The 142,267-nt window shown below is 46.0% G+C and overlaps 6 protein-coding genes across 8 annotated transcripts; 1 reads left to right on the plus strand and 5 right to left on the minus strand.

Moving 5' to 3' along the window:
- Nucleotides 1-25,645: 25,645 nt before the first annotated feature.
- Nucleotides 25,646-31,088, plus strand: PCSK1N (proprotein convertase subtilisin/kexin type 1 inhibitor). Of its 2 annotated transcripts, none has more exons than XM_056128602.1 (3): nucleotides 25,646-25,892; nucleotides 29,906-30,381; nucleotides 30,719-31,088. In XM_056128602.1, the coding sequence occupies exons 1-3, from the start codon at nucleotides 25,785-25,787 to the stop codon at nucleotides 30,912-30,914; spliced, it is 780 nt and encodes a 259-aa protein (XP_055984577.1). In that variant the 5' UTR covers nucleotides 25,646-25,784; the 3' UTR covers nucleotides 30,915-31,088. The 2 variants fall into 2 exon arrangements, with proteins under 2 accessions (XP_055984577.1, XP_055984576.1); XM_056128601.1 differs by having other exon boundaries at nucleotides 25,648-25,898.
- Nucleotides 31,089-32,082: 994 nt separating this feature from the next.
- Nucleotides 32,083-32,760, minus strand: ERAS (ES cell expressed Ras). The gene has a single exon (XM_056128616.1). It carries the CDS (start codon nucleotides 32,758-32,760, stop codon nucleotides 32,083-32,085), a length of 678 nt encoding a protein of 225 aa, XP_055984591.1.
- A 5,062-nt stretch (nucleotides 32,761-37,822) lies between these two features.
- On the minus strand, nucleotides 37,823-54,932 carry HDAC6 (histone deacetylase 6). 2 transcript variants are annotated; one of them, XM_056128632.1, is made up of 21 exons: nucleotides 54,436-54,932; nucleotides 52,622-52,726; nucleotides 52,431-52,499; nucleotides 48,546-48,825; nucleotides 48,390-48,449; nucleotides 48,223-48,312; nucleotides 47,641-47,747; nucleotides 47,481-47,548; nucleotides 46,927-47,104; nucleotides 46,711-46,839; nucleotides 46,449-46,617; nucleotides 46,168-46,301; nucleotides 45,463-45,531; nucleotides 45,163-45,355; nucleotides 40,541-40,690; nucleotides 39,780-39,954; nucleotides 39,248-39,654; nucleotides 39,048-39,167; nucleotides 38,764-38,910; nucleotides 38,531-38,659; nucleotides 37,823-38,284 (listed from the first exon to the last, which is right to left on the minus strand). In XM_056128632.1, the coding sequence occupies exons 1-21, from the start codon at nucleotides 54,711-54,713 to the stop codon at nucleotides 38,216-38,218; spliced, it is 3,126 nt and encodes a 1,041-aa protein (XP_055984607.1). In that variant the 5' UTR covers nucleotides 54,714-54,932; the 3' UTR covers nucleotides 37,823-38,215. The 2 variants fall into 2 exon arrangements, with proteins under 2 accessions (XP_055984607.1, XP_055984608.1); XM_056128633.1 differs by lacking the exon at nucleotides 54,436-54,932 and adding an exon at nucleotides 53,860-53,931.
- Nucleotides 54,933-54,980: 48 nt separating this feature from the next.
- Nucleotides 54,981-59,847, minus strand: LOC130036734 (histone deacetylase 6-like). The gene is made up of 5 exons (XM_056128634.1): nucleotides 59,660-59,847; nucleotides 59,449-59,577; nucleotides 59,236-59,324; nucleotides 55,122-55,206; nucleotides 54,981-55,025 (listed from the first exon to the last, which is right to left on the minus strand). The coding sequence occupies exons 1-5, from the start codon at nucleotides 59,756-59,758 to the stop codon at nucleotides 54,981-54,983; spliced, it is 447 nt and encodes a 148-aa protein (XP_055984609.1). The 5' UTR covers nucleotides 59,759-59,847.
- An 8,606-nt stretch (nucleotides 59,848-68,453) lies between these two features.
- On the minus strand, nucleotides 68,454-75,401 carry GATA1 (GATA binding protein 1). The gene is made up of 6 exons (XM_056128668.1): nucleotides 75,334-75,401; nucleotides 71,485-71,723; nucleotides 70,438-70,815; nucleotides 70,179-70,324; nucleotides 69,431-69,556; nucleotides 68,454-68,877 (listed from the first exon to the last, which is right to left on the minus strand). Exons 2-6 carry the CDS (start codon nucleotides 71,702-71,704, stop codon nucleotides 68,500-68,502), a joined length of 1,248 nt encoding a protein of 415 aa, XP_055984643.1. The 5' UTR covers nucleotides 71,705-71,723; nucleotides 75,334-75,401; the 3' UTR covers nucleotides 68,454-68,499.
- A 13,075-nt stretch (nucleotides 75,402-88,476) lies between these two features.
- On the minus strand, nucleotides 88,477-106,558 carry GLOD5 (glyoxalase domain containing 5). The gene is made up of 4 exons (XM_056128666.1): nucleotides 106,458-106,558; nucleotides 99,093-99,230; nucleotides 91,561-91,716; nucleotides 88,477-88,825 (listed from the first exon to the last, which is right to left on the minus strand). The coding sequence occupies exons 1-4, from the start codon at nucleotides 106,482-106,484 to the stop codon at nucleotides 88,697-88,699; spliced, it is 450 nt and encodes a 149-aa protein (XP_055984641.1). The 5' UTR covers nucleotides 106,485-106,558; the 3' UTR covers nucleotides 88,477-88,696.
- Between the last annotated feature and the right edge of the window lie 35,709 nt (nucleotides 106,559-142,267).

Below are 142,267 nucleotides of genomic sequence, written 5' to 3' on the forward strand. Positions count from 1 at the left end.
ACTTTTTGAAGTTCTCTCTCTTATCAGAGCAAATACCCAAGCCAGTACCTTCTTATGAAACACCTATCCTGTATTTCTTTATTTGCTCGTAAACCTAGAAGCAAAATGGATCACCTGAAAAGGCAAAAAACTCTAGTAAGCAATCTTTCTCCAAGGACAGAGACTCACATAAACATTTCCTTTGCACAAATGAAGGCAACATTTCTTATTTTCTTTGCAACAGCAACACCTGGAGTTACTATGTTTTGTACTACAACATATACCTATGCTGAGCTAGGAACTTTCCATATGACTTACTCCTGGCCATCCTGTTATCTTTTTCATCCTGCTATCTCAGTGCCCATAATTTTCCCTGAACATAGAGCCAGGAGTAAGCCCTCAGTACCACCAAACAACAAAAACAATAATGTTGATGATGAAATAATCAATTAAATAAATTAGACTATCTGGAGGCCCTCTCCTTCTTTTCCACCTAATAGGTTACGAAAACAAAGAACTAGATAGTATCAGTTTGAAGTAGGCAGGGATGGTGAGGGGGGGCCTGATGGGTGGGTGGGGGGCCCTGTCAGTGAGTTCTTGGGAAATAGTAAAACCAAGAGGGGATTGGGAAAAGCAACTTTGTCACTAGTCCTAAATTAGCAAAAAAGCATGATGGCTGGCTACTGAGGTCTGTCTCACAACTCCCTCCAGCACAGGCCCAGAGAAGGCTGGGCACCCCCTCTGGAGAGAAGCTATACTAGGAACAAAGTGTTCTAATAAGGACATGCAGTTCCAAGCTCTTCCCCTTGACAACAGCCGTAGCAACAGACTCATCTAGGTAGAAAGCACCACATGGGGGCAATTGGGGAGAAAAACCTATAAAATCAAATCTGCAAAGGCTAGCAGGGCACCGCCTCCCCATTCTGGAAAGAGGGAGTGGCCCCTCTCTCCACCTGAGAAGTCCAGAGAGAACGTTGTGTTTTTCTTTCTCCCTCTCTCTCTCCCTCACTCCCTCCTTCTCCCTCACTGTCTCCCCTCCCCCTCTCCCCTCATAAGCTCTAAATAAAAGTTTTTTGCTCCTCTATTCATCTCCTCCTGAAAATATTTTCTGGTAGGCAAGGCGATGAACCTGGAAAGGCTGGGATTTACAGGGGCTTGAGAGATAGTACAGTGGATAGGGTGTTTGTCTTTCACATGACTAACCCAGGTTCCTTCCTTGGCACCTCATATGGTTCTCCTGAGCACCCCCAAGAGTGATCTGAGCACACAGCCAGGAGGAAGCCCTGAGCACTGACCGGTGTGGTTCTCATTTCAGCACATGTCTGACATGCATGAGGCCATGAGTTTGAATTCTGGATCCTCATACCCACCCTAGCACTGCGTGGTGTGACTTTAATGCCCCACCACCACCCTAGGCCCAAACATCCTGGTCCCACTGGGCCTAAACACAGAAACTATAGGCCTGTAATCCACATTGAGTATCCCTAGGAGTGTCCCTGAGCTCTGTTGTTGAAGACCCCCACCCCATGCCCCAGAAAGTTCTCATCATAAGAAAAAATGCTGCAGTTTTATACAGTGACCAGTGCTAAATTTGGCTTACTATAATGATCATTCCGTTGTATACAAATGAGTCTTTTGGGTGCAGAGCTGAAATTAATATAATATTATATGTCAATTAGACATTTGTAAAGAAATTCTAAATGGGGCCCAACAAACAGTACAGCAGATGGAGCTCTTGCCTTGCACCTGGCCGACCTGTGTTCTATCTCCAGTAGCCCATTTGGACCCTCAAAACCCACCAGGAATGAGCCCTGAGCACAGAGTCAGGAGTAAGCCCTGAGGACTACCAGGTATGGCCCAAAACCCAAAACCCAAAAAAAACACATAGAAATACTTGCAGCAGTAATAAATGACCATAAAAGTTCTTAACAATAAATATTAACCAACAAGCCAACATTCCATGTAAGCAAGCATTAGTGACACCATTTTATTTTCTCCACATGCATCTATATAATGTCATTTACCCAGACATGTTCTCATCCACTGTTACATATAATGCTATTTTTTCCTTTCTTTAATTGGGGGTGGTGGTGTTGATGGGTCATGCCCCAAAATGCTCACTGCTTCTTCTTCTTCTTTTCTTTTTTAGAGATATTCTTGACAGGGTTTGGGGACCATATGTGGTGCTGGGAACTGAACTCTGGTCGACCACATGCAAGGCAGGCACCTTATCCACTGTACTGTCTATCTCTCTGTCTCCATGATATGTATAATGTTAAACCAGGTTCAGTTATGGATAGATGGGAGACAACAAGCAGCAAGCTTGCTAGAACCTGATTTTCAGGGTTTTTTAAAAATTTTATTTTAATTTGGGGGCCACACCCAAAATGAATGGTATTCTTGTACTCAGAGAACCATGTGGTGCCGAGGATTGAGTCCAGGCTTATATAATGCAAAAGCTCAGCATGTCAAGCTCTCTCTGGCACCTAGATCATAGATTTTGGGTTTTTTTTGAAATTTTGTTTTGTAGCTATATAGTAGCTGTGATGCCCAGAGATTACTCCTGGCTCTGTGCTCAAGAACCAGCTCTGGAGGTGCTTGGAAGGACTCTATATGTGATGGGGATCAAACAAGGATTAGCCACCTACAAGGCAAGTTCCCTACACTGTGTACTATCTTTCCAGCCCTGAGCTAGCTTTTCCCCCTCATCAAAAAATTATTAAAGCACCACGATTTACAAAGTTATTGATAGTTGATAGTTAGGCATAGAAGGTTCTAGCAGCAATATCATTCACCAGTGTCAATTTCCATTCACCAGTATCCCCAGGTTCCCTTCTACCTCCACTTTGCCTCCCCAATAGGTACCATTTTAAGTTTGGTTCCAGTGATTTGGATCTTCTGTTTTAGGAGACTGAAACGTTTTGTTGACTCTATGGTTTGGATATATAGCTGCGCTGCTTCTCTATACCACCAATGTATCTGAGGCCCTTACCCATGCCACTACTTACTGTCCTTCTCTTCTTCCACCTACAATTTAATTCCTTCTCTGTCCTTCTCCTTAATATGCTCCGGGGTCAAGTGTGATCTAGACATCTCCCTGTTTACTACATTGCATTCCCTCGTTCAGCTATTCTATGTTTCACAGGTGAGAGAGATCATCCTGTGTTTGTCCTTCTTCATCCAGCAAGCTCTTTTAGCTATGGGTTCCAACTCCACAGCAGGTCTCATAACCAAATATGGGGAGGGTGACAAAAAATTGGTAATATTTACATTTCTGATCAAGCAATGCCCCCAGATGAATTTAAAATTAATGTGTAATGAGTCTGAGGTGTTTTAGGCCATTCTCACCCAGCTTGTGCTTCTTTGGCAAAGGGGCTTGGGAATGGATGTAGAGATAATACAGTGGGTAGGGCACTTGCCTGGCCTGCAATCAACCTAGGTTCGAGTCCCAGCATTCCATATGAGTCCCGGAGCCAGCCAGGAGTGATCCCTGAGTGCAGAGCTAAGAGTAACTCCTGAGCACCACCAGGTGTGACCCACAAAACCAAAAAAATAGAAGCCCTGACGTAGAGAGTTTTCTGAATATTGTCATGTGGCACTTAGCAGGAGATATTGGGATTAGAGGGGGCACACTGAGCTCTGTGCTGAAGGTTGTTCCTGGAAGTGCTCAGGGGGTGATGAAGTGTAGGGATCAAGCTGGGATCAAATCAAGCCTTTAGCATGATGAGGCAGATTTCTCTAGAGGCAAATTTTGTTCAAGGATTTTCTCAGGGCTTACTCCTGGTTTTCTACTCAGGGATCAGTCCTGGTTGTGTTCAGGGGACCATATGGAGTACTGAGGATCAAACCCTGGTCTGCAGTGTGCAAGGCAGACACTTAACCTGCTGTGCTGTCTCTCCAGACAACAACTAGGCTGGGTCTGCTCTGGTTTGGGGGCCACACCTAGATGTTCTCAGTCCTTCCTTCTGACTCTATACAGGGATCACTTATTTCTTTTCCTGTTTGGGGGACCATATTTGGAGACAGGTAGGCTGTGCGCAAGGCAAGCGCTTTACCCACTGTACTATTTCTCCAGCCCCTAACTCAGTGTTTTCCAAAGACCAGACCCCACCCCAACTACCAATATCAATCAGATGGCCACAAAACTGAACCATTTCATTCCCCTTGATCCCCATTTTACTTTTACTATTCCAACCACCTTGTACCAACCTCTTGCCTCAACCTGACAGTGAGATGAATTTTCAAGGGTCTTCTCTCATTGCTAGCACCAAAATAAACATGCTTTTTTTTCTGACACTGAATCTTGTTTTTTTTTTCATCCTGGTTTTCAAGTGATGAGCACCTCATTTTGATTTAATAACAATGCCAGTCGTTAAATTTGCATTTCTTACATTATTGCTGTGATGGAGACAGCGCAACATGGAGAGCCAAAGTATGAGTATAAAAGATGGGATGGGGAGATAGAACAGGGTTTTTCTTTGCCTGTTTTTGCCTTGAATGCAGCCAACTCTAGTTCATCTCTGACACTGCATATGGTTCCCTCAAGCACTGTCATGGATCATTCATGAGAACAGGAATAGCTACTAACCAGGACCAAACAAAAAGGAGGTGTTAAGGGTTAGGGTTTGTGTTAGGGCTGGAGAGAGTTAAAGGAGTAGGGCTCAGCTATGTCTGGAATGATATCAAAACGCAGGAAAACATCTCTGACAATGTCTTGTGATGATTTCTAAGCAAGGAGAACAAAAAAAAAACAGCAAATAGCAAAAACCTGACAGTCACAGCAGCTAGGATGTCTAGTCATTTTGTGATTTGGACAATGTTTTTATTCTCTTGTGCCCAGCTCAATGACAGCAGTATAGTTTCTGTCTTGATCCTTGAGAGTCACAGAATGCCTTTCTTTTTTGTTTTGTTTTGTCTTTTTTGGGAGGGAATACTCAGCAGTGCTCAGGGCTTACTCTTGGCTCTATACTCAAGGATCAACCTGGAGGGGCTCGGGGGATCATATTGGGTGCTGGGGATTTAACCTGGGTCAACCATGTGCAAAGCAAGTGCCTTACTCTCTATACTATGGCTCAGGTTTACAGAATGTCTTTCTCTGCACTTGGCATTGTGTGGATTTGTTCACCTTCCACGTGTCTAGCTGAGTGTGAAGAGCTCACTTGTATTCAAGAGGTTATTTTCTATTTTTTAATGTTTGTTTTTATTTTTTTGGTTTTGGGGCCATACCCAGTGGTGTTCAGGACTTACTTCTGGCTCTGCTCTCAGGGATCACTCCTGGTGGTGCTCAGAGAACTATAGGGGGTGCTGGGAATAGAACAGAGGTTGGCCACATGCAAAGTAAGGCTTTACCTGTTATATATTGCTCCAGCCCCTCACAAAATTATTTTATTTTACAGATGACTGCACATTCCCCAGACATCATCATCTAGGAGATCAGAAAAGTTGTGATTTTTCCAGAGAAAAGCAAAGTCTATGGGTGTGTGCCAGGTTAACCCTTCATAAAACCAAGGCCTTGGCAAGAGCAGCAGACCAAACACTACATTTTAGGAATATATTTCTCTTTTTCGGTATTTTTTTTCTTCAAGGTGAGTGCTGTGAAGACCTTGCAGAGATGAGATGGATTTCCCCACACTCCAAATTTGGTTCAGTTGTTGTACACATATCAAGGTGTTATGACTCTCTTAAGTCTATTATTCACATAATGAGGCTTTCTGGAGATAGTAAGATTGACTCCTAAGCTTATCTGAAAGTGTTTAATAGTGAAAAGAGATTAGCTTGGGGTTTTAGTGTGGTTAGTAGGTGGGGATACCCCTCTCACCAGCCCTTCAGTTGAGGGCTTCTATATAGTGACAAGACTTTGAGTGATAAGAAATTTCTGCCAGTGCCAGAAAGCTTCCAGCCTTGTAACAACTTTTCTAAATATTAGGAAGAAGGGTAAGAACAAGTGGGGAAGCTTAAAGTCGTTATTCATTAAACAAAGCAGGAAAAAATGAATTAGACTCTATTACAATCAAGTGAAGTCAGGCCACAGAACATGAAGCTATGGTCTGATATGTTCAGATACTGCTGATCTGGAGAATATAATAGTGCATTTGCAATTCCAGCAACTAATGAATGGAAGAGAACAGTATTGATGGGAACACCGGAACACTTAAGAATATTAAGAATTCAATTAAGAATTAAAATGCATGGATGATGCAACAAAATTTAGAAGAGTTCAGGTTGCACTCTGTTACCAGGGGACAAGATCTCTCTCCTAGTCAAAAACACAAGATTAATGGATATGGTTTCTTTCAATATAGATGAACTTGACTTATATAAAGTAATTTTCCAACATCAAAAGGTAACTTATGTACAGACACCCTTGAGCACAGAGCCAAGAATATGTCCTAAGGACCACTAGGTATGGGCCATAAAATAATAACTTAGTAAATGAGTTATTATTATTAGCAAATGTTTTTTCAAGACAAATTTTGAGATCATTTCATGAATTTTAGACAATTGCAAAAAGCAAGAACAATTTATGAACCAGCAAGTGTTTAATTATAATACTGACAATAAGGAAAACATATTGAATATAAATGAGACATATTGTGGCTGGAGAGATAGTACAGGGCTTAAGGTGCTTGCTGGCACACAGATGACCCTGATTGATCCCCAACACCGCTTTTAATCCTCCAAGCAATTCCAGAAATGATCCCTGAGCACAAAACCAGGAGTAAGATCTGAGCACTGCCAAGTGTGGCTCACCTCTCTACCACAAAACTGACATGTTGAGTATGAAGTATATGATTAAAATTAAACCAAAGTTGTAAACAGTACAAGAATTAGATATAACAAAGGATGACAGAGATTTTATAGCAACTGGAAGAAGATAAATGATCTCAAATGCAGATAATACAATTACACCTAGCTAAATATTCAGGCTATAAACAAATAAGAGAATGTGAGAGCAATATAATTTTATTACCCAGAAAAGAAAAGGTTCTGATGTATAGGACAACATCAATACCATTATCACCTAAAAGGTTCAAATAGAATCAGTGGTGCTGGATTGTGTTATGCATGAAAGAAACCCTTTTGTAAAAAAACTCTCTGAAGGCGGTCAGGGGATGGCCCCGATGGCTCTTCCCCTGGCCGCCCAGGTACTGGGGGGTCCTGGCCGCTCACCCAGCCGGGGTGGCCTGAGCCCTGGGGCAGACGGTGGACGAAACGAGGGCCAAGCCGATTGATTGATCAGATGCGGTTTATTCCATTCTCCTCACGTGCCTGCCTGCCGCAGTCTCTCTGAGCCTCCCATTCTAGTCTCACACTGCTCCCGCTCATCTCTCCACTCTATCTCGCAGCCTGGGCTCTCTCTCTTCACGAGCCTGTTCCTGTATTCTTCTACATTCTTTTCTCTCAGTCCCCCTTGCTAGTCTCTCCGCGGTCCATCTTGCCGAGGTGGGCTTTCTCTCTGCAGTTCTCTTCTCTCTCCAACTCCCCAGCACTCTGGGCTGACCCTGCCCCCAGTCAGGTAGCAAAATCAACATAAGAAAGCACTTCCTGAGGCCCACCAAATTCAAAGGGAACACCACCTAAAAGGTATTTCAAAGCCCTTCCTGACTGCCCAAGGGCAAAATACCTCCTAAGGTGTTTTTCTCCTTTCCTCAGATCAATAACTCTATCAACATCTCAATACTAGTTATTTTTGTATGGACACAGTAAGAGATACCATTGAGGCTTGTAGGGCAGCTCTCCTGGGAACATCTTGCCACAGACTCAGACTACAGCGCTCAGGCCAGATTAATCATTCCTAACCCTAGCAGGGTCCAAATCTAGTTATTACTTTTTGGATCATGACAGCATTTGTCCATGACCAAGCTCTTAACTTATAGTTAAGCATTATGGCACTTTGGCCAGGCCCATCTCGATGCCAGGGTAGCACATAACTTATGCTTGCCCTGGTTCCATCCAGTCCCTCGTTGGTGTCGGGACCCTGATTTTAGGGGCGCTAGGAAGAAAGGGCAGTTGAGGCTTAGGTGAGAGAACAGATTCCCAGGAGGAAAATATCACTGAGAGTCACATAACAGAAGCATAGCATATACTGTCTTCTTGTGTCCATACAAAAAGGACATTGCTCTGAATAAACTATCCAAAGGACTAAGGGAGAAGAGAAAAACAATTATTTACAAGTGAACAGAGCACAAAGAAAGAAGTTACAAATAAACACAGAGGAATGGGAGCACTGTGGTGAGAGCAACCCAATATACCTAATACCTAAAGTACCTGAGGCTATGCAGGAAGGACAAAACTGTGTAATCCTACACCCTTTCATTAACAATATCAAACCACATTACCTCAATTAAAATATTGTTAAAAATAAAATAAAATTTTACAAACATTCATTCAAAGGGACATGTGTGCACCATTATTCATTGCAGTACTGAATACAATAGCTACGATATAGAATAAATCAAGGTGTACAGGCACAGATGAATGGATTATGAAGATGTGGTGTATATACATAATGGAACACTATGCTGCTGTGATGAATGATGGAATCATGCAATTCACTGCAACTTGAATGTGTTAGGGTGCGGATCGAAATCTCCCTTTAATGACAAAGATACTGCAAACAGCAAGCAGCATTTATTATAAGACTGGCTAGCCAGGGTTGAGCCACCTATGCAGACATGCAGGTCCTGTAGGATGGGCAAGACCCCGAGTTTCTCCAAAGAAGTTCTTATATAGGCCTTCACCGGCCATTACAGCAGAGTCCACACATTTCATAGCCAATAGATTTGTAACAACCCACACTTTCCTGACCAATCCATTTTAAAGCACACCACTCCTTAGCCTATAGTTTAAAGATCAGCATTTGTGTCAGTGCTTAGGAATGTCCTGGTTTTTAGGGCAGTCCTGGGTCTTGTGAGAGACATCTGGTTATCTGGTCTGACCCCCACCCTTCTCGTGACTTGCAACTCGGGGCACCTGTATCTGAATTCCTTGCTCAGGGGCAGAAAAACCAGTTATTTTGCAATGCCGGTTCCTGTTAAGCTAAGCTAAATTAATTCTGGTGGTCCATTTTGGGCCTGTCCCTCACAAATGGAACTGGAACAGATCAGGTTGACTGAAGTAAGCCAAAAGAAGAACAAACACAGGATGTAAATACCACTTATTTGTGGTATAAAGAATAATTAGAGAAGGGAATGCAAGGTATTAATGGGGAGGGGGGATAACTCAGTCACCCTTGACCCCAGAATATAAGAAGGAGGATAGAGGGGGGAAATTGAGGGGATAGCAAGAAGAGGTGAACAGGAAGTAATGGGTGGGCAGGGCTTAAGAGCTTTGGGTATCTGGGTGGTGTAGAGGAGTGGTGTAGCATATAGCCAAACCACAGAGTCCACAACACTGAAAATTAGAGATCCAAACCATAACAACCAAACTTAAAAGGTGCCAGTCAAGGAGTCGGGATGGTGTGGGGATGGGAGGGAGGGAATCTCAGGACACTGGTGGAGGGAAATTGACACTGGAGGTGGGATTGGTACTGGAACATAATATGCCTGAAACTCAACAATGAGTAACTTCGTAGACCACTGCATCTTAATAAAACAATTAAACATTTAAAACTTATAAAATTTAAATCGTTAGAACACACAATGTTGGATAGATGACTAATACTAGAGGACAATAATTAATCATAGATACCAAATACAAATGATATGTTTCATGATTTATAATCATTGAGGCTGGAGAGATAGTACAGTGGGTAGGGCACTTGCCTTGCATATAGCTGACCTACGTGTTATCTATAGCACCACATCTTGTCCCTTGAGCACTAGCAGTAGTGATCCCTGAACAGAGAGTCAGGAGTATGCCTTGATCACAGTGTAACCCAAACTCCCCCAACCCCCCAAAAGGTTATGCATTATGTATAGCCTTCATCACTTCTTACTTAACTAATTGGAATAGTATTATTCATGATAGTGTAGACTTTAGGTTATATGTGGTAGTAACACTTTGGTATAATGTTATGTGCATACACAAAAGCTGAATATAGGAATCAGAATACAAAGTGAGTGTATAAAGTTAATCAGTGTGATTGAGATTACTTTGCCAGGGGAAATGGATAAAAAATTAGATAAGGCACTGGTATTACTCACCAGTTGGCCTAAAACCTGGAAAATCAATATTGAACCATTTCTTATTTTCTTTTCTTTTTGGGGTTGGTTAACATCCAGGACTTATTCCTGTCTGGTTCTGTGGCCCTGTGCTCAAAGATTACTCCTGGCAGGATCGGGGAACCATATGGGATGCTGGAGATCATTCGTCGTGTGCAATGAAAATACCCTACAGCTGTACTATTGCTCAAACTCTCAATATTAAACAATTTCTATGGATAAATACTGCTGTGATAGAAAAGCACAAGATACTAACCACTAAGATCTAAAAGTGATGGGAGATGGGAAAGATAGTACAGCAAGCAGGTAAGGCACTTGCCTTGCGTGCAGTGGATCCAGATTCAATCCCCTGCATCCCATATATTACCCTGAGCACCGTCAGGGTTGATCATACCATATGGGACCATCGCATACAGTCCCCTGAGCACCCCTAGAAGTAGTGAAGAACCAGGAATGACCCCTGAGCACTACCAGGTGGCACAAAAACAAACAAAAAAAGATCTAAAAAGTTATGAGTAGACTGGTAGAAAAATTGTTACAAAGACTAAATAATGCAAATATACATATAAAAGATAACAAAATATTTCAAAAACAAGGATGCATGTCTTCAAAGAAGAAACTAAAAGAAGATACACTTGTACCTTTTAGCAATTTTTATTTCTTTGGTTTTTAGGCCAACCTCAGTGGTTCTCAAGGCTTACACCTGACTGTGCTCAGGAGTCATTCCTAGTAGGGTTTAGGGAACCATATGGGGTGCTGGAGATCGAATCTGGGTTGGTAATGTGCAAGGCAAGTGCCCTACTGACTGTATTATTGGTCCAGCCCCCTTTTGGCAATTTTTTAAAATTTTATTAAAGCACCAATAGTTAGAAAGTTATTCATAGTTGAGTTTTACAATACAAATATTGCATAACTGATCCCACAACAGTGTCAACTTCCCTCTACCAATTTTCCCACTTTCCCTTCCTTATCCCCACTCCAGCTTGGCCTCTTGATAGGAACCTATCTAAGTTCAGTTGTGAAAGTTAGGGTCTCTTGATTTCAGTGTTATTGGCCCTGTGTTTTGAATATTTGGCTCTACCATTCTGTAACATGACCTTTGTACCTGACTCCCCTTATATGGCCCTCATTGCTTCTCATCAGTCTCTTCTTCAATTTCCTTCCACTCTTTCTTTCTTTTTCCTCCCTCTACTCTGGGGCCAAAGTTGATCTGGGCCTCCCTGCTTAAAACATTGCATTCCCTCATCTACTTACTCTAAATACCACATAAGAAAGCATTTGTCCCAATAGTATGTAAAATTTCATAGATAAGTTTGAATTCATTAAAAAAAACTATTGAAATATAACTAAATTAGTCATCTGCTTCCAAACATGTGGGGTGACCTACAAGCATTTTCAATGTTTGTTATAACTCTAGTAGTGAATTTTGATTTGCTTAGAATTGTTAATCCACTGCACCTATAGGCTTGGGACAAAAGTATTAGGACTAATACTTGAATTGTTTCATATGATGATTCAGAGTCATTTTGACAGAGGTAGATATGATTATAGTAGTGTAACTGTTTTTTTCTGTGAAGAATTTTCTGGAATCAAGATAGGGATTATTATAAATAGGACTGAATTCATGTCAAGGTATTTTATTTTTTATTAATATTTGGGCTGGAGTGATAGCAGAGCGGGTAGGGTGTTTGCCTTTCACGCCACCGACCTAGGTTCTATTCCTCCGCCCCTCTCGGAGAGCCTGGCAAGCTACCGAGAGTATTTCGCCCGCATGGCAAAGCCTGGCAAGCTCCCTGTGATGTATTCAATATGCCAAACACAGTAACAAATGTCACAATGGAGGCATTACTGGGTCCGCTCAGGCAAATCGATGAACAACAGGAGGACAGTGACAATGATTCATTTTTTAATTCTTTGGAATTTTGGGTCACAGGCAGTGATGCTCAGGGATTACTCCTGACTCAGTAATCAGGAATCACTCCTGGTGGTGCTTGGGGGACCATATGGAATGCCAGTGATCAAACCCTGGTTGGCCATGTGCAAGTCAAATGCTTTTTATTATTACTACTACTATTACTCTGTACTATTACTCCAGTCCCCCTGTTACTTTAAATGGACCTAAACAACCTATATGTGAAATAACTTGTTTGGTTGATTTCATGGCAGTCTTCAAGAAAAGAGTGGAAATGAGTAAGGAAAGATAAAACAACTGAGAAAGGACACATTAAATGGTAGTAAACAACAAGAACTCAAAACAAGGTCATAACCATAAGTTCTGGGTTGAGAGGGACATAAAACAGAGGTGACCAACATCAGGGCCTATAACCCTGCTGACATAGAAGGGAAAAGAACACTGGGAAGTCACTACTGAACAGTTGCCTGGACTGTTAACCTGAGTGTCCTCCCTGCTCTGAGCACATTGAGACTCTGAGAATTCTGACCTTTTCAGGACTTGTTGTCCTAGCCAGGGTGACCATTTTCACTTAGAGTGAGTGACTCACACTTGTGCATACTGATGTTCTGCTACTTCCAGTCATCTCTTGGATGGTGACCGTCGTTTTCAATCTAACACAATGGATTATTAATTAAGCTACCATTGTGGAACGACACAGCCTTAAGTGTTCATTAGCAACACTCAAGGCAGGACCTCAAAGGATTGGGGTCAGCAGAGTTCTAAGTGGTTGTGTGGGACTAACTGTTCAATGTTCAGCCAACCACACAGTGCTGCTGAGACCCAGTGGACCCACACGGTCCACATCCAGAGGTGCTTGGAGGACTGTGTACCCAGGGATCAGTCACAGGGCCTTGAGTATATCAAATCTGCACTCCAGCCCTTTGAACTATCCTTCAGGCTGTATTAGTGTTTCTCTTTTTGTGAAGGAATTATAACACTTTGCATAATGCCTTCAAGGTGCATCCAAGTTGTAGCAGATTGCAGAATTTTCATGCTTTTTGAGAGTGAATCATATCTGATCCCATGTATATAGTAGCCATATCCATTTAGTTATGGGAAGGAGGTTGACAAGTAACAAATGTGTAAGTACAGATTGCCATAAAGGGAAGAAACGGACCAGAAAGACAATAAGATTGTTAAGGTGATTTCCTTGCACATGGCTGACCTGAATTCAGTCCTTGGTACCAGATAAAGCCTTGTCAAGAGTGATCCTGAGCACAGAGACAGGAGTAAGCTCTGAGCACCACTGGTGTGACCCAAAAGAAAAAAAAAGAAAAAAAAGAAAAGGGTTGAAGAACTTAGACTGAATGTGTGTTCATCTTGTGGGAGGCCCGAGTTCAGTGCCTGATCCTCCCAGGAACACCAAGAGCCACTCCTGAGCACTGAGCCTGGAGTAGCCCCTGAACACTGATGAGTATAACCCCCAAATAAACAAAAATAAATAGCTTCCCTTTCCTTCAGATATATTATTATAAACCATTACAGGGAGGAGGGCATTAGGGCTACACCCTGCAGTGTTCAGGCTCTTCACTCAAGGGTCACTCCTAATGGGACTCAAAGGACCCTATGGACCAACCTGGGTTGACCACATGCAAGGCAAGCACCCTACCCACAGTACTATGTCTCCAGGCCAGCTCATTCATTTCTTTACATCCCTGCGACCCTTATGTTTTGTTTTTTTCCACATCCAGCAGTGCTCAGGATTTACTCCTGGCTCTGCACATTGTTATCACTCCTGGCAGGCTTGGATAACCATATTGTATGCCTGGTATTGGACTCTTTGTGTGAGCCAACTGCCCTAGCCATTGTACTATCTCTCTGGCTTCACCTCTCTTAGTTGCTGTCACTGTTGCAGTAAGCAGGGCCACACAGGCTTGGTTGGTATGCTCAGTTGTGTGGTCGTGGTGCTTCTTAGGAGTCACACACTTTAGTTACAGTGCTCACCTGCAACTCGTTGCCATAAATCAGTGATCTCAGGTCTTTGCGACACCAAGGGCTCTAAACATTTTGGAGCCATTTTAGATTCTTTGCAAAATTGAGAAGAAGATACTGACATGTCAGTCCCTCTTCCCCTATGCATGGCTTCTACTTTTGAAAAGTATTTTTTAAATTTTATTTTACTGAAGCCCCATGATATATTGGGGCCAGATAGATAGTACAGTGGGTAGGGCACTTGCCTTGCATGTGGCCAACATGGTTTTGATCCCTGATATCCCATTTGGTCCCCTGAAAACTGTCAGGAGTAATTCCTGAGTGCAAAGACAGGGGAAACCCCTGAGCACCACTGGGTTTGGCTCCCAAAACAAATTTAATTAATTAAAAATAAAAAAGGTAAAAAGGTAAAGGCCCTCCCTTTGATCATCGATTTGCTCGAGCGGGTCCAGTAACGTCTCCATTGGAGACTTTGTTGTTACTGTGTTTGGAATATTGAATACGTCACTGGGGAGCTTGCCAGGCTCTGCTGTGCGGGTGAGATACTCTCGGTAGCTTGCCGGGCTCTCCGAGAGGGGCGGAGGAATCGAACTAGGGTTGGCCATGATGGCTGCGTGCAAGGCAAACGCCCTACCGCTGTGCTAATTAAAAATAAAGCTCCATGATTTACAAAGTTATTCATAGTTGAGTTTTAGACATACAATGTTCCTGTACTGACCCTGCAACCTGTGTTAACTTCCCTCCACTAGTTTTTCCAGGTTCCCACTACATCCTCTACCCCACCCCCAGCCTGCCCTCTTGATGAGACACCTTTTAAGTTTGGTTGTTAAAGTTTGGATCTCATATTTCAGTGTTGTCAACTCTGGTTTGGATATTTAATTCTATCATTCCTTAACACCACCGATGTACCTGAATATTTTTTTCATTATTATTATAGATGGGTAGGACTGGAGTGATAGCACAGCAGGTAGGGCGTTTGCTTTGCATGCTGCTGACCTGGCCCACCAGAGTTCGATTCCTCCGCCCTTCTCAGAGAGCCCGGCAAGCTGCACAGCAAAGCCTGGCAAACTACCCGTGACATATTCGATATGCCAAACACAGTAACAACAAGTCTCACAAATAGTTGGGTATGTAGTTACAACAATTCATGTTTCTGGCTTTTATGTATAGTTACTGAGTTATTGCACCTTCACACTGCTGCCCTACTACAATACCCACAAACTTCCACCCTACCCTAATGTTACTTCTTTTTTTAAAAAAAATTTTATTGAGGTACTGTAATTTACGAAGTTATTCATAGCACCCAACTTTACAATCAGCCATGATCAAATTCCATGTGTATGGTTTACGTGACCTCAGATTTCAATCCCATCACACCAGTATCAGATATCACTCCCGTCTGGGCTCTGGGGCCATATGGGGTGCCAGGGACCGAACCCGGATCAGCCACATTGCTCAGCCGCATTGCAAGACAAGTGCTGCAACTGCTGTCCTATCACTCTGGCTCCCCTAATGTTACTTCTAATCTGCTTCTTCCTTCCTCCATTCCCTTCCTTCCTACTCCATAATCTGCTTTGGAATTCAAAGCCAAGTGTTTGTCATTATTAAAATACTGAATATTCTCTTGTTTTGTTTCTCTATATATCACAGATGAATAAGAACATCTGGTAATTGCCTTCTCTCTGATTTATTTTGCTTAACATCATACCTCCATGTCTATGCATGTTGTAGCAAATTGTCAGATTTCATCTCTTCTTACAGCTGCATAGTATTCCAGAATGATGGAAGCACAGAAATCAAGCAAGTCAAATGCACCACTCCTGGATTTTGCATCCCAGACCTTCTTTTCTGTGAATGTGCCACTGAGTCTCTTCCCTTGGACTTGGTCTCCTGTACACTACCCTCCACTAGAAGTCTTTGCCCTGGTACCTAACTTTCTTGCTGACTCTTACTGGTGGGGGCAGGGCACACCCAGCTGTGCTCAGGGCTTACTCCTTCCAGGTGTGGTGCTTAGGATCAAATCACGGTCAGCAGAATGCAAAGCAAGAGCAGTTTAACCCCTGTACGCTTGTTCTCTTCTGCAGTCCCACCCACCATTGATCTTTTTTTTCCTTTTTTTAAAAAATTTTTTTTTGCTCTAGCACAGCGGGTAGGGCATTCGCCTTACAAGCGGCCAACATGGCCGACCCGAGTTCGATTCCTCCGCCCCTCTCGGAGAGCCCGGCAAGCTACCGAGAGTATTCCATATGCCAAACACAGTAACAACAAAGTCTCCAATGGAGACGTTACTGGGCCCGCTCGAGCAAATCGACGATCAACGGGAGGGCCTTTACCTTTACCTTTACCTTGGGTCATACCCAGCGATCCTCAGGGGTTACTCCTGGCTCTGAGCTCAGGAATTACTCCTGGCGGTGCTTGGGGGACCATATGAGATGCCGGGAATTGAGCCCAGGTCAGTCACGTGCAAGGCAAAGGCCCTACCTGCTGTACTATCGCTCCAGCCCCTCTTCATTGAGTTTTGGTTCTCATATGCACATTTCCTTTCCAGAGGTGAATGTTCCTAGAATTTTACCAGTAGGGGACTGTAGAACCCCCTACCACACCTGACTTAACAACTGTGGAGAAGGATCAGATTAAATAATGTCCAGAATGTGTACTTAGACAAAACTCTTCCTACGGTGCTCCAAAGCGCCTCCACATTCCCTTGATGCCCTTCAACATGTGGCACCATTCAATTTTTCAAATGCTGGCCATTGTAATGGTTGTAATATTTCATGGGGTTTTTGAGCACTTTTATATTTTTTTCTTTTACTTCGGGGCCACACTTTTGGTGCTCAAAATTTTGTGGTTGTAGTTTAGATCTCGGGCTGGAGCGATAGCACAGCGGTAGGGCATTCGCCTTACAAGCGGCCAACATGGCCGACCCGAGTTCGATTCCTCCACCCCTCTCCGAGAGCCCGGCAAGCTATCGAGAGTATTCGATATGCCAAACACAGTAACAACAAAGTCTCCAATGGAGACGTTACTGGGCCCGCTCGAGCAAATCGACGATCAACGGGAGGGCCTTTACCTTTACCTTTAGTTTAGATCTCATGTTTGAAGTATTGTTGAGTCATGTTTTATATATAAAATTCACTGATATAACCAAGCTCCTGACTCCTAATCCTCCATTATTTTCTTTTCTCATCTTTTTCCTTCTCCCTTCAATTTATTTCCTTCTCTGTTCTTTTCCTTCCTATACACTTCACCATTTCCCTTTCTGAACTTGTAATATATCCCACAATCTGGTAGATTGTTGTTCTTTCCTTTCCCTTTTCAGATCAATTTAACTATTTAAAAATCTTTTTGGTAGATCAATATTTATTTGGCTGTCACAAGGTTCACCAAGTTGTTTGTTGACTTAGTTTTGTTTTCTTTGGGGGGGCACACCTCAAAGTGCTTAGGGGCTACTCCCAACATGGTGCATTGGTGCTTGGGGCCACTCCCTGTGGTGCTTAGATAACCAGGCAGTGAGGGAACCAAGGATGAAAATATTGAATAATCAATATCCTCAAACTCAGAGTTGGAAATAGAAAAGTTTATTGGAAAGTAGAATACAAAGGAAAAGAAACTCCCCAGTTGGGGAGAAAGAGTTTAAGAGTAAGTTAAATGTGGCTCATTTTGTTGATTTTTATAGGAAAACTTGGTCTTTGTGTTACTTATCATGTGACAAGAATGTTTACAGAAAATACAAGGATTATGCAAGGTGCCTAGCTTCAGGTCTTTTGGATTATCTGTATGGCCATTCATTTTAGGTATTATCTCTTAGTCTTCAAAAGCCTAAGGTCTGGAACAGAATCTATAACTTTAGGAAATTGATAACTTCCCTTGTATCAGAATGAGCCCAGGAATTCACAGGAGTGTTAGAAATCTAGGTTGGGGGCAGAGGTATAAGTACAGCAGGTACAGTACTTGCCTTGCACGCAGCCTATCCAGGTTCAATCCATGGCACTCTGTGGTCCCCCGAGCACACCAGAATTGATCCTTGAGCACAGATCCAGGAGTAAGCTGTGGTCCCCAAACAAAAAAATGAATAAATAAAAATGTATGATGGGGCCAGTCAAAAATGGGCTGCTTACAGCAGCTAGCAAGGGGATACTGAGGCTTCATCTTTCACTTTGCATTTGTACTGGTCTTTTGAGTCATATCCACAGTTCCATGTTCATGATTTTATGAAGTTTATTTGTGAATGTGACTTTCAAATAGTGCTTGCTCCTGGAAAATGCCTGGTCATGCAGGTTGCCAGGATAATGGGGTGCTGCTGGGGCCCTGCAATAAAGGGGACACCCAAGCTATAACCAGTGGTGCTCAGTGAGCCTACAGGGATGTACCATGGATGCTTGTCCTGCCATTTGGTTCCAGGAATGGATGCAAACACATGTAAAATGTGTGCCCTAATCCCCTATCTCTTCTGGGATTCCAAATTCATTATTCGAAAACATTTCAGGACTGTGGCGATGGCTCAGTGGTAAAGGACATGCCTCTTAGGTGTGAGGACCTGGATTTGATGCCTGGATCTACAAAAATAAATGCTTTTTTTTTTACTATATTCAATTGGCTGGCTTTTACAGGGTGGGGGTCACACCCAGCAGTGCTCAGGGGTTATTCCTGGCTCTGCACTCAGGAAATACTTCTGGCACTACTCAATTACTTCTGGCACTACTCAGGGGACTATATAGGATGCCAGGGATAGAACCCCGGTCAGCTGTGTGCAAGGCAAGCACCCTACTCAATGTACTATTGCTCCCACCCCCACTATATTCACTCAGTTGTACAACCATCATCATTATCTAATGCCAGAACATTTTCATTCCCTTGCAAAGAAACTTAAGGTCCGTCCCAGTCACTCCCTACTCCATCTCCTTCTCTCCCCAAGCCCCTGACAAGCTGGAATCAACTTCGCAACTTTGTGGCTTAGCCTCTTCAGGCAATCCAGGACTTTGGGTATCAGTGTTTTTTTTTCTCTTAACATCATTACTTGCAGATGTCTCCATTTTTTTTCCTATGGATGAGTAGCCATCCATAAATATGAAATAGTCCAAATTTTGCCTATTTGTGAATAATAGAATCTTGGGTTCTTCCTACTTTTTCTTCTTACTTTTTTAGCTTTTTGGGGAAAATGCTGCTTGTGATTAGAAAGGGAGAGATACAGAATGATCTCTCTATTTCTTAAGAAATATATTTTTTTCAATTGTTGTAGTAGCAAGGTTATAATTGTGTTCAAAATTATAGGATGGCTGGACAAAATTACTGCACGTTACTGCACTGAAGTGCCCATGACCTGCCCCCTCCACCCTGTGTCACTTCCATCTTATCTTCCTTCCCTCCCACCTATCCCTGAATTTTGTTGCATAACCATCCCAATTATATGAGGGATACAAGGTGGCAACATAGAGCTGAAGACAACACAATGGGATGACTATATACACAATTGAGTTGGGGGAGTTGAAAGGGAATGTCTTAGGGTTCTTGGGAGAAGGAGGTGGGTATACTGTTGACGGGGGTGGTGTTGGAATCTTGTGAATGGGAAACCATTACTAACAGTACTGTAAATCACAGAACCTCAAACAATTAAAAATTTTAAAAAGAATACTAATGTAAGGGAGTCAGAGGAATAGTACAGCAGATAGGGCATTTGTCTTGCATACCACAGACCTGGCTTCAATCCCCAGAACTCCATATGGTTCACCAAACCTGCCAGGAGTATTTCCTGAGTGCGGAGCCCAGAGCACTGCTGGGTGTGGCCCCAAAACTAACAACAACAATAACAAGCTAAAACAAAGAGAAAAACAGACAAAGAAAGAAACTTAAAATGCTTTTATTAACAAGAGAGACAGGATTGATAATACAGCTACGTTGTCAACATGGAACAAGTGAGCTTAAGGGAAGACAGTGTTCTTCAAAAGCAACTCTGGGAATCTCATTTATAGAAAGCCACAAAGAGACAAACTTGAGGTTTTTACTAGCAAAATTACCAGTGACAACATTATCAGTCTCGGGGAGTAGACAGGGGCACAAAACAGGATGCTAGTATCTTTATTATGTCCTTTGTTCACCACCTGTAGCATAGGAAATAGGGGTTCTATTCTGCAATCCATCAACTCATAAACATACTACCATGAGCAACTGTGGCCAGCCATTTCTCAGATTCATCCTGGTCAGTCCAGATTCATCCTGGTCAGATTCATCCTGTTCAGACACGCCAAACTGTAGGTGAGGTTCTCTATGCACCTATTATAAAAAGAATAGGCAATGCAGCCATTCTAAGCTATTCTAAGCCATTTGGGGTTTGCAACAATATATACATCTCAAGCCCTAGCAGACTGGAACTGGATTCTTTTCTATACTTTAAAATCCACAATTGGGGAATTTTTAGAATTGTGATGATTGGGATGGAGCAATAGTACAAAAGGTAGGGTGATTGCCATGCACACAGACAACCCAGATTCAAGCCCAGCACCCCATAGGGTCTCCCAAGCACAGCTAAGAGCTATAACTGAGTGCAGAGCCAGGAATAAGCCTGTCTGAGCACCACTGGTGTGGTCCCTTAAAAGAGAATTGTGGTGATATTAGGGTAAAATAGCCAAAATACACATACACAATTTGGGAGGGCAGAGAGCAGTTAGGATAGAGAGGTTATCATGTTTGGTCCATTATCTACACACGTCTTCCATCCTGACTGATTCCTCCAGCCATCGTTTTCTTGGTGATCCCTTCTCTATTTCAGCTGCATGGCATAATTATTTTCCATTCCTTGTCTCAGCACCTCTGACTGAACGAACATTCACATAACATAATTCATGCTTGAATTTATTAATTTAAGTATCCCACTTCAAAGGATTGATCACAAGGCCGCAGCGCACCAGACAAGAACCTTATTTAGCTGCTATACTAGCTCTCCAGCCCACAGCCCCAAATATGTTTTTAAACATAATGCTTTGAACATCCATGTGTAAGTTTTAGGAGAAATAATTTTTGTACATTGTAAAATGCTTTCCTGTGACCCAGGTCTGGCTCTTAGTGGAGTGTCTGCTTTGTAGACATGAGTAAAGAGTGCAATCCCCAGCTCTGCTCCACATGTTGCTCCCCATGGCTTGTGATCCCCAAGCCCACAAGAATGTATATGAGCTCGAGGAGACCCAAACCAAGTAATTGCATGCACCATAACTAAGGGTATGCAACCCCTACCCCAGTGAACATGGTAATCAAAATAAGGCAAACATTGCAACCAAAGTGTGCGCCATGGGGCCAGGGCATTAGTGCAGTGGGGACAGCAGTTGCCTTGCATGTGGCTGACACAGGTTTGATCCTTGACATCCCATATGGTCCCCAGAACACTGCCAGAAGTAATTCCTGAGCACCAGAGCCAGGAGTAAGCTCTCAGCATAGCCAGGTGTGGCCCCAAAACAAAAACAATAAACAAATAAACAAAGTGTGAGCCAGAACCACAACTAACATGTGCAAACCCTCATCAGCACTGACATGTACCTATACAAGCACCACCACCAAGTATGTCAGCAACTAGTTATGCATGACCCACCCCCACCCTGTCATCACAACAGCAATAACAAAGGGAGACAAACCCCAAAGTAAACCAGGTTTTGTTGATTTTCCTTCAAATATTTAGTAGGCTGGAGAGATGACAGTAGAGGAATTGCCTTGCAAGCAGCCATTCCAGGTTCAATCCCTGGCACCCTATATGGTCCGTCTAGCATCACCAGGAGTGATCCACATCACCAGATGTGGCCCTAAAACAAAAAAAAATAGCTGGGATTTCACTGGAGATTATCTTGAAATGAATATTTATTTAGGAAGAATTAAAATATTTTTAAATTGCTTTGTGGACCACACCAAGTGATACTTAGGGTTTACTCCTGGCTCTGTGCTCAGAAATCACTCCTAGTGAGCTTGGGGGACCATATGTGGTGCCAGAGAGTGAACCTAGGTCTGCTGTGTGCAGATCAAGCTCCTTACCTGCTCTCCAGCCTGCTGTGTCCAAGGCAACACTCTTTCATATGATAAAAATTAAAATCTTTATCATATGAAATAGTCTCACCCAAGAACATGTAGAATCATGTAGAACATGTAGAATATATGTATAACATGTAGAATCATGTAGAACATGTATTCGACATGTAGAACATGTAGAGCATGAATACAAGACCCATGTATTCTTCTATTGAAATTCTTTCAGCCTTTCAATAGATTTTTAAACATTTTCCCTGTACAGGTCTAGGTTGGTTGGGGAGGGCTATATCTGGAGCTACTCAGGACTTATTTCTGGCACTGTAATCACTCCTAGTAGTACCTGGGGGACCATAGGTAGTGTCAGTGTTCAAAATGGGATCAGTCTTTATCTTCTCTACTATCTTTCCAGTCTTCTGGAGGTCTCTTTTTGAAAATTCCCATTTACATACCACAGATAAGTGAGATCATCCTTGTTCATTTTTCTTCTTCTGACTTACTTAACATGGTATTTTATAGTTCCAAATAGGTTACAACAAATTGCATGATTTCATAATTCCTTGCAGCTGCATAGTATTCTATTGACTTTGTAATATGCCTGTCAAGGTGACAGGTGGGAATGGGGGGATGAAATATAGGAATACTGGTGGAGGGAAGTTGACACTGGTGGTGGGATTGGTGTTGGAATATTATAGGCCTAAAACAACTATCAGTAAGTTTGTAACTCATGGTTCTTAAATTTAAAAAAATTAAATCCCATTTATATGGGATTCAAATCAAAGGCTAAATTTTATTTCCTTAATAGGTTTATGGTTGCATAAACCTATTTGTTATGAAAGGATATCTGTGTAATCTATATATTAAAGGTTCAGAAGGAATTAGAAATTATCTGTGGAGCAAACATTTGATTTTTCATTTGAAGATTGTACAAAATCTTTGACTTGAACTTCTAAGTAGTTTAAACCAATGGATTTTTAATTGGGTAGCACTGTAGCACTGTCCTCCCGTTGTTCATCAATTTGCTCAAGCAGGCACCAATAACGTCTCCATTGTGAGACTTGTTGTTACTGTTTTTGGCATATCAAATACGACATGGGGAGCTTGCCAGGCTCTGCTGTGCAGGCGGGATACTCTCGGTAGCTTGCCAGCTCTCCGAGAGGGACAGAGGAGTCAAACCCGGGTCGGTCGCGTGCAAGGCAAACACCCTACCCATGGTGCTATCACTCCAAGAAAAAATTAAAAATATAATTTATAGGGGTCAGATTGAGAGTACAGTGGCTAGGGCACGTGCCTTGCATGAGGCCAACCCGGGTTCAATTTCCAGCATTACACAGAGTTGCCTGAGCCCCCAGAAGTGATTCCTGAGCTCAGAGCCAGGAATAAGTCTTAAGCATTGCCAGATCTGGTGTCAAAACAAAGTGAAAAACACATTCCAACTAGCTTTCTATTGGCTGTGTATCTTACCCCAAAATTCTCAGCTTAAATCAACTTGCTTACAACAATGTTCTCTCACTGATTTTGTGGGTCAGACATCAAGGCACATTTTTTTTTTGCTTTTTGGGTCACACACGGCAATGCACAGGGGTTACTCCTGGTTCATGCACTCAGGAATTACTCCTGGCCATGCTCGGGGGACCATATGGGATGCTGGGAATCTAACCCAGATCGGGCTGCATGTAAGGCAAACGCCCTACCCACTGTGCTGTCACTCCAGCCCCCAAGGTACATCTTAATTGGGTTCTTTGCTTAGAGTTACACAAAGCTGAACCAAAGGTGCTCATGAGCACTGCAGGATTGCCTGAGGGGTGACCAGGGTAGGATCCACTTCTAAACTCATTCAGATTCCAAGAAGAATTCAATTTCTTGAAGTTACAAGTTTGACGACTTTAATTTCTTCATGGCTAACAGCTGAAAGCCACCCTTAATTCCTTCTAAAGGATGTTCTCTATTCCTTGTCAAGCAAGGCTCTGCCAAGTTGTTGACAATATGATCATTTCAATCTCATCTCGTTTAGTTTGTAAGCACGGGGGAAGAGGCCACAACCCAGCAAACTCAAGGCTTATTATTCTTGGCTTTGTGCTCAGGGATCACTTCTAGAGGGGTTTAGAGGATCCTATGGAGTGATGAGGAGAAAAACTAGTTGGCCACATGCAAGGCAAACACCTAACTTACCCCTTAACTTATCTCCACGGTTCCTCAACCTCATTTGAAGCATAAATAAATATATTGAAGCATATACATATGATCACCTTTGGTCATATTCTCTCTCTCTTTCTTCCTCTCTCTCTCTCTCTCTCACACACACACACACACATACACACACACACACTTTACTGAATGAGACGAGATAAGACCATGAGAAAGCAAGGGTCTTGGTAGTCACTTTAAGGCAATGTCCATAAAGCCATTCTCACATATATAATCTTGGGTTCCTATCAGGATTTTCAGTTTGAATTAACTCATAATACTGAAGAAGATAAATAAAGGCAGTGGAATCAGTGGATTCGGTTGACTTGCAACAGCATAAATGGATCTTGCTTTTCTTCCCTTCTTATGTTATACTCTGTTGCCACACTTTGTTTTCATTCAAAAATGAAAATAGACCTTTTTAATCTGGTTGTAATAGTAGTACTCATTCACTATGACATCTTTGTCTCAAAAATGTGTAAAGGAAAAGGTGACAGACCAATAGTTCTCTCCCCACCCAGAAATAACCACTAACATTCTCCTCAACATCCCCTCCTTCACACACACAATATGGTTATACCATATTTTGTTTCTTTTGACATTATCATTTTATGTGACTTGAAACCCTTCCTAGAAGAATGTCTTGGCAAACTAGTCATGGTAAAACCAGTGGGTGCAGACACTAAATAAAGACAAGCAGAGGAGGAAGGTTATAGAAATCAAGGGAAAGAGGCAGGATGGGGAATAAGGACAGATGGAAGCGGAAGACAAAGCTCTGGGTACATATGGACAGAGGAGAACACCAGGGAGATGAGAATTGCTGGCACACAGAAGATGGAAGGATCTTTGATTGAGGTCTAACTGAATTCCACTCTTGTAGTTAGTTTGGGGTTCACACACAGCAGTGCTTGGGGGCTACTCCAGGCTCAGTGATTGGGAAATCACTGCCTTTGAGGGGGCCATCAAATCCAGGGATCCTGTCCTTTAAGCCATGTCGCTAGCCCTCTGATTATCGGTCTTCTTAAACTGCCAAAGCCATTCTAAAGGACTGTTAGGAGTCAGGCCTTTATGCAACAGCTGTAATAATGATCATCTGGTCTGCTATGGTCACATTATCTGACTTGCACTCGTGACTGTTACGCCTTGTGTAACTGTTTATTCAACCAAGTATAGTCGAATACATCTCCTCCCCAAGGAAGGAGACATTAGAACAACCCCCACCATGCTACTCCACTGAGTCCATTTTTCCTGCCCCCTGTCAGCCAAGGAGACAGCAAAGTCTGTTGCCCCAGCAACTGCCCTAAGACTACCATGGCAACGGTCCTCGCCAGCTGCATCTTGCCCCTTGGGCATCTCCATGGTGACGTGCGCGATGCAGGGGCTGCCAGAAGGCCCAGTCTGCGCTTGCGTCTAGTGACAGGCGCGGGGGGCTGGGTGGGCTGGAGGAGGCTGGGTTCTCAGGCGCGCGCAGTCGCAGAGCCCGACAGCCTGGCCCGTTAGCTGGATTGCTGCGCATTTGCCAGCCAGTTCGCCCGTCCGTCCGGAGCCCGGCTCGCTGGGGCAGCATGGCGGGGCTGCTGCTGCTTCGCGAGCCGCGGGCCGGGGGCGTCGGCCTTTTGGTTGTGCTGCTCTTGGGTTTACTTCGACCACCCTCTGCGTTGTGCGTCCGGCCAGTAAAGGTGCGATGGTTGTCCGGGCGGGCTGGGACGTGGGGGGCGGGGGCAGAGTGGGGAGGATGCTTTGGCACAGGCTTGGAGCTGGGCTGCTGTCCAGCGCCCTCCAGTGCCTCAGTTTCCTGGTAGTGTAAAGGCATCAAGCTAGGGGTGGGGTCTGGAAAGCAGCCGATGCACCTGGGCCAGGCTGGGACTCTGGGTGCATGCTGGTGGCAGGGTCTGAGGCTTTGCGCAACCAATCTCGCCTGGAGCAGGGCGCCCTGGGCTCGGGCCAGCTGGGCTCGAGGCCACCCGGGAGCGGGCCCTGGGACCAATGCGCAGTAAGGAAGGGCATGCGCACCGCACTCTGTGCTGGCGTGATGAGAGGACCGAGGCGTGAGGGCGCACTGTCCTTGTGTGTGTCCTTTCATCTGAGTGCTTCTGGTGCTGCAGACGATGGGACCTCTCTGAATCTGCGTGGGCCGTGTGTGTGTGTGTGTGTGTGTGTGTCCGAGGCCACGTGTGACTTGTCTCCATGAAGCTACGTGTGTTTATGTGCACAGGCTCAAGTGTGCATCCTCAATGGGGATGGTGTTACCTATGGGCGTGCCTTTGGCACCTCCATGTGTCTTATGTCATGGCTGTGGTTGGGGCGGGAGTGAGCTTTACCCCAGGTGCCCATAGGGTTCTGGTTGAATTGCATTCGGCAATTTTGGTCAGGGTGTTGCGCTGCTTTTCCATGTGGCTTGTGGAACAGTGGCGTCGTGGGATAGAGGAGCCATGATGCCTCTGTGCTGCATTGTTTTTCAAAGGGACTGCGTTGAACGGGGGAGGGCGATAGGTATGGGAACTTCGGGAATGGTTGCGTGCATACGTGTGAATGGGAGCAGTGTCCCCGCTTGGGGGGGGGGTGACAATGCTTGACTGCTGCATAGGTGACATCTCAAAACCTGCCAGTCCTTTTGAGAAGGGATGGTGTCACCGCGTCCAAGGAGGAAGTGCACCCCTGCCTCTTCAGAGCCATCTGAACAGAGGATGGAGGATGGCTGGGGTATCTTAAAACCGTTAAAACTACTTTGATGGATGACGTCATCTAATTCACATAGACATATAATGTAAAGAATAAATAAGGATAAGGGAGCTGGAGTGATAGGACAGTGGGTAGGGCACTTACCTTGCCTGTGGCCCACCCGAGTTAGATCCCCGCACTCCATAGGGTCCCCCAAGACCCTCTAGGAGTGATCCCTGAGTACAAAAACCAGGAGTCAGCCCTGAGCACAATGGGGTGTGACCCCCAAACCAAACTAAAACAGAAAATGATAAGAGGGCTCTAAAGATAGAATAGCTGGTAAGGCACTTGCCCTGCAAGGGGCTGACCCAGGTTCAAACATGAGTTCCCCACCATTGCCAGCAGTAATCCCCAAGCACAGAGTCAGGAGTAAGCTCTGAGTACAATGCGGAGTAGCCCTCAAATAAATAATGCCCATGTGTATCGACCACTCAGTATAGAAAATAGAGCATGACCAATCACCAGTTAAGTCCACTCATGTCCCTTGCCATGTCAGTTCTCTTTTGCTTATTATTGTTATTCTATATTTTCTGTTCTTGAGTCCTTACTTTTGTTTTTCATTTAGTACATATGGATGTATCACTAAGTATCAGGCGTTTGGCTCCCAGTAGTCACTAGGGGTCACTATGAAGTTGCTGGGATGTCTGAGTCTCAAACTGGTGAATCCTACCAGCTGCTTTTTGGTAACTGACTGATTCATCTGTGGTTTATGTGTGGTTACCATTTATTCCTCTTTATTTCTGCATAAAACTGTATCCTCTGACTATGTCCTCAGGATATGAGGAGAGCATGTTTTTTAATGCAATTCACAACATGTCACTAGGCATTTGAGTTGTGGCCAGACTCTCTCTTCCTCCCTCTCCCACTCTCTCTCCCTCCCTCCCTCCCTCCCTCCACTTTTATGTAACTACAAATAGCAATTCTCATTTTGTCAGCGAGCTCATGCCCAGTAGTATTCTCAAGCTATTTGGGGGAGGTAACACCCCAAGGAGCTGTTGATCATAGGATAGTCATATCGTTTACACATTGCCAGATTGTTCCTCAGAGTGATTTTGCCAGCTGAATTTCCACCACCAACACATGACAGTTTCCATTTCCTTGAATCCATGTCAACACTGGGTGTATTGTGCTGAGTATCTCGTTGCCATTGGACTTATACTGGCAGGCCAGAGTGATAGTACAATGGGTAGGGCACTTGCCTTGCACATGACTGAGCTGGGCTTAATCCCTGGCATCACATATGGTCCCCTGAGCACTGCCAAGGAGTAATTCTTGAGTGCAGAGCCAGGAGTAACCCCTGAGCATTGTTGGGTGTGACCCCCTCACAAAAAACAAAAGAAACAAATCAATCTTACTAGCAAGGATATGTGTTGTTTTATGTTTGGGTACTGGCTTAGTTTATACTTTGAGCAACAACTTGATCATTTAGTGTTTCTTCTTATCTTGCTATAACTCTCATGCATGTGTGTATGTATGTTTTGTCCTTTGCTTATTGGATACTAATGCTTGACTATTGATATTACAGGTATCTTCTTTTCATTCATTTCTGGTGTCCTGAAATAAAAAAAATTCTTCATTTTATTGTGGTTAGCTTTGTTTTTCCTTTCCATTGAGCCCTGTTTGGATTACCTGTCCTGGATGTGGAGTGCTGTCTCTGGCCATGGACTAAATGTCAGTGTGTGATTCTGTTTGAAATGCAATTAACTTCCCATGCTTCCTCCCCTTCATTAAGTCTGTGCTTTATGACATATAACTTCTGTTTTGAATTGTCATGGTTAGTCCCATGGTCTTTATTTTTGCTCACACTTTTGATATTCTTTAATTCTTTAAACTTGAAGAAAAAATGTTTTAAAACTTGATTTATTGATTTAGGGGGTCTAGGGTGATTTGTGTCACACCAGACAGTGCTGGAGGGATATTTCTGCCTCTGGGGTGGGGTGGGGGCAGGGGAGAACCATGTGGCGCTGGAGCTGGAACCAGGGTCAGGTGGATGCAAGGCAAAGTGGCCCTACACTCATTTAAATGGTTTCTAACTCTGAGAGCTGAAAATGAGTAATGGTTAATTCCTGTTACACATAGAATGGTTATTTCCTGTTACACATAGAATGATTAGTATGCACGCTAAATCCTATAATGAGCATGGTTATTTATTCCAACATGCTTTCTATGAATATCAAATGACCGGAAACATCCTAAAGGTGTATCCATGCAAGAGCAGTTGATTAAATTTTACAGTACATTCCTACAAATAGGAGTCAGTGCTGGAAGAAAAGGAGGAGTGAGAGAAGGAGGAACCATGGGAGAAAGAGGTAGGTAAGGAGTTCAGGAGCAAGAATGTTTTCAGTGCTCTGAAGGATAGAGTCCCAAAAGCAAGGTCCAGAATTAAGTGCTGCGACTTTTGAAGTAAACTAGTGGACGTAAGGAACCTGCATCAAGCAGCCACAGATTCACATTGTCCATGCCATTAATATGAACCAATCTGTACCTGTAATGTCTGTCGAGCATCACCACACCTATAAACAAACCAATGTGGTCTTGGTGCTGGAGAGCTAGCAGAGAAGGCACTTATCTTGCATACAGCCCACCGTGGATTTGTCTCAGGCTCTGCATAGGGTCCCCAGAGCACACCCTCCCTGCAGATGCTAGGCACAGAGCCAGGAGTAAGCCCAGAGCACCTCCAGGTGTGGCCCCAAAACCAAAAAAGGAAAAGAAACGTGAACTCCAGCAGTTCTGGACCAAGTAAGTTAAGGATCGCCAGAAAATTGTGTGTGTGTGTGTGTGTGTGTGTGTGTGTGTGTGTGTGTAAGGGGGTGTCTTTCGGGTTCCACTGTATCTCAAGCTAGTTGATGATCTGAGGGTCCACAGTGCCTTTGTTGGCATGGGGGATGTTTGGGGGCCACGGAGTCCTTAACTAAACTATGGGATCCTAATGAAATTTTGCCCCCCCCGCCATGTCCTTCCCCAGGAGTCCCACAACCTGGGCGCAGCCTCACCGCCCCAGGCCGAAGCAGGCGCTCCCCGCCGCTTCCGGCGGGCTGTGCTCCGTGGAGAGGCGGCGGGAGCTGTGCAGGAGCTGGCGCGGGCGCTGGCGCACCTGCTGGAGGCCGAAAGGCAGGAGCGGGCGCGGGCTGAAGCGCAGGAGGCCGAGGACCAGCAGGCTCGTATGCTGGCACAGATGCTGCGCAGCTGGGGCGCGCCCCGCACCTCCGATCCTGCTCTAGGCTTGGAGGACGACCCGGACGCGCCCGCTGCGCAGCTCGCCCGCGCCCTGCTCCGCGCCCGCCTGGACCCGGCGGCCTTTGCCGCTCAGTTGGCGCCCGTTCCGGGCCCCGCTGCCCCGCTCCGACCCCGGCCCCCAGTCTATGACGACGGACCCCCTGCACCCCCCGAGGCTGATGAAACGGGCGACGAAGCGCCCGACGTGGACCCAGAGTTACTGAGGTACCCGGCAAGTGGTGGGCTGGGGCCAGAGGGAGCCTTCATGCGTCATTAATGTGAGGGATTTGGGCTGGTAACAGCTTGAACAATCCCCAGTTTCGGAGGGGGCGGGGGGGGGGAACAGTTCCTATAACCAGTTGTGTGGCAGGGGAAAGGGGGCAGGGGAGGCCAGGTGTGGATCTGTTTCCCAAAAGCAGTGAGCTAGGACCCCAAGGTGGGGAGAGAGAGTGGCTAGGTGCCAGGAGGGGGTGGGGGTAACTTTGGAGAGGGGTCCCCAACCCCAAACTGGGCGTTGTCCGGATGCTTCCCCTCCTGTTCCCTTCTTTCCACCCTCCTGCAGGTATTTGTTGGGGCGGCTCCTCTCGGGAAGCCCAGATCAGGAATCTGCGGCTGCTCCACGCCGCCTCCGCCGCTCTGCTGACCCGGACGTGGCCCCGGATTCGCGCTCCGACGGCGTGCTGGGGGCCTTGCTGCGTGTCAAACGCCTGGAGACCCCTGCTCAGCAGGCACCAGGCCGCCGCCTTTTGCCACCCTGAGCATGGCCTGAATCCGCAGTGCCCTCGGGCCACGGCCCAACGCCCCCCTCCCGTTCTCTCCCCACCCTAGATTGCCCGCCATCAATTGGAGCGGAGCGCACGTTACCAGCACCCCCTCCTGCCTGCCGCAGTCGCTGCCTTCCAGCCCCACAATAAAGAAGCAGTGAACCAGCAGCTCTGGGCTTGCAAGGCCTTTTCTTGTGGGCTGGGTGGTGACAGCCGCCTTGATAGAACTACATTGTGCGCTGGAGAGAAGGGCGGGGGTTGGGGGGGGTCCGGACTCTTTGTTCACAGTCTGGGTCCCACTCAGCGGCCTGGCCTCGGGCTTAAGGCCACTTGCAGGACTCACCGTGGCTCTCTCTGATTTCCATTCTCCTAAAACCCAAGGGATGGTCCAAAGGTGCAAAGCAGGAGCCCCTGGAGGACTGAAGGGTTGCAGATCAGGGATCAGGATGACCTACATCAGTCTGGCCTAGGACCCCAGGGGCCAGAGGGACTAGCCTGGGTCTCCCGGGTAGGAGGGCAGGGCTCCCTTCGTTCCTTGTTAGCTTGCTTTGGAACCTTTAACTATTTCATTATAGAGTACTGGAGGCCTCTCTAAGCTCAGGCTTTATCTACCACAGGCCCTGAAGATACTTGGGGCTGTATGCTGTGCTAGCTGATTTCCCTACACATCACGTTGTGGCTCAGGTGCTCCCCACTCAAGTCTTCCACCACCTGTCACTGTTCCCTCACCTGTGTTTCTTTACTCTCCAAGGAGCTTGAAGTGTCTCCGCATCCTTCAAATCCTAACTGAGCTTATCAAGGCAGGCTCTCCTCACACCATTTCTTGAATGAAAGCACCCTCACAATTCAAGTTAACATTCTACCCAATCTTACTCCCTCCCACAACACTTGGCTGGAAACCAGCTTTGAAATATGACACCACCATTTATTTGAAACTTCTGGCACATATCTCAGTTTGACAAAAAAGAACCCAACCCACACTATGCTGAGGCAGCTGTGCCCCATTACCAAAATGCTTCATCCCATTTCCCAAAAGCATAGCCATCACCATCAATGCAAACCTCCCTGAGAGTACCACTGAGCCCCAGCACACTGGTATCACTTGGGGGTGAAGGTACCTAAAACTAGCTTGGGAGAGGGTCTAGCTACTGGATGGGGAACATCAGGCGACAGAACATCCACAGCGGCACAGAATCTTATGGTGGCGTGACTTAGACCCCCGACGCCCTTTGACAGCCTCCTTCGCCATGGCTTCTTTGAATCTTTGGATCTCTTGGATGAGCAGTGCAAAGGCCTCTTCCACACCCTGCCGTGTCTTGGCTGAGGTCTCCACAAAGGGGGCCCCCCAGCTCTTCGCGAGGGCCACCGCAGCAGCGTGAGCATCTCCTGTGTTGGTCACCAGATCACATTTGTTGCCCACAAGGACTAGGGGCTGGGTGTAGCGGGAACCCCAAGTGGCCCGCATCTGCTGCAGCTGGGTTAGGGATGAGGGGTCATCTAGAGCAAAGACACCCAATACACCATCCCCAACATCCAGGCACTGGTCACACAGGGCCTTGTGAGTGGCCTGCCCTGCTGTGTCCAGCACATTCAGAATGCAGCCCCCATCACCCAGAGTCACCTCTTTCCAATAGGAATCCTGGATGGTGGGGTCATGGTCCTCCACAAAACACTGGTAGTTCAGCTGAATGGTTAGTGCACTCTTGCCCACCCCACTCGCACCCACCACCACAGCCTTGTACTCAGGCAACTGCTTGTCAATGTCCACGGAGGGTGGTGAAGCATTCTGGCTCCCATCCGGGGCAGCAAGGTTCCACGAGGCGGCACTCAGGTCAAACATACTAGCGTTTTTGGAGAGAGGCATGCTTCCAGCAGGCAACTCAGGGAAGAGATGACCACAAGCAGGCTCTACAAGTGCAAAGAAAAGAAATAACAGGTGGAGGGAGGGAAGTGAGAAGAGACCACTGCATGCAAGGGAACAGCTGGGTGTCATTGAATCAATGATGGAGCATGTGTGAATTGGCTTCTAATGGTCTAGATCTGTTATTGATGTTATTTGTGCTCTTTCCCTCAAGCCTCTACTTGAGAAACAGTGAAGGCACCAAGTTTTCCCCTTTTGGGGATTCTTGGGATTGAACTACCCAGAGCCTCCTATCATAGGAAGCACGTGCTCCCCAGTGAAATTCCATCCCCAGACCAAGGCAGAGACTAAAAGCATTTCATTGAGCTAGAAGTGAGCCTAGTTCAAGCAGGCAAATTCAGTTCCTTTTAGTCTCTTCAGAGTTGTTCAACCATCACCATCATTTATCTAAGAACAACACATCAATACATTAACCTGCAAACACCCCCTCCCACCAGCAGCACCCTGCCACCCATTAGGGACTCCCCCTTTCCAGAGGGAGGATGGGGGGATGTGGATTTTGATTTGGTCACCAGTAAACCCTCGCCAGTCACAGGACCTGGCATACAAACGGACTTCAGCCACATCCCTGCTTCTCAGGGAATTAGTGTGCTAAAAAGGTAGAAATAATAAATCAAATAAATATGCAAACGATGTAGCTGGGGAGCAACATTACTTATCATTAGAATCTCGTTTTTATGATTTATTCACATACAGGTATTGAGAATCTACCATTTGGCCAGGAATTACAGATCGGGGTATGAGTGTTGGTGGGGGTGGGGGTGGGGAGGAAAACAGCACAGATCCCAAAATCCCCAGCCCCCCACCCCTGCTTGAAATTCTTATTCTGATCCAGAAGACAGAAAGGTCAATTAGAAGAAAAAGGATTTCAGCAATAGGTAAAAAGCATGCAGAAGGTGGTCAGGCATTTTTATTGTAATTTAATTTCCATTCATTAACTTGAGAATCCCTGGCTGGGAAGGCATTGTGCTGGGGGTGGGGGAGGGGGCTATGGGACTGAACCAAATAAGATTCAAATCCCTGCCCCCGTGAGGATTAGATTCTGGAAGTGAGAAGCGACAATAAACAAGCAAGTAAATTATCATTCAGTTAGAAGAGGATGGGTACACAGCAGGTGCTCAATTAGTGCTAACTATTAATAGCAAATTACCATTAGTCAATATACATCCCAGTCTGAAGTTTAGTGTGGTCTCAGGAAGTGTTTCATATCCCAGGAAATCCCAGAGCAGAAGCTATTTGGAAGCAGAAGGATGGGGGTAGGTGGGGGTAGAGATTTGAGGCCTCCACAGGGGGTTCAGGACCTGCCTAGCAAGACCCCAGGTGGGGATCCAGGTGTAGGGAGCTTACAAAGTGTTTTGTGAAAGTGTGTAGCCTCCAAAGTAGCCTCCAAAAAAGAACAGTGAGAGAGCAGACGGGAGAGGGGGGATCCTCAAAAACACTTTGGACAGATAGAATGTAGAAGCTGAGAGCATAAACTACAGGGAAGATGGGGAGGTGAGACCAAAGGAGGGAAGCCCACCAAAGCTGGCAGCTTACCTGAAGAGAGAAGTCGGATCCTGGTATACTCCGATGATGGAATGGACAGACTCTACTGTGAAATTAACAGGAAGGAGGGGGTCAGGTGCGACAAGGATCACAAGAGAAGCTATTTACTGAAAGCTTAGCATGTGCTCACTAATGACCTGCTCACACTCAGTCCATACCCTATGTCCCACCCAGGGAGGTATGGCTTTAGAAGCACCGAAGCGCATTTAGCAACATGGGGCAGCAAGTGCAAGAGGAATGATGGCCCGAGGCCACAGGCCCAGCAGCAACGAACAAAGCCCACCCCCCACCCCCACCCAAGGAAGACAGAACCTGGTCCTGTGATACATGTTGCCAGTGTGAGCCTTCCCTCTTTGGGACCTGGTAACACCTCCAGACCATTCAAGTACTGGAGCTGGGGCTGGAGCCACAGCCATAGCCAGAGCCGCTGGGACTGCAGGTTTGGGATTTACTCACTTTCAGTCCCAGGGGAATGAACTAAAGAGGGACAGAGAGCTAGGGGCGGACAATAGGGGGTTCAGGTGGATCCCCTCCCCAATCGTGCCCCGTTCTCAGGGCTAGGTACAAGCTTACCAGGTCATACTACTTGCGATTTAGTTAGGTTAAAATAAAAGTTCGGGACGGAGAGGGATGAACCCCCGTTTTCATCGGAAAACTGCCACCACCCGTTGTGCTGTCGACACAATCCTGCTCAGTTCTTCCAGAAGGTTTGCAGGCATGGGACAAGGACACCCCACTTCCAAACCTTCTTTCCTAGCCTCTCTTCCTACAGGGAGAGCAACACCTGTACCCAGCGCTGTGTCCACAAAGCCAGAAGGGGCTGAGAGGCGCTTCCTAGCTCCTGAGAACCGGAGATAATAGGTGAAGGGTCTTTTCCTAAGTGACCTCAGTTGTACCCCCCACCCTCTACTCTGTGGAAAGGCTTCCTGGTCATCGGAACGGGGCTGGGCAGCTGGACTCACCTCGGTGCTGGGAAAGTCGGTAATGCTTGGACCCGATCCTCCTCTGCAACTCTGACAGAGCTGACCTGAGGGGATGCTCCCTCCCCGACCCCAAGGCAGAGGGGGGGAGCCAATGAGTACGCATGCGCAGAGGCCCCTCCCTCAGGACTCTAGTGAGGGTGGGGGTGGGGAAGTGGTGGTGAGGGGGAATCTTGCCCTAGCCTACAAAAATACCTCTTGGTCCTCAGCTCCACAAACTTTCCAAAAGCTCCCAGCCACCTTTATGTGTCTGGGTAGGGATTCACCTCACTCCTCACTCCCGGTTTGCAGTGGTGGGAAGCCAAGAGTTTGTCTGAAATGCAGAACTACGGGAAATTTTTGGGGAAGGCCTCTGGAGGCCTGGGTGGGGGATGGGGGTGGGGCTGGGGTGGTGGGGGATGGGGGGTGGGGCTGGGTTGGTGGCAGGGGAGGAGCCTGTGTGGTTTCCTGCAGGTTTGTCCATTCCTGGACAGAGAGAGTCAGGGAGGGGTTCTTCTGTCAGTGATGAAAAATGTGATTGGGGTATGTGTCCACTTAAACCATCTCCCAGTGTCCCTTGCATCTACAACACTCATAGGTTGGCAGACAGAAAACTTCTTGAAAGGGGTGATGATAGAGTTAACAGAGCCCCCTCCTCCTTCCCATTATTTCCTGCTTGGGTGTAGCTTGGGGGCAGATCATTAAGTCCATTGTATCCTCAGAAGAGGGCCTTGACATCTGGGTAATCTCAGACCAGACACCTTGGTGTTGCCCAAGCAATCTTCCTTAGGTGGGAGAATTATGGTCTCTACATCAGCCCTCAATTACCTACCTCTGCTTAGCAGAAAGCATCCCTTCTCTTAGGCAGTTCCCCATACCATTAAATCCAGCCATTCAACTTCTCACCCACAGCCCCCACAAAAACCAGCTACCCTCAGGCCTGGAAAGGACACTTCCTCGGAATCCTCTCACTTTCTCAAACCTGAGGATAGCTGGCACTGGATATGATGTTATTTCTAAGGCAGGCACTCATTTTGTCAGGACTCCCATCATTTCCTCTTCCCAGGGAAAAGTTGAGTTGCTAGCTTTGCTTCCAGTTATTCATGACACCAGATAAACAGGGTTTTTTTTTTCTTGAAATCTTTTAAAAAAAATTTTATTAGTGAAACACCATGAGGTACAGTTGTAGACTTAAACATTTTTGTGCTTGGGTTTTAATTATCCAATGTTCGAGTTACCCATCCCTCCACCAGTGCCCATTTTCCACCACCACTGATCCCAGTATCCCTCCCACCCCCCATACCCCCATCTCACCCTGCCTCTGTGGCAGGGCATTCCCTTTTGTTCTCTCTCTCCTTTTGGGTGCTGTGGTTTGCAAAAGAGGCATTGAGTGGCAATCATGTTTGGTCTATAGTCTACTTTCAGCATGCATCTCCCATCCTTGGAGGATCCTCCCAACACCCTTTATTTGATGCTCCCTTCTCTATCTGAGCTGCCTTTTCCCTTAGCATGTGCGGCTGGCCAACAAGCCATGGAGTGAACCTCCTGGTACTTATCTTGGCTAATCTTGGGTGTTAGTCTCCTATTTTGTTACTTTATGTTCCCCAGATGAATGCAATCTTTGTCTAGATGGGTTTGACCTCACAAAAATCTATGTCCTAGGGCCAGAGAGACTGCAGGCAACGGATTCAACCTGGGTTCAATCTCCAGTACCAAAAAGGGTGTCTCCCAAGACCTACCAGGAGTGATCCCTGAGCACCCTATTTGGTGTGCTTCTCAAAGAAAATCCATGTCCTCATTATCCCCTGGCCAAGGGTCTGGGGTTCTCCACTCGAGATTAAAAAGGTTTTCTTGGAGAGACAGTATAGTGGATAGGGTGCTAATCTTGCATTTGGCTGACCTGAAATCAATTTCCAACACCTCATATGGTCCTCTGAGCCTGCCAAATTTTTAAATATATTTTTTATATATTCCTTTTTGGGTCACACCTGGCGATGAACAGGGATTACTCCTGCACTCTGGCTCTGCACTCAGGAACTACCCCTGGGGGTTCTCAGGGGACCATAAGGGATGCTGGGAATTGAACCCGGGTTGGCCGTGTGCAAGGCAAACGCGCTACCCGCTATGCTATTGCTCCAGCCAAAAAGATATATATTTTTATTTTAATTTTTATTAGTGAAACACCATGAGGTACAGTTGTAGACTTACAAATTTTTGTGCTTGGGTTTCAGTTATACAATGATCGAGTACCCATCCCTCCACCAGTGCCCAGTTTTTTAAAGGTTGTGCAGAGCACTCAAGTGGTAGGGCACATGCCTGGCATGTGCAAGACCCTGAGTTTGATCCCTGCATAACAGGACTCCCAAGCACTGCTGGGGATAATTCTGGTATACTCTGAGCACATTTGCTGTAAGCACCATTGTCTGAGCCAGGCTGAGCTCTGTGTGGGCCCCTGGGCACTGCCAGGTGTCCCCCCCACCAAGAATTTCTCCAGTTTTTTTTAACAACACCTTCAACTTTATTATGGACACAGCATCTCCATACCAGGCGGTTGGTGACCCCACCTTTCAACGTTTATATTATCATGTTATAAGCCTCTCTTAGGGTCACTCAGATGACATGTTGTTTCTTTCAGAACCAGAGAAGATAGTATCTCTGAGGAGTCAGTGAGGTGAGGCAAGATCTTGAGATGATGGCCACAGTCCTCTGAAGGGTTTCAACAAAAATCAATACTGGGCAATAGGGTGGGGATCATAAGTCTTGGAGAGTTCAGAACAGAATAAAGTTAATAACAGCCTCATTGGGCATGTTATGTGGTTTATCTAAGGCTGGTATTTCACGGGCCTCAGAAGACGAACAAATTTCAGAACTTAATGTGAATGGGGCATGTTTACCCCAAACTTATTCTGGTGAGCGATGTTCTTCACCTCCATGAGATCCTGAAGAAAAGGCAAGAGAGAGGAGGTCAAAGAATGCAGACACCTTTACCTTGGTCAGGACGTGGCCCCCACAGGCATCTTCAGCTAACCTATCTTCTGGACTACCCCCATGCCCCCAGACACCATATCAAATTATCCCAGGAGGCAGTCCTCCTGAAAGGTCTCCATTCACCTATTACTGACTGCAGAACAAAGAGGGGAGCTGCGGGGACCCTATATACATTAGGAGGTAGGCCCAGGGTTTACCTGATGATGTACATAAGATTGACAGATGTAGCACCAGACTGACAGATCAGCATAGCTAAGGACCAGCGGGTGTCCTGAGATTTCATGGTGTTGCACCATATGGCCATTAACATAGCGGCCACAGTAGACCTAAGATTGGGGGAGGGATCATTGTGTGGGGATCAGCACCCACCTGTGCTTTGGCCCTGGGCCAAGGGACACCACCTCCCAAATCCCCTTCCTCCACAGCATACCTGGTAGCAAGATAAACAAACCCAGTTCTCCTGGTATGTGCCACAATCCTGGCAAGGTACAGTAACATCCAGTCCTACTTTGGGTACAGGGCAGACCAACTCCAAATGGGGACACCAGGTCATTGGTGTTATGGCATAAAATGAGACCTGGAGAGGATGGTTATGAGGAAGTGAGGGACTCCCTTCTCACTCCTATGACCTTAAATCACATGCTCCTTCATTGAGGCACCAAATGGGCAAGGGAGATACTGGAGATGTGGCTGCAGCAGATACCCCAAGCTCACCTGTTCAAGGTCCACTTGGTTTTCAAGCACCTGAAATAGCAGTGAATCATTCACTTCCTGACCACCAATGGCCCCTTCCACTGGACTCTCTTCTTCTACAGCCTTCATGTCAGGTATGGCCTGGACACAGAGGAGAAAGAGAAGTAGCTGAGTGACCAGAATCATGTTCTTCCTCAGGCCTGAAAAGGCTGGGACATTACCTGAGCTGCACTGGCTGGTCCCAAGGCCTTGAGAGGGCTAGCTGGCATACCGGGTGATATAACTTCTTGCTCAAATGAAGGTGGCAGTGTAGTGACAGTACATGAAGCGGAAGGGTTCTTGCCCAGTGTGGCTTGTGCCATGGCTCTCTCCGGAATGGTGTCATCCCAGGAAGTATGCCGTTCAGCCACCTCTGAGGACTTGTTCTCAGCTCCCACCATTAAGGATGTCTTGATGTCTGACTTACTCAGACTCGAAGTGGCCTCTTCTACAGATGATACTGAAGTAGATTCGCCTCCACCGGCATCTAGAGCAGCTGCTCCAGGGATGATTATTTCTTCTCGGAACCCAGAGTGGGACGCTTCCTGATGGTATCTTTTAGGACAAAGTCTTTTGATATCACCCCTCCCTGGAATCACAAAAGAGAGAGATTCTGGCATGTGGGTACTCTTCACTCTACTACTTCTAAATCCCTGCCCTCCCAAGTCCCCACTGCCAACCATCCTCATCACCCAATTTCCCAGGTCCGCTCACTTGTGACACGTAAACTACGCCAGTATCTACGATGAACCTGGATGGTCTCGGAGATGGAGGCCAGGGCATTTGCTTTTAGAGGGCGATCTAAAGCCAGCAGTGGTGGTGGGTCGCCCAGGAGGGTGCGGGTGCAGGCTGCCATGGACTCTGAGATGGACGTCAGATTATAGCCACCCTTGGTTAAGGAAAAGAGAGAAAGGTATAAGGAATGTGAGACAAAAAGAGATCCACACCTAGGCTGCAGTTTGCCTTGCATGTGGCTTACCTGGGCTCAATCCCTGCCACCCCATAAGGTCCAGTGAGCCTACATCCCAAAGTCACTTTCATTTATTCATAAAGAAATGAATGTATTTGCTGCTACATAGATGGCTCTGGAGAGTATCATGCTGAATGAATTCAGTCAGAAGAAGATGGATAGGATGAGCGGAGATGCTGGGACTGTAGTGGAGGGAAGTGGACCCTCTGGGGGAGGGTGTGGTGAGGGACTGTGCTACTCATGAAATACTATCATGAACATACTGTACCTAAAACAAAAATTTGTGAAAAGAGAGAGGAATGAATAACAAGCCTGAGGTGCCAAGTAGTGTTCTGGGAACAGAAATCACTTCTTGGAGTTATTAATGCCCTGATTAGGATTAATGTCCAGAGTGGGGACCCTCAAAAGAAATTGTCTAAATGTCGCTGCCAGCTGACAGAAAGGGCAGGACTCCCAAGTCTCCTCAAGTCTTCACCCTATGAGAAGAGGGATGAAGGTGCATTACCTCAAGCACGATGATAATACGACCGCCAGCAAGGCCCATCAGCAGGTGGGTGAGATGGGCATAGCCCTCGGGTGTCACAAGGCAGCCTCCAAGGGGGTCACCCCGGGCAGCATCAAAACCAGCAGACACAAGGATGAGCTCTGGGTTAAACTGAGACAAAAAGAGGAGAGGTGGTGGGCGTGAGTCTGCCCACAGTTGGGGAGGAGACGATGGCAACTCTGAGACGTAGAGACAAGGACATGGAGGAGGCGCAAAACCAAGGAGATGGGGGGGTGCTTGGGCCTGGAACCTGAAGACACCCCCAGAATCCTGAAAACAGGAAAGGTCTGATAGAGTCACAAGGCAAGATGACTTGGAGAAAGGAAAGGAGACAGATGGACAGAGAGCCTATGACAAACAGACTTTAGAGACAGAAACCAGACGCAAAAATACATGCACACACATAAACACATACCAGAAACACACAAATAAGTAACAAGGCAGGAATGATGTGGAGAGAGCTAAGACATAGTCATGAAATACGCAAAATCAGCAAGACATGGTGACAGAAGCACGGACAGGCAGATCATGCCTTGCACACACAACTGGGGTGACACCAGGAGGGATCCATGCCCTCTCCCCAAGTCAAACCTGGGCAACACTCATGTGATACATGGGGTTTGACAGACACACTACTGGGGAGACACAAATATGTCCAATACAGAAAAGGACAGACTATGCTCCACACATGAAAAATGAACACAAACATACCACACATACACACATATTATCACCCCACACCCACCCCTGGAACATATACAACAGTTTCCTCCTATAGGGGACAGTCACTCACGCCCACCCCTACACACTCTCAGTCATAGATACCCTTTCTTTGTCACACACACAATTTTACACTGTCACACACACACCAAAAACATACAGACACATGTACTAAAAAAGGGCAGATAGGGAACATGGCAAAGGAGTGAGATGGAGAGAGCTAAGACAGAGTTGTGAGAAGCAAGAGACCCAGAAAGTGATGGTGAAAAAGACATGGAAAACAAATCAAGCCTCAGACACACAACTGGTGAACCTAACAGGCACCCACAGCCCCTTTCCGAGACAAACCCAGTGACACACCAAGACACAGTATTTGACAGACAAGGGAGCAGGTGAAACAAATACTTATGACACAGAAGAGGACAAAGAATTGCATGCAAGGAAGGCCATCACACATAGTCACAGGGTTCCCTCTTGCCTAAAAACATATCCAGTAGTTTCCTCCTAGAGGGGACAGTCACTCACAGACAATTCTACACACATTCAGCTGTAGATACCTCTCTTTGTCACACACAAAATTTTACACACACACACTCTCTCTCTCACATACACACACAGGCACACACACAAGAAACACATGGAGGAGAAATACAGCAAAGGAGTTAGAAAGACAGAGCTAATGCAGACTTGGCAAGAGATGGTGACAGAAACATGAACAGACACATCAAGCTTCTGGGGTCACAACTGGGGTGTGACCAGGAGGCGTCCAAACCTCTTTCCCGAGTCAAACCCAGGCAATACACATGCAAGGGACAGACTTTGACAGACATGATAGCAGGGAACACAATTACTTCCAACAGAGGGAGGACAGATCATGTGCCACACAAGGAAGACAGTCACACACAGTCACAAATACACACAGCCCCTCCCCAACATATGCAACAACTTCCTCCCAGAAAAAAAAGAAAAACTGTGACATTGAAAAACATCACTACAAAAATTCAGTCATAGAGACCCTCTCTTTGTTACACACACAGTTTTACACAGTATCATACATACATACATACATACATACACACACAAACATGAACATGCGGCTGTAACACACAGCAAAGAGTGAGGGAGAGCAGAGACAGAGTTGTGAGAAGCAGAAACTCAGCAAGAAACAGAGAAGAAACATGGGCAGACAGCACAACCTTGTACACACAACTGGAGTTAAACCAGAAGGCACCCACACCCCTGCCCCTCATCAATCCTGGGCAACACATGCGAGAGATATGGATATTGACAAATACAGTGCCTGGGAAAAATACCTGCTTTCAACACAGAAAAGCAACGATGACTACCACACAAGGAAGACGGTCACACACAGTCACAACACACAGCACCTCCCCAACATATGTAACAGTTTCTTCCCAGAGGTAAAAGTCTGTGACATTTGCTACTACTCCTACAGTCATAGAGTCTTTCTCTCTTTCACACACAATTTTACACTATCACACACACACACTATATCATGAAGATGTAGAAAACAGCAAAGGAGTTTGAGAGAGAGAAAAGACACAGTCATGACAAGTGGAAACTCAGTAAGAAATAGTGAAGAAACATGGACAGATAGATTAACGTTGCACACACAACTGTGGTGATATCAGGTGTACCCACACAACATCCCTGAGCCAAACTTGAGAAACACACATGCAAGACACAGACTTTGACAGGCACGGTGACCAGGGAACACACCTGCTTCCAAAACAGAATAGGACAGAGCATGTGCCACACGTGGAAAACAGTCACACACAGTCACACACACACACACACACACTGCTGCTTCCCAACACATGCAACAGTTTCATCCCAGTAGTGAAAGCCTATGACACCCAAAGCCACCCTTACAAACACTCATAGAGTTCCTTTCTCTGTTGCAATCACAATTTTACAGTCACACATACACACACACACATACACACACACAAGACAACGTGCAGATATGCCATACAGTAAAGGAGTGAGGGAGAAAGCAAAGAAAGAATTATTAGAAGCAGAAACTAACTCAGCAGGAAACAAAAAAACACAGATAGATCAATAAACCTCGCACACACAGCTGGGGTGACACGGGGAGGTACCCACACATCTTCCTGAGTAAAATTGGGTAACATACATGTAAGACATTGACATTAACAGATACAGTACCTGGGGAATATACCTGCTTCCGACAGAAGAAGACAGAGCATGTGTCACACATAAAAGATGGTCACACACAGCGACACACACACACACACACACACACACACACAAGGCCCCTCTCCAAGATATGCAACAGTTTCCTCCAGAGGTGACAGTCTGTGACAACCACAGCCTCTCCTACATAACAGTCATAAAGTCCCTCTCTCTTTCGCAAACACCATTTTATATTCACACACACACACACACGAATCCTGGGGGACTGGAGAACGAGGAAAAGGAGTGAGACGGAGAGAGCAAAGAAGGAATCATGGGATGCAGAGACTCAGCAAGATACCCAATATACCATGACAAAGATATGGACAGACAGATCAAAACTTGCACACACAACTGAGGTGACATCAGTAGAGACCCACACCCCATCTTGAGTCAAACCTGGGAGACACATACTCAAGACACGGACTTTGACAGACACCGTGCCTGGGAAATGCACCTGCTTCCAACACAGAAGAGCATAGATCACTGCCACACAGGGAAGACATATATACAGCCACACATATATACACACCCATGGGTCTCCCCAATATATCCAACAGTTTCCTCCCAGAGGGGACATGCACTCACAACTACCCCTAAACACACTTAGCCATAGAGTTCCTCTATCTGCCATACATATAATTTGAGATTGTCATACACACACTCATATATATAAACACTAGTGCAGATGAGGAACACGGCAAAGAAGTGAGAGAGAGAGAGCTCAGTGAAGTGGGATGCGGAGACTCATCAAGAGATGGTAACTGAAGACATGGCCAGACAGATCAAGCCTCATACACACAACTGGAGTGATACCACTAGGCACCCAGACCCCTTCCCTGAGTTAAACCTGGGCAACAGCCACGCGACACATGGGGTTCGACAGATATGGTGGCATGTGGAGGCACACCTGCTTCTAACACAGAAAAAGGACTGAATAATGCCACACAAGGAATATGGTCATACACAGCCACACATAAACATAGTTCCCCCATCATATTCAATAATTTCATACCAGAGGGGACTGTAACAGCCACTCAGTCATAGATTACCTCTCTCTGTCACACATACAAACTTACACTGTCTCTTTCTCTCTCTCACACACACATATCACATATACACGGACACACACACAGTCCTTTTACAAGGCAGAGGCACATGAACTTAGTCATGAGAACAACTATGTGCACACAGATGGCACAGAGACAGCACCCACACCCTTCTGTTTCAGCCCAAGATCTGGATAGTACCCCTTGTTACCCTAGACACATACTTTATAAGACACACAGACACAAGATGAAAGTCACATGCTACTTCTACCTGCTGAAAGTCAACCCCTAGCTGACAGAGCAAGAAATGCAGTGACCCATAATACCCAGTCATCATGGAGAAATGAGTGCAAGGTACTCAAACTTGTTGACCTTGGCCACAGATGTTGGTGACAAGGAGCCACAGAGAAAGGGGACACATTGGGTATGCACACAGGTCCACACAAAGGCCACAGTCTTACACGGCCACCATGCAAAGGCATGGACCAGCCATAAGAGCCTATCACCCAACAGGAACCCCCCACCTTCCAGGGTTGCTCACCAGCAATATCACACTCATCGCCCCCCCATAGCTATGTCACCTAGCCCAAGTCATACCTCATAGGCAACAGGAAGCACCAAACGATGCCAAGCAGCCAGGTACTCAGTGTCACCCATGCGGGGTCCATTCCATGCTACGTTGATATTGTAGCCCGCACCATCACCTCGTCCCACTTTGCTGCTGCTGCCTTCATCCCCCACGGGAAAGAATGTTCCATGATCATAGCGGTGTAAAGAGATGTACAATACACTGTGGGCCATGGAGGGGGATGGAAAGGATGGCCACAGCTGGTGAATGGCTGCCTTGCCCCAGGGTGCATCATCCCAGCTGACCTTACACCAGCCCTAGCTCCTTACCTGGAATCCTCCTCGAATGTGTGCTGGGTTCCATTACCATGATGAACATCCCAGTCTATGATCAATATCCTGGGGAAGGGACAGCACCTCAGGCCCCATAACACTTACCCCCATCCCAAGAACCAGCACAAATTAGACTACTGGGGTCTGTCTGCAGGGCTTACTCCTTCCCCCTGTGCTCAGGAATCACTCCTGGGGGGATAAGGGACCATTTAGGGTACCAGGGATTGAAACTGTGATGGCCATGTGCAAGGCAAGTACCTGCACTATCTATCCAGCCCAGTGAGGGGGTGGGTTAGAGGGGGGTATCAAGACCCTAGGTTCTAGGGGTGAGTGCCCTGGTGGTTCTGAGTAAGAAGGAAAATCAGAGTCTAGCTTCTGGAACCCTACACCCCAGGGCTCAAGCAAGTTCTCAAAGCAGACCCAGGGCTCCTCTGAGTAATACTGGGGTGGCAGAAACCTGGGCCTATGTGGCTAGCACAATGCCTGGCTTTTGTCAATGTAGCTGTGTGCCTAGGACCCAAAATGCTGGGGATAGATCCCTAAGGCCTCTTTTACCAGCAGTTGGGAACCACAATCCTCTAGGGATTGGAGCTATCAGGGAAGCCCTGATAGATCAGATCCTAGAAAATTTCCTGGAGAGGTCCCAGAGGATGCACAATGGGCAGAGGAAGTGGGGTGGGAGGGCACCCAAAGAACCCTCACCGTAGCATTTGTCCACTGAAAGCCTGGGCATGTCGAGCAGCCACTGAGATTGTGTTGAAAAAACAAAAACCGCATGCAGAATTCATTTCGGCATGGTGACCTGGTGGGCGGACCACAGCAATTCCATTCAAGACCTGGGGAGGAAACAGAAAAAAGGTTGAACCACACCATCTCCTTTCCCCCACCCCTGATTTCCTCTGTCCTCCCTCCTATGACTCCACTGGCAGTGAGGGGACCCCACCCCTCCAGCCATGCCTCGGACTGGCAGCTGCCTTCCTCACCTCTCCAGAGAGAACGGCCTCCACCAAACGGCAAGTAGCACCCGCAGCTAGTTGGGCACATGAGAAGGTACTAGAACAGATGTAGATGGAATCAAAGCTGATGCTTTCCCGGTAAAGCTCTCGGCCTTTCATCTTCTCTGTGGCCCGTAGACGGCTCAGGTACTCCACACTGAGGGCACAAAGAGGGGAGCCACCCCTTAGAGCCTCTTCCCCTCCCCAAGCATACCCCATCCCCAGCCCAGGCTTTGGGGGTGGGTCCTACCTGTGACACCTGAGTAGTTCATAATCTGTGGCCGGACGTGCAGCCAGAAGCTGGCAGCGCTTTACCAGGCCCAGCTCTTCTAGGCGACACATTATACGCGAGATGCGCTCAGGCCTTTCTGGGTGGTGGCTGGCAGTGGCGAACAGAGGCAGGGCTGAGCGCCACAAGAGGAGGCAGAGAGCAACCCTACCCACCGCCACACAGTGCCCTCCTTACCTGTCCCAGATGTTGTAATGCTGCATCATCCGCTGATCTGAGATGAGCCCTGTCCTGGCCTGTAGCGTGGGCCATGATAGGACTGGAGCACTGGGAGGCTCCAGTGATGTGGCCTTTGCCTTTGCTTTGCTGTTCTCCAGGCTCTCCCTCTCCACTGGGTCCCCTTTCAGGGACTCAGCTAAAAGGTAAGACCACATTCACCCACCTCTGCCACTCTGGATCCCCAAGAGATATTCTGGGCATCAGAAAAATTGACCCAGATAGAAAATGGGGGGTGAGGGAAAGAAAACTTACCTGCTGCTAACCTATCAAGTTGGCTCAGGACAGCTAGACTGGGGTCCAGAATGTGGAATTCAACCACAATCCCATTGGTCCAGCCTTACCAGGGCCCCCTGCCCCACTGAGGTCATAAAGGGCCCCCTTGCCACGGTCCTTCCTGTCCCCACTGAACTCAGTAAAACCCTCCTATCCTGGCCCTTTCTAGCCCAGCCCAGCCCAGCCTGATGTCACAAAGGTCTCCCCCGTCGACCGGACCCACCACTGCTACCTCCTACCTGACAGTGCAAGGATCTCCCAGAAGGGCTCTAGGGCTTCCAGAGCACAAAATAGGGATGCCTGGGCACTATAAGGAAAGAGAGGATACCCGTAACCCTTCTGTTCCTGGAAGGACTGTGAGGGTCCCTACCCCAATACCAGTCCTTCGCTGCAATTTACCTTGGGCACGGGGCCCCAGGGGAGTCCAGCATGGGACATGGGTCTCCCAGAAGGGTGTGGAGAGAGGCAGTAACACCCTCAGCCAGAGAACACAGGTTGTAGCCACCCTGGGAAACAGAGAGGAAAGAAGTCAGGGAGGCACCAGGAGCCACCGGGCAAGTAATGGTCCTCAGGTACTGCCCAAATGTCAAGAAGTGAGTCCAGAAGGTATGTAGATTTTTGTTTGCTAGCTGATTTCATTTGGAGGTCACATCTGATGGCCCTCAAGGCTTCCTCCTGGTCCTGAGCTCAGGGGTGACTCCTAGAGTGGTATCTTTCACTGAAGGCATGGTGCAGTAACTGCTGCACTTATTTTACAGTCTTTGATTTGGGGTGAGGGGATATGGGGTGGGAGGCCTCGCACCTCTGAAGATGTTCTGGGTATAGTTCCTATCTAGGTCCTTGGGGGAGTTGCTCCTGAGTACTGAATCCTATGTACACAACCCTTGGTGAAAGTGATGGGATGGTGACATGGCCAGCCTGGTGAGCTATTTTTCTACCCTATAGGACCCGAAAGTCAAGAGGTAAAAGGAAATCACCCACCTCCAGACAAAGGATCAGCTTGCCATCAGCCAAGCCCATGAGCAGGTGGGTAAGCTGGGCAAACCCTGCGGGAGTGGTGGACATCTCACCCTGTGGGGATATGGAAACTCAGGGGGGCTCCTGGTGTCCCCTCACACCCACCAGCCACCCCAGGGATCCTGCCTCACCTTGAGGTCCCCTTGGAGGGCATCAAATCCAGTAGCTATAAGTACCAGCTGGGGCTGGAACTGAGAGGGGAAACAGACTCCATAAGACCACCTGCCTTCATGCTCCACCCCTCAACCTTACCCCTGTCCCTCACCCAGTACCCCAGACCCCAGAACCTCGAGTGCCACAGGCAGAAGGATGCGCAGGAAAATGGCAATGTAGTCAGCATCTCGCATTCCCTCCTGCAGAGAGGCATGATGGGGACATACCGCCATACAGGCAGGTAGCATTCTCTTGGGGAGAGGGGCAAAGGATTTGCACACACTTACCTGGTTCCAAGGCACATTTATGGTATATCCCTGACCTGGACCAACTCCTGTCGGAGACCAGTTTGAGGCTTTAAGATGGGGACAGACCTGATTCTGTTCATAGTGGTGGATGGAGATACACAGGACACTGGGAACAGAGGCAGAGGAGGTGGGAGGAGTTAAAGAGAATCAATTCCCCAGATACCCCAACCCACAACTACCGTGGTTTAGTTACTCATTTCCTCATTAGTGCCCCAATCATTCTTGACTACATTCATTCATTCATTCATTCATTCTTCCATTTATCTCTCCAATACCACAGTCACACATTGATTGGACTCTCTGACCAAAACTTCCCCTCCAACGCCACGGCCCACCTCAGAGCCCACTCAGTTCCACCTCTGAGACCCTGGAGTTCATTTCCAGGAGTGGCCCAGCTAACCCTCCACCCCTATCCCAGCATGGATGAATGTGGCTCCTGTTAGAACAAATACAAAAAAAACAAAATCCAGATCATGAAAAATTACAATTGTGTCAGTTCTGATAGAAAGCCCAGCAGGGGATCACGGGAGGGCTTCATTACTGCTGGGGCAACAAAATGAATCTCTCAGCCAACCATGTATTCATCTACTCCCCACTTTGTTCTGGAAAAACTTAAAGCATTTCTTTCTTTTTCTTTTAGGAAAGAGCAACATAAAAAATAAAGGAAATGATCCTTAAGACTGTAATAGTCACAGCTAAATAAATGTTCTGAAATTGAACACAATATGTCTCAGAGGATTCTTGGAACTGAGGAATAAAACCTTAGTATAAAGTCTGGTCTTGAGTAGATGTGGGGGTGATTGTTTGACTAATAGTTAATATCCATTCTATTGGGTGTTGGGCCACAACAGCAGTGCTCATGTCTTACTCCAAGCTCTGTGCTCAGGGGTCAGTCCTAATGGGGCTTGGGATACCTTTTGGGGTCCTGGGGATTGAACCTGGAGTGGCTGGACCTTAGTAGGCGCCTTACACACTGTACTATCTCTCTGCCCATTAATATTAATTTTGAATTTAATTTTTTAGTAAGCAAAATATCAGGAGAAGAGAAATACACAAGGGAACATATGAAGGCTATCATCCTTTTTGTTCCTAAGAAAGGGAAAAAGAAATGAAGAAAGCCAAACTTCAAGATAGATAACAGAGTTGTCAAACAGGAGAAAACACACCCAAGGAAAGTAAGTTGATTAAGGAAATCAAAGGACATTTTAAAATGAAGTCCGGGGGCTGGAGAGATAAGGAAGAAGGCAAGGCACTTGCCTTATAGTCACCTGGGTTCAACCCCAACTACCTGCCTCCCATAACCCCCTGAGGAGTAAGCCCTATGTATTGCTGAGTATGGGACATACACACAAAAACAGGAAATGAAGGAAGGGGAGTTGGAACATTATGTGACTGAAACCAAATCATGAACAACTTTGTAACTGTGTGTCTCACTGTGATTCAATTAATAATTTTTAATTTTTATTAGTGAAACACCATGAGGTACAGTTGTAGACTTACAAATTTTTGTTCTTAGGTTTCAGTTATACAATGTTTGAATACCCACCCCTCCACCAGTGCCCATTCTCCACCACCAATGATCCCAGTATCCCTCCAACCCCCCCATCCCCTCCATCCTACCCTGCCTCTGTGGCAGGGCATTCCCTTTTGATCTCTCTCTCTTTTTGGGTGCTGTGGTTTGCAAAAGAGGCATTGAGTGGCAATCATGTTCGGTCTATAGTCTACTTTCAGCATGTTTCTCCCATCCTGGGAGGATCCTCCCAACACCCTGTATTGGTGCTCCCTTCTCTATCTTAGCTGCCTTTTCCCCTAGCGTGTGCGGCTGGCCTCCAAGCCGTGGAGTAAACCTCTGGTACTTATCTCGACTACTTTTGGGTGTTAGTCTCCTATTTTGTTACTTTATGTTCCCCAGATGAATTTTTTTTAAAAGAACAGGAAAAAAAGAAGTATGGGGGAAGGGGAAGTGACTCAGTAGTTAGAGGACTGCCCTTCCAGGCCAGAGGCTACAAAAAAGCAAAAGTAGATGAGGCCACCCACCTCTCATCAATGACAGCCTCTGAATCAAGATGCTAAATTGCACTCAGCCACCACACAAACATTTAGTGATAACAAAGTGTAGCTGATCTCTGATATGTGCTATATAGCACCACAAGCACTCACACCCCCACACAAAATAACAATTCTCCCATGGTTAAGTTTTGCCCAGTGGGAGCCCCAGGTTCAATCCCGCACTCCACTCGGTCCCCTGAGCACAACTAGGAGCACCCCCAAGCACTAAGCTGGGAGTAGTGTCCCAAATAAAGAAAAAAATCACCTTGCCCCAAATAAAGAATAAACCATTCTACCTAGGATCAGATTTGATAAAAACCCTGGTTTGTGCTTTTAACAGTTTGATGATTTTTGTTTGTTTGTTTTGGGGCCTTACCCAACAATGCTCAGGAATCAGTCCTGGCAGGCTGATCACCATCATCATATGTGGTGCTGGGGATTGAATGTGGGTCAGTATTATGCAAGGCATATACCCTACCCACTGTACTATAGCTCCAGCCCCCGCCCTGTGCTTTTATCAGTAAGGCAGCAAGGGGTATGAAACTTTAAACTTGGAATTTCCAAGCGAATTAAGGGAAATTCACCTCACTAGATGACAGGGGGCATTAAGCTGGGAGCACCATAGTTGGAGAGATAGTACAGGGGTTAAGGAGCTTGCCCTACATGCAGTCAACTCCTGGTTCAATGACCAACACCATATATGGTCCCTTGAGCACAGCCAGGAGTGAACCCTGAACACTGCTAGTTGTGGCCCAAACTCCTCCCCATCCACTACCCCCTGCCAAATGGAAAAAGCAAGTTGCCAAAGTATATGTAGAGAGAGCAGAAGTGATAGTACAGCAGGTAGGGCATTTGCCTTGTACACAGCCAACCTGGGTTCGATCCCGTGGCATTCCATATGATCCCCCGAGCACTGCCAAGACTAATTCCTGAGCATAGAGTCAGGAGTAACCCCTGAGCATCACTGGGTATGGCCCAAGACAAAAAACAAAGTACATGTAGAGAGAACTGTCATCCCATTGGATGGTGTCTTCATGATAATCACAAGAATAATTAACATTTATACATGGGGAAAATTCTGTAAAACTACTTGGAATAGTTCTCTATTAATTTTTACATAAATACTTTGCAGTACTGTAACCATCAGGAAAAATACAGAAGTTATTCAAGGTTTACTTGGCTCTAGGATAATTGATGAATAAGCATCCCAGACATCCGTGGGCTGACACTTAGCATAGAGCTTTCACTTTGCTGGGTCATGCCTTCATCTGGCAGCCTCTACTTATAAAAGAGCTATATGCAGGGGCCAGAGATATAGTACAGTGGGTAGGGCACTTGAGTTGCACGAGGCTGATCTGGATTCTATTCCCAGCACCCTACATGGTCTCCAAGCCCCACCAGGAGTGATCCCTGAGCACAGCTGGTTTTGCCCCGAAATGAAACAGAAGAGCCCTATGATACAAGCCAGTGGCTCTTGCCAGAGTGAAATGGTAAGAGAGAACAACAGAGAGAGAGAGAACACAGCCTCAGAGAGCAGTAGAGGTATAAGTCCCAAGAGTGAGGGGCTTCTCAATCCTCCTGGACCCTGCTGCTTTGCTGCTTAAGCTTGGAGGGTGGGGGGTGGCTGGGAATCAAGTGACTAGGGTGGCAGAAGGAGCATACCTGGGGTCCTCATCAAAGATGAGCTGGGTGCCCTGACCATGGTGTACATTCCAATCCACGATAAGGATCCTGTGAGCAAGAGAGGGAGGGTGTATGTAATAACGATCAAAGGGTCTGAGGGAGAAGAGAACATACTGGATATTTGCTCCTGCATCACCCGATCACACGCGCTTTGCAGCTCTGCTGCTGACCTCTGGAGGTTATGTCTCTGCTGAGTATAGCGGGCAGCCACGGCTACATGGTTGAACATGCAACACTCATCCATACGACTGTGCTGGGGATGGTTTCCAGGAGGCCTGGGCAAGACAGAGAAGACAATTTGGGATCAGCGAGTCCTCTTTTGCCAAGGACTCTCTTATATTCTCTCATCCTGGATTACCAACTCTCCCCAACCCCTACCAACCCAATGCCATTTACTACAAATCTTTCAGGAATCTTCCTGGCCCCTCTTTCCTAGAGTTCGTCCTGCAAGTCCTTAGTCAAATGATCAAAACCCACCATCACACCATGTCATTCTCCTGGGAACTCAGTCCAATACATATACATACATATATGTGTGTATATATACATATACATACACACATATACATATATATGTGTGTGTATGCACATATATATATGAAATCATTTTTAAGTGAAGCATGGTAAGTTTTTACACTTGATCTTAGTCAAAAGGCTGAGAAGTGGTAGGTATGGTAAGTTTATTTAACAAACTTATTTGGAGGGGTCAGAGAGATAGTACAGAGAGTAAGGTGCTTGCCTTGCATGCGCCTGACCCAGGTTTAATCCCCGGCATCCCTTATGGTCCTTGGAGTAATGCCAGGAGTTACTCCTGAGAGCAGAACTGGGAGTAAGCCCTGAGCACAGCCAGATGTGGCCCAAAGGACAAAAAAGTGAAAAACTTATTTGGAAAGATGTGAGTCAGGGAGAAGGAAACCAAATATATGTTCAAGAGAGAACACGAGTTTGCAAGAGCAAACAAGCAAACAAGCAAAGAGACATAAAAAGATAATGTGTTCAGGGGAAAACATGGGCTTAAAGGAGCAAATCTAAACATATAAGAGACACAGAGAGGCTGGAGCAATAGTACAGTGGGCAGGGTGTTTGCCTTACATACAGCTGATCTGGTTTCAATCCCCAGCATTCCCTATGGTCTCCTGAACACTTAGGAATGATTCCTGAGTGCAGAGTCAGGAATAACCCTTGAGTATTTCCGGGTGTGGCCCCCAAACAAAACCAAACAAATGAAGACATAGAGGCAAGCAAGCAAGATACATGCCCACCGGAGAACATGGGCCTGAGAGAGCACACCACAGTTTACATTTTAAAAGGGAGGTGAAACAACATGTCTGCAAATGGACACTGAAGTCTGCTGTGGCATTTTCTGCAAATCAGCTACTGACTGGGGAGAATCAAGCTTCCAGTTTACCTTGCTGTGCACCTCCATGATAATGTGCTTCGTGGGTCTAAGTGCTACACAGAGAGCTGGCTCAGATGCGTAAGTGGGAAACGTCTGGGACAGGAGAGGGCATTCTGGATGCTAGTAACACTTGTGGTTACAGGAGGAGTGGAGAAAGGCTGCTTCACCTGCATTTCATCCATTCTGGTATGCCAATGGCAGAACGCTCCGCCATAATCTGATATGCATCAACCAAGGGGGGGGAAAAGGTGGCTGTTGACTGCATTCTTAGATGCCACTATTTGCATGATGCCTCTGGATTGCACAGTATTACAAATACCAAGTCTAGGTCTCTCAGAATCCACAAAAGAATGGCATTTAGTTTGTGACTGACTGGGTACCAACTATTCTGGGGAGGATACATGGGTCATTGATTAAGCCAACTCCCTCCAAAAGAGGGAGCTGGGATCTGATGGAGACATTTTCTTGTAACCCCTTTGTATCTTTTGAAATCTTGATCAATGACTATACTACCCACAGATTTACACCATATATCTGAGGGAAAAAGGTTTCAAATGCAAACCGTGAAACACTGCTCAGTCCTACCTGATGATGGCCATGCCATTCCGGATCTCCTCTTCCATCATGGCATCTACCAGTGTGAGGATTGAGCCCGTGGCCAGGCAGGCACAGACATATGGATTCTGCAGAGATAGCCAGGAGCCATACAGGTAGAGTGGGAGAGAACACACATCTCCACTCAGTTGCTCTCCTCCCCACACAGCCCTACCCCCCAGGCCCCATGAGGATGGAGAAGCCCAGAATTGCCACCACCTGCTGCCCTCACAGTTCTCTCCATACCGGATGTAGATAAACTGAGTCATAGCCTTCTGCTATGGCACGAAGCTCCGCCTCATTCGTGTTTTGGGTTGTCTCTATCAGATCAACATATTCTTGGCTGAAGACATAGATGGAGAGTAAGATTCAGGGCCTGCCTCCCTCCTTGACCTCCATTACAGGTCACTGTGGCAGCATTGGGATTCCGAGAGTCCCAGAGGTTCTGGAACCTAAGCTATTCCTACTCAAGGCCTCCAGTCTAGTCTGGTTGGTCCAGAACTGCCTCGTCTGCATCACAACAAGCTCCCCAGCCCTCACCTGTGAACCAGCATCAGCTCCTCCTTCTCAGCAAAGCGGGCCTAGAGAGACATGAGGAATAAAAGATAAATGCCCTGGCAGAGCCCAGGCCCTGATAGCTGCAACCCTCCATCTGTGGTATCTGCTCGGTAGCTCACCTTGAAAGACACACAGCGGTCCAGGAGGCCCCTCTGGATCAGCTGCTCCCTGATGACACGGAGACGCTCCAGGTTTTCCAGGATGCTATAACAGATAGTCACCACACAGGTATTGATGAGGACACAGGTAAGGACCACAGCTGTTCCTGTTCCACCAGGAGGAGGAGGTGCTGCTACCAAATCCTCCTACTTGGCCACTGCACTCAGTTCCTCTCTGGCCTCCCTCCATCCACTCTCATGCCCTCATCAGTCCTCTATCCACACAGCAACCAGGCACTTGTGAAAACTCAAATTAGACTGAGTCCCGACTCTACTGAAAATCTCTCACTTGGTGGGTGGGGGGAGAGCAATAGTACAGAGAGTAGGGCTCATGCCTTGCACACAGGAGATGTGGGTTTGATTCCCGGTAACCCACTCTGAGCCCACCAGGAGTGACTCCTGAGTAAGAGTCGGGAATAAGCCCTGAGCACTGCTGGATGTGGCCCCAAAACAGAAACCTTTCATACAGGTCAGACAGACAGTACAACAGGTAGTGCACTTGGCATGCATGTGACCAATCCAGGTTCAATTCAAAGCATACCATGTGCCCCCCACCCAAACACTGTCAGGAGAGATCCCTGAGGATAAGCCCTTCAGCATGCCCTGAGCACAACTGGGTGTTGCCCCCAAACAAAAAACAACAAGGGGGAGGGGTGGAGCAATAGTACAGCTGGTAGGGCATTTGCCTTTCATGTGGCCGACCCGGGTTCAATCACTGGCATCCCATATGGTCCCTGAGCACTTCCAGGAGTGATTCCTGAGTGCAGAGTCAGGAGTAACTTCTGAGCATTGCTGGGTGTGACCCAAAAAGCAAAAAAACCACAAACAAACAAACAAACAAAAAACAAAAAACTTGTTGTAAGGGCTAATAATACTATAGCAAGTAGGGTGATTGCTTTGCATGTGGCCAACCGAGGCTTGAACCCTGGCCTCCCATGTGGCCCCATGAGTACAGCCAGAAGTGATCCCTGAATGCACAGTCAGAAGTGGGCCCAGAGCACTAATAGATGTAGCCCCCAAACAACAAGAATTTTAAAAAATCTCATTTAGAGCCTGAAAAGATAATATACTTGATAAGGTACTTGTCTTGCATGCAGCTTGACCTGGGTTTGATCCCCAGCACCACCTAAGGTCCCCCCTGAGTACAGAGCAAGGAATAAGGCCCGAGAATTGCGGGGCATGGCTCCAAAACAAAAACAAAAACCTCCTGTGATGCTTTGCATGAACAAGACCTAGATTTAATCTCCAATACTTCAAAACAAACAAAACACTCATATACAGGAAACCTCTTACAGCTCCCATCTAATTCAAAGCAAAAGCCAGTTAAATCCTCCCTATGCCCCATAAGGCACTCAACAATTGAACTCTATCAGCTTTCTCCTTCCCTCTTGCTGCTTCTCCTACTCTGTTTTCCCAGTTCCTCAATCAAACCAAAATTTCTCCATTCAATCAACTCTTTTCTCTTTTAGAACTCTCTTCTCTCAGATATCTCCAAAGCTTACTCCTTTACCTCCTTTAGATCTCTGCTCAAGTATCAGGCAGCTTTCTATGAACACATGATGCAAACTGGAAGAGTTGGGCCAGACAGATAGTACAGAGTTTAAAGTGCTTGCCTAGTCTGTGGCTGAGCCGCAACAATGGTTCAAATCCTGAACCACATATATACCTGCCAGCACCATCAGGTGTGGTCAACAAGATCAGAACCAGCAGTGATCTCTGAGCATAGAGCCAGGTATGAGCCCTGGGCACTGCCAGCAATAGCCCAAATGCCCAAAACGAGAAAAATGAAACAGAAGAGTTAGGGGCCAATAAGAAAACAGTACATTTAGGCATTTTGCTTGCATGTGGGCGACACTGGTTTAATTCCTGGCACCAGTTTAATCCCTGGGCCCAATATGATCCCTGGTACTGCATATGTTCTCCAAAGCATTGCCGGAAGCATACAGAAGTGGTTCCTGAGCACAGAGCCATGAGTAAGCCCTGAGTACAGCCATGTGTGGCCCAACCCCCCCTCAAAAAAATTAAATAAAAAAAATAAAATAAAATGGAAGAGTTACCTCCCCTGCACTTCTCCCATTCTCCATTCTGATCTAGCACACTGTGTTTTTGTTTCTTTATAGACTAGCTTTCCTTTCTAAAATGTACTTTCCATTGTCCAAAAAAGCAAGGGCTGAATTTGGTTTTCAGGAACTGGTGCTTCTCCAGTTTCTAGGTAGAGGACAGATAATCTATTCAATAAGTAAAGTTGTGGGGGCCAAGGATATAGCTCATTGGTACAGGATTTGCCTGGCATGGGTGAGGCCATAAGTTCTATCCCTAGCACTCTAAGTAAATGAGGTCTTTGGGGGTTGGAGAGATATTACAGTAGGTGGAGTGCTTTTCTTGCATGTGGCCAATCTGGGTTCTATCCCTGGGATTCCACATGGTCCCCCAAGCACCGTCAGGAGTAATTCCTCAGTGCAGAGGCAGACGTAAGCCCTGAGAATCGCCAGTTATGACCCAAAATTCTTAAAAAATAAAGTAGTGGGAGAGAAGGCAGTTGGGATAGAGAAGGGACCACTATGGGAATGATAGTTGGAAATGATCATTCTGGATAAGAACTGCAATTAGGTAAAGGACCAAACATGATAACCTCTAAGTACCTGTATTGAAAACCTTAATGACCAAAAGGAGAGAGAAGAGCAGAGCAGAGCCTTCCATAGAGGCAGGCTGGTTGTGAGGAGTAGCAGGAGGGATACTGGGGACATTGGTGGTGGGAAATGCACACTGATGCAGGGATGGGTGATGGTACATTGTATGCCTGAAACCTGATCATAACCAGATCTGTAACTGTGTTTCTAACAGTGGTTCAATTAATTTTTTTAAATGAGGTCTTGTGCCTTCATGAATCTTATATTCAGGCAGGGGAATATAAGTACACTGATAAACAAGTTTTTTATTTTTTTTGCTTTTTGGGTCACACCTGGCAATGCACAGGGGTTACTCCTGGCTCTGTGCTCAGGAATTACCCCTGGCAGTGCTCAAGGGACCATATGAGATGCTGGAAATCGAACTCGGGTCGGCCGCGTACAAGGCAAATGCCCTACCCGCTGTGCTATTGCTCGAGCCCTGGTAAACAAGTTTTTACCAATATACCTATACTGGCAAGCAAGTATAACATCAAGAAGGGCTAGGAAAATCTCGGGGCTAGGGCCAGGGGAGTAGCCAGGCCAAGCTCTCTCTGGGAAAGTTGCCTTAAGATGTGAATGTGAACCAGGAGAGGAGAAAGGGTAAACGGATCTCTGGCAAAAAGGCAAGCAGAGGAAAGACCTAAGGACAAAGTGCCTGCACAGTGGAAGAAGAGCAAGGGGAGGAGAGTGTAGGAACTGAAGTGAAAATGAGGGTGCAGACTGGCTGATCGGGTTTCTACAGTGCAGCTCATGTGAAAACTTTGAGGTCCCAAGGAAGAATCTGGGCTTTACCTGGAGGGCACTGGCCTGACCCTGAAAACACCCAGAAAGAGGACATGATGGTATAAGCATAGTGCGGGATACCGTGGGGGAATATTTGGAGGTACAGGCAGGAAGGGTGAGGGTGGAAGCATGAGACAGTTGGAGAGGCATCTGCGAACCTATGTGTGTGATGGTGGTGGTGGGAAAGAGGTGAGATACAACTGAAACGGAAGGCTGAGAGGATTCCCTGGTATATGGAAACTCTTGTGAAATGGGGAGTGACTAAGGGTACTCAACTGAATGATCTGGAGCACCTCTACTGTAGTCTGCCTTCACTGAAGATGTCCTAATGCTGGCAACTGTTTAATGATCTCTCTGATCCACCTATTAGCTCCTAAAACATCAACAGTCTTACTGGACATCTCAAAGTCCTGACTCCAGAGGCACTCAACTAACAATGCTAAGTTAACAATATCTCAGCCAACGTTGGTTGGCTGCATAAAAGCTCTGTCAAGCCTGAATTCTCCTCCCTAAATCACTGCATCAAGATTTTCCTATTGATACCTATGAACAGGTTCTGACTGGGTTTGTGTGGTTTGGTAGGAGGGTGGCCTAGAAGAGCTGGTGGTGGTGGAATTCATTACCTGTTATCACAGAGGAGGTGGAATTCATCAGTTTGTTCATCAAACACCAAGCCTGTGCCAGTCAGCACCCTGCTCTCAAGGTTCAGATCCTAGGGGGCAGATGAGGGAAAAAGGAAGACACATCCACTTAGGACCCAAGTCAGAAGGAAAAAACAATTTCCCAGTATGTAGAACCTTAGGCAAAGTAAGAGACTGGGGTCAGGCCCAACTCACCAGCCCTTGCAGCCCAGAGATGATATCCTGCTCGGTGGATAGGCTGAGCTTTCTCATTCTGCCTTTCTTCTTCACCTCTGCTAGATTGGGGCTGGAGTGCCGTGTAGAACCTTTCTTTACACCTCGCTTCTGAAAAACAGAGAGGAATCAGAGTACAGGGCACGGGTGGCTACTGGCCCTTCCCCTCCTCAAAGCAGGTCTGAGATCTCACCGAGGTTGAGGTGCCAGCGGATTCCTGCGGGGGCGAGTGAGGGTGGTGCCGACCCCGCCGATGCCTAGTAGCAGAGGAATCCGGGCCAGTGGAGGTCATGATCGGGGAGACTTCGCGCCTGGCGCGGCCCTGGGAGGGGTGAGGTGAAGGTGACAGTGACGGCGCCCGAGAGCCCAGGGGACCCCAACATTGCCAGCCCCTTCCCAGGCCCCGCCCCCTCATCTCCGGCCCTAAGCGCTCCCTTTTCCCACCGTCTTCTAAACCCCGCCTGTCTCTAGGCCCGCCCCCAGTACCGGGCTTTCCATTTCCCTGGCCCCGCCCATCACGCTAAGCCCTGCCCGCCTTCTAGGCCCCACCCCCTCTGCGGGATTCGTTAGCCTGCCGCAATCTTGCCTTTTCACGAAGCTGTTGAGCCTCAGAGTCGGTCCTTTCAGCTAAACACCGTCCCTTCCCAGACTTTTGCGCCTCTCCTAGACCCCATCCCCTCACAAACAGCCCTCTACAGCAGCCACTAATCTTCCAGGAAAAATCAATCACCCTTTTACTACCTCCCAAGCCCCCAACTCCACCCCCTTATCAGGTCGGGCCCGCAACCTTTGCGCAGGGATCGGGTTTCCGCACCTAAGGTTTCAGCAAGCTCTTCGGAAAACTGCTCCTATTCCTCCTAGACTCCACCCCCTGTCTAGATCGTATCTCTAAGGTGTCAGCAACCCGCTTCAATCAGTTCGGGAGCCGCCTCACGCCACCTCCCATCCATCGCATTCCGCCCCCTGCCACGGACTTCGACCAATCCATTCGACCTTACGCACCGGGTGCAACCCTTTTCTCAAACTCCGCCCCTGTTTCGGGCCGCCAACCTCCCGGCGACCTGTATGGCCGCGGTTGCCAGAGCGCTTCTGTTCCATTGGGTCGGATCTCTACACAAACCCACCCATATCCCGCCCACAGAGCTGAGACCGTGCTTGAGGGCCGCGCCCCTCGCTAGAGCTCCACCTCCCTCTCCTCAAGAAAGGCAAGTTTGCGCGCAGGCGGTCGGGAGCGCTGGGGCATCTACTGATGACGTCAGACGTCAGGCGTGCCGCGTGCGTGCTGTCCTGCCTTCGCGCGCAGGGACCTGAGCGTGCCTTTTCCGTGGGTGCCGCCGTAGGGCTCCGAGCTGCTACGGCCACCGACCCTCTGTCCCTGTGCGATCCCTTTCAGAGACGTCCAAAACCCGCGTCCACTGTGCTTTGCGTTGCTCAAGAGAGCAAACTACATTGCCGAGCAGTAGGGAAGGGACGACTTCCGTCCTCCCCGCGGCTTCCTGCGCTGCACACCATGATGACGTAGCGCGGGCAGGCTTGCGGTGGCCTGCGCGCACGAAACTGGCAGTGGCTGCGGGGTGGCCCAAATAAAGTAGAATGTGTGTGGTGATCTTGCGGATGCCCGGCGATCAGAGTAACTAGTGACTAAGCGGGTACACAGGAAGGCCTTGCAATTAATTGTCAGCTATGCCCCAAAAGTGGTGAAGGATGGTGAAGGTGGGAGAAGGTTTAGGGGTGAGTCATGATTGGAATATAGGGCGTTGTTTTTAGCCACAATTTTCTAGTTCCCATTAAGGCTGCTCGCGAGAAGGAAATTGAGGTTAGGAAACTCACCCATGTGACCAGGGGCAAGTTACTGAACGTCAAGGCGTCAGTTCCCTCTTCAAGAAAGTTGTCACTGTTGTTTTCTGAGGCCAGAATGAGTTCTCAGCGGGGACTTGAACTGGGACCACAGCTCTCTGGGCTGGCCCTCCCCCATAAGCTCCCAAACTGTAATAAAAAGTGGGTACCTAGGGATCAGGGGGTGTTTCCCCTTTGCACCCCCACTCCAACTCCCTTCCACCTCCTAAGTCTAAAATGTCAAAATAGCAGCTTCGCTGGAGGTCGGTTTGTCTCCTAATCTCCCTCTCTCATTCTTCACCATTTCCTACCGGGCTGTAGGCTGGGGTGGGAGAGATAAGAAGTCTGGGCTTCAGTGTCGTCGTCGCTGCCTAACAGATTGACAGCTCCACTGCCCATTACTTGAGGCTTTGACCCTCTGGAAAGCTGCAGATCCAGTTTGCCCTATCCATCCTCTCTTGACCCATGCACACATTCTCTTATCCCCCACCATGGAAGAGGGTTACTAGACCTGACCCCCTTCAAACTCCACAAAGATGTTACACATACAGCAAAGAAAATGTATGCATGCCATGATATGCACTGAGGAGCGTTTGGGGGTTGCAATAACTTTTAAATTAAGTAATAGAGTCAGGCCCACTCAAGGCTCCCTACCTTATACTTTTGTTTTTATGCCGGAGGTTTGGCTACTCTCTGTTGGGGGAAATGAAACCAGGACTCCTATAGGCAAAGCAGGCCCTCCAGCCCTTTGAATATCTCTGTAGTACCAAAAACCCTTGTTTTGGGCCTTTAGAAGAGTGGGGGGGGGGGTTGTTTGTTTTGTTTTGTTTGTTTGTTTTTTGCTTTTTTTGGTCAGACCCAGCCGTGCTCAGGGGTTACTCCTGGTTCTGCACTCAGGAATTACTCCTGGCGGTGCTTGGGGAACCATATGGGATGCTGGAGATAGAACCCGGATGGGCATTGTGCACAGTAAACTCCCTACCCACTGTACTCTCTCTACCCCGAAGAGTGTTTTTTAGACAGCAGGATGTTGGCAGGCTTTCTAAAAAGGGACAGATAGTAAATATTTTAGGTTTTGAAGATCACATAAGACCCCTGAGGCAATCCCTCCTCTCCTTTCTTTTAAAATGGGCCAGAGTTAATGCTTGCCTTGCAAATGTTCAATCCCTGTTTGAACCCCTGCACCACATAGTGTCTCTTGAGCATTGTCAGGAGTGATCTCTGAGTGCACAGCCAGGAGTAAACCCTGAGCACCACTGAGTGTGACACAAAAACAAACAAAAAACCCAGTGAGGGTTGAAGAGCTATGACAGTAGTTAAGGTACTTGCCTTCCACTTGCTTGACCCTGGTTTAATCTGCGTACTGCACAAGGTTCACTGAGCACAGAGGACAGGAGGAAGCCCTGAGCACTGCCAGTTTTGACCCAATAGAAAAAACAACCCACTCACAATAAAATAGTGGTTTTCAGCCTTTTAAGCTGGATAGGTAAAAACACTGTCCTGCAATAAATATAGGAGCACAAATGTCTTTTTTTTGGATAGAGTCTTTGAGCCCTTCACTTCTGGATAGTCTTTGAGCCCTTCACCAATGCCAAGAAGTGTAATTGCTGTTCCCTCATATGTGTAATATAAAGAAACACGATAAGGAAATAACAAATGTCCAAAGGCAACAGAAACTGAGAAGTGGTCTTCAGTGGGAAGCTTAGGTGGGGATATAGAATGGGGAGATTCTGACACAGTGGTGGAGGAAAGCTGATGCTCTGGTGGAGGGTGTGATGCTGGAATGTCTTATGCAAGAAACCCTGCCATTATCAGCATCATAAACCTCGGTGCCTGGGGGGAAAACGCTGATCTGTTTCAGTGCCAGCTCCAAGAGTCTATGGACCCCACAGAGCTGTTCTCTCTGCTGTGGTAACTCCTGAAACGTGGCTAATCCCATGTAAAATGCACTGTGACCCATCTCACGGGTAGAAGAAATATAGCTTGCATTTGTATATTGATTACACTGAAATCAGTATAAATATTGGGGAATATAATGGATAAACACAAATCTTTTCTTGAATGGATATCCCATATTTTTGGTTTTGAGGTCATTCCTGGCAATGCTCAGAGTTGCTCCTGGCTCTGTACTCAGGAATTACTCCTGGAAGTGCTCTGGAGACCATGTGGGATGCCGGGGATCACATGCAAGGCAAACACTCTTCAGCCTTCTTTGCCCCCTGTCCCGCAACTTATTTTTTCAAAAATTTATTTTATTTTATTCCCCCTCCTTTTTATTGAATCATTGTTAAGATATACACTTACAAAGTTGTTCATGATTGTGTTTCAGTCATACAACATTTCAACACCCATCCCTTTACCAGTGTACATTTTGCACCATCAGTGTCCTCAGTTTCCCTTCTGCCATCCCCCAACCTGCCTCAATGGCAGACACTTATCTTTTCTCTTTCTCTCCCTCCCTCCTTCTCTTCCTCTCTCTGTCTCTCTCTGTCTCTCTCTGTCTCTCTGTCTCTCATACACACACACACACACACTCCATCCCTCTCTCCTTTTAGGTATTGTGGTACTGTGGTTTGCAATACAGGCACTGAAAGGTTATCATGTATATTACTTTACCTCCTTTAAACACTCAGTTCTTTTTTTTTTTTAGTGAAACACCATGAGGTACAGTTGTAGATTTACAAATTTTTGTGCTTGGTTTTCGATTATACAATGATCAAATACCCATCCCTCCACCAGTGCCCATTTTCCACCACCATGGATCCCAGTATCCCTCCCACCCCCCCATACCCCCTATCCCACCCTGCCTCTGTGGCAGGGCATTCCCTTTTGTTCTCTCTCTTTTGGGGTGTTGTGGTCTGCAAAAGAGGCATTGAGTGGCAATCATGTTCAGTCCATAGTCTACTTTCAATATGCATCTCCCCTCCTGGCAGGATCCTCCAAACAACCTTTATTTGGTGCTACCTTCTCTATCTGAGCTGCCCTTTCCCCTACAATGGCCGGCTGGCCTCTAAGCTATGGAGTAATCCTCCTGGTACTGATCTCGGCTATTCTTGGGTATTAATCTCCTATTTTGTTACTTTATCTTCCCCAGATGAGTGCAATCTTTCTATGTCTATCCCTCTCTTTCTGACTCATTTCGCTTAGCATGATACTTTTCATGTAGTACCACTTGTATGTAAATTTCATGACTTCATCTTTTCTAACAGCTACATAGTACTCCATTGTGTAGATGTACCAAAGTTTCTTTAACCAGTCATCTGTTCTTGGGCACTCAGGTTTTTCCAGATTCTGGCTATTGTAAAGTAAACACTCAGTTCTTGTCCAGAGTGATCATTTCCAACTATCATCCCATGCCTTCGCAATGCAGCTACTTGATAACTTAGAACTATGCATGATATTCCTATTGTATTTCCATTGGACAGCAATGCTATAAAGAATTTTCTTTAGAGAATTTAAGGGGGGCAAAGAGATAGTACAGCAGGTAAGGCACTTACCTTGCATATGACCGACTTGGGATTCATCCCCCAAGCCCCACAGGGTACCCAGGCCTTTGCCATGAGAGGTCCCTGAATGCAGAGCACAGAGTAAGTCCTGAGCACAGCCAGGTGTGGCTCAAAAACAAAAAAAACCCCATCTTGACAGCGATGGGGGAGGTGTCTCTTTAAAGTAAAACTACTCTCTCCTGCCTGGGGTCTGGAGAAGAATGTTTGGGGGTGGGTTTAAGCCACGTCTTGGAAGTGTTTAGGGCTTAGCACTGGCTCTGTGCTCAGGGATCACTCTCAGCAGGTTTGAGGGACACTATGTGGCACCGGAAAATTTGCTGAAAAGCATCTTCACTGCTATACTATCTCTCCAGCCTTCTCAGACACCATCTTTGTTTATTTGGAGGCCACACCAGTGATTCTCGGGGTAACTTCTGGCTCTGAAGTCAGGAATTGCTCCTGATGGAGCTCTGGAAATTCCATGCGATGCTGAGAATTGAGTTTGGCCACATGCAAGGGCAAGCACTCTATCTATCTTGACCCATCTCAGACACCATCTTAATGAGAGGAACAAAGTAAATATTATCAGTATTAAAGTCTGGCCAGAGAATGAGTTTACCAATAAGACAGTTTTATAAGAATGTAGGAAGGTATTTATAAGAGAATATGCAGTGAGAGAAGAGTTGAAGGAAATTTTTTCCAGGCAAATGGAAATGAGGTTTTTTATTCCAGGAGGCCAAAAATGGGGTTTTCCTAAAGAGGACCACATCAGAAAATCACAGTATCTTTAGGCCAGGTATTTCTGTGTTGGGTCCATACTAGATTCCTAGAGACAGACCACTTAGGGCACCCCATCAGGAATTAAACTAGGGACTCAGATAGGTGTCAGGCATATAGGTTTGGATAGGTGTCATGCGACTTGAGGCTACTGTAGGTAGGGCACTTGCCTTCCGTGTGGACAATCAAGATTCAATCTCTAGCACCCCATAGGGTTCCTAAATCCTTCCAGGAGATATCCCTGAGCACAAAGGCAGGAATAATTCTTGAGCACCACTAGGTATGCCCTCCCCCCCATAAAACCCAGATAGAGGGTTGTTTTGGTAAAACAGAGTATTCATGTTCATTTCTTGGGTACCTTTCAGGAGTAAAAGGTTCCCACTGATTTTAATCAGTTTTTTAATTTAATTTTATTACTATCTTATTTATGAGGGGGCACACCTGGCAGTGTCCAGGGCTTATTCCTGACTCTGTGCTCAGGCATCACTGCTGGCAGGAACCCTAAGCCCTGTACTATATCTCTGGCTCCTCCTGGCTTACTCCTGGCTCTGTGCTCAAGGGTCACTCCTTGCAGTGTATGGGGGACCCTAGGAGGTGACACGAATGAAACTACGGTCAGCCACGTGCCGGGCAAGCACCCACCCACTGTTCTGTCTCTCTTGCCCCTTCCCATCTGGGAGACGACAGCATCCCTGCTGACCATGGAAGCAAGTCCCCAATGCTGCTGCTCTAGAGAAAGGCCTTAGAGAACACCCAGTGATGTATGGATGGGACTTACTTGGAATGAGAGGCTGAGCCCCGCCCCCCTCCTGACTTCACTGCGTAAACTCCGTATGGTCAAGGCAGCTTCCTCAGGGAAGCTTCCCATTACTGAAAGGAGTCTGAGGCTGAGGCTACATTCATGGTCAAGGACACACAATGTTCTTCAGGGTTAACCTGGCCATGTAGCACACTCTGCCTTCTGGGTATCCTACATGGCAGTTTCACCATGACAGAATCATCCAATGTCATAGCTCTCTGGACATTTCCCTTTTTTCCAGTTCTTGGGCCACACCCAGCAATGCTCATGGGTTTCTTCCAGCTCTGCACTCAGGAATTACTCCTGGTAGGCTTGGGGGATCATATGAGATGTTGGGGATTGAACCTGGATCAGTTCCATGCAAGGCAAGAGCCTTACCTACAATTGATCTTTCCAGTCCTTCAAAGCGTATTTATTCTGGAGCTACAGCAGCTGACGCAGCTCAGCTGTGGCTTGACACACAGTGAAAGTGCCAGAATGCAGATATTGCTTCTAACTAGGGCTTTGAGGTAACTCAGGGATAGAGAACATGCATGACATGTGAGGCTCCAGGTTGACTCGACTACCTGCTGGCTAGTAGAGTGGTTAAAGGACAGGCCTGGGCATCCCTGTGCCTCCAGCTTTTTGGCCTCAGGTGACTGAGTGTCTCACCAGCTTTGGCCTATGCTCTTGTGTCCAGGTTTGTGCAATAGAAGAGCAGCTTTTATTTTGCAGGGAACCATCATCCAGATAAGTAGATGTTTCAGGAAGAGAATTGGCACCAAGAATTCCCTACTCCAAGATCTAAATATCCTCCTCTAGAGACTATTTTGTCACTCTAATCTCCCCCAAGTCCTTCTCTACCATTTCCCAAAGGGTTACAGTCTGAGCTGGGCCAAGGGAGATAAGAGCTGAGTAATAGGAAGCCCACAGACTCCCCCACAGACCCACAATGCCTTCTGACCTCCTTGATGATTACCAAGTCAGCCTCCCCCTTCCCACCCACTCCTGCCCCTTTCTTGTCTCAATGTTTTGGGTCCTTTGGAAGTAGGTACCTCGCTTGGGCTGAAACGACATATGTTAAGACCACTACAAAAAAGTGAACAATGCTCCTATGGGCCCCTGCCCCATAATACACTCACATGCACAGAGACTTACATAGAAATACCGGACTTGCCCCCCTTCTCCAGAAGGCAAATGACGCAAAGACCCCCTCATGGTCACAGCTCTCCCTGCGTGCACTGATACTTGTATACAATCCTCCTTAAACATTCTACAAATGATTATTCATCTAATTTTGTGCAGGGTCAGATATCTAGGACAGCAGGTGGGGTGCTTACCTTGCACCAACCCAGGTTAAATCCCTGGCCTTGCATAGGGTCCATTGAGCACTCTCAGGAGTGATCCCTGAGCACAGCCAGGAGGAAGCCATGGGTGCCGCTGCGTGTGGACCCCAAACCAAAACCAAACAATGTGTACCCAGTACAGAAGTGTTCAGGCTGCCTCATAAATCACCGCCAAGGGGATGAAGAGTTAGTATATGTAGTAAAGCACTTCTGAGCGCCACCAAGGGTCCTCCAAGCCTCACCAGGACTGATGCCTGAGCACAGGGTCTCAAATTAGCCCCCAGCACCACTGTGTGTGGCCCAACCTCCCTTCTCCCAGAAGATAACCCTAAGGGGTGCCCAAGTTTCCAGGCACACACTGTCATATGCCCTTGCACTGTCTCTCCTACCACCTCACACCTCCCAATCACATGTTGTCCATCATGCTGTGTGGTGACACACGCCATCTCTCCCACCTGCATGCTCTCACAACCAGCCATTCACAGCCATGGTTACCATGAATATATCACAATCATAAAGCTATGTGTTATCTCCCATGGGCCCACAGCACCACACCCTGTGGCTGTCCTTTGTGTCATTGCAGAACCACAGGTGCAGAGCTGCTCTCCACTACCTGCTGAGTTTTAGCCAGTCTCCCAGAACTCACACATTGGAGGTCAACCACACAGCTCTGATTCCTGTGACTCTCTGTTTTATTTTACAAAAGCCTGAATGGTCCAGACCAGGGAGTGTCTGAGGCCTAGAGGGTTGGCTGGTACAGGCTACTTGAGGAGAGGGGCACCACCCCTCACCCCAAAGCATGCCTGTGCCCTCAGGAGCTGAGCGGTGCCACCACAGTGGTGGCAGTGGTGGTGGGTGGCACGGGGCCTGTGGGGAAAGAGCCTGTGGGGGAACCCAACAGGGGTGCTGGGAAAGGCATAAGGTGGCTCACAGGCCCAGACAGCACCACAGGCCCCAGGCCTTGGTAAAGATGAGCAGTACCAGATGGGCCCAATGTCAAGCCTGAGGCTACCTCCCCACAATTGCCATTCCCGCTGCCCCCAGCCACCACCATGAAGCTGCTGGCTGCTCCTTCGGTGGTGGCAGCTGCGCCTCCTAGGCTTGAGCTCCGCTTCTTTTTCCCTTTGCCGGATGCCTTGCGGTTTCGTGTCTGAATACCATCCTTCCGCATGGTCAGGGGCCGATTTACCTGCCAAAAGGGAGGCCAAAGGCTGTCAACTCCACACCTCTGCATCTGTGACCAGATGTTTGGCACCTACTTGTTTGGGAAGGGAGGGGTGTTCAAGGTCTAAGAGAGCAGGAGAGGGCCTGGAGCAGCTACTGTCCTAAAGTGTCTGAAAGCTCCAAACTTCTGGAGTTTAGGGCAGCTCTAGGGCAGAGGAGTGGAAGGTAGCTGGAGGGAGGAGGAAGGGAAGTGGAGATGGAGGAGGGAAAAATAAGGGGAGAATGAGTGGAAGGGATGGAGGAGGGCAAAGGAGAGAAGAGGAGGAAAAGGAGGGAGAAGGGAGGGAAGAAGGGCTAAGAGTGGCTGGAGAGGCCCAAGTGATAGCAAAGCAGCTTGCTTTGCATGAGGCCCACCTTTTGTTTGATCCCCAACACCCCAGGAATGATCTCTGAACACAGGAGTCAGGAGTAAGTCCTGAGCATTGCCATGGTGGGCTCCTCCCCCAAATAGAGGTGGGCTGGATCAGAGGCATTTGGGCCCACAAGGCGAAGAGAGAGACTCGGAGGTGGTTTTGTACCTGATGGAGCTTGTAGTAGAGGCCGCAGGCATTGCACACAGGATCCCCACTGGCATTTCTCCGCCACAGTGTCGTGGTGGTTGTCTGGCAATTGGTGCACTGGGTACCTGCCCGTTTGCTGACAATCTGTGTGAGGGAGAGAATATGAAAGGGCACCCAATATTAGGGCACAGGACCCCCAAAGATAGGCTTAAGGACATCCTGTGTGGAGACCAGGAGAAGGCCTGCCTTCTGGGGGAAAGGAGAAAACCCCTGTCTGGGGGATGGCCCCTGGCCAGCTCAACTTTGGCTATCCAGGGGAATGACCTGGGGAGCTGAAATAAAAGGCCCCAGGCAGCATCCCAGACCCATGCAAACAACTGTGGGGTTTCAATGTGCCCCAGTGAATCTGAGGATGGAAAGTGGGCAACTAACTGGTATCCTGTGAAGAAAAGCGGGGCATAGGCCTTCCCTGTGCAAAGCTGCTTCCTGTGTGTGTGCTTATCTATTTGTTTGGTTTTGGGCCACACACGGTAATGTTCAGGGCTTACTCCTGACTCTGCACTCAGGAATTACTTCTGGCTGTGCTTGGGAGAACATATGGGATGCTGGGGATTGAATTTGGGTCAGCCATGTGCAAGGCAAGCTCCCTAGCCACTGTACTTTTGCTCTAGTCCCTGTGTGTGTTGTTGGGATCAATGGAATGTGGGCTCCTGGAGCTGGAAAGAAGGCCATTTCTGGGGAAGGGGAGGCAGGCCTGGGATCTTACCAGGCGCTTCTTGGGTCGGATGAGGGGCCGGTTTTGCCCATTCATCTTGTGATAGAGGCCGCAGGCATTACACAGGTAGTGGCCTGTTCTGTCCCGCCGCCACAGTGGAGTGGCTGTTGCACCACAGTTCACACACTCCCTGGCCTCTGAGGGTGGGGGGAAACAGAAGATAATGGGGAACCATTGCTTATCTCACCTTTGCCTTGGACCCCACTACTACCACCACTTCAAGCACCCCTTCCCTTTATGGGAATCTTACCAAACGAGGTCAGGGGCAGGGTTCCACGAAGCTTGGGGGAAGAATAAGTTGCTGGATTGAGGGGACTCCCAGTGGGAGAAAAGAAAGAACTAGAAAAATCAGGGCCCCCATAGGCACTGCTGGGGACAGGGATAGATGAAGGCAGAGCAGGACCCAGGGTCAGGAGGTCTGGACTCAGCCGTTCTGTCTTTAGGGTCTCCAGGAAGCTGCTTCCTCCTTTCCCCTCGGGGTCTTCAGGGGCCTGGGGAGGGGAGTCCTCACGGGCAGGGCACACAGTCGAGGCCGGGTAGAGTCCAGTCTTGCCGTAGGCCCAGCTGGCATAGGCCGAACTCCCTGGAATCCCCTCCATACAGTTGAGCAGTGGGTACACCTGAAAGACTGTTGAGAGAGGGGACAAGAGAAATGAGGAGAGGATAGTCTCAAACTAGGGTGCAATAGTATCCCACCACACAAACATGGTGGGCATGACTAGTCTTTCCACGGCTGTCCAGAATAGCTGGAAATCCTGAACCTCGTGGCTCACTCTGGCAACTGCAGGAACCTTTTTAGGTGGGAATGGGGGTTTGGGGCCACACCTAGCAGCACTCAGGATTTACTTCTGGTTCTATATTCAGGGATTACTCTTGGCAGGTTTAGGGGACCACATGAAATGCTGGGGATCAAATCTGTGCTGGTTGCCTGCAAGGCAAGTGCTCTACCTGCTGTGCTATCTTTCCAATCCCTTTAACTACTTCCAAATGGATTCTGAGGGCTGTGGGTCTTGGGAGTGTCACGGATCACTTGACAACTAGGCTGACCACAACCTACATCCAGTGTTGCTTCCCAGTATGGCTCCACCATCAGTGCCTGTCAAGAGCATTGACATTTCCAGGTCTGGGCTCATGGATGCCAGCGCCCTTTCTTCTGGTTAAGGGAAAGTGATTGGCATAGCCCTGTGAAGGCTTCTGGCCATTTTCAAGATGGTCTCATGGTAGGATGCTGCTCCAGGAAAGGCCTGAACAGAGCCCCCAGTAGTGTGGAACTAAGAGAACTGTGCAAAGGGGTTACCTGAGGAATGCCTGTAGGCCTCAGCATCTCTGTAGTAGGCCAGAGCTGCTGCTGCTGCACTGGCGGTGCTTGGAGTCGTGGAGGAAGTAGATGCATCCAAGCCCTCTGGCCCAGAGGGAAAGAAGACCCCTGACTCTGGTGATGAGGGCACCAGAGCAGGATCCACAAACTGGGGCAGGGGCTCTGAGGATCCCAGGGCCCCCAGGCCAGGGAACTCCATGGGGCCTCTGAGATTGGACCTGTAAGGACAAGAAGTCTCCTCAGATATGGAAACGTTCTTCCATTCCTTCCCCCAAGTCCAGTCCCCTCTCTCTCTTCTGCATCTCTCTCCCTTTCAGCTCATCGTCTCTTCCTTGCCTTCTATTTCATGCTCTCTAACCTCCTCTCCACCCATTATTTCCTTTCTTCCCCTGTACCTCTTCTTTCTCTTCCTCCCACTCTTTTCCTCATCTCCTTCTCTCCCTTCCTCCTCTCACTTCTTGAACATCTCCCATTCAACATCCTTTCTTTCTCCCCCTTTCTACTTCTGACTTGTCTCCTCTCTTTCCTCCTCCTTTCCCTTACTTTTCTTTTCCCCCTCCTCTTCCTCTCTCCTTCAGCCTTATCCTTTCTCCCTTCTCATTACTTCCCGTATCCTCTCCCCTCTCCTTCTCTCTACTCTCTTGTCTTCTCTTCTATTCTGTTTTCTCCTCTTCTTTCCTCTCCCCTCCTGTCCCCTCCTCTCTCTTTTCCTCTCCTCTTCTTCCCTCTGCCTTCCCATCCCCTCCCTCCCTTCCCCTGCCCTCCCCTCCTCTCCTCTCCTCTCCTCTCCTCTCCTCTCCTCTCCTCTCCTCTCCTCTCCTCTCCTCTCCTCTCCTCTCCTCCCCTCTCCTCTCCTCTCCTCTCTTTCCTCTCTTATCTCCTCTCTTCTCCTGTCCCACCCCCTCTCTCCTCTTCTGTTATTTCCTCTCTTCCCTCTCCTCTCTTCTCAAATCTTACCTTCTTCTTTATCTCTTATCTGCTTCAGTTCCCCCTCCTCTCTCCTTCCTCCTCTGCTCACTTCTCAGCAATCTTCTTTCCCTCTCCCCTTTATACATCACCTCAACTCCTCTTTTCTCCCCCAATTCCCCCAATCTCTTCCAATTCTCTTTTTCTTCACCTTCTGCTTTTCTACCCATCTCTCTTGTCATTCTCTCCTTCCCCCTTGTCTCCACTTCCTTTTCTCCCTCTGCCCCTCTATCCCCACCCCCTCTAAAAAAGTCTGGGTTGAGGGGTAGACTGGGGTACAGAACCAGGGTCTGTTTGTCAACCCCTGAGACCTTAGGGCTCACCCTCCTGTGCTCCCCAACTTCATCTCTATCTGTTTCATCTTCCCTTCTGACTTTCTCAGAAACCCCATGGTTTCCGGCTTGACTCCTCCCCCACCCCGTTGTTTGCAGAGGGCCCTGTAAGTTCCTCCCTGCTACATGGGGGTCAGTACCCCCACTTCTTATCTCTGCCATCCCCACCCAACTTTTGAAATCACCCCCAGGCCTCTGGCTTCCTCCAGGAGGGGGCCAGGTGGGAGGTGCTCCCTCTCCCCATACCCTCTCCCCTGTGGAGGGATGTCAGAGTTCTGCTTTCTCATTCATCAGTCCCCACACTCCCGGGCCTCAGTTTCACTAGCCCCTAGCTTCCAGAGAGGGAGGAGGTGACAGGGACAGGTAAGGCCTTTGAGATATATAGTGACAGGGTCTCTGCCGTATTCAAATCTGCCCTCCTCTGAGTGAATCCCTGTATCCTTATAGCTCTTTCCCTGACCCTGTTTCTCTTCTTCAGTCTGGTTCCCTAGTGCTTGCCCAGACTCCTTTCCTGTCAAGCTACCCCTTACCTTTGTCTGTCTGTCTGTCTCACTCACTCTCCACAAACACGCACACAGCCTTATTTCCACGTCTCTTTTCCTGTCCCCATATTCTTGGTCATGCTTTGTTGAGCCCACCCCAGCTGACAAGCCTGGAAAACTGTCCTTGCACCCAACTTCCCTGTGAGTTGTACCTTCTGCATTCTGTAGGGCGCAATTAGTCAAAGGCCAGCATCTGCAACCTAACTGACCACCAGACAAAGAGGCCAGGGCCAGGCTTTGGGCAGGGGCTATGAAGGGGAAGACCTAGTCCACTCCAGGAGCACACCCCTATCATGTCCAGGCCCCAGAATCCTTACTGTCCCTCCCTGAGGAAGGGGTTCTCCTCCTACTACTTAGCCCTCTATTCCCTCTCTGCCTCCCCCATGTTTTCACTGTTCCCCATCTCTCTCCTCTTCTCCCTTGCAGTCTCTCTTACTCAGAGGCTCTTTCTGTTTCTCTTCCCTCTCGTCATGCTACCTTCTGGTGCTCAATGGTCTCTTCTTCCCTTCTCTTCTCCTGTGTCTTGCTCTTTTAGTCTCTGTCACCTCTGTTCCTTTATCCCCTCCTTCCTTCACACTCTCCATCATTTTCCTCTGACATCACAGCTCCCCCCCATTCCTGCACCTTGAACCTTGGTGGGTTGAGCTGTCCCCCTCCCCAGTTATCACTCTCTGGACCAAGATAAAGTTTATCTCAAGGCTGGGGGGTAGGAAAGCTCCTTATCAGCTTCCCCAGTAGAGTAAGTGCTACCTCAACGTGGCAGACTGCAGCCAGACCCTCAACAATCCCTCACCAAGCCCCTCAGCCCAGGTAATACCCCATTCCCAGTCCTTAAGTGTGTGTGTGTGTGTGTATGTGTGTGTGTGCATGTGTGCAACGGGGGTGGGAGTCCCGAGAAAGCAAAGGGAACAAAGATAGGGGGTTGAAGGCAGATTATTTGGGCAAGTATTTTGAGTGTCATTGATGGCTTTGAAGAGTCAAGGAAGGTTTGGTGTGTTGCTCTGGAGTTTACGGGAAACAGGGCCGGAGTTGGAGGAGCAGTGCTAATATTGAATGCTCACTTCTAGGGACCAGACATAGGATGGGAAAAGAAAAAGCATATTGGGAAATCAAAGGTGAAGACCAAGAGAAAGTTGAAATGTCGGAGATATTTGAGGAGTCAGACATGGCTTCTGAGGATTCGCAGGGGAAGTTTGTGAATCCCACAGAGTTTTGCTGGTGCAGAGATGGAGTTTAAGGGTGAATGATGGTTTTAGGCAGATCGGAAAGGTTGCTGATGATGAGAAACCAGGTGCTACAGAGGGTTTGAGTAACTGAGAAGAAACTGGAGTATAGAAAAGTTGGGGGAGGCGAGAGGAAAGATGGGAGGACAGAGAAGTGAGAAGCTGAGATGTGGCTGGAAGACACAGGAAGGCAGAGGTCATATGAGATCTGGGTGCTCTATAGTACAAAGACATTTTGGTAGACTGTTTGGGAGGGGAGGAGAGAGAAATCACGGGAAATAAATATAGGGTTTGAGATGGAGTGAGAGGAAGGAGTTCCTGTTTGGCAGGACAGATGCAGGTTTGGAGTTTAAGAGAATTTAGGACTGATACAAAGATGCTGGGAGCAGAAATATTTGGAGGGGCAAAGTTAGCTGCTTGAGAAGTTAGGGTGACTGGAAATCAGCTTGGGCCAGAAATAGGAGTAGGGGGAATGAAGGCATGGCTTAAGGAGCATAGATGGGGAGACATAGTTAAGGGACCTGAGTAAAGATATCCTGAAGAAATGAATAGGAGCAGAGGTGGAATTTGAGAAGTAGATTTGAGGTAAAGATAGAGGGTTAGAAAGACCGAGGTGGTCTGGAGGAGCTATGGAGGGATTCAGAGTGGTAGACACTTTGGGGACCAGTGGCGATTTGGAGCAGGCTGGGGGAGCAGTCTTCAGGTAAGGGGCAGCAGGCCCAGGGTTTGCCTTGCTTTGGGGGTCTTGGGGGTGCTGAGACTGACCTGAGCTGGTTGGGTGCAGAGTGTTCAGCCGCTTTGGGGATGTGACGAGCTCAGTGTGCTCCCCAGGGTGTCCCGGCTGGCCTTGGTCTTTGAGGCTCCCTCCCCTCTCCCTTGTCCCTCCACCCCAGGGAGTGGCTGATGCCCCAGTGGGTGGGGCGACCCAGGGGAGGGGGAGGCCCACTGCTGCTGGGGCACCCTGTGGCCAGTGGGGGCCTTTCTCTACCCCATTTGCCCACCAATGGGTCCTTGGACCCTGCTCCACTGGAGCTACTGCGGCATTCTCTGCCCGGCTGAACAGAATGAGTGGCCAAGCTCCGATATGAAAAGCAGAGAGGGCCTCCTAAACCCTGAAGGTGCAGGGTATAAGGCCTCACAGGGGCTTGTGTCTTCTGGCTGCAGGGAGGGGAAGAGAGTGACTGTACCCATTTTTCAGGCAAAGTGAATGAGCTTGAGAGACCTTCTTTGGTGGTATTTGAGCCGGAGCGTATGGATTGAAGGGAAGTAAATAGTTTCTTTAGGAAAGAAGAGAGAAAGGAGAGAGAGAAAGAGAGAACTCCAGGACATCAAGGGAAAAAAGGACGTAAATGTACTCCAAGTTGTAATGTGTGGGCAAGTCCAGAATGAAGTGCACCCATGGGAGATCTTTCCAACCCAGGCCCTCTGCCAGCCCATCCCAGGGGACAGACCAGGACTGGCAGGAGGCAAGGGTACACTCACTCAGCTCCCCACTGGGGCTTACGCCAGCTCTGGCCTGCCCTGGGGCAGCAGATAAGTCTTATCAGATGGAGGCGACAGTGGCTGTTGGCTCAGCGGTAACAGGCTGTATTGGGATGGGGGGCAGGGCAGGGGGGCACCCTGGGACAGCAGCCTCAACTTCTTGCCCGCCATGATGCTGGGAAGGCGGGAAACCTGGCCTTGGCTACTCTGCCAGACCTTGAGAAGTTGTGAGGAAGGGAAGGAGATGTGAAAGGAGAGAGACCAGGATGGAAGGACATGGCAATGAGGAGAGACTGTGAGTGGCAGAGCAGGGGAGAGGTGAGGGGGAGAAGGAGAGAGGTTGAGAGAGAATGACAGCTGGAAGAAGGCCAAGAGAGGCCATAGAAAGAAAGGATAGACAGCACATGAGAGATGCACCCAGAGCCGGACAAAGGGAAATACAGACCAGACTGGGAAGACAAGAGACTAAGAGACAGATTGGGCTGAAGTCCTTAAGATAAATCCTGAGAAGTGCTGGCCAAGGATGCAGACAGAGAGAATAAGAAAAAGTGACAGAAGGTGACAAAGATGAAGTGGGAGCGGGGGCAGGGTCAGGGGACAAGGGCAGTGACTTGAGTCAAAGAAAGACCCTGAGGACTTGGACCAGCCAAGGGGAGAGGCCCAGACATGTGGTACAATGGAGGGAAGGACAAGGAATGTGGCTGACATGGGTCTAGGTGGTCTGGAGCTCCCATCTATGTGGGCTGAGAGGGTCCCCACAGTTGCTGCAACTCTGCAGCTCAGTCCCCACATTCCTGCCCAGTCCTACCAAATAACAGAGACAAAGTGAGACAGACCTGGGCCTGGCCTGGCCTGAGAACTACCTGTGCACCCAGTAGGTGCCCACCTTGGGTCCCCAAAGGGCTGACTGTAAGACTACACAGTCCCAGTACTCTTGCCAATCCATTCTACAGATGTGAAGACTGAGACCTACCAATGGCTAAAGGTCAGGAGGAAGCCCTGAGTAGTGAATTTTGTTCATGTTTACCCTCTTCCCATCCCCACTCTGAGCCTCAGTGTTGGGAGAAATTGGAGCTTTTCCAGGCTATCTTGAAGGAGGAACAAGACCAAGGTCACCACTTTGCATGTTTTAAGATCTTGCTGGATGCCGTGGCCTTCGCTAAGCCCTTGTCAGGACAAGATTACTATGATTTAAGTGGCAAGGGTTTCAGGACATCTTCTCGAGCTGATGGGTGGCCTTGGACAAATTGCTCATAAATAATTTTAAAAATAAAATAAATAGGGGTCAAAGATATAGGACAGCAGGCATGATGTTGCTTTGCATGTGGCCAACCGGGTTTGGTCCCCAGCATCCTATATGGTCCCCTGAGCCCTGTCAGGAGTTATCCCTGAGGGAAGAGCCAGCATTAAGCCCTATGCACTGCCAGGTGTGGTCACATAAAAAATACAATAAAAATAAATAAGTTGGATTCACTTGAATATGAAATCTCAATAAACGCTTGTCTTATTTTTATACTGAATATCTACTAAATATAAGGAAGAATTGTTGACTGTTTCACCTTAACAAATAGACTTTGAATATTACTACTTACTTATTACTACTTACTTACTGACACCAATGCTAATGAATTTTAATCTAAGATACCAGCTCTGAATAATCTCCTATTATTTCTAATGTTGATAGTAGTTAAAAGACTCATGTTACTAGTAGCACTGACATAAATTGAAGGCCATTATTATTTTCTGGTGAGGAGGGTGGTGCTCAGGGTTTACTCCTGGCTCTGTCCTCAGCGATCATTCCTGACAGTCTTGAAGACCATATGGGATGCCGGGGATCAAATGCCCTACCCACTGTACTATCTCTGTGATCCCAAGGCTATTATTATTAGTACTTGTTATTAATCAAATATCATCCTACAAACAGCAATAACATGAATGCAAACAGACATAAAGACTCTTTCTAGCACTAATGGAATGGCAGCATAGTCAGCCCAGCAATAATTAGCCCAGCAAGCTCAGGTCCCTGGCCAAGTGCTGGAAAAGCCCATTGTTCCACATGTGTGTGGAGGTGGACTTGGTGGTGTGAGTAGAAGCCCAGTCTGGGATTGACCCAGAGAAAGGAGGATGGTCACCCATGGTCCTGGATGTGTGTTTCAGTGGCGACTGTGATTTCCCACATCCTTCCTGGGCAAGTCAACACAACCCATTTCTTTGCCTGAAAAATGGGTCCAATGGTTAGCACCCACACGGAATTCCATCACTCTTCACAGGGCCTGCCCAGCACACCCTAAATGAGACCAGTGCCCTTATTCATCATCCTGATGACCAGGAGCAGCATTGGCAATGTGGATGAAGAAAATAAGTCCCCTCCCACCCCTCAAGCCCTGCCAGTTGGGAAGAGCAGGTAAGACATGTGGATGTGTGTCTTATAGGGCAGTGGCCAGGGTGTTTGTCTTACTTGAGCCCTACCTGGGTTCAGTGCCCCACAGTCCTCCAAGTCCACCAGAAGTTATACCTGAGTGTGGAGTCAGGAGTAAGCCCTGAGCATAGCCAGGTGTGGACCAAAAAACCAAAAACCAAACAAAGAAGACGTGTGTTTCAAGCCACGGTTTGACTCCTGGATACACAGCCCATATCTTTCTGCCTGAGTTGGGAAAGAGTGTGCAAAGGGAAGCCAAGGGTGGGGAGTGGGAACCTCTGAATCCTGCCTTCATCAAGAGCCCAAAACTATGAAGCTCTCAGGGTACCTCAACCTATTCCCTCCCCCATCCGCATGGAAGGGGCGCGGGCGCACATGTCTGCGGTGACAGTTCAGCCAGCAGAAACGCAGCTGGGTGTGGGCAGATAAGGGAATCGGCAAGGCCAGGCCAGCTTTTGGGGGGAACCAATGAAGGCGGGGGTTGGGGTGGGGGTGGCATGTCCAGCCAAATGTCCTCTCTGTCAGGCTTCCATGTGAAACTCTTTCCAGAAGCCTTTCTGGATGAGCTCCCTCTCTCCTGGCATCTTTTGAGGTTCTAGATCACATGGCATTTGCCTCTTTCAGATTTGGAGGCCTCCAGGCAGGAAGGAGCTCCTCCACTTCTTTGTTCTACAACCCGGAGAGAAACAGCAAGAATGTCAACGCAAAATCCTAAGGACCTGGAAATATTGTCTCTGAACCGTTGTGTGTATGAAAATATAAATATACCTAAGCTTTTGTAAAACATTGTTTTGCCTTATTTATTTATGTGTTTTATTTTTGTTTTTTGGGCGACACCACGTGGTGCTCAGGGTTTACTCCTGGCTCTGTGCTCAGAAATCACTCTTGGTGGGCTCTGGAAACCATATGGGATGCCAGGGATTGAACCGAGGTCAACCTTATGCAAGGCAAGAGTCTTACCCACTTTATTCTCCAGTCCGATTTTTTCCTTATTTTTCTAAGATTCTTTTAAAAGAAACAATATATTCAGGGGCCCAGAGATGACTACCAAGGGCTAAAAAAATAAGCTTTGGTACTAATCTCGGCCATTCTTGGGTGTTAGTCTCCTATTTTGTTACTTTACGTTCCCCAGATGAATGCAATCTTTCTATGTCTATCCCTCTCTTTCTGACTCACTTCGCTTAACATGATACTTTCCATGTAGTACCACTTGTATGTAAATGTCATGGCTTTGTCTTTTCTAACAACTACATAGTACTCCATTGTATAAATGTACCAAAGTTTCTTTAACCAGTCGTCTGTTCCCGGGCACTCAGGTTCTTTCCAGATTCTGGCTATTGTAAAGAGTGCTACAATGAACAAACAAGTGCAGATGTCACTTCAGGAGCACCAAATAAAGGGTGTTGAGAGGATCCTCCCAGGATGGGAGAAGCATGCTGAAAGTAGACTATAGACCAAACATGATTGCCACTCAATGCCTCTTTTGCAAACCACAACACCCAAAAGAAGAGAGAGAACAAAAGGGAATGCCTTGCCACAGAGGCAGGGTGGGATGGGGGGGATGGGAGGTGGGAGGGATACTGGGATCCGTGGTGGTGGGAAATGGGCACTGGTGGAGGGATGGGTATTTGATCATTGTATAATCGAAACCCAAGCACAAAAATTTGTAAGTCTACAGCTGTACCTCATGGTGTCTCACTAATAAAAATTAAAAAAAATTTTTTTAAAAAAAGAAATAAGCTTTGTATGTGGGAGACCAGGTTCTTTCCCTGGCAGCACAGGAAAAAAAACAGTGTGTTCTTTCTCTTGAGCACTGAAGAGAGTGACCCCGGGCACAGACACAAGAGAATCCTCTCCATACACACAGCACTACTAGGTTCGGCCCAAAAGCCAAACATAAAAAGAAAAGTGATATTAAAGATACAGTTGTAATTTTTGTAGCCCTTCCATTTCCCTCACTCCTTCTATGACCTTGAACTTGCTTACCTTCTTTATTCCATGGCTTTATTAGTAGATGCCCACAAACAATCTATGCTACTTGAATTTGGGGGCCTGTTCTTGAACTTTATCTCAATGAAACCACACAGTATGTCCTTCTTTATACAGCACAATGTAGTATTCATCCGGTTTTCTCCCTAATTCAGTAGTTTATTGATTTCTTTTTTTCTTCTTTTGGTTTTAGGGCCACATCTTGTCCCTGGCTCTAAAAATCAGGAGTCACTCCTAGTGAGGTCCAGGGGACCCTAAGTGATGCTACAGATCTAACCAGGGTTAGCCATATGCAAAGCAAGTGCCTTAAGCCCAGTTCTGTCTCTCTGGCCCTGATTCATGAACATTTTGGCTATCATGAATAGTTCTGCTATAAACATTCATGTAAAATTTCTTCTGTGGTCCTAACTTTTTGTTTCACTTGGGCATATATCTAGGAAGAGATAGATTTAATTTTTTGTGGAGTATGAGTGATGGGTCACACACAATAGCTCTCAGGTACTATTCCTGGCTCTGTGCTTGAAGGTTGTTCCTGGAAGTGTTCAGAGGACGTTGTGGTGCTAGGGATTGAACTTGGGTCAGTCACAAGCAAGGCAAGTGCCTTATCCCTTGTACTATCTTGCTGGATCTACATCTAACATTTTGATGATCTATGAATATTTCTTCACAGAAGTTGTATCAGAGTTCCCATCTATCCCTACGCTTTCCAACATTTAATATTGAATGGCTGTTTGATTCTATCATCCTAGTGGGAGTAATGTGGCATCTCCGTTTTTGGATTTTATTTGCATTTCCTTAATGACTAAGAAGGTGATGCATCTTTTTATATGCTATTGTCCATTTGTATATATTCTTTAGAGAAATGTCCATTCGAATCCTTGGCCCATTATTTCTTGAACTGTCTTTATTGTTGAGTATAAAAAGAGTTCTTATAGATTCTGGATATAGACTCTTATAGATATGTGATTTGCTATTATTTTATTTGTGGGTTGTATTTTCTTTGTTTGGAAAGGGAGCCCTTTGAAGTATAGAAACTGCTCCTTCTTTCCACTTCCTTCGCCTTCCATTTGGTTATAGTGTTCACATATATAGCTTCAGTTGCTGGAGATTACATCTTTTTTGTCACTGTACCAGGGATGATGGACTGGAGTGATAGCACAGTGGGTAGGGCATTTGCCTTGCACGCAGCCAGTCGACCGACCCAAGTTCGATTCCTCCGCCCCTCTCAGAGAGCCCAGCAAGCTACCGAGAGTATCTTGCCCGCACGGCAAAGCCTGGCAAGCTATCCATGATGTATTTGATATACCAAACACAGTAACAACAAGTCTCACAATGTTTGTTACTGGGCTCACTTGAGCAAATTGATGAACAATGGGAGGACAGTGCTACAGTGACAGTGCTACCAGGGATGATAAATGGCAGTGCGGCTGGGATTACAGTCTGCATGTGGAATGGTGCTAGGGATTGAATTCTCAGTCTTGTGCCTTCAAGGTATATGCTCTACCACTGAACTATTCCTGGGTTCCCCAAACATTTAATTTCAGAGAATTCTAATTTCTCTATTTTTGTTTTGAGTGCTTAGTCGTTAGGAGTCATATTTAAGAAAACATTGCTGAACCCAAGAGCATGAAGATATATGCCTATGTTCCCTTATAAGAGTTTTATAGTGTGGCTGGAGAGACAGTACAGCAGTGGGGCTCATGCCTTGCACATGGCAGACTGGGTTCTTTCTTCAGCACCTTATGCAGTCACCCAAAGTCACACCAGGAGTGGCCTCTGAGTATAGAACCAGGAGTAAGCCCTGAGTACTGCAGGGTGTGGTCACCAAACCAAAAACAAATTAAAAATAAGTTTTATAGTTTTAGCTATATTTAGCTATCTTACAGTTATGTCTTTGATTCACCTTGGGTTAATTTTTGGTAGGGCATTCGCCTTACAAGCGGCCAACATGGCCGACCCGAGTTCGATTCCTCCGCCCCTCTCGGAGAGCCCGGCAAGCTACCGAGAGTATTCGATATGCCAGACACAGTAACAACAAAGTCTCCAATGGAGACGTTACTGGGCCCGCTCGAGCAAATTTTTGGTATGGTGTGAAATAGGTGTTCCATTTTGATTTTGGATTTTTATTTGTTTGGGTTTGCTTTTTGTTTGTTTGGAGGGCCACAGCTAGCAGTGCTCAGAGTTTACTCCTAGTCCTGTGCTCAGGGAGCACTCCTGGTTGGGCTAAGGGAACTATATGATATGCTAGGTCTAGAATTCAGGTTGGCCACATGCAAGGCACACACCTTATTCACTGTACTTTCTTTTCCTTTCCCTATTTTTTATTTGTTTGTTTTTTGGGCCACACCCAGCAGTGCTGAGGGCTTACTCCTGGCTATGCATTGAAAGATCACTCCTGGCAAGGCTTGGGGGGTACCATAAGGGTTACCAAGGATTGAACCTGGTTTAGTCATGTACCCACCCATGGTACTATTTCTCCAGCCTCCATATTTTTTATCAATTTATTTGTTTTAGGACCACAGTGGGCTGTGCGTGGGGCTTAGTCATGGTTCTCTCAAGTATCACTCCTGGAGGTGCTTGGGGGAATATCTGGGATGCCAGAATCAAACTGGGAGCAGATATGTACAAGACAAGTGCCTAAACTCCTGTATCTTTCTCTTGATCATAATTTCTTTCAACAATTCTTTAAATAATTTTTCAGTCTTGAAATTTTAATACAAGCCTTGGCTATTGTTTGTCAAGTTTATTACTATTTTAATCTATTTTTTTCCCTTTTTGTTTTGAGGCTACACCAGTGGTACATGGGACTTTCTTCTGACTCTATACTCTGTGGTAACTCCTGGTTTTTGGAAGACCCTATATTTGCTAGGGTCAAAGGTGCTAGGGGATGCTTGGGAGACCCTAACGTGTTGCTGGGGTCAAACTTGAGTCAGCTGCATTAAAAAAACGCCATATCTCTGTACTATCTTTATGACTCCATTTTTGTTTGTTTGTTTATGGGCCTGGCAAGCTACCGAGAGTATCTCGCCCTCATGGCAAAGCCTGGCAAGCTACCCATGACGTATTCGATATGCCAAAAACAATAACAAGTCTCACAATGGAGACGTTACTGGGCCCTCTCGAGCAAATTGATGAACAATGGGAGGACACTGACAGTGACAGTGTTTATGGGCCACACCTGGCCCTCTGACAGGAAGTGACTCCTAATGGTGCTTGGGGGGCCATATGGTGTTGGGGATCAAACTTGGGGCTCCTGCATGTGCTCAGCATATTCAAAATTTTATTCATTTTTATAATATATTGTTAAGAAAATGTCATTGTTATTTAGTGTTGTTAAGAAAATGTATTTATGTTTTTGACATTTATAGTGTAAAGTTACCTCACTCTACCACAAAAGTGCTCAAGACCCTCCTATCCATGTTACCTTCCATCCACCTACTCCCATGCACTGACCAACCTGGAGTTCTCTCTTTGTATTCCAGTATTTCATTCTTTCTGATACTATTGTAAATAAAATTTATTTCTTTAAAAAGTTTTAAAAGTGCCCAAACTCCAAAAAAATGTGGGGGTCACATTTGGTGATGCACACAGGTTACTCCTGGCTCTGAACTCCTGGCTCTGCACTCAGAAATTACTCGTAGTGGTGCTCAGGGGACCATATAGGATGTTGGAGATTGAACATGAGTGTGCCATCTGCAAGGCAAGTGCCCTACCCTCAGTACTAGCACTTTAGCCCCTGAAATTGCTTAATTGTGTTTTTGGATTGTCTATTGCTATTGTGTAAAATATTGTTTAATTTTTGAATGATCTTGTACCCTGATCGTGCTGAAAAATAGAGAGAGATAGTAATTTTGTTGTTGGTTTTTTAACATTGACTGTGTGAGGGATGGTACAGGGATTAAAGCACTTGCCTTTCATGCCATTGACTCCAGTTCAGTCCCTGGCACTATATATGGTCCCCTGAGTGACCCCTGAGCTCAAAACCAGAAACAGCCCTTAAACACCATTAGATGTGGTCCCAACTGCCCTCTCCACACATACACAAAAGAAGATTGGCTGTGTGGAAGATCATGTCATCTGCAAACAGATTATTCTACTTCTTTACTCCAACATTGAATTTCTTTTATTTGTCTAATTATCTTGGCTAGGGTTTCTGATGCAATGTTGACTGGAAGCAATGAGTGGGGACATCCTTGTCTTGGTCTTGCTCTTTGTGGTAAAGTTTTCAGTACTTTACCAGTAAATATGTAGCACTGTAGCACTGTCCTCCTGTTGTTCATCAATTTGCTCGAGCGGGCCCAGTAACATCTCCATTGTGAGACTTGTTGTTACTGTGTTTGGCATATCGAATACGTCACGGGTAGCTTGACAGGCTTTGCCGTGCGGGTGAGATACTCTCGGTAGTTTGCCAGGCTCTTCGAGAGGGACAGAGGAATCTAACCCGGGTCAGCCAGGTCAGCCTCGTCGGCCACGTGCAAGGCAAATGCCCTACCAGCTGTGCTATCACTCACCAGTAAATATGAAGTGAGGTATTATGTAGATGCCCTTTATCAGCTTAAGGAAGTTCTTCTATTCCAGTTCATGGGTGATATTTTTTTAATCATGGAAGAGCATTGATTTTTTTCAAAAGATTTTCCTGCATCTATAAAGAAAATCAATGACTTTTGCCCTAAACTTTTATTTTGTATTTTATTTTTGTATGTTCAACCAGTCTTACATTCATGAGATAAATCCCCCTTAAGATGGTGTATAATACTTTAATTTTTATAAATTTTTGTAAAGGTTGGGGAAGTATTCACAGGGCAATTCTGGGGATTCATATGGTACCAGGGATTGACACTTGCTATTTACACCATGTCCTTGGTCCTAATCCTTTTATATGTGTATTAGTCTTATTTACTAGTTTCTGGTAATTTTTTTGTATCTGGTGGCCAGACGAGACAGTTCAGGGATTATGGTACTTTCGGTACTTGCAAAAGTTGCATGCTGTTGACTCAGACTCAGTCTCCAGCAGCACATATGGTCCCTTCATCACTGGACTGATCCCTGAGCACAAAGCCACAAGTAAACCCTGAGGAGTAGCAGATATGGTCCAAGAAAGGAAAGAAAGAAGAAAAGGAAGAAAGAGAGAAAGAGAAAGAGAGAAAGAGAGAGAAAGTAAGAAAGAAAGAAAGAAAGAAAGAAAGAAAGAAAGAAAGAAAGAAAGAAAGAGAAAGACAGGAAGAAGGAAAGATTGATTTTTTATGCATCTCTATGAGGTATTGGGGTGTTGTTGTTTTTGTTGTTTTTGGGCCACACGTGGCAGTGCTCAGGGCTTACTCCTGGCTTTATGCTCAGGGAACATTCCTGGAGGTACTCAGAGGATCCTATAATGTGCTAGGGATTAAATTCCGATTGGCCATGTGCAAGACAACCCCTGAAATATTGTTCTATAGCTTTCTCTTTTTCCTATGCCTTTGACTGGTTTTTATAGCAGATTAATTATGCTTTTTAATTTTTTTTAAAAAATCTTTTCTTTTAAAATTAATTCCCTTCTATCATTGAGAGGCATTCATGGAATGACAGTTTGTTTGAACATGCATCTCCTGATGGGTATTTTCAGACTTTTTCCTATAACAGGAAATCTTCAATTTACAAACATATATTCTCTCTATGAACACATTTGAAAAATTTCCTCCAGAGGCAGGACTATTAGTCCACCTCCCTCCCCGTTCACTACCCATTCATCTCCTCCCTTGTCTGCTTATTCAGTCATACTTCCATTGGCTGCCTCTCTTCTTTTCCTCCCTTACACCTTCTCTTCCTTCCTGACTCCTTTTCCTTCTTTCCATAAATAATCTACCTTTCGGAATATAATCTATGGGCCCAGGGAAAATGCTTTTATTTTTATTATTTGCTTGTCTGGGGTTTGGGAGCTACACCCAGCAATGCTCGGTGCTTACTCCTTGCTCTGCACTCAGGGATCATTCCTGGTGGGGCTTTGGGGAACTTAAGGGGTGCTAGGGATCAAACCAGTTTGTTGCATGCAAGGCAAGCACTTTAATCCCTATACTGTCTCTCCAGCCCAAGACAAGCCCTTTTAAAAATAATTTGTAGTGATGTGGATGGAACTGGAGGGTATCATGCTGACTGAAATCAGTTAGGAGAAAAAGGATAGATGCAGAATGATCTGTCCCATGTGTGGAACTTAAAAATATACAGCAATGTAGCAACAAAGGTCTAAAGGTAACATAACAGGGGAACTGATCCACACAATTGAGTTGACCAGGGGAGGTTTGAGAAAGACAGTTGCTAGGGTCCTTGGGAGAGGGGAGGGGATACACTGGTGATGGATGTGGTGTTGGAATTAGGTGCCTGAGAAACTATTATTAACAGTATTGTAAATCACAGTAAAAATTAAACAAATTAAATAAACCATTTTAAAAAGCATAAAAATAAAACAGGCAGGAAATCTTCTAGAGCACTTGGCCAAGCCTTTCACTTGTAGAAGCTTATATCCTCTCTTATACACTCTCCCAAGCATTTTTTGGGATCCCTAGTGGTTTACTCATAGGGCATGGCTGAGAGGCTGTATTGAGTGGATACTGGAGACTAAAGGTTCCCTCATCATCAGAGCTTCTCAGACAGGCTCCATCATCCATCATACACTCTTTTTAGGACACCATAATCTTCTCTTGTTTCTAGTTTGCTGGCTCCTCCTTTGACTCCAGAACTCTAATTTACTAGGCTCTAACCTCTTCCTTTTTCAAACCTTTTCCTCTTTCTAACCTTTCAAATTTCTACTTGAAATTTTCTGTCTGGGTCAACTCATCCAGCATGTCTTCAAAATACCTGCAGAGGGGCTGGAGAGATAGCACAGTGGGTAGGGCGTTTGCCTTGCCGACCTGGGTTCGATTCCCAGCATCCCATATGGTCCCCTGAGCACCGCCAGGAGTTAACTCCTGTGTGCAGAGCCAGGAGTAACCCCTGTGCATCGCCGGGTGTGACCCCCCAAAAAAGCAAAAAAAAAATACCTGCAGAAACAAAGTACTTTGATCACTTGCCTTGTCAGTTCCAGAGACACCGCCTCTGCTACTCTCCTGCTTCTATCTTTGCTCCACAGTAATTTCCTCACAATAGCAGGAGTGTCTGTCTGATCTTGGCCTTCTTCCACTCAGGACCTTCCCTCGTCCATGACTTACAGGGCAAGCCAGAATCCACTCCACAGTCTGTCCCTGCTGCCTTTCCCATTTTCATCACCTGCATGCCACACAGCAGCCTCATTGGTATGATTTGTCTCTGCCTGATGAGCTTTTCCACCAGCTTCCAGTACAACTCTTCCCTTCCTCTCTTCAGGTCTGTGTTCCATGGTCTCCTCCGTGTGGCTTTTTCGGACTTCCTCATTTCTCTCCATCTCTCTCTCTCTCTTTCTCTCTCTCTCTCTCTCAGACACACACACACAAACACACACAGGGAGAGAAAGAGGGAAACTGTCCCAGCCATTTTTATCTGCATCCTCTCATCTACTTCATAGCTTCCTTAATTGTATTTATTGTCTATCTATCCTGCTAGAATGGCAAGTTCCCAAACATACATTTGCTTATTTCTTCTGCTCAACACTGTCTTTCCAATGTCTGGATGAGGGCAAAAGACACAGGAGGTGCTCACTATATGTTTCTTAGTTGGCTGAATGAATGATACAATGGGAGTAGAATCGGAGATTGGTCTTTGTCCTGTATGCTCTGTCAGGAGTTGACAATGCCAGACCAGATCTGAAGAACGGAAGTGCTATGTACCCTGTGGGTGAAATCAGCTAAGGTGTACCAAGCAAAGGCAGTATCATCTGGGTTGATCCTAGAACCCAGTATCATCTGTATTGATCCTATGAGAACAAGAAAGAGCTCGAGGTTCAGTGAACATGGATTTGGTCCATAAAAATGAGAAACCCTGGTGCCTGACTCCCAAAGCTCTCTGAGACATCACACTGTGGTTTCAAAAGCAGATATAAAGTGCAGAGTCAATAATAATGAAGAACAAACTCCTGATAACCCAGTGATTTATTTGGGGGGCAGCTGAAATAGAGGATGTGGAGTTGTCTGGGGGGAGAATCAAACACATTTAAGGTGACCCCACAAGAATGAATGTTTGAAATGCCTACTTAAGTGACCAGTCCTCAGAGGCCCCTGGTTCTAGGTGAGGGTTTGCAGGCGAGAAGAAAGAGGGTGACTTCCCAGGGCACAGAATGGAGTGGCACCAGCTTCAGTCACAGGAGATATAGTTGGACACCTCAATCAAATTTCCATCTGGGTCTCGGAAGTAGATGGACATAATGGGCCCTTTTGCCCCCGTTCTAGGGACAGGGCCCTCCTCAATGGGGACATCACAAGCCTGAAGGGGAAAGAGAAGACAGAGATCATTCATCATAGGCTGTGGAACTAACTAATTCATAACTAAATTCCTAGAAGACATTGTGTAGCTCTTTTTTCTCAAATGCATGAATTGGTTTTATTATTTAGCAGATCCTTAGAAACAAAATTATGTGCTCCTCAAGCTGCCATCTGTGATTGACATGGTTTTGTTCTTTGCAGCATTCAGTGGTGGGGCTTGTTTTATTTTAAAGAGTTTTGTTGTAAACATGCAACAGCTGCTATTCCATTTTCTATGAAAATTTCACTTAAGTATAGCACCTTCCCCCATGTCTTTTGGATCTCATCTACCATTTTCCTCTCCTTTCTAGATAAAACAGCTTAAACTGGGGCTGGGGAGATAGTACAGTGGATAAGGCACTTGCCTTACATGTAGGATAGAACAAGGTACTATTCCAGCACCACAAACATTCTACCCTGAGCCCCAGCCAATAATGAACCCTGAGCACAGAGCCAAGAGTAAACCCTGAGAACAGCCAGGTGTGGCTCCAAAACCAAAACAATAAAACAGACCAGAATCAAGATGAGTATAAAGGATGACATATGAAATGACTATGACTCCTATTTGGGGCTTTTGTTTGTTTTGGCTTTTGGGTCACATCCACTGATGCTCAGGGCTTACTCCTGGCAATGCTGGGGGATCATGTACAGTGCCGGAGATCAATCCCAGGTCAGATACATGCAAGGCAAACTAGGCAAACTCTTTTTCTGGTGTACTATCTCTGTGGACTTAAATGTCCTCTATTTGAGAAGAGAAAACAACCTAGAATGGAAACTTCTAAAAAGTCTATAACTCTGGCATAATCACACACTTGTAACTAAGACAAACTTTGACCTTGGGCAAAAAAAAATTACTCAGTATCCTAGTTTCCACCTCTGTAACATAGGCATGATACTTAGTCTTTTGTGCTATCTAGAAAGAGGAAGAGCTAGAATTCAAATCCAAACAGTCTGGACCAAAGTCTGCATTCTTTTTGTTTTGCTTTGGGGCCACACCTGGTGATACTCAGGGTTTATCCCTGGCTCTGCACTCAGGAGAGTGTCCCCCAGTTCTCGGGGACCCATAAGGGGTGTGTGGGATCCAATTCAGGTCGTTGGAATGCAAGGCAAGTGCTCTACCCATTATGCTATCACTCCAGTCCCCAAAGTCTGAACTCCCTTGTTTTACTTTCTGTTCTTCCGATCAAATCCTTTTTGATGCTGAGTAAGAAAAGAGTCCAGGATATTTATAGAGAATACATTCTAGGCCTCAGCCTATTTCCCACAGGGATAACTGATGCCTCTCCATATGAAATCATTTGAAGTCTTACAAGCACACCAACTAGAAGTCAATCAGAAATTATTTCCTCTTCAATGTTCCATCAGTCTTCAGGATTATACCAAGAAGAATATCTCTGGTGCATGCTAAGAAACTAGTGGTTAGGAGCTCCTTAATCACGTGACAACTCTTCCTTTGTAATGTCAGGCCCAGAGAGTTCAGCAAACGGAAGTGGGTAGAATCTGATGACATTGCGATACTTTTATAGCTGTTTGTTATTACAGTTATCTTCCCTTTGTGCCAAGATAGAATGGAGCTTTCACTTGGTTAAATACCACAAAAATGTATTTATATAAAAATAATTCAGGTATACATTTTTGTACAATAATGATGTAAGATTTCCTTTAATTTTTTTTTAATTTGGAGAGCATTGTGGCCACACCCAGCAGTGCTCAAGGATTATTCCTGGCTTTGTACTCAGAGCATCCTCTGGCTATGCTTAAGGGACCACATGCAACATTGGGAATTCAAACCCAGCCAGCCCAATGCAAGGGAATCATCTTAATCCCTTTTACAATCTCTCTGTGACTAAACTTTCTTTTTAAATACTTTTAAGTGCCAGAGATGTGATACACTGGTAAGATGCATGACTCCTCATCTGTGTAAGGCCCTGGGTTTGGTGCCCAGTGCCATTAAAAGCAAATATATTTGCTTACATGAAAAATGTTATCAGGACTGAAGTAATAATACAGTAGGTGAGGTCTTGCATGTGACCAATCTGGCTTTGATCCCGGGATACCAAATTGTCCCCCAAGCCACCAGGAATGATCCCTGAGCCCAGAGCCAGGAGTAAACCCTGAGCACAGCCAGGTGTGCCCCTATGCCCCCCACCAAATAAAAAGAAAAAAAGATAGCAGAAAATATCCTGAGTCACAACTGTGTACAGGCAATATCTGGATGTGACAAAACGAGCTCTATGAAGCTTGAGGAAGACATCCATCCATCATGCTTTGTTTTCACTCTCTGTAGCAGCTTCCTCAAAAGAACATCATGGGCCTCTCTGCATCCTGAGCTGGTTGAAAGCAGGATGGCTAAATTTATCTCAAAGAAGGTGGGGATTATGAGTAAATATGGAAATAATTACAGTGCCTCCTTCCGGAAGATGGAGAAGAAAATTGAAATCAACCAGCATGCCAAGGACATGTGCTCTTTCTGCAGCAAGATCAAGATGAAGAGACAGGCCGTGGGCATTTGACACTGCGGTTCCTGCATGAAACCATGGTGAGGGCTGCCTGAACATACAATATCACTCTACTGCCACAGTCAAATTTGCCACCAGAAGACTGAAGGACTTGAAAAACCACTAGATCTAGCATCTGAAGCATTGCTAGCCTCTAATAAATGGATTTATTTATGTATAAAACCAGCATGGAACTCACCTGGAGATGCTGGATCACTTTCTCCAAAGGTACTTCTGTGATCAAACAGATGTCTAAGGAACCAGGAATTGGATTAGCTGCTTTGGGTTCAAATTCCTTTCCCACCTCATGAAGATTAAATTTCTGGTTTCCAAAACATAATGCTTTCCGATCTCCCTATTTGGGAAAAGAAAATCAACTAAAATGGAACCTCCAAGATGAGTGGGAGGCAGAAAAAGCACCTTCCCCCACACCCCCACACAAGTTTTTTTTTCCAATGCAGGTAAGGGCTGGAAAGATAGCACAACAGGAAAGAGGCTCTCATTGCATGCAATTGATCTGGATTCAATCCTTGGTCCCTTGAACATAATAAGGAGTGATTCTTGAGCACAGAGCTAGAAGTAAGCCCTGGCCACAAGCTGATGTTGCCCCCAAACCCAAACAAACAAAAATGTAGATAAATGTTTTTCATGAAAAACAGTAGCCCTTCACCCCATCTCATTTCATTCCCTACAAGCAATTGCTTTCAATATTCAGATGTGTCTATTTCTGGAAATTTATTATTAATTATTATTATTATTATTATTATTATTTGGGGTTTTTTGGCCACACCCAACAACTCCTAGTGGGACTTGGAGGATCATATGTAGTGATGAAGATCAAACCTGGGGTGGACAAGACAAGCACTGTATTATCTGGCCCCGTATTTCTGGAATTTATTATCATATCTCCAAATAATATATTTATGCCATGGGTGCAGAGACAACAATGTGTCTGCCTACTTTATTCCATTTTTCTTCTGAACTTCATCCTATTTCAAAGGGGTTAACTGTGCTCACAGCTTTAAAAACCTACATTCACTATCATTCGTTGCTCAGACATCATAAAAGATGTCTGGCAAGACAATGAACTGGATATAAGTACAGGTTGTGAACAGAGTTTCTGAGAACATCCCTGCCTCACTGGACTGATGCTTTTTGCCCATTCACTTCCTCTTCTGTGCCAGCCATGACCAGAGTTTTGACTGTACTTCCGGACTGGTTGTTCAATGAGAGAAAGAAAACTATTATATTCAATTCACTGACGGTTGAGTTTTCTTTTCTGTATTTATCTTCCTAACTGATGCACCAAATACATCTTGATAACACTGGAAACATATTTTCCATACTCTTCCTCCTATGCTAAATGAAACTTTATCTCGTCCACATTACTGCCCCTCTCAATAGAATTCCATGAGCATTTAAAATGTCTTTTTGGTTCCTTTACAATTTTTGAATAACCTACTTGTATCTTGATGCTTGGATAGAACAAATTCAGTTTTTCATCATCCCTAATGCCCCCTTAATCTGTGTCCTCCCTTTCCTGTGCCTCTCAAGTTTGTTCAATTTTACATTTCTTTCTTTTATATAATTGCAGTTGATACCACATCCATCCCTCCTTGTCCCCACCCCCCATCCCTGCCCCCACCGACCCACTATTGCTCTGGGACTATTCTTGCTCAGGGGAGCATTTGCATGAACCAGGCTTGAATGAACTATTTCTGTAAAAGAAAATGACTATTCCACTTGACTGGTAATTTGGTTGAGTATAGAATTCAAAGTTGCAGATTATTGTCCCATAGCCATTTAAAAGACTATTTTTAAAAAAAGAGGCTATTGTCCCATAGCCTTTTTCCCCTTTTTTTATAATTTTATTTATTGAATAATGGGCTGGAGCGATAGCACAGTGGGTAGGGCGCTTGCCTTGCTTGCAGCCAACCTGGGCCGACCTGGGTTCAATTCCTTCGTCCCTCTTGGAGAGCCCAGCAAGCTACCAAGAGTATCGTGCCCGCACGGCAAAGCCTGGCAAGCTACCCGTGAACTATTCGCTATGCCAAAAACAGTTACAACAAGCCTCACAATGGAGATGTTACTGGTGCCTGTTCAAGAAAATTGATGAACAACAGAAGGACAGTGCTACAGTGCTATTGAATCACTGTGAGAGCAGTTACAAAGCTTCCGGATATAAATCTTGGTCATACAATGAAACACCCATACCTTCACCAGTGCCCATTTTCCACCACCAAAAACCCCATCCCATACCCTCCCCTACCTGTGGGGCAGATGATTTCCACATTACTTTCTCTCTACATTCAATATTTCGACATCAGAACCACCATTATTATTTGGGATTTTACCCCAATACTCAGATATACCAAAAAGACAACAGTAGACAATTAGTTTTCTATTGCTGGTTATGAATAGCATATGATGTTGCACAGCTGCAGTAGTGGCTGTGAGATTTTGGAATTTCGAAATCTTAACAATTAAATCTGGAGGGTTTTCTGCCAAAACTTGCTGGGTTCCGAGATTTGGGGGAAAGGGTGTTGTTAACCTGATCCCCCTAGGCAGCTCAGTGGCCACCATCCTCCAGAAGCCACTGGACAGTCAGGATTGGGCCCGCAGTGAGGAGACACACGGGGGCCTCTCGAGGGATGGGGGTGGAGCCAGCCCTTTCCTCCCCGCCCCAACGAGATCCTGAGTCGCCACCCACAAACGGCCTCTCTAGTTCCTGATCAAGCTGCTTAACGGCCATGATCCAAAAGACTCAGGAACAAATGTCCCATAGCCTTTTAAAGGTCTTTTAAAAGACTTCAGTTGTCCTCCTGAATCTGGAGTTGCTGATAAGAATTGATGTTAATCTGTTTTTCCTTCTTTTGTAAATGATAAATATACCCTCTGTTCTTGTAGCAATTTTGGGTGTTTTCTGTAAAGTACATTGAAATTTCATGCGTGTCCAATGCATCAAATGTATTCAATGTATACAAACAGAGGGAGTTAAGCTTTGGTATGACTTAACATTGGTTCATGTCAGGGCCTTCTCTCACTTGATTTACATATTTATTTATTCCTTTTATCTTCATTTTCTATTTCTGTCCATAGTCTTAGGCAGCCATTATAATGTATTTGGTTGGTATCTTCTGGTTTTCATCAGTTATCATGAAAAGTACTTTATTGTTTTATGTGTGAATGTCAAACAGATGCACTAATATGTAGATTCTGGGCTTTTTTGTTTCTTTTCCAAAGCACAGGGTGTTTTTTGTGAGGGGTTATATCAGTAATAAAATAGGCATTAGACCTTCTAATGGAGGGTATTCTCTGATTCTGTTTTGCATTTTCTCTCCCCTGACTATTTTTTGCTCTAGCGGGCCCAGTAACATCTCCATTGGAGACTTTGTTGTTACTGTGTTTGGCATATCAAATACATCACGGGTAGCTTGCCAGGCTCTGCCGTGCGGGCGAGATACTCTCGGTAGCTTTCCGGGCTCTCTGAGAGGGGTGGAGGAATTGAACTCCGGTCGAGCAAATCGATGAACAACAGGAGGACAGTGATACAGTAATACAGTGACTATTTTTTAGCATTTGTCTGCCTAGCTGTGTATTTATTCAAGATGATATTATTCTATGTAAATGCTGCATAATTCTATTGTATGCCCAGTACTCTTTGTTAGTGTTTCTTTTCACTTTTATCCTATTTAGCAACTTTATGAATCTTTTCTGGTTAAGGCCTGTTCCAAATATCTGCATTTCTCACTTTGGGGTGGGGGTAAAGTTGCTCCAAATTCTGTAAATTCAAATTCCTTCTGCAGAACCCTATTTCCCACCTGACATTTCTTTTTCTTTTTCTTCTTTTTTTAATATAGGAGTATTGCTATTTATTCAGCCATTGATTAGGCTGATTGAATTGGGCATGAACTTCACCTTACTTTTTTTTTCTTTTTTATAAATTTTGCACATCAAAAGCAGAATGTGATATTGCCAAGCTCATTCACTGGAATTACTTTCTATCATATAATGTACTTTCTATCATATAATTCCTGCTATGCAGAGTGATTTTACTTTTTATATAATTGGTTACTCAATAACATTTGGCAGGTTATTTGGCGGTCTGGGAGCACTACAATACCTTGCATTATAAAGGTAATTGTTTAGTTTTAAAATGAAGGGTTTCACAGGGACACTCTATTTTTAGATAACAGAGTAAACATCTATCTCTGCCTCAATTGCATTTTTACAGAGTTAACAATGAATAACTGCATAGTAGGACACATTTTGAAACTTATTATGGAAAACAGTATAATTGCAGTCAAGAGCCTTAAATTATTTAAACCCTTTCCATTGTAGAAATCTATCCTCAGAAAACAGTGGCAAATGAGGTTACAATAGCAATAAACTAAAGTCTTAGTATCTGATAACATTAAATAATTGTCACAACTAGAGAATGAATTATTATGTAACCATTAAGTATGGTTTCAAAAGACAGGTAAATACTATCAATACAATCAATATAATGTCAGATTAAAAAAGAATAACTATGTACTATCACTTCATTAGCTAAATTACTATATAGCTGGAAGGACATACAAAATTAAGTTAGCAAAGATTTTAGGCTTATTTGTAATTTTTAAAAAGCATCATTTTTCCAACTTTCTACAGTGAACATTAACTTTTACATTCAGGAAAAAATCCTGTAGTTTCCATTTTTAACCATTAAAAATTATGGGGTTCATTTTAGGGTGTGCTGGGGGGAGGCAGGCATGTAGTGCTGGACTTGAACTGAGACACTTGAAATGCAAGCCATGTGCTCAGTCCCTTGAGCAAAATACCCAACCCCATAACCATCCTTTAAGGCTCACCGCAAGTGCTATTATAATCTGAGACCTTATTCTTATCTATACTAAATCATATATGATCACACAGCGGTAGGGAGTTTGCCTTGCACGCGGCCGACCTGGCAGTTCCGGGTGCAATTCCTTCACCCCTCTTGGAGAGCCTGGCAAGCTACTGAGAGTATCTCGCCCACACGGCAAAGCCTGGCAAGCTAGCCGTGACATATTCGATATGCCAAACACAGTAACAACAAGTCTCATGATGGAGACGTTACTGGACCTGCTCGAGCAAATTGATGAACAACGGGATGACAGTGCTACAGTGCTTTTATAAATTTATTGAATCACCGTGAGAATAGTTACAAAGCTTTCGGGTTAAAGTCTCAGTCATAGAATGATGAAACACCTGTCCCTTCACCAGTGCCCAATTTCCACTACCAAAACCCCCAGTATGCACCCCATCCCACACCCTCCCCCTACCTGTGGGGCAGATGATTTCCACATTACTCTCTCTCTCTACTTTAATTTCATTCAATATTTCGACCTCAGACCCACCATTATTAATTTGGGATTTTACTCCAATACTCAGATCTACTGAGAAGGCAATAGTAGACAATTTGTTTTCTATTGCTGATTATGAATAACATATGATGTTGCACGGCCACAGTAGTGGCCATGAGATTTTCGAATTTCGAAATTTTAACAATTAAATCTGGAGGGATTTCTGCCAAAACCTGTTGGGTTTCGAGATTTGTTCCTGAGTCTTTGGGGTCATGGCAGCTTGATCAGGAGCCAGAGAGGCCATTTATGAGAGGCGACTCAGGGTCTTGTTTGGGGGGATGGAGAAAAGGGCCAGCACCACCACCCCCATCCCATGAGGCCCGGCGTGTCTCGTCACTGTGGGCCGAAACTTGACTGTCCACTAGCCTCTGGAGGATGGCGGCCACTGAGCCGCCAGGGGAAACAGGCCAAGGCACAAAACCTATTCACATCTGGGGTGGCCTGGCACCAGTAACCTACTGCAGGGACCGGATGCATTTCTGCCAAAAGCCGCTGGGTTCTGAGATTTGTTTCTGGGTCTCTGTGATCATGGCATTAAGCAGCTTGATGAGGAGCCAGAAAGGACATTTGTGGGATGCGAGTCAGGGTCTTGTTGAGGCTGGGGAGAAAAGGGCTGGCTTCACCCCCATCCCGTGAGGCCCCGTGTGTCTCGTCACTGCCGGCCCAAACCTGACTGTCCAGTGGCCTCTGGAGGATGATGGCCTCTGAGCTGCCAAAAGGCAGCAGGCTGAGGGACAGCACTCTTTGCCCCCTGGAGTGGCCCGGCACTGGTAACCTACTTCAGGGACCAGATGCATTTCTGCCAAAAGCTTCTGGGTTCCAAGATTTGTTCCTGAATCTCTGGGATCATGGCTGTTAAGCAGTTTGATCAGGAACAAGAGGCCTTGCCTCCAACTATATATCTGAGCCGAAGGTGGTTTGTGGGTGTGTCTCCCACATACCTAACTTTTGGCCATTTACTTTCTTGCTAAATTTGGCCCCAAGTTGTTGGGGTCTGACCAAAGGCACAGCAGCAATTTTGGGGTATCTAGAAGTCTGAAGGCACCATCAGGTTGCTGATGCACTTTGCCTCACAGGTACAGATTGACCTGCTGGCGGCACCATACCCCCAGACATTGTTTTTTCTTGATCCTTTCTTTTTCCTGCTCCAAACAGGATTTATAAGCAAGGTGGGGGAGGTTTTGTGTCTTTTTCTTTTTTCTTTGGGGCTTAAGAATGCTTTGTTCCACATGCACCTTGATTAATAGTTTGATTGAATACATATTCAGTGTTTAAAATTTTTCCATCAAAGGAGTCCCCAATGAACTCTGCCCTCATTCTTACCCTTACTTGCTTTGATCCACTCCCACATATGCACATGTACATTGTAACCACATATAGTTCCCCCACTCCCAGCATGGTCAGGGATCCTTCCAGAGCACAGAACCAGGAATAGTCCATAAGCACCTCTGAGTATGGTCACGAAGCCGGGGAAAATTTATTTTTTCCCTTAGAATCATGAAGATGTTTTATTGTCTTCTGACCGCTCATGTGAGGCTTAGGAAATCTGATAGCCATGTATGCCTTTTTCCTTGCAGTTTAATTATTATTTTTTCCTTTGGGGTGTGTGTGGGGGAGACCCCAGACAGTGCCCAGGGAGCCTAAGGGATACTTATGCAATACTTGTCTAAGCCAATAGGACTATTCCTTGGGTCCAGTGATTAGGTGCTGCTCAGGCTCAGTCGTAAGGGGTGGGAGTGGAGGATCCAGGGTTACACCTGATGGTGCTGGGGGACATGCAGTACCAGAATCAAAGTTAGGACTTTGCACATGCAAAGCATGCTTTCTTGGTCCCTGATATACTGACACTGACTGTTTTTTTTTTGGGGGGGGGAGCACCGGAAGGCCCTACCAGGTGGGAACGATGCGTTGATTGTTTTTCTTTTGCTTATTACCTCTGTATCCCTTGTTTCACTGATAAGAATGTACATAGATTGTAGCCGGCATTTAGAGGGTAAAAGAGAGACTCTCAGCAAACGGAGCTTCAAATCTCTTTCTCTTCTGACTTGAGGTCCTCAGCGCTGAGCCTCTAATAAACTCACTATCCTATTCTGGGCTGTCTCTATCTGTTCACTCGAGGCTTGCACCAGCACAACATAATGAGAGTGAAATTCTCTGATATGATTTCTACAGTAATTTCCTCACTTCCTTTTACTCTATTCCCTTTAGATCTGCCATGGACCTTTCCAACAACTCCTCACAGAATTTTCCGAGTTGGTTTGTAATTTGGAGTGAGGTTTTTTTCAAAGTAGTCTCATTGAATTGTTCTGCAAATTCACTTTGTCTTGGGGTGGAGGATGGTTACCTTAAAAGTCATGACTTCCATGCCCAGTATCTTGGAATAAAACCTGATGGTTTCTCTGATGCTCTTCACAGTCATCACGATGTGGTCAAGACTATGGATAAGACACAGAGAAGGGTTCTGACTGCTGTTCCTCCAGGACTGAAAAAAATGGCGGGAGAGGAAGGTAAGAAAAGATCACAATACCACTGGTCATGCATGAACTTCTCGTTTCTTCTCCTCACCTGCCTAATGAAGATACTTACTCCTATCCCCATTTCCTTCAAGGAAACTTAAATATAGTCTTTTAATTATAATTATTTTCTGGTAACTTCTGGTCAGGCTCAGGGCTTAATCCTGGCTTTGTGCTCAAAGATCACTCCTGGAAGGGCTCAGGGGACTCTAGGCAGTGTCAGGAATCGAACTTGGGTCAGTAGCGTGCAAGACAAGTGCCTTAACCCTTGAACTGTCTAGACCTTTAGTAGAGTCTTAATGCCCATGTGCAGATTCTCACAAGAGTTTTTGTCTCTCATGACCACACTCCACCATCTTTTTTGGCTTTGGGGCCACATCTAGGAGTGCTCAGGGTTTACTCCTGGCTCCGTGCTCAGGGATTGCTCCTGGTGGGGCTCAGTGCACCGTTATGGGTGCTGAGGATCAACCCTGAGTCAGGCAAGCACCCTACTCACTGTACTATTTCTCCAGCCCCATCACCATGTTCTTGTTCCCTTTCAACATCCTTCCAGAGGGGATAGGCGTGAAAATAAAGGGAGTGAAAACCAAACCCCAGTCCCTGCTGGTTTGCCCCAAGTTGGAATTCATCTCTTTCACAAGAAATGGAACAACACTGAGGAGAACCAACCCATTGAGTACAAGTTGGGCCATTTAGGTTGGTCAGTACCCTCTGAGCCCCTGTACAGCTATGATCATAGAGTACAGAAAAGGAGGGCACATTTCAGATGAAACCAAAGTGACTAGCTGGGGAGATGGCTCAAATGGCTGGAGCACCCTTGGGCCTCTGAGCTCCATGCTAGGAATAACCTCTGAGCACCAAACAATAAGTTTCTGGGCATGTGTATATACAGATCCACCTGGAGCAGAACACAATACACTCTCCCTATCTTCCCACCCTTGCATCTTTCCTCCTTATCAACTTTCTCTTGACTTGTGTTCTTTAGAAAACTGTATCCTTACACAATTATGAGCTGCCTCTAGCATCTGGCACTAGAGGACACAGAATCTAGTGCTAAAGGTTTGCTGGGGGCTAGCAAAAGTAGCTCAAAATATTGAGTCCATGCTTTGTTTGTGGGAGATTTGCACTTGATCTCAGAATCACCTGGCCCTAGCACAACCCCTGAGCAGAGTCAGAAGTAGCCTTTGAACACCTCAGGGTGTGACTCTCAAAACAACAATGACAATAGTCTAGGTTCTGGAGCCAGAGCCAGATGGACATTTAATCTCTCTGCCTCTTGGTTTCTCCATCTTTATTTATTTTTTAAATTTATGTTTGGTTTTTTTTAGCCACAACCTGCAGTGCTCAGGTATTACTATGGTACTCAGGGCCTCTGCACTCAGGAATCACTTCTAGAGGGCTCAGGGTACCATGTGGGGTGCCGGGGATCAAACCAGGTCATCTACATGCAAGGCAAGCACCCTATCTATTCTGGAATCTTGGGTTCTACATCTTTAAAAGGACTTTTGTTGGTGGTGTTTTGGGTTTCAGGCCACACCGAGCAGTTCTCAGGGGTTAGTTGTGGCTGTGTACTCGCATCATTCCTAGGAGGGTTTGGGGGACCCTATGTAATTACTGGGGATTCTTGAACTTAGCTTAGCTGCTTGCAAGGCAAGCACCTTAACCCCCGTACATCTTCCAGGAGCCTAAAATGATACAATTTTGTATGTATTGTATAGGATTACTATGGAGATTAGAAAAGATCTGTATAGGGGGTGGGTGCAACCGGCAATGCTCAGGGCTTACTCCTGGCTCTAGGCATGGGGATCACTCCTGAAGGACTTGGGAGCCCATATGGGGTTCTAGAAACCGAAACTTGGTCAGTAGCATACAAGGCAAGCATCTTACCCCCTGTATCTTAATCACTTGGCTCAAGAGCTGTATATTTAAAGGCTTAGACCTGTGCCTGATACAGTCCCACAGAGCAAATGTTCTGAAAGCACTAATGATGATGATGGTATCATGGAGACTAGCGCAGGGACTGTGTTCAGAACTCCACCCCCACCACTCCCTTAGACACCAAGTCTACTACTTTGTGTTTATCACCTCAAAAGGAAATGTGTGTCCTTAAGTAGCATATTTCTAAGAAAAGCAGAGGGAGGATGTTGCAGGAGAGAGGAGCTCAGTAGAAGAAACCAGACTGAATCAACCAGTGCCAAGGTAGATGCCAGTCTGGCCCCCTCCCTGAAAGTCTGCCTCATTTTAGCATCAAAAATCATGCATAGGGGTGGAAACTTAACATGCCAGTGTGTCAAGGAGCCCATGAAGAAGCATGCGCTGTTCACCTGGAGACTAAATTCTTACATACCCTGAGGCCAGAGAGATAGTACTGTGGGTATAATGCTTACCTTGCACACAGCCAAGCGGGGTTCCATCCCTGGCACACCTTATGGTCCTTCAAACCCAACAGGGACTAATCCATAAGCACAGAGCTAGGAGTAAACCCTGAGCACTGCCAGTTGTGGCTCAAAACTTAAAGTATTTCCAGATTCCCTACCATAACCCTCCAATCTTCACAGTCTCACTTATTGCTCTTATACTCCAAGCCATTGTCTTTTTGCTTGGCTGTAGTAAGGAACGTTGTTAGATCTTCTTCAGACCCTGTGCTTCTGTACATTAATGTCTAGCCCTAGGATTAGAGCACACTCTTCATAAGGGTAGCTTCTGTTCTGTTCCCCATATTTCCCTAAACAACAAGTCCAGAAGTTGGAAATCCAGTACTGCAGTCATGTATGCGGCAGACCTGGGTTCGATCCCTAGTACCCCATAGGGTTACACCACCGGAGTGATTCTTGAGTGCAGAGCCAAGTGTGACCCAACCCCCCCAGACCAATAATATTTGTTCAATTTATGAATAATGCAGAATTAAGCCCAGTTCCTAGCATAAAAATTGACTTCCAGTCTATTCCATTCAAATTATTACATTACTGGTGGGGGGGGGGGATGCAGGGTGGCAAAAGTGAGGATTATGCCACACCTGGTGGTGCTCAAAAACTACTCCTGACTATATGCTCAGGGGTCCCTCCTGGTGGTGTTTGGGGGACTATATGCAATGCCAGGGATCCAAACTGGCTTGCAAGGCAAGCACTTTAAGCCCTGTACTATCTTTTTGGTCTGAAATCATGACATTTTAAACACTTGCTGTTATCCAGCTCCAACTTGATTTCTTTTTATGTTTCTCTCCTCTTTCTTTTTGGCTTTTGGGCCATACTCAATGGTGCTTTGGGGCTACTTCTGTCTCAGTGCTCAGGAGACCATCTGGTGCTAGAATATCAAACTCAGAGCTCCCACATACAAAGTGTGCACTAGGCCATTGAGCTATCTCAGTGACTCTCAGCTCCACCTTTCCAGTGTTTTAGTGATTTCTCTTATTCTTATCTCCTGAGAAACATGCATGAAGTAGAACCAGGAGATGGCTGACATTTGATGTCAGTTGAAAATAAGGTAAGGAGACTGGAGTGATAGGGTATTTGCCTTGCACGCAACTTACCTGGATTTGATCCCCAGCCCTCCATATAGTCCCCCCATCCCAGCCAAGAATGATCCCTGAGCAGAGTAATTCTTGGGCACAGCCAGGTGTGCTGCTCCACAAAAGAAAGAAAGCTGAATATTTTAAAACTTTTATTAACTTTCCACCATGTGTAGGTTTTGTAAGAGCACCCCCTTTTAGTTCTTAATAACAGCAAAGTATTTTTTCCTCTGAATTAATTTTTCTTTTTTCCTTTTGGTTTTGAGCCATGTCCAGTGGTGCTTGGGAATACTCCTCCCTCAGTGCCTAGTGGACTGTGTGATGCCAAGTATCAAACCCAGAGTTCCCACATGGAAAGTGTGCATTCAGTCATTGAGCTCTCTCAGGGAGGTACTCAGGAATAACTCCTGGCTCTGCTCTCAGTAATTACTCCTGGTGGGGTTCGGAGACCCTATGCAGTGCCGAGAAGCAAACTAGGGCCAGACACATGTAAGGATCCAACTCTCCTATAAATTTCTTGAGAAGAAAGCAGAAAATACTAATATTTTAATGTTCTGTTGAAAGAAGCAGCTTTTATTCTGGGCTTCCCATCAGAGCTCAGAGTGTTTGAAATTCATTTTTGGCCATTCTATGACTGTGTATGCCATTTGGATCCTGATTCAGACTGAAAAATGGTGCTCTTGGGGATCTAGTAGAGTCATCCAGAGGTGATGGGGTTGCAGAGTGGTCTCTAGGGCTACACTCAGTGTTGCATGGAGAAGGAATTCACAATTCTGCAAATTGAACCCAGGACATCATGCATGCCAGACACAGTAGCTATTTCCCCAGCCCAAAACATCAACTTTTTTTGGCAGAGCAGAGATCAAACCAGGACTTCCTGCATGCAAGATAGTGCTCTACTACTGAGGTACAGACCAGGCCCCTAAAAGAACGAACTTACTTGTTTTGGAGACACACCCTGCAGTGCTCAGTGACTGCTCTCTGCTTTGTGCTAGAGGTCACTCCCACTGATGCTTGGGGGACCACATGGTGCTGGAAATTGAACCTGGGGCTCTTATATTGCCAAACGTGCTCAGCCTGGTGATTTAACCATCTCTTTTTGTACTTGCTGATCCCGAGTCAACTTTTGACACTAATTTATCTTTCATCAATATCTTCTCTTTTCTCCATAATTTCCTTCCTTCTACTTTCTTTTTTGTTTTTCCTATTTTTGAGTCATATTCAGCAGTACTCAGAACTTAATCCTGGCTCTGCACTCAGGGATCAACCCTGGCAGTGCTCAGGGATCTTAAGCACCCACCTTACACACTATACTATTATCTCTGTTCCCCCCCACACTTCTACTTTCTTAGGGTTCAATTTGCTGTTCTTATTCCAGTATTTTTTCCTTTGGTTTTTAGGGCCACATCCAGCCGTGCTCAGAGATTACTACTGGCTCTGTGCTCAGGGATCACTCCTGGATGGCTTGAAGGACCTTAGGGAGTACCAGGGATCAAACCCAGGTTGGCCATGTGCAAAGCAAATGCCTTACCCTGCTCTACTGATACCATGGATGCTGGGTATCAAACTTGAGTTGGCTGAGTGCAAAGTATCTACTGCTGTACTATAGCTCCAGTCCTTATTCTGAATGTTTTGGTTAGTTTTGGGGCCACGCCTGGCAGTTCTCAGAGGCTATTCCTGGTTCAGTGCTTGGGGATTTCTAGTCCCCGGTGCTGAGAACCATGTGGTGCTGGGGATCAAACCCCGGTGCCTACATATATGGCCTATGTCAAGTCCATTGAGTTATCTCCCAGGACCTATTCACTGTCACTGTCACTGTCCTCCCATTGTTCATCGATTTGCTTGAGCGGTCCCAGTAACGTCTCCATTGTGACACTTGTTACTGTGTTTGGCATATTGAATACGTCACGGGTAGCTTGCCAGTCTTTGCCATGTGGGCGAGATACTCTCGGTAGCTTGCCGGGCTCTCCGAGAGGGACGGAGGAATCAAACTTGAGTCAACCAGGTCAGCCATGTGCAAGGCTCCAGCTGGAGCGATAGCACAGCGAGTAGGGCGTTTGTCTTGCACGCGGCCAACCCTAGTTCGATTCCTCCGCCCCTCTTGGAGAGCCCAGCAAGCCACTGAGAGTATCTCGGCCCACATGGCAAAGCCTGACAAGCTCCCCGTGATGTATTCAATATGCCAAAAGCAGTAACAACAAATTTCACAATTTGTTGTGAGACGTTACTGGTGCCCGCTTGAGCAAATCGATGAACAATGGGAGGAAAGCGCTACCGACCTATTCAAAATTCTATATTTGATGGTGCCAGGAATGGAATCCAGGGCCTCACACACACAAGGCAAGTATTTTACCACTGGGCCACATCTGCGGTCCCAACTTTTCAAGTATTCTGATGCATGAATTTAGTTCTCTAAACTTCTCGTACGCAATCATTTATTCTATTGGAAATCAGCCTCCCCTATTCCTCCCATTATTCAGTGACCTGCCTGCTCCAATTCAGTTTCTGCTTTGCAGACAAGAAACTGCAGCCTTGCAAATTCAAGGATGAGCACAGTCCAGGTTTTTGTTTGCTCACTTGTTTCCTTGATTTGGGGCCACAATTGAAGATGCTCAGAAACTACTCCTAGCTCAGTATACTCAGAACTCAGTCCCAATGGTGCTCGGTGAGCTATATGGGGTGGTATCTGGGATTAAACCCAGGCCTCCTGAATGCAAAGCATGTGCCAACCCTTTGATCCGTTGCCCAAACCCATGGGCTAGGGTCTTTTAAGGAGTAAGAGCTAGTGTGGCTTAGAATAAAAGTGAGTGAGACCTGAGCTGGAGGAAAAGAGCTCACTTTATTTTATTATTCATGCATTTATTTTGGGTGTGGGGCCACATCTGGTTGTGCTAAAGGCTCTGAGTTCTGGAATCACTCCTGGTCACTCTTGTTTCCATACTCCATCCCTCCACCCTCCCCACCCCCATTTGACAGTCACATTACAAAGTTCTGTGGTTGTATTTATCTCATGTGTTCATGCTTTGGATATATCACTATACCACTCTCCCATATTACTGAAGCCCCGACCCCTGTTTTCCCATTACCTTGGGATCATATTTCATGCCCGGGCTGGGGATCAAAACAGGTTGTTTGGCTGTGTGCAAGGCAAGGGTCTTGCTGTGCAGTGTCTCTGCTGAAGGATGGCAATTCATGAAGATCTCTAGACCATGTCAGGTTTACAGGGGGCTTAGCCCCCTGTTCTATGCAAATAGAATTCATTTTCTCACCAGGCATGGAATGACAAGTCCCCTAGTTTGCTGATCACTGCCAGGACCAAAGCCTCCCACCACCTCCAGCACAGTAAAGGAGTAGGCCCTGAGCCCAGTGGGTATGATCAAAAAAACAAAAGGAAGAAGAAAAAAGAGAGAACAAAAGCCGTGTTATACCTTACAATAATAAGATCTATGTATGCAAAGGATACCCTTGTCTAAAAAAATGTTCCTGAAATACCAAGGCCAAAAGAGAAGCCCAGAGCCATCTTCTCTCTCTACACAGGCTGTAGGCCTTTCCGTGTTGCTCTGCTGCCCTCTGTCTGTCTTTACGGAAAGTAAGAGAAGGAAGGGAATTGATTGGCAGTAGAAGAGAAGCAGGTTCCCCGTTTAGGTGTTGACACCTGGACCCCAAGTCCCTGGAAGAACCCCCGTACCTGCTTCTCAGAAGTACCGCTCCACATCCTGACTAATGGCCTCAAGGGCAGACAGCGCAACAGGGCGGGCCAGGTAGCGTTGACCAGGGACTTCCGCAAACTCTCTGGCTCAGTGCCTGGAGCTCAAGGGGCAAGAATGGGAGGGGTGAAAGAGAGTTGGTGACCAGAGTAGGTAGAGATCATGGACTCTGGCATGAAACTCGGGGCCTAAACATCAAATATTGAGGCATGTCTTAGCTAGCTAGGCCAGCCCAGGATCCCCTGGACTTATGGGTTTGAACAACAGCTGCCTCTTTATGAATGTGGAGAATTAAGGAGTTCACATGGCTGGCTTCTCCTCACAGACAGCTTTCCACTGGGCTCCCAGGCCAATGCCTTTCTCATCTTCTTGGGTTCGGGAGACACAGGGTAATGGGAGAACAGGGGTCGGGGGAGGGTGTGACATTGCTATTCTATTTGGGAATCCATACCTGGGGCTTGTAGTTAGAAGCTCTTTTAAGTTAGACTGTGACCCCCATAATAGCATATTATGGGTTTGTTTCCCAGCCAAGATCTCTCTCTCTCTCTCTCTCTCTCTCTCTCTCTCTCTCTCTCTCCTTCCCTCTCTCTCTCTGTTCTCTTTTGATTTCTCCTCCACTCCCTTCCCTTCATCGTTGCTATGTTGACATAAGCCTGGTTCTGGTACTCATTTATGCTTTTCAGTGACAGAGCTTGCTAGGGGATTGCACTCCTTTCATTGTGGTTTTTTTGGGGTTTGGACATCTTTTTGGGTAGTTTTGGGGGGGAACTATACCAGCGGTGCAAAAAACTTACTACTGGCTCTGTACTCAGGCATTACTCCTGGTGGTGCTTGGGGGACCTTATGGGATGTCAGGAATCAAACCCGGGTTGGCTGCGTGCAAGGCAAATGACCTACCCATTGTACTATTACTCCAGCCCTCTATATTAAGATGATTTTTAAGCTGAAGTCATTTGAGATTCATCAGAAATGAAAAAGCCCTTTCTAAGGTTTCCTTATCTGACTAAAAGCAGAAACTTCTGAGAAGTGAGACCACACCACAAATCTCTTTACAGTTTATAAAAAGAGAACCCTCATATTTGCAGAGAAGAACTTCAGTACAAACTTATCTCTTTTTTGTTGTTTTGGGGCCATACCTGGATGTGTCCCGGCTTTGCACTCAGAATCACTCCTGTTGGTGCCCTGGGGTGCATATGGGAATCTGAGGATTGAACTGGGGTTGGTCACATGCAAGTTAAGCACTTTATCCCTGTATTATCTCTCTGGCCCCTTTCACAAACTTTATTATTTTGTTGCGGGGGGTGGGGGACCTGGCAATTCTCAGCGGTAACTTCTGGCTCTGCACTCAGGATTTACTCCTGGTGGTGATCAGGAAACCATATGAGATGCTGGGAATCAGAACCAGGTCAGTCACATGCCAGACAAGTGCCCTACCTGCTGTACTAGCTTTCCAGCTCTCTACAAATTTTCTTGTCTCCCAGTTCTTCACCTAAAAACGTCTTTCAAAAAATCCTATTTGATACTTCCATATTTGCTTTCTCTAGTAACCTTTCTCTCCCCTCCTTTCCTCCACTAAGTTAAATATATATACCTTTAACTCTTTAAGGAATCAGTTATTCATTTAGTTGACTCCTTATCTGCATATGAAATAATCCTTTATATCCAGTTAATCTGTCTTCCTCCATTTAATTTGTATGTAGGTTCAAGTCACAGAACCTAAGAGGCTAGAGGAAAGAGTTTTTGTCCTTTTCTCTGTTTATGACCAATCTAGACTGCTCTGCTGCAATCCTTCAGATCAAACTTTCCTGGGGGAGCCTGAGAGATTGACAGTAAAGTGGGTAACGTGTTTGCCTAGCATGTAGCCAACCAGGTTTGATTCCCTGACATCACCTATCACCTATTCCACCCCCCGCCCCCCCTCCCGCCACCAGAGTGATTAGGAGTGATTCTTGAGCACAGAGCCAGGAATAAATCCTGAGCACATCCAGGTGTGGGCCACTGCCCATCCCCCTTCAAAAAACCCCTTCCTGAATTAAAAAACTTGTTAAACAACGTGGCCTTAATTTGAACCCCTTAATGTTTCTAGTTTTTGACTGGAACTGGAGAGATCAAAAGTTGAGGAGGATGATGGACATTCCCAAGATAGGAAAGGAAGTTTTTGAACTTCTGGAAATGGGGGTCCTCAGTCTGTGCAAGTCAGAATCTTTGAAGCTGGGTCTTTTCTAACTCTGGGTCCTAATGAATATTCCAGTTTTCATGTGTTATATTTCATTTAATGGCTCATTTCAAACACTTACTTCAGATCAGTTCTTATTTTACTCTCATCTGCATCACCGGATGATCATTGGGAATGTTTGATGGGAATTTTGGGGGGAAAATATGAATTTGTCCTTTTCCAACTCCTTGTATAATAAAGTATACTTGGCTATTTAAAAAAAAAACCCTTCCTGGTAAGTATGAAATTAGGTTCAGAAGCACTCAGAATCATTGGTAGATACTGCACTTAAGATTCTCCAAGGGTGACAAAAGTGTTGCCCGACACTTCACTCACAATTTTCCTTACCTGCTCCAGGATTTCCCCCATAATGACTTTGATGATTTCTGGCTAATACATAGAGTCACACCCAAATTATACCTCAAATCTTGTTCACTGATGGGTCAAGAAGAGTCTGCTCACTAGTAATTCCATCCCTCGCTGTCTTCTCCATTGCTCTCAAGTCCATCTGCCCCATTTCCTGCACCCCAGCCTGGTACACTGGGCTCGGGATCTCGGAAAGCACGAACTCTTTTTCTGAACAGAGGACAGTGTTTGCTGTCCCTGCTCTTCTATGCACTTTTCCTTTAAGGTTCCACCTGACCCATTACTTTGAATCCTTTAGGTCTGTTTAAGTAGCATCTTACAAAACCCACCAGGGTGAATGAATGGGTTGATGTTGCCTTCATTTATGCTACTGTGCCTGGAGAGGGTGCCAAGATACATGGCAGCTGGAAGAGGCTTTAAACTTAGAAGACAAACACAACACAGGGCACTAGAAAGATAACACAAGAGGGTAGGGTGCTGACTTTTCATGCAGCTGGTCCCCAATTCAATCCCTGGCACTGCATAAAGTCCCCTGAGAACCACCAGGAGTGATCACTAAGCACGGAGCCTAAAGTGATCCTTGAGCACTACTAGATGAGGCCCGCAAACAATAAAAAGGGCCCAAAGTGATAGTACAGTGGGTGGGTGCTTGCCTTGCACTTGGCTGATTGGTGTTCCATCCCTAGCACTCTATATGGTACCTCTTGCACTGGAATGATTCTGAGCCTAGAGCCTAGAGCCAGGAGTAAGCCCTGAGCACTTCTGGGTGTGGCCCAAAAGTCAACCCAACCAAATGAACAAAAAAGACCCAAGAAACAATAAAACCTCTCTTTCCACCGACCCTTCCCTTTGATTACAGCTGTGAAGGCTGAAATCTCACTACCTTGATAGATAGCCTTGCTTGCAGCATTAGCTAGGGATCACATTCTTCATTTGGGGCGGGGGGGGGGGGGGAAGCTTACATGCTTTATTGTATTTTCAATGCGTCTGGACTCCTACTTTAGTGTGTGTGCTATGGGGGGCAGTGCAGAGAACAGACTTGTAGGGCAGTGCTAGAAATCACCTCTGTGAAACTCGGAATTCACAGCCTCATGCTAGCAAGGGCAGTGCTGGGTCACTGGGGCTCTCCCTGGATGCTACAACCCCCTACTCCCTGCCCTCCCCCACACACCACTATTGTGACCATTGTGACAAAACTGCATTCTCAACCTCCATTTCTTAGGGCTGAAGAATGCTTTTGAAATGGAGAAATTCCATGGAGATTAAGCTGCCTTCTCTTTTCTTGGAAAATATTCATCTATTATGGCAGAAGAGGGAGCTTTTATTTTAATGACAGAGATTAGAGAAAGAGAGAAATTGAGAGATGATCAAAGCAGATCATAGTTTTTTCTTCGTATAACTTCTGAGGATAAAAACAGTTACAAACTGTTTCTTAAAATCTCTTTTCTCTGCTTGTGCTGCTCCACAGGGGTCCAGGATGTTTGCATTCTTGGGAGGATTATCAATTAGCTTCAGCTCACACTTGCAGGTGCAAAAGTTGAAGCCCAAAACCTTATTAGCATTTGTGTCCCTCCCCTTGAAAAATGCCCTCCAGCAGCGAAAATTTGGCACACAAAGGAGTTCCAGCAATGGAGGAGTGAGGTGAGGGATCCTTAAGGCAGATGACTAAAACACCAAACTATTTTATTTTTTATTGGAAAAACTCATTTGCGGGATATTTAAAAAACAAAACACCAAATCCTTATTTATTTATTTATTTAATTGAATCACATGAGACATACAGTTTCAAAGTTGTTAATTGGGTTTCATTCATACAATGTTCAGACACTCGAGTCGAGTTCCTTCGCCAGTGCACACTTCCCACCACCAACGTCCCCAGTTTCCCTCCCACCACCCTCTCCCAGCCTCTCTCAATGATAGACACTTCTCTCTGTCTCTGTCTCTGTTTCTCTCTCTCTCTCTCTCTCTCTCTCTCTCTCTCTCTCTCTCTCTCTCGTTCACTCTGTCTCACGACACCAAATCATTTAAAGTGGAGGGCCCTGCATTAGCTGCAAAATTGCCTAATTCTCTCCAGAACAATAGTACAGTGGATAGGGCACTTGTTTTGTCCACTGTCCAACAGATCAATAGATCAAGAAGTGTGATCTATAGACACAAAGGAATACTATGCAACCACAAGAAAAAAGGAAAGTTCTTTAGTCTGCAGCAACTTGGGTGGAATTGGTGGGTATCAGGCTGAGTGAAATAAACTAGAGACAGAAGGACAAATACTGAATAATCTCACTCAGTCATGATATAGCACTGTAGCACTGTCTTCCCATTGTTCATCAATTTGCTCTAGGGGGCCCAGTAACGTTTTCATTGTGAGACTTGTTACTGTGTTTGGCATATCGAATACAGTCACGGGTAGCTTGTCAGGCTTTGCCATGCAGGCGAGATACTCTCAGTAGTTTGCCAGACTCTCCGAGAGGGTCGAAAGAATCGAACCCGAGTTGGCTGGACTGGCCGCCTGCAAGGCAAATGCCCTACTGCTGTGCTATTGCTCCAGCCCCAGCCATGATATATTGAGAAATAAATCAAGGGTATGGATAATTAATCAATTAATATTAATCAATGAATCAATCTATAACGTAAGCTTGGGTACTGGGTCATAGACCTGAGAGTGCTAGTTTTGGGGGGAGGGGGGCCTGTTCCAGTCATTAGGTCATCTGGATGTAACCCAGGAGGATAGGTGGGTCTGGAGACATAGGTGATGATTGGGGATGTGTAACAGTAAGCACCAAAACCATAACTCTCAATCAACAAATAATGGGGGCAGGGGTGGAAGGGAAGACAGGTTTGACCAGAAGGGATATTTTAAGGGGTGGTCATGAGATTTTAGTACCTACATGAACACCAAAGATCTGAACTCTATTGTAATTCTATTATCTAAACTATAAAAAATTAAGGGACTGAACCAATAGTACAACTTGTAGGGCACTTGCCTTGCATGCAGCCAAGCTAGGTTCAATACCCAGGACCCCATATGGTCCCCTGAGCACCTCCAGAAGTGATCCTGAGCATAGAGAACTGCTGGATGTGGTCCAAAAGCAAACATAAAGCCATAAAGGATTAGGCCTGGAATGATATTATATAGGTGACATGGATGACCCAGGTTCCATCCCCGGCAGCCCTTATGATCTCCTGAGCCCTGCCAGAAGTGATCCCTGAACAGAACCAAGAGTAAGCCCGAACACAACCAGGTGCAGACCAAAGACCATTGAAGAAACAAAATGAAGACACTTGTAGTAGCCCACCAGACTGTATTGGAATGTAATGCAGAAGTCAACCAATCTCAACTAACAAAAAATTAACACAGAAGGCTTAACTTGCAACAACAGTTTAGTAACCCTCAGCAAGGTCAGATAGACAATTTTTACAAAATTTCTTCTATGGAAATATTTTTATCGTTCTCTTAGCCATTTAATGGTAACAAGCAATAAAAAATAAATTATGGTGGACCTGCTGTGGGGGTAGGCCTGAGAGGTGATTGGGAAAATGGAGACAATAGTGCTGGAGGAAGGTGACAATGATGTTAAACTTGGTGTTGGAATATTGAATGCCTGTAACAAATCACCATGAACAACTTTGTAAACCACAGTGTTTAAATGAAGTGGGGGAAAAACAAATGAAGACCCCTTAATGGAGTTGCAACCAAGGTAGTTAGGGACAAAATGATCCACTGATTTGGGCATGACCTGTCACCCCTAGGTCCCACCCACAAAGGGTATGCAGGACCAATGGTGCTGAGTACTCTGGAACTCCCATGAAATATAACAGTGGGGAATTGTTACGTGACCAACACAGTAGCCACATGGACTGCTTTGTGAATACCACTGAGGTCACAGATAGACATGTGGATAATCTTGCAGTCATCACAGACAGGGTTGTGGGTGTGATATGAGGTATGATATCATGAATGTGGATAACATTGGATCACCCAGATGAGGATCTGGCCATTCCAGAAATCACATACACTGGCGTCTGTCACTACTGGATTCATACTGTGAGGGACAGGCCAAAATGGACCACCACCAGAATTAATTTAGCTTAGCTTAATAGTAACCTGACTATAAAATCCAGCTCCCGGAAGAGAACAGTGCAGTCTCCTGCCCCCGCGCCTGACTGTTCCTCGCTGGGGCCCCTTGGAGGGGAGCGGGTTGAGCTTTCCTCCCCGCCCCCACCAGGGCTCCGGCAGCCGAAGACCTCCAGGACCAGCCACCACCATGCTGAGACCACTCTCCGCACACATGAAGGTACTGGCAGAGGGACAAATCCACGCGGGTTCCGGGGCCGAGATCTCCAAGCCTACTCGGATTGGAGTCGAGCATCCTCCACCCAGATCCTCCAAATTCCAGTAGGCGGGGGTCACACCCACCACCTGGCCCCCTGGCGCCGTGTAATCCCATCAACGGCCAAGACTCAGAGACTATAAAATCCAGCTCCCAGAACCGCGCGGCCACATTCGCGGCCACGCGACATCTTATCAGGACATCTTTTTCTGACATCTTATTATCTCATTCCTACTTTGGACAAACTTGCAGGCTATCGAATGTAGCCTGCCCAGAGGGCAGAGTCTGGCAAACTCCCCGTGGCATACCAAATATGCCAAATACCAGTAACAATGATGGGTCTCATTCTCCTAAAGAGCCTTGAATATAATCTCAGGGCTAGGATGAAAGACACGTTACTGGCGCCTGCTCGAGGCAATCGACGAATAACAGGATGATGAAATGAAATGAAATGAAATAGGAACCTGCATTGCAAAATAACCGGTTTTTCAAGGAATAGGTCTAGATAAGCTTTTTCAGATCCGCTTTACAGGATCCTGCACTGCAAAATAACTGCTTTTTCTGCCCCTGAGCAAGGAATTCAGATACAGATACCCGAAGGGTGGGGATCAGACCAGATAACCGGATGTCTCTCACAAGACCCATGTTGCAAGACCCAGGACTGCCCTAAAAACCTGTCAGTTCCTAAGCACTGAAGCAAATGCTGATCTTTAAACTATAGGCTAAGAAGTGATGTACCCTTAATTGGATTGGTCAGGAAAGTATGGGTTATTACAAATCTATTGGCTATGAAATGTGCATTCTCTGCTGTAATGGTCAGTGAAGGTCTATATAAGATCTCCTTTGAAGAAGTTCGGGGTCTTTACCCAACCTGCCAGACCCGTGTGTCTGTGTAGGCGGTGGACCCTGGCTAGCCAGTCTTGCAATAAACCCTGCTTGCTGTTTGCAGTCTCTGGAGTCTTTTTGTCGTTAAAGGGAGATTTCGATCCGCGCCCTAACAATACCGAACACTATATTTATTTGAGATGGGGGATATTTGGGGCTATACCTGTGGTGCTCTATGCTCAGGGATCAGTCCTTGAGGGGTGCCAGGGATCGGACCAGGTCAATCACAAGGGAGCAATCTCTGTACTAGCTCTCTAATCTCGATATTGAGCATTGTATTTAGAGATCTCTTGCACTGAGGTTGGGAGACTAGAAGGACAGCGCTCAGGAATGTGTAAATTTGGCAGCCACAGTACTCAGCATGGTTTACCTCTCCCACTGGTCCTCCTTCTGTGCCACTCAGAGGAAGGTTCTTTAGAAGTTTGTTTAGGAGGGGTTAACCTTGGCGTTAGGAAGTACCCTTAGATCTCTCCAGAAATGCTCTGCAGATATGCACTCTCCATTCTGTCCTCCAGTAGTTTTGTTTCTTAATCATTTCTGTTTCTTGTCAGAATACTTGGTAGTTCCTTCCTTCCTTCCTTCCTTCCTTCCTTCCTTCCTTCCTTCCTTCCTTCCTTCCTTCCCTTCTTTCTTTTTTGTTTTTTGGGCCACACCAGGCTGTGCTCAGCGCTTACTCTTGGCTCTGTGGTCAGAGATCACTCCTGGTAATGCTTAGGGGACCTTATATGGCTCTGGGGATCCAACTGAGGTGGGTTGCATGCAAGGCAAATGCATTATTCCCTGTATCTCTCCAGCCCCACACACAGCTTTCTTAGTTGTGCTGTTCGCACTTCTAATATCATCTCAGACTCAGTTTATGTTGTTGGTCTCTTCCCTGGTATTGTGACTGCGTTTCTAAGTACATGAAATGCTATATAGCTCAACATTTGCTTCAGTAGCAACAGGCTCTTTTACAGAAGTGCTCAGAACCTGTTTTTATTACTGATATCAGATCTCATTCTGGTCTTCTTGGACCTATGAATTGGGCATAGTTTCAAAAAAAGGAAGTATGTCCTGTTTGACTCCTTGTCCTTGACATTGTTTTCTTTAAAATTTTGAATTTACCTCAAGGGGAGCCATATACAGCAGCTGAAAAGCATTTTTCAGGAAGATGCACAGACTCAGAAAATTATTAATTCTCCTATTTTGATTAAAATTTACAAAGACTGGGTAGCAGGGAGACATCTCATTTGAGGAAAAGGCTATATTTTTCTTTCAACAGATAACTCCACTAAAAAACTTTGGGTTCCATTGCATTTCGTCAGGAGCCGAATTCATCTGCCTGCATTAACTTTCGAACCTCTGCAGTCTTACAACTCTCTAAATTCCAGCTCCAAGCCATAGCCAAGCTGATTCCAGCTGGAATTCACAAGGAAATCAGAGGAGCCAGCATCAAAAGGCCTGCAGCAAAGGCCTCTAGCTCCTTTAACATATCATGAGGTCACATTAAGAGCATTCCCTGTACCCTTCTCTTACAGGTTGTGGATTGGGCAACTCCAGGACTCTGTATTTTGGACTAACAATTCCTTCCTTTTACCCTCTCCTTGGAATTCACAGGTGCATCATCTCCTGAAGGAGGAAGGAATAACTTTTAATAGGAACACCTTTTAATTTCTCTCTAAGATAACTGTTTGTGTCGGAGTTTCCCCCTGTCTCTTTCTCTACCCCCAGGCATGGAGATGAACCAAACCCCAATGCTCAAAGCCTCTGAAAATTTAAAAAAGTGTTTTTTCCAAACATAAGCTAGGTTGCACATCTATGACTGCCAGTGAACCTGGCAGAGAATGGCTGCATTCCCCTGCTGAAGAGCTCCTGACAGAAGTTGTGATGCTCCTGTTCCAGTGCTCCCTGCCTGATCCAGTGCTTCTTTTTGTTTTAAATTTTTATTAGTGAGACACCATGAGGTACAGTTGTAGACTTACAAAGTTTTGTGCTTGGATTTCAATGATACAGTGATCAAATACCTATCCCTCCAATCCAGTGCTTCTTGAAGTTCACAGGACTTTTTGACAGTTGTTTCTCTGGGACTCATTGCTGGGGCCACTACTGCTGCTGTTGCAGAAACAACTCTTCAAATTGTGATACGGACATTTTATTTCTTAAATGCGACTAAATGACTCTGATCGCCCTTGAACAATGCAGGACTATTGGACACTTTACAACAAGCACTGCTCTGGGTTCAGGGGCAGATTGAAGTTTTAGTACTACTACAAATGAGACTGTTTTGTGATTGGAATTGTTACTCTGTCTATCTCAAAATTTTGTGTTTTTGTAAACAGAAAAGGGGGAGATGTTGGAATACAAGGAATTTAGGTTTATCAAGTTGCACCCATCATAGTGCTCCCCAGTCACTCCCATTCCTTTGTTTGTCTGTAACCACTTCTCTATGCTCTCTTCCCCAACCAGTTAATCAGCTTTTCCCCATTAGAATCTATTAATTTGTAAGGTCTCATCCTTCTAGGACACTGAACTTGTATTGTAAGTTAATATTGCCTTTCTCCTCTCCTTATGTCTTTTGAATTGTTTACTTTAATGCAATGTCCTTTTTGTATAGATACAAGAAGACAATTAATATTATCCTTTGTAACTTAGGATTTGCTTTCTCAACTTAAGCCTCAGTTGCCCTCATTTCCTAGCACCCCCAAAAGCAGGGTCCCGACGAGGGACTGGATGGAACCAGGGCAAGCAGTTAAGCTATGGACTACCCTGGCATCGAGATGGGCCAGGCCAAAGCACCACGATTCTTAACTATAAGTTAGGAGTTTTATCATAGGCAAATGCTGTCATGATCCAAAAGTAACAATGAGACTAGGACCCTGCTAGGAATAGAAAAGACTATCTGGCCTGAGTGCTGTAGTCTGACGTCGAGCTGGCCCTAGGAGAGCAATTCTATAAGCTTAAGGTATTTCTTACTGTGTCCATGCAAAATGATTTATATTATGTATGCTTATGTTTGTTGGACAAGGAGAGGAGAAACACACCCAGGGGATTTCGTTCTAGGGTGAGTCGATCTGCTAAATGAGAATCTGCCCTAGAAGCAGCTTTCCCGTGTGGTTTGGATGAGACTGAACATTTCTCCCCTTCAAACTGCCTTCAGTAAGTAATTTCAGTATATTGTAAGAGGCAGTTTCCCTTTTCTCATAGAAATCTCAGGTGCTAGCCAGGCCTGATCTTTGGGATGTAGATTCCTGGCTCTAGCCAGGCTAGTCTTTGGGATGCAAAGCTCAGATACTTGCCTCTGGGATGTAGATTCCAACCTCTAGCAGACTGGTCTTTGGGATGCAAATCCCAGTGGTTGTAGCTTGCTTGTGAAAAGTTTCAGTCTTGATTTTGTATCTTCTTTCCAGAGGCCAAAATTACTGGCCTGCAGATGTAAAGAAACAATGTATGTTTTGCCGCCTCAATGCTTCTTCTGTAACTCCTTTTGATGACATCACTGTATTGCGCCCTTTAGAGGTATCATGAACTATATAAGGAGATTTTCGGGCCACTCTGAGGAACAATGCTTTAGAGAACCTGGGAAGATGGGGCTGAGAGAATGGGGACAGAAGCTGAGAGAATGTGAGAGCACGTGCTTGAGAGAACTTGGGCCCTCCATGACATAAATTTCTTCCATGTAATAAACTGCTACTAAGACTGACCAGCCTGGCCCTCGTTTCCTTCCTTCGCCAGCCCATCGCCATCGACCTCCCTGGAGTGGGGAAACAGCCTGAGACTACCGAACATGGGCGGCAGGAGAGATAGGCCGCTGCCATCCCTTTTGTGTTTACAACCTTCCTTCCTTCCTTCCTTCCTTCCTTCCTTCCTTCCTTCCTTCCTTCCCTTCTTTCTTTCTGTTAGGGCGCGGATCGAAATCTCCCTTTAATGACAGAGACTCCAGAGACTGCAAACAGCAAGCAGGGTTTATTGTAAGACTGGCTAGCCAGGGTCCAACCGCCTACACAGACACGCAGGTCCGGCAAGTTGGGTAAAGACCCTGAACTTCTTCAAAGGAGATCTTATATAGGCCTTCACCAACCATTACAGCAGAGCCCGCACATTTCATAGTCAATAGATGTGTAATAACAGATACTTTCCTAACCAATCCAATTAAAGGTACATCACTTCTTAGCCTATAGTTTAAAGATCAGCATTTGCTTCAGTGCTTAGGAACTGACAGGTTTTTAGGGCAGTCCTGGGTCTTGCAACATGGGTCTTGTGAGAGACATCTGGTTATCTGGTCTGACCTCCCCCCCACCTTCGAGTACCTGTATCTGAATTCCTTGCTCAGGGGCAAAAAAACCAGTTATTCTGCAATGCGGTTTCCTGTTAAGCTAAGCCAAATTAATTCTGGTGGTGGTCCATTTTGGGTCTGTTCCTCACATTCCTCCCTTTCTCTGCTTCATACTGGGGAATCTTCCTCAGCGGGCTGTAAAATCTGATACTGTTGTTTTAGTACCAGTAGCTGGACAGTGTTAATTTGGTCCCTAACAGCTCGCAAAGCATTGAGGACCCAGGGACCAACAGTCACCAAGAGCAAGGGGATGACAACCAGTCTGCCTGGAAGCAGGATGGCGGTGGCCTGAGTGGGCCAGCCAGGCATCAGGGTTGCCGCAAAGCAGTCTCTCTGGAAGTGTTGGCAGCATTGTTGGACAGCAGCTCTGGGCCACTCATCGTCTGCTGGGGGACTGCAGGTGCACAGCTCCTGCCGCCGGGCCCAGCCAGCCATGGCGTGCAGACTGGCCCCACTCAGCAACCCGCTTCCTCGCTGCCTCTGGATCCTGGAGTTCGGGCTGCTGATGCACACCTTTGCATGGCCTGCCAACCACTCTTGGGACCGAGCCAGCAAAGATGAACATGAGACCCTGCCCCTCGACCACTTGTACGGGAGGAGTAGAGAGTCCCTTTTTTGACCCAGTAGGAACAGAGTTGTTTGCTGTCTTAAAGAAAAAGTTAAAGCAACAGAAACCAAAGAAACATTGGCCAATTCACAGACTGGGGGAAAGCAATTAATTCTGCACTTTGAGCTGAGGTTTCCCCTAGGAAAGCTCTGGCTTCCAATGCTTTAATCAGACTAGTGACAGCATGTACAACATTGAGTTCCTTTATAGATCAGGCTGTTTACCTATAGTCAGTAAACCAAGTTTTATCTAAAATTCCCAAAGGGGGTACCTTTTAGATCAAGATTAAAATTTATTCAATCACCTCTGTAGAATTAGAATCTGATCCTTACAAAAAGCAAGTTACAGAAACATGGTTTTTCTCTCCACCTTCATTTTAAAACTTTGCCAGATAGCTTAACAAACCTGGCTTGTTCTTTTCCATAAACACAGCAAGATTAGAGAACTCTCCATTTGGGATACCCCATTATTTACTGCAAAGTCCTGGGGGACGACTAAAGACAGGAGACACACCAATAACGACATTAATCTTATCTGGCACGTCAGGGTTACCCAGGTCTTGCCATAAAATGTCCCGCAACGAACTGGATGGCCTCGAGCCTTCAGGTTGAACTGGATGTGACTTTGGGCCTCATTTTCCACAGAGATGTCCTGGCAGAAAGGAATCCATCCCATCCCTTCTTCAGGGCTGAGAGAAATCCTGGTTTCCATGGTTTTTTTCCGTGACGCTGAGAGTAGGCTTAGGCTGAGTTAGTCATTGCAGAGTCCTAGATTCCTCATTCTCCATAGCAGTGACGATTTCCAGTCTTTTCTTGAGCCGGCCTGCCTCTAGGGTCACCCTGAGGTTTGTAGGGTACTTGAAACAGTACCTGTTAAATCCCTGCTCCTGTCATTTAGACAGATCCCCTGACTTTTTCCCTGGGAGAGGGCTTTGGGGTCCCATAGCTGGTTTTTCCTGTCTGCATGAGGGGTAGACCCTATTACAGAGAGGAAAGACTCATCTCGATTTATGCAAACCAACATAGTTCCATGGAGCATTAAAAAAATACTGAAGGTACAAAGAGAAAAGCAAGCATTTCACCTTACAGTGAGGTGTAATATACCCATTTTCTGTGGGCTCTAGTCAAAAGAAGCTAAAATCTGTAGAGATAAAGCATACAGTTTAACATTGTGTTTAATTCATTCAACCCCATGTTGAAAACCTTGACTTCCCATCAATAAGAGCACTGTACCAGGAGTCTGGACAATCTGTCCAATATCTTTTTCATAGAGCTTACCAAAAAGGCACTAGAACAATTCTGCAGGTGTATTGTAACAATACAGTTTGATCAGTTCCTTTTCTTAAAACACAACCTGAAACCTTCTACATATTCCTTAACATTCATTCTGTCTTGTAACTTTCCTTCATTTCATTTCAAAACCATCTTCACTTTAACAGGATTCCTTTCTTTTTTCCCACTGACGATATCTCCATCCATTATCTTTCTGACTTATGACATACATCTATATTAGTACAACATGATCTCCCAAGTTTAGACACAAGTTATCAACTATCTCACTTAACATGACAAAACTGTACTCTGCAGTGCTATTTCAAAAGCATTAGATCAGTTCTATAGATATTCAAAAAGCTTTTAAAATGCTCACAATTAAAGCTCTTACAAGGTATATTGGGCTGGAGCAATAGCACAGCGGTAGGGCATTTGCCTTGCATGCAGCCAACATGGCCGACCCGAGTTTGATTCCTCCGCCCCTTTCGGAGAGCCTGGAAAGCTACTGAGAGTATCTCGCCCACACGGCAGAGCCTGGCAAGCTACCCGTGATGTATTCGATATGCCAAACATAGTAACAACAAAGTCTCCAATGGAGACGTTACTGGGCCCGCTTGAGCAAATTGATGAACAACGGACGGACAGTGACAGTGACAAGGTATATTCACTGGGCAAAAGATCACTTTACATTAAAAATTAACCAGGAGACATCTTAAAATTCTGATTTACAGGAAAACACAAATACAAAAAGATTAAAACACTCATAGATTATCATGAAACATTAAGGATTTCACACTTATGTAAAAAGCTTTCTGAAGATCAGGGCTAGGTTGATACCTGGTGACAAGGCTTTGCATGAATTAAAATTATCAAAATAATAGCATGCACTTTTAAGCACTAGACAGACTGATTAACAACATAGTAAAATTTCCCACATTTTCCATGCAATTCTCCATTCTCAGAAACTATTACAGCAGGTTAACATCTGAGATTTAACCCATTTTATAACTCTTAGTAGTTCTAGGAATTTTAGTTACCAAGAGTCTCAGACATCAGTTAGAGCACTGGTAGGACAAGTTTTGCAACCAATTTTATAACTCTGGAAACTCATGTTTAAACCAAACCATTACTTTTTGAACCTGTCTTCATGTTTCATAATTATTTTAACTCACAAGATTTTCTAGGTCAAATATTCTAATCCAATGCAGATACAAATATGTACGTTGATATAACAGCATAAAACCTTTGAACCACCAATTAATATAAAACATGATAAAACCTTTTTTGGCTTAATTCAATAGTTCTTATACCTTAGTTATTTAAAATCATGAGTTTTCTGCACCAGATACTTTTAACAATTCCACAAGAATACAAACATGCTTTCAGACACAGAAAAAGCCCTTGGGTTTTTACCAAACTTTGATATTATCATAGAAAATAACACTTGGTCTGTCAATGTTTAGGGAAACATAAGAAAACTTTGTTTATTTTGATGCCTTCTGTACCTCTGTTGTTTGTAAAACAGCTAAATTCGTCATTACAATTGGCTGAGGCTTGTAAGATAAAGCCTTGCATTCTCTGAACTTTATTTCACTTTAGTTTCAGGTTCTAGTTCCACAGCTCTTCTAGATAGTACAGATTCTTAAGTTCAAATGGATTTCAACTGTTACTAATCATTAATATTCTTCTAACAAGAAATCTAGATTGAGAATTCTGCTTTCTCTGTAGGCTCAATCTTCTGATAAAAAATCTTCGTTTAACCCTTGTCTAACAAGTTCCAAAAGCAACTGCATTCCTTAAATCACTGAGTTGCATATCACTGACTTCTCTAGAATTTCTACTTCTGATTTCAACCTGGTTCCAACACTCGAGTGTTCCACATAGACAGACAGACAGACAAACAGACAATGAACTGACTAAAAACACCAAACATACATGTGCACACGTTTGCAGTTGATCGATTGATCTGACCCTTCAAAAATGGTAGGGAGAAAACTGATGGACTGAGAAAGGAAGGGACAGTCCCCAGGGCAAAGAAGTCCTGTCCGCTGATTGGGAACACTGCTTCCCATTTCCCAGCCTGACCAGCCAGTCTCCTGCTTGTTAAAATGGGTCAAGAAAGCGCTTTTGTTGATATAAGCTGGCAAAATAAACTATGACAAAGTTGTTAAAACCTAAGGTGTTACCATATTTTGGTCAAGACCAGTTCTGAGGCAGGGAGCTAGTATCTTCTTATCAAATATGGGGATAGTTTTTGTTTCTGATATCAAACATATGATCTTAATCATATGATCTTGCATTTTCCTGCCTCCTCTGCTTTAGTAATCCTATTTCTTTTGTTACCTGCAAAGATCTGACTGCAAAATGATCTAGTAATGCAAACTGCCATTTACTGGCTATCCTTCCCCACATTCCAGCTTATACTCAGGCCACATGGTGTTACAGAGGTCAACAAGATACTTCTTATCTAAACTACCTAGTTGGAAGCTCCTCAGATGTTTTAATAAGCAAACCAATCTGGTTAGACTGAGAATGGGTGGGGCAAAGGATTTTCTTCCTGGAAATTGATCTGCCATAGTTTCCCAGAGTCTTCTCACTGGTGGGCTTCCCTCCCCCGTCTCTCCCATAGTGGACAGTGACGCAAAACAGACAAAGGAGGGGTGCCTCTTTGCAGAGACCATTCAGATGCTTGCTTGGCTGGTGGAGAACTTAGCCCTAGTGGTTCAGCATTGTGACTTGCAACCGGCAGCTATCCCAGTGCCACCCTTGACCGTATGTTCTCCGTGGAATCGCAGGCAGCCCACTCGAGCTCCGTGACTTTAGAGGGACTTTAAGAGTGCAAGGTCGTGGAACTACAAAATCACGCCCGATAGGAAGACCTATCAGGGTGCTCATGCATGCACACACTCACACAGAGGTTATCACATTCCTCCCCCATGCCCTCTAGAGATTTCCAAGGGAGCATACCTTCACAGCAGATTTTCCACAGATTACCTCCTTCCTCATGGATTTCTTCACTGCATCAGTCCTTTCATGGTCGAATTCCCAAAAGAAGGTCACTCAACCGAGCAGAAGGTATCCAACTTACCCTTCTTCACCTCCAGCCCCATGTCCTGGGCCTTCCTTTGAACCTCTGAGAAGTGGCCAAGAATTAGGGCTTTGGGGGTCAATTGATTTTGACCCATATTAAACAATCTTAATAAACAGAACTAAGAAAAAGATAATAAGACAAATACACACATTAAGGACACACGCACAGATCACACTCCTGCACTCGCTCGGACAGGTCCTTCTTTCACACGGATGCACACTACACTCACCACAGTCACATTGCGATTTCCGAATTTTCCCAAAGGGCGTGCACGTAATTTTTACCTCCGCAGGGTTTAGTTCTTCCAAGTCTTCTCCTGGCGCTGGGTATTCCAGAACAGATGAGACCTCCAGAACAGATGAGGCCTCCAGAACAGATGAGGACCCAGAAAATACGTCCTCCTGATCCTAGGATAACAGATGAGGACCCGAGGAAACCCTATGTCCCTCAAGTCCTCCCAGTCAGGGTTGGCTACTTCCCTGCTGAGGTCCAGAAGGGGACACTGTCCCCCGAGAAAACAGAAGGAATATTCCCCAGAATTTTAAGGCCTTTTCAAAACCCAATCTCTGGGCCTGTTTGCCATTGGGAGATCTCACTGGGGCCTCCAAATGTTACTGCGCGGATCGAAATCTCCCTTTAACGACAAAGAGACTCGAGAGACTGCAAACAGCAAGCAGGGTTTATTGTAAGACTGGCTAGCCAGGATCCAACCGCCTACACAGACACGCAGGTCCGGCAGGTTGGGTAAAGACCCCGAGCTTTTCCAAAGGAAATCTTATATAGGCCTTCACCGACCGTTACAGCAGAGCCTGCTCATTTCATAGCCAATAGATTTGTAATAACCCATACTTTCCTAACTAATCCAATTAAGGGTACATCACTTCTTAGCCTATAGTTTAAAGATAAGCATTTGTGTCAGTGCTTAGGAACGTCCTGGTTTTTAGGGCAGTCCTGGATCTTGCAACATGGGTCTTGTGAGAGACATCCGGTTATCTGGTCTGACCCCCACCCTTTGAGTACCTGTATCTGAATTCCTTGCTCAGGGGCAGAAAAACCAGTTATTCTGCAATGTGGGTTCCTGTTAAGCTAAGCCAAATTAATTCTGGTGGTGGTCCATTTTGGGCCTCACACCCTACCCCCCCACACACACAAGAAAGGAAAATATTAGCTTTGTATCAGAAGATTGGTCAGTGGCTAATGCAATAGCATTGCAAACGTGAAGCTGTGATTTTGACACCTCCCCCAGTGCCACCAGCATGCACTAAGTTCAGTTCTCCAAGGTCTGCTGCTTGTGCCTGGCAGCTCTGTTATCTGCATTATCTGGTGCTGCAGAAGCTCTCTGGCTACACCTCAACCATGTTTGTAACCCCTTAGCATGCATAATTCTGAGTGTGCAAGCACCATAACCTGACACACAAATTGGGAAATACCACAACCCAGAATGTATATGACCCTTGCTCATCACATCAACATTAACAGAGGGAAGGGAAGGGGAAAAGTGTTTTATGAAATAAAGCACCAGGACCAAGAGAGATAATACAGCACTTGCCTTGTACTCAACCTACCTAGGGTTGATCTCTGACACCACATATGGTCCCTCAAATCCCACCAGTATCTAAGGGTCCTGTATCTAAGGGTCCACATGTAATAAAGCTATACTTGGTTGGTCAAGAGCACAGTCATGGAACAGGCTAGTCCGAAAGTAGTGAGTGGTCAACAAAAGGCTCCAACTCAAAGGAAAAAAATTCAAAGACCCTATAGGTCTTGGGAAAAACTTAAACCAACTGGTCTGAAGCCTGTAGTTTGGGGACTACAGTAGTGAGTGGTCAACAAAAGGCTCCAACTCAAAGGAAAAAAATTCAAAGACCCTATAGGTCTTGGGAAAAACTTAAACCAACTGGTCTGAAGCCTGTAGTTTGGGGACTATGACAAGATATCCCCAAGAAAAGTCACTCTTCTCTAACCTTTTGCTCCTGAGCCCAGAGAAGCCATTTGAGCTCAATTTAAAGTTACAGGAAAAAGGAGTCTGCGTGTTTTCTTGCTGTGCTTATGCAAAAATGACTGGCGACATTTATGGGAAGCAAATTTAGCTCAATGCTATAATTATTTAGTAGATCACTAGTAAAGGACGAGAGGAAACTCTCTCAACAACTTGTCCTTCTGTAAAAATTTAAAACAAGTATATTCTAATAGGCTTTAGTTATGGTTAGCAGCCTACTTCAGGAGGAATGTCAAGGACATGGTAGTCTCCGACCCCAAGTCAGGAGGACACTCGGGCCTGTATGCATTTGCTAACCCTTTGGTTGTTCATTACCGAAAATACATTGCTGAAAAAGCACCACTGGATGCCTAAATTAACCATGGTCTACTTGCTGTGGAGAAAGAGAGAGAAAGAGAGAGGGGAGATGTTGGGAGATCTCTGAGACCCTGTTCTATGGCTCACTTAGCCTACACAACTGAGCAGTGGATATCCAGAGTCTGTGCACAGTGGATGGCCAGGGTCTGTGTGCAGTGATTGGCCATGGTCTTTGCAAAGGGAACATTCAGATTTCGTACAGAGTGGATAGCCAAAATCTGTGGTGCGGTAGGCAGCCAAAGTCTGTGAGCAGTGGACAGCCAGTCTTTAAAAGCAGACTCCAGTTGCGCAGGTGCAGTGGATGAGGGGGTGTTGGAATTAAGCTGACCTTTATCAGCAATACTTTATTAATGCTTTTTTTAATGTAGAAGTAATGTTATTTATTTGGCCATTGATTAAGCTGATTGAATTGGGCATGAACTCCACATTACTTGTTTAATTCAGAATGTTAATTGTATTTTATTATTTTTATTATTATTTTTAATCACCATGAGACACAGTTACAAAGCTTTCCTTTTTGAGTTTTAGTCATACAATGATTGATCACACAACCCTCCACCAGTGCACATTTTCCACCACCAAGAACCCCAGTATCCTTCCCATCCCACCTCTCCCCCTGCCTCTGTTGCAGATGATCACATTCCTATTCTCTTTTGTATTGCTTGTTATGACTACCATAAGATGTTGCATTACTGCAAGAGCAGCCATGTGCTCCTGGAACTCAAAAATTCCAGATAATTAGGGTCTGGAGAAATCTCTGCAGCAAGCTGCTCAGTTTGAAGATTCTTTTGTGTGTCTCTGGATCATGGCCCTTGTTTCCATCTTTTCCAGAGAAATAAACTATTGGCATATGCCCTACAGGGCATGCCCACTCACCTGCAACATGCCGTGCTGCTGGGCCTAACTGTGGTTTTTGATCTCTTTCAAGATGTATGGATCTCTGAAATAAAGCCAATAAATGAGCTTGTATAGCTGAGCCGGAGGTGGTTTGTGGGTGTGGCTCCCACATACCTAAGTTTTGGCCATTTAATTATTTGGTGGGCTGGAGCGATAGCACAGCGGGTAGGGCATTTGCCTTGCAAGCAGCCAATATGGCCAATCCGAGTTCGATTCCTCCGGCCCTCTCAGAGAGCCCAGCAAGCTACCAAGAGTATCTTGCCCGCACGGCAAAGCCTGGCAAGCTACCCGTGACGTATTCTATATGCCAAACATAGTAACAATTGTCACAATGGAGATGTTACTGGGCCCACTCGAGCAAATCGATGAACAATGGGAGGACAGTGACAGTGACAATTATTTGGTAATTTCAAGTTGTTGGGTCTTGCCAAAGACACAGCAGCAATTTTGGAGTATCAGGAAGTCTGAAGGCACCATCAGGCTGCTGATGTACTAGCCCCACAGGTACAGGTTTATCTGTTGATGGCACCATAACCCTGCACTGTCTGCACTACACTGACAGATCAGAGGCATTCATCTGATCCGTCATACCGGGATCTATCAGATGATAGATCAATGCCATCATCTGATGTCTTTTTTTTTTTACTTTTTGGGTCACACCGGGCAATGCACAGGGGTTACTCCTGACTCTGCACTCAGGAATTATCCCTGGCGGTGCTAAGGGAACCATATGGGATGCTGGGAATCAAACCCGGGTCGGCCGTGTGCAAGGCAAACGCCCTACCTGCTGTGCTATCGCTCCAGCCCTCTCTGGTGTCTTTCTGTGCATAAGCAGTCCTGATTCGTGATCTTTCTGTCTTGAATGGGGATAATGAGGGTGTGCTCCAAAACCTAAACTACTGGCAGGCACACAGAACCCTTATAATTTACAACATTATTAACGGCTATATGCACCTCTGGTGCAGTTTGGGGGGCTGCTGCAATGGGGTTTGGCCAGGTAACTCTTAATCAGCTAGCCTCCCAGTTAGACACAAACATGAACAAGACTGTGGATTGTGGAACCAATTTATGGTCCCCATGACTTATACCCAACTTCTGAGTCCTCTTTGTGTCACATTCGTATTTCTCAGAGAAGAGCAATGCATAGTTGATGGAGTGAGCTACATCTCATAGTCTGCATCTGGTAGTACCACCACTCCCATACGAGTTATGTTGGGCTTGCAATTGAGTTCGGTACTAAGCTTAAAGGGTAGGGAATGAATCAAGAACTAAGAAATCCTCTGAGTGACTAATTTCAGGGACTGAAAGGGGATGAATTGGTGGTGAATTATAAAAATCATTCCAAGAACAGTATAAATCTGGCAAGGTTGTGTGAACAGGAATAGGAAAGCTAAAACCTGGAACAGAATGCAATGACCATCACTGTCACTATCACTGTCCTCCTGTTGTTCATTGATTTTCTCAAGCGGGCCCAGTAACATCTCCAGTGTGAGACTTTATTGTTACTGTTTTTGGCATATCAAATACGCCATGGGGAGCTTGCCAGACTTTGCGTGTGGGCAGAATACTCTCGGTGCTTGCCAGGCTCTCCGAGAGGGGCAGAGGAATCGAACTCGGGTCGGCCATGTTGACTGCATGCAAGGCAAACACCCTACCCGCTGTGCTATCACTCGGCTGGAGCGATAGCACAGCGGGTAGGGTGTTTGCCTTGCACATGGCTGACCCGGGTTCAATTCCTCCGCCCCTCTCGGAGATCCTGGCAAGCTACCGAGAGTATTCCGCCCACACGGCAAAGCCTGGCAAGCTCCTCGTGGCATATTTGATATGCCAAAAACAGTAAAAACAAGTCTCATAATGGAGACGTTACTGGTGCAATGACCATGGGATACATTAACTCTAGGACCACTACCCAACATACACAGTAACAAATGCATAAAAACCTTGTGTGGGTTTGATACCTGACATCCCATATGCCCCACCCCCCCCAAGCACCGCCAGGAGTAATTCCTGAGTGCAGAGCAAGGAGTAATCCTGAGTGTGACCCAAATACTGTAAAAATAACCATGTGTGAACTGTGCTGGAGGCTGACACTTATGTTGGTAGCCAGGACAGTCTGCATGTGTAATAAACCGGGTCACGCCCTCATACTTTTGCAGTGATGTCTGTTTCTTGGTCAGAATTCTGTAACAGGGTTGACTGGAAAGATAGTTCAATCAGTAAGGCACTTTCCTTGCAAACAGTCAATTTATGGCACCAAATATGATCTCCTGAGCACAGCCAGGAATAAGAACTGAGCACAGAGACAGGAATAAGAACTGAACATTACCAGGTGCAGTCCGAAGAACCAAAATAAAAATTCTGTAACACCCGGAGCCTAAGGTTGTTGAGGACACAATGACAGGTGACTCCCCTATTTCCTCTGTCCATTGCCAAGCTGTTGTAAAGTGGCTGCTCAGCCATAAATTCCCTTTTCCACCCTCCCTTGCACTTGGACATGGGTGAGTTCATGGTTCCAGTACTTGTCAAATTAGAATGGTGGGTGCCCTTAAGAAACAGTGGAGGGTGGGTACGGATAACACAGTGGTAGTAAGACTGAAGAGTGAGAAGCTAAGGCCAGTATCTGAGAATAGGGCCCGCAAGATGACTATTCTTTTTGGTTTTTAATTGAATTACTCTGAGATACAGTTGCTCATGATTGGGTTTTAGTCATACAATGTCAGAACACCCATCCCTTCACCATTATATATTTCCTTTCCCACCACCAATGTCCCCATTTTCCAAAACTCCCACCACAGTCCCCCACCCCCCACATCCTGCCTATATGGAAGATTCTCTCTTTTGAACATTATGATTTGCAATAAAGGTACTGAAAGGTTTTCATATATATCCCTTTATCTCTTTGTCTAGAGTGATCATTTCTAACTATCATTGGAGACAGCTATTCCGACTAGCACCCCATGTATCTGGCATAGCCTGACATGGTCTGGCCTTCTGCAGCTGACATTAAGATTTTGAAATTAGATACCCACCCAAAAAATGGAAAAATAGTGGCAGGGGAAACTGGGGAGATAGCTCAAAGGTCTTGTCCATGTGCTTTACATGCATTAGGCCCCAGGGTTCAATCCAGGCACACCATAGCCATAGTCTCCTAATATTTCCAGTGGCAGCCCCCAAGCATTGAGTCAGGAGTAGATCCAGAGCGCCCTCCAGGTGTGGCCGAAAAAAAAAAGAAATAGTAGTGGAGGTGGTGATGCTTCTCAGTGGCCAAGCATGCCACACATATATGAGACTCTAAGTTGGGTTTTAAACCAGTTTTTAAAAGGAAGAAAGGGGAACAGAGAGATAGTATAGTGGGTAAGGTGCTTGCTCTGCCTGTGCAGCCAGCCTAGGGTCAATTCCTGGCACTTCATATAGTTCCCCAACCCCTGGCAGTAGTGATCCCTGAGTGCAGAGCCAGAAGGAAGGGAGGAAATGAAGTGAAGGAAAGAGGGGAGGGAGGGAAGGAAGTAGGGAGTTAAAGGAGAAGGGAGGTTGGGAGAGAAGGAAGAAAAAGAGAAAGAAGGATGAAGAAAAGAAAAAAACGTATAAAAATAGGTAGAAAAGGGAGAATAAAAAAGACAAAAGAAAGAGAAAAGTAAGAGAGAAAGAAAGGAAGAGGGAAGGAAGAAAAAAGAATGAGAAAGATAGTAGAAATGAACAGGCATCAGGGCTTCAGTTACAGTGGTGATAGATAAATGGTATAGCCATATAGCCAAAACACAGACTCAACCAAACTAAAAACATGATATCTAAGCTGAAAATTTATAACCTGCCTGTCCAGTTGACAGGTATGAATGCAGCAGGGGTGGGGTGGGAAGAGAATATGGGAACACTGGTGAAGGGAATTTGACATTGGTGGTGGGATCAGCGTTGAAATATTATATGCCTAAAACTCAATTATCAATAACTTTGCAAATCACAGTTCTTTAATAAAAATGAAAAAAGAGAAAGCAGTGATGAGAAAAATAAGAAAGAGGGAAGGAAGGAAGGAGAGAGGGAAGGAGGGGGAAGGGAAGGATGGAGGGAGAGAGGGAGGAGGAAGGAAGTATTTTCTCCATTGCATAGTGTTTACTAAGGAGCTGTGTGTCCCCAGTCACACCATAAAAGCCCACTTATGAACTAGTATCATCTTGCCAAATCTATGATGAGAACTTGGAATGAGTGGATCACACTGCCACTGCAGGGTCACAGTTACTGAAGGACAATGTCTTTTTGAATCCATAGTGTATTGGTAGGTCTGAAGCCCAAACCAAGTCAGGCTCTTTGTTTAGCAGCTTGAGTGAAGGATAAACCTTCTAGGAGAGTCAGGTGACCTGTCCCTGATGGTCTCATGAAATGTTTCCAGCAGCTGCTATCTTTTCCTCCTCAGAATGAGGCACTTTCTTGGGCTTAACTTGCCTACCCTACCCCCGTGTTCTCAACACCACTAGCAAAAGCCCTGAAAGAGCCAACTCTGGGAGAGCAGCCAGAGCTTTCCATCCAAGACCTGCTGAAGGGTCATTTAATGTTTCTACAGAGAGGCCCACAGGAGGGGTTGAATCAGCGCTTATTGCTACAAGAAAATGCCCACCAAGCAGTCAGATTCTGAGTTTGTGAGGAGTGGAAGGAAGACATTTCAACCACATAAACCAGGCCCAAAGGAATATTGCAGCGGTATAGAGTGACTGCCTTGCAGACATATGGTCAAGAGTTCAAATCCCTGGGGTCCCACATGTGCTAGCTTAATCCTGGCAGTCAGTCCTGTTGTCTGTGACCCCTTTCTGCACCATAACCATGTGTGAATAAGTAACATAAAGGCAATCCCCACCAGCACAGCAACTAAAAAGATGTGTGAGCTCTATGGTCAGAAAGGTTACCCCTAGTGAGCATATGTGTGGTCACTGCAGTGAATTCCTTCTCTGGTGAGCCAACCATGACTTGCATGCCTCCACTAAGACAGAGAATCTTATTGAGCCTAAGTTCAGAGTAAACAGCGTGCAGGCCTCAAAGAACACTAAAGCGTGAAATTACCTAAGCTGATGTATAACACCTCTGGAGAGCACAGCTGAAATTGTGCAAGCAGTAAGCCAGGCAACTCCTGTCAGCACAAGAAGAACAAAAGGAATGGGAGAGATGGAATCAAAATATGTATATAAGGGACTGGAAAGATAGTACTGTGGGTAGGGCACACGGCTGATCCAGATTTGATTCTGAATACCATATATGGTTCCCTGAGCAAGACCAGGAGTGATTGCTGACACAGAGTCAAGAGTAAGCCCCGAACACAGCAGGATGTGGCTTTAAAACAGAACAATACAAAACAATTCAGAAGATGAAGAACATGAACTAAGCAATGCAGCAAATTTTGATCCCGGGCACCCTATATGGTCCCCTGAGCCCCGTCAGGAGTAACCCTGAATGCAGATCCAGGAATAAACCCTGAGCACCCCTGGGTGGGCCTCAAACAAAACAAAAGTAAATAAAAGGCCTGGAGATAGTATAGAGGTTAGGGCATGTGAACGGCATATGCCTGACATGGGTTTGGTTCCTGGCACCACATGTTCCCCTGTGCAATGCCACATGGAGCTCTACAGGGCTTCCAGCATTGCCATGTGGGCTGGGTATTCCCAGCACTCCAGTACATGAGCAACCTCATGTTCTCAGGCTCTTGTACTATACTGGGGGCCTGGTTGGCGAGAATACCAAGTGGAGTCCCTGAATCTCCTGAGCCCGACTCAAAAAATAAATTAAAATCAGTAAATTAAAAAGCTTATATCACGGTCCTCCCGTTGTTCATCGATTTGCTCGAGAGGGCCCAGTAACGTCTCCATTGTGAGACTCATTGTTACTGTGTTTGGCATATCGAATGCGTCACGGGTAGCTTGCCAGGCTCTGCCGCGCGGGCGAGATATTCTCGGTAGCTTGCCGGGCTCTCCGAGAGGGGTGGAGGAATCAAACTCGGGTCGGCCATGTTGGCTGCGTGCAAGGCAAACGCCTTACCACTGTGCTATCGCTCCAGCCCACATATTATTATACCAATTATATCACATGTATTCTGTACCTTCCCAATAGATAGTTCAAACATGACATGAAGAAGCAAGTGTGCATATTTTTGTGAAGTAGCCAGACATCTCTCTAGAACCTCCAAATACCACAAACCTGAGCTCAGCTGCTGACTGAGACACACAGAGACCAGACTGATTTTTCAAGGTTTTATTTACACACCAAAACCCACTGATACAAGTGACTCAGCGCTGAGGGCACTCATACAAGGGACTCAGTGCTGAGGGTTCGTAAGTCTAAGAGACTTGAAACTCTGAGAACTAGAGATTAAGTGCTGGGAGTTCGCAAGCCTAAGAGACTTAGGACTCTGATTCCATCCAGAGGAATGGAAGAGGTTTTGTAAAATTTTAAAGTTATTTTTATTTTTTAAATTTTACTTTATTTTATGAAGCTGTTCACAATAATTTATTATGTTCAATATTCCAACACCAATCCCACCACCATTATACCTTCCCACCAGCATACTTCCAAATTTTCCAACTTCCCGAGCCTGCCCCCAAAGCAGGACCTAAATAATTTATTTTCTATTGCTTATTATGAATAATCTGCTAAAAATGATCCAAAAAGGTTCCTTAGAGGAATGTTTGTGAAGGTTGTTGTATCTCACCCTGGAGTAATCAAGCCCTTATATAAGAGATTACTAACATCTTGCTACAGGTGCATATATATATATGTATATATATAATTTTTAAATCAAAATTGGTTGCCTTTTACTTTACTCCCCACCAAATGTGGTGTACTTTATGCTACTCTTGGTACATCAGGGATGTAGAGTATGAGATGTCTTGTAGCCGTGAATGCGGCTGTGTGCTACAGGAATCCTAAAATTTTAAATAAGGTGACACAGCTGGAATTAATTTTTTTAACTGGATGATGACTTTGGGGTCCAGAGGTATCTCTGCAGCTTGTTCTTTTCTTCTGAGATTTGTGAGTCTCTAGATCATGGCCATTAATGATCTTATATGACACCAGAGTTCGTGGGCTTGACTGCCAGGCTCCTGGAAGCATGGGGAGATAAGGAAGGACGCCCATTCCTGACTCCATGTGAGCCTAGAGATTTCAGTCATAAAACCCACATACCTGAGTTTTTCAGCAGATTCACTCACGAATGAGGTCTGTCTGAGCCTGTGGAGATCGGCCTTGAGCACGGTAATGATTGAGTTCTGAAGGTTTTCGGCTTCTGGGGCTCTGTTAGGGTAGGTGGAGAGAGTCACCTGCCCCCCCACCCCCGTCCTTGATGAGGCAGCCTGGCGTGGAGGCATTTCACAGTTTGTTGCTCTCTTCTGAGATATATTTGTGGGTCTCTGGATTATGATCGTTAATGAACTTATAAGGTGCCACCGACAGTTCATGGGTGTGACTGCCAGGCACCCGGAAGCACAGGGAGATGGGCGGAAACTGGGAGAGGTTTTTAAGTCTTATACTCTCCTGTCTATGTGATGGGTGCATGCCCACGTATCTGGGTACCCCCTCCCAGGTGCATTCTTACAGCCTTGAATAAGAAAGCAGAGGGTACAGAAGCGAAACAGAGTGGTGAACATTATTTGTGACATTTATTTGAATCATTCTTGTTGTCTATGGTCAGTTGTCTAGGCATTTAAGTTCGTGTCTTGGGGTCTGGTATGCTTTTCTTACTAGGTTGTATATTCATGATCCTGAGGCACAAAATGGAGTCTAGATTTCCAAAATGGAGTTGCAGTAGTCCTTTCATTGTGACTCTCAGCATTGCTTGGTTCCCATCCCCCAGCACAAATTCTGGAATAGCCCGTGAGCATCACAGCATTCCCTGATCAAGAGAAAAAGAAAGGGAGGATTATAGACTAAGGGTCTTTCTCAGGCATTCTCCTTACTGACAGAAAGTTCTACTAGAGTGTTTTGAGGTGAGAAGGGTTTCTTTCTTCCCATGAACCAGAAAATTTCAAGTGAGCACCATCAGGTGCAGTAACACTTGAACAGTCCATGGTTCCTTCCCTCTTTTGTTCAGTCTTGAATCATGCTGACTCTTCTTTTCATGGTCCCCAAAGGCTCCTGCACTCCCAGACCTCATGTTGCGATATAAGGCAGAAATAATGGCTCAGGACAAAGGCTCATTTCCAATAAAGGTTTAAAGGGAAGTAGGCAGGGAGGGAAAAAAGGAGGGAGGCAGGGAGGAAAGTAAGAAGGAAGGAGGGAAGGAAGGAAGGAAGGAAAGAAGGAAGGAAGGAAGGAAGGAAGGAAGGAAGGAAGGAAGGAAGGAAGAAAAAGGAGGTGAGAGGGAAGGAGAGAAGGAAGGAGGGATAGAAGCAGGGTAGGAAAAACAGAGATATTAAGGGAGGGACTAAAGGAGGAAGGGAAGGAAGGAGAGGAAGGAGTAAAGGAAAGAAAGAGAGAAAAAGGAAGGAGGGAGGAAAGTAGGGAAGAAGGAAGATGAAGAAAGGGAAAGATTGAGAGAGGGAAGGAAGCAGAGGAAAAGACAGAGAAGGGAAAAGGAGGGAAGAAGGGAGAGAAGAAAAAGAAAGAAGAGGGAAGGCAGGAAGAAGAATGGAAGGGAAAGAAGTAGGGAGTGATTGGAGAAATGGAGGGATGGAAAAGAAAGATAGACGGAAGGAGAGGAGGATGGAGAAAGAGAAATGAGGAAGGAAGGATGGTGGAAGGAAGGTTGGAAGGAAGGGAAAGTAGGAGAAAGGATGTAAGTAGAGATGAAAGAAAGAAAGTATGGAAGGCAGCATGCAAGCAGCCAAGAAGAAGAGATAAAAGGAGGGATAGAGAGGAAAGAGGTAAAGATAAACGTAGTGAAGAAAGGAGGAAAGGGAGTGACAGACGGAAAGAAGAATGAAGGAAGAAAGGAAAGAAGGTAAAGAAGCGAGGAGGAAAGGGAAAGAAGGAAAATTGAAAGGAAGGAGGGAAGAATTGAGGGAGGGACTGAGAGAATGAAAGAATAAAATTAAGAAAGGCAGGAAGGGAGGTATTAGAGAAGGATGGAAGAACAGAAGATAGGAGAGAGTGAAGGAGTGAAGGAAGGAGGGGGATGGAAGGAAAAGGGAAGGAAGTAAGGAAGAGAAAAGAGAATGAAGAAAGAAGATAAGGAGGCAGGGAAGAAATGGTAGAAAGCGGGAAGGAAGAAGGAAAAAGGAATGGAAAGACGGTTGTAAGGGAGGAGGGGAGGAAGGAAGAGGGGAGGGAAAGATTAAGCAAAGAAAGGAAAGAAAGTGGGAGGGAAATGAGAGAAAGAAGGATGGAGAAAAGGAAGGAAGGAAAGAAGAAAGGAATAAAGGAAGGAAGGAGGGATTAAGAGAGGGATGAACTGAGAGGGAAAAGAAGAAAAGGAAGGAAGGAATGAAGGAAGAAAGAAAAGGAAGAAATAAATAAAGAGTTAGTGGGCTGGAGCGATAGCCCAGCGGTAGGGCGTTTGCCTTGCACACAGCCAGCCTGGCCACGCCCGGTTCGATTTCTCTGCCACTCTCGGAGAGCCCGGCAAGCTACCGAGAGTATAGCAACCTGTGACGCGTTCAATATGCCAAACACAGTAACAAGTCTCAAAAACTGGAGACGTTACTGGGCCCGCTCGAGCAAATCGATGAACAACTGGAGGACAGTGAGGAAGGAAGGAGAGAAGGAGTAAAGGGTGGAGGGAGGGAGGGAAGGAAGAAAGAAAGGGACAGATGAAGGAAGGAATTGAGGGAAAGAAGCAGAGAGAGAAGGAAGGAGAGAAGGAGGCAGTGAGTTAAGGAGGAAAAATGGAAGAAAAAGAATGGAGGCAAGGAAGGAAGGATGGAAAGTAGACATAGTAAAGGGAGGAAAGGAGAGGAAAAAAGGAAAAAGGAGGAAGAGGGAGGGAGGGAGAGAGGGAAGGGAAGGAAGGAAGGATGGAAAGATGAAGAGAGGAAAGAAGGAATGGAAAGTAGTGGGAGGTAAAAAGGAAACAGAAATGGACAGAAGCAGGAAAGAAATAGAGAAAGAAAGAAAGAAAGAAAGAAAGAAAGAAAGAAAGAAAGAAAGACAGAAAGAAAGAAAGAAGGGAGGGAAATAAATTAAGGAAAGAGAAAGTAAAGGAAGAATTGAAGGGTAAAAATGTTGGAAGGAAAGAAGAAGCATGAAAAGAGGGAAGGAAAGGAAAGAAAGAGAAGGAAGGAAGGAGAGGCAGAGGTAGGGAACGACGAAGGATTGAAGGAAGAAGGGAATGGAAAGAAAGAGTGAGGAATGGAGATATGAAGAGAGGAAAAAGAGGGGTGAAGAGATGGAAATGAAAGAGAGAAGCAAGGAAGGAGAGAAAGAAGGGAGGGAAAGAAGAAAGGAAGGACAAAAGGATGGAATGAAGGGAGGAAGGTAAAAAAGGAGAAAGGGAAGGGAAGATAGGAGAGAGGAAACTAAGGAAGGAAGGCAAGAGTAGGAGGGAGGGAAAGAGGGAGAGAGGGAAGGAAGGAGAGAAGGATGTGGAGAAGGAAGTAATGGGGGAAGGAGGTAGTCACGAAGAGAGAAAATGAAAGAAAGAAGAAAGAAAGAAAGAAAGAAAGAAAGAAAGAAAGAAAGAAAGATGGAAGGATGGAAGGAAGTAATGAAGAATGGAAGGAAGGAATGAAGGAGGGAGGGAAGGTAGGAAAGAAGGAAGAAAGGAGAAAGGATAAGAGGAGGGAGGAAAGAAGAGAAGGATGGAAAAATAGAACAGAGGGATGGAAGGAGAGAATGAAGGAGGGAGAAAATGAATGAAAGAAGGACATGGGAAGAAAGGACGAAAGGAAGGGAAAGAAGTATAGAGGAAAGGAAGGAGAGAAGGAAGGAAGGAAGCAAAGATAGAGGATGGGATGGAAAGAGAGGGAGGAAGGAGGGAAAGTAGGGAAGAGGGAGATCTTAGGGAGGGAGAAAGCGAAGGAAGAAGTTAAGGAAGGAAGGAAAAGAGGGAAAATGGAATGAGGGAGTGAAGATAGAAAAGTCAAAAGGAAAAAGGTAAGGAGGGAAAGAGAAAGGAAGGAAGGGGGGAGGGAAGGAGAAAGGAAGGAAGGGAGGAGGAAAGGAAGGAAGGAAGGAAGGAAGGAAGGAAGGAAGGAAGGAAGGAAGGAAGTCAGACAGGTGTGGAAAGAGCTAGAGTGTGAACTAATGAGAGGAGGGAGGGAAAGAAGGAGCAAAGAAAGAAGGGAACGAAGGATGAAAGGAAAAAAAGGAAAGAAGTATAGGATATAGAGAATGAGGGAGGGAAGGTAGTGTGAAGGATAGAACAAGAGAAGTTAGGAAGAAAAGAAGAAAGGAGGGGTGGAAGGAGGGACTGGAGGAAGGAAAGAATTATGGAGAGAGTGAAGGAGGAAAGGACATGGGAAAAGTAGAGAAGGAGGCAGGAAAGGCATGATGGAGGGAAGGGAGGAGTGAGGGAAGGAAGGAAAGATTGGAATTTGGGAAGGAAGATGGGAAGGAAGGACATTTTGATGAGAGGGAGAGATTTAAAAGGAGAGAAGAAAGAAGTGAGAGAAAAGGGAAGGAGGGACTGAAGGAATAAGCAAGTGAAAAAATGAGAGAGGGGAGGAAGGAGGGGGAAGGAAAGAGGGAAGGAAGAAAAGATGGAATGAAGGAAGGCATCAATAAAAGGAAGCAGGAACGGAGCGATAGAGGGATGTAAGTAAAAAAGAATGAAGGAAGGACAGAAGAGGGTGGGAAAGAGGGAAGGAAGGAAGGAGAGAAGGAAGGAATGGGGGATATGGAGAAGAAAAGGAAGGAAGTAAAGAGGGAAGTAAGCAAAAAAGAAGGACGTAATGAAGAGAAAGGTGGGAGGAAAAAGAGACAAGGAAGGACAGATAGACATAAGGAAGGAAAAGGGATTGACAGAGGGAAAGAAAGGAAGCATGGAGGGGAAGAAGATGGAACGAAGGAAGGACGAGGAAAAGGTGGGAGGGATAGAAGTAGAAAAGAAATCTTGGAGATATGAAGGGAAGGAAAGGAAAGTGGTAGAAGGGATACAAAAGAAGTTAGGATGGAGAGAAGGAGGGAAGAAGAGAAGGAATAGAGAAAGAAAGGAGAGACTGAAAAAGGGAGGGACTTAGTGGGAGAAGGAAGGAAGGTATGGCGGGAGGAAGGGAAATAGGAGACAAGAAGAAAGTACAGAAGGCAGGGAAGGATGGAGGAAGGGAGGGAGGGAGAAGGAAGGAGGGATCAAGGGAGGGAAGGAGAGAGGAAAGAAGAAAGATAGGAAGGAAGGATTGAATGGAGGGAGTGTGGAAAGGAAATGGAGAGAGGGTAAGAAGGAGAGGTGGTGGGGGTATGGTGCCACCAACAGGCCAACCTGTACCTGTGAGGTGAGTGCATCAGCAGCCTGATGGTGCCTTCAGACTTCCAGATACCCCAAAATTGCTGCTGTACCTTTGGCCAGACCCCAAAAACTTGGGGCAAAGTTTACCAAGAAAGTAAACGGCCAAAAGATAGGTATGTGGGAAACACACCCACAAACCACCTCCGCCTCAGCTATATAATCGGAGGCATGGCCTCTCTGGTTCCTGATTGAACTGCTTAATGGCCATGATCCCAGAGACTCAGAAACAAATCTCGAAACCCAATGGCTTTTGGCAAAATGCGTCCGGTCCCTGCAGTATGTTACTGGTGCTGGGCCAACCCAGGTGGGAATAGGTTTTGTGCCTTGGCCTGTTCCCCCTGGCGGCCTGGTGGCCACAATCCTCCAGAAGCTACTGGACGATCAGGTTTGGGTATGCAGTGACGAGACATTTTGGGCCTCACAGGATAGGGGTGGAGCCGGTCCTGTCCACCCCCCCAACGAGACCCCAAGTCATCGCCCACAAACGGCCTCTCTGGTTCCTGATCAAGCTGCTTAACGGCCATGATCCCCGAGACTCAGAAACAAATCTTGAAACCCAGTGGCTTTTGGCAGAAATGCGTCCAGACCCCACAGTCGCCGGGCCACCCCAGGGGGGAAAGGGTGTTGTCACTCTGCCTGCTTCCCCCTGGCTGCTCGGTGGCATCCATCCTCCAGAGGCCATTGGACAGTCATGTTTGGGCCAGCAGTTTCAAGACATTTTGGGCCTCACGGGATGGGGATGGAGCCGGTCCTGTCCTCCCCACCCCAACGAGACCCCAAGTCATCACCCACGAATGGCCTCTCTGGCTCCTGATCAAGCTGCTTAATGACCATGATCCCAGAGACTCAGAAACAAATTTCTAAACCCAGCGGCTTTTGGAGAAATGCATCCGGACCCCACAGTAGGTTACTGTTGCCAGGCCACCCCAGGAGGGAAAGGGTGTCGTCTCTCCACCTGCTTCCCCCTGGCAGCTCGGTGGCCTTCATCCTCCAAAGGCCATTGGACAGTCAGGTTTGGGTCTGCAGTGATGAGACATTTTGGGCCTCACAGGATGGGGGTGGAGCTGGTCCTGTCCTCCCCACCCCAACGAGACCCCAAGTCATCGCCCACAAACAGCCTTTCTGGCTCCTGATCAAGCTGCTTAACGGACATGATCCCAGAGACTCAGGAGCAAATCTCGGAACCCAGCAGGTTTTGGCAGAAATCCCTCCAGATTTAAGTGTTAAAATTTCGGAATTTCAAAATCGTGCGACCACTACTGCAGCCACATGACATCATATGTTATTCATAACCAGAAATAGAAAAAAATTGTCTACTGTTGCCTTTTCAGCAGATCTGAGTGTTGGGGTAAAATCTCAAATAATAATGGTGGGTCTGGTGTCAAAATACTGAATGTGATCAAAGTAGAGAGAGAGAGAGAGAGTAATGTGGAAATCATCTGCTCCACAGGTAGGGGGAGGGTGTGGGATGGGGGTATACTGGGGTTGTTGGGGGTGGAGAATAGGCACTGCTGGAGGTATGGGTGTATCATTGTATGACCAAGACTTAAACCTGAAAGCTTTGTAACTGCTCTCACGGTGATCCAATAAATAAAATTATAAAAAATGAAAAAAAAAGTAAGGTAGAATTCATGCACAATTCAATCAGCTAATCAGTGGCTGAATAAATAGCAGTACTCCTGCATAAAAAAGGAGAGGTGGAAGGAAATAGGGAAAACGAAGGAAGGATGGATGAAAAGAAGGAAGCGAAAGAGTGTAGAAAGGGAAAGAGTAGAGGGAATGAGGATGTATGGTGCTGCCCGCAGGTCAATCTGTACCTGTGAGGCGAGTGCATCAGCAGCCTCATGGTGCCTTCAGACTTCCAGATACCCCAAAATTGCTGCTGTGCCTTTGGCCAGACCCCAAAAACTTGGGGCAAAGTTTACCAAGAAAGTAAACGGCCAAAAGTTAGGTATGTGGAAGACACACCCACAAACCGCCTCCGACTCAGTTATAAAATTGGAGGCATGGCCTCTTTGGTTCCTGATCAAACTGCTTAATGGTCATGATCCCAGAAACTCAGAAGCAATTCTTGAAACCCAGCGGCTTTTGGCAGAAATGCGTCAGGTCCCTGCAGTAGGTTACTGGCGCTGGGCCACCCCAGGTGGGAATAGTTTTCGTGCCTTGGCCTGCTCCCCCTGGCGGCCCGCTGCCGCCATCCTCCAGAGGCCACTGGGCAGTCAGGTTTTGGCCCGCAGTGACGCGAGACACGTGGGGCCTAACAGGATGGAGGTGGAGCTGGACCTTTCCTCCCCACCCAAATGAGACCCCGAGTCACTGTCCACGAACGGCCTCTCTGGCTCCTGATCAAGCTGCTTAATGTCCATGATCCCAGAGACTCAGAAACAAATCTCTGAACCCAGTGGCTTTTGGCAGAAATGCATCTAGACCCTGCAGTAGGTTACTGTTATCGGACCACCCAAGGGGGGAAAGAGTGCTGTCCATCCACTTGCTTCCCCTTGGCGGTTTGAAAGAGTAATTTGGAAATCATCTGCCCCCCCAGGAGGGTGTGGTATGGGAGTATACTGGGGTTTTTGGTGGTGGAGAATGAGCACTGGTGAAGCTATGGGTGTTTCATTGTATGACCGAGACTTAAATCCGTAAGCTTTGTAAGTGCTCTCACGGTGATTTAATAAATAAAATTATAAAAAATGGGAAAAAGAGGGAATTGAAGAAGGATTACTGTCAAAGAAGGGGAGAGAAAAGAAGTGATAGAAGAAGGAAGTAAGAAGGAAGTAAAGAAGGACAGAAGGGTGGGAAGAACGGATGGAGAGAGGGAGCGAAAGAATAGAAGAAAGAACAGAAGAAAGGAAAAAAGAAGAAAGGAAGTATGGAAAAAAGGGAAAGAAAGTGAAATGGAAAAGAGGAGACGGAAGCATGAAGAGAAGGAAGGGAAGGAAAGACAGAACAAAGAAAGGGAAGGAGGTGTGGATAAAGGAAGGAAGAAAGGAAGGAAGGAGAGAGGTAGGGAGTAAAGAAGGAAGGAAGAAGGGAAGAGGGAAGTAAGGAAGGAATCAGGAAGGGAAAAAAGAGGAGAGGTAAAGAAGGACAGAAGGATACTGGAAG

This window comes from Sorex fumeus, unplaced genomic scaffold (assembly GCF_029834395.1).
Source record: "Sorex fumeus unplaced genomic scaffold, SorFum_2.1 ptg000065l, whole genome shotgun sequence".
NCBI lineage: Eukaryota > Metazoa > Chordata > Mammalia > Eulipotyphla > Soricidae > Sorex > Sorex fumeus.

What these genes read in the sequence shown, in the direction of transcription:
- PCSK1N (XM_056128601.1), top strand. Translation starts at nt 25,785, where the DNA reads ATGGCGGGGCTGCTGCTGCTTCGCGAGCCGCGGGCCGGGGGCGTCGGC. An exon ending in TGTGCGTCCGGCCAGTAAAG is followed by an intron (nt 25,899 to 29,905) that starts GTGCGATGGTTG and finishes GTCCTTCCCCAG; the next exon opens with GAGTCCCACAACCTGGGCGC. An exon ending in GTGGACCCAGAGTTACTGAG is followed by an intron (nt 30,382 to 30,718) that starts GTACCCGGCAAG and finishes ACCCTCCTGCAG; the next exon opens with GTATTTGTTGGGGCGGCTCC.
- ERAS (XM_056128616.1), bottom strand. Translation starts at nt 32,760, where the DNA reads ATGTTTGACCTGAGTGCCGCCTCGTGGAACCTTGCTGCCCCGGATGGG.
- HDAC6 (XM_056128632.1), bottom strand. Translation starts at nt 54,713, where the DNA reads ATGACTCAGTTTATCTACATCCGGTATGGAGAGAACTGTGAGGGCAGC. An exon ending in AATGGCATGGCCATCATCAG is followed by an intron (nt 52,727 to 54,435) that starts GTAGGACTGAGC and finishes TGTCTTGCCCAG; the next exon opens with GCCTCCTGGAAACCATCCCC. An exon ending in AATCTTATGTACATCATCAG is followed by an intron (nt 38,285 to 38,530) that starts GTAAACCCTGGG and finishes CCTTTTCTTCAG; the next exon opens with GATCTCATGGAGGTGAAGAA.
- LOC130036734 (XM_056128634.1), bottom strand. Translation starts at nt 59,758, where the DNA reads ATGACCTCCACTGGCCCGGATTCCTCTGCTACTAGGCATCGGCGGGGT. An exon ending in CCGCTGGCACCTCAACCTCG is followed by an intron (nt 59,578 to 59,659) that starts GTGAGATCTCAG and finishes TCTGTTTTTCAG; the next exon opens with AAGCGAGGTGTAAAGAAAGG. An exon ending in CACCTCCTCTGTGATAACAG is followed by an intron (nt 55,207 to 59,235) that starts GTAATGAATTCC and finishes TATCTGTTATAG; the next exon opens with CATCCTGGAAAACCTGGAGC.
- GATA1 (XM_056128668.1), bottom strand. Translation starts at nt 71,704, where the DNA reads ATGGAGTTCCCTGGCCTGGGGGCCCTGGGATCCTCAGAGCCCCTGCCC. An exon ending in TCCGACCCAAGAAGCGCCTG is followed by an intron (nt 69,557 to 70,178) that starts GTAAGATCCCAG and finishes TCCCTCACACAG; the next exon opens with ATTGTCAGCAAACGGGCAGG. An exon ending in TCTACTACAAGCTCCATCAG is followed by an intron (nt 68,878 to 69,430) that starts GTACAAAACCAC and finishes CCCTTTTGGCAG; the next exon opens with GTAAATCGGCCCCTGACCAT.
- GLOD5 (XM_056128666.1), bottom strand. Translation starts at nt 106,484, where the DNA reads ATGTGGAGCGGTACTTCTGAGAAGCAG. An exon ending in TGGAAGTCATGACTTTTAAG is followed by an intron (nt 91,717 to 99,092) that starts GTAACCATCCTC and finishes TTTCCCAAATAG; the next exon opens with GGAGATCGGAAAGCATTATG. An exon ending in AAGTGATCCAGCATCTCCAG is followed by an intron (nt 88,826 to 91,560) that starts GTGAGTTCCATG and finishes TTTCCCCTTCAG; the next exon opens with GCTTGTGATGTCCCCATTGA.